This window comes from Uloborus diversus, chromosome 2, assembly GCF_026930045.1.
Source record: "Uloborus diversus isolate 005 chromosome 2, Udiv.v.3.1, whole genome shotgun sequence".
Classification (NCBI taxonomy): domain Eukaryota; kingdom Metazoa; phylum Arthropoda; class Arachnida; order Araneae; family Uloboridae; genus Uloborus; species Uloborus diversus.
In genome coordinates, this window is record NC_072732.1 from 149,382,153 (window position 1) to 149,526,331 (window position 144,179).

Consider the following 144,179-nt stretch of genomic DNA (forward strand, 5'->3'; position numbering starts at 1 on the left):
GTATAGAAAAGAATAAAAAAGGATTTCCATATTTGAATAACGTGGATTAGCCGCCAGAATCTAATCATATTGTGGCCAAAAGTAAAGTCTTAATTGCTGATAATTACAGGAATTCTTTTTTCACTTAAAAATCACCTTTATGAAAAGTATGAGTGTTTAAAATGTTATGTTAAAATTTAACAATCTCCTAATCAAAAAGTATTTTAGAAGAGAATTTTTGATTCGAGTCTTGTCTGCAAATAATTCAAAGCAATGACTTTTCAGACAGTCCCAAAAACGACATAACAAGGTTCAACCATATACCAATCAAGTTAAATAATTTTGAAACTAAGAATCAAATTCATACCAAAAGAAAACTTTTATTAAGTTTTTTTTTCCTTTTAAAATTTAGCATTAGGACACTAGACAAACTACTTGAAAGAAAAAAAAGGACTTGGATGTTCATGAAAAATTTTATTTCTCAAGCTTAAAAATGACATTTTTAAGTTAACTAAAAATACTTTTTTTATTTGATGACAAGAAACTAACTCATACGTTAGGAATTTATGTTTCCACTTTTTTGCTTTTTTTAATTCATAGCAAAATTAATATCTGAACATAATACATCAGACTGGAATAAAAAAAAACTGATCTGCAAGAAATAATACTAACCTTAACCTGAAAACAAAAGGGATCAAATTTATATCGTCTAAAAACCTCTTTATTTATGAAAAGTGTAATAAGTGTATTGTTGATAGTGCTAACATTGAAAATAGTCACAGATGAACATTCAGTTTTATCTTACACAAATGACTTTAAAATATTTGCGGAGAATATGTAAAAGCATTATGATTCAGCCTTGGGGATTTAAGATTTAGTTAGCCTGGCAAACTTAATTTGGAATGTAAAAGAAGATTACAATGAAAAAAACCGCAGCTGTAGCTAATTCACTCCTTTTTCTTTCTCTCTGCATCTGGTACTGATGAGCTAAAGCTGACCTAGCTGATGCCTCAATCCTGTGCTCCTCAAACTATCACTTCAATTCTTTCACGACCTGTCTTCTAACAGCTATCACCTAGTGTGTATTGGCTTATACTGCGGGAGCTGGCTATGACAGTTTAAAACATCCCTAGATCAAAATGCAAGAAATTCAATATAGTATCTTTGAAAATTAAAAAGTTGATAAGCACTGAACGAGATTATAATGAAATTACCACATACAAATGAATACATTAGATACCTAAATATAGTGAAAATATGCATGCTTAAAAGGAAAAAAAAAATGCACATTAACTAATCAAAATTTTTAGAAACTGAATTTAGCCTCGATAATATATAACGAATGTTAAATTTCCTCATTACTACAGATTTAAAGTAATATTCAGTTTTAAATCCTGGATAAATCATGCAATGTGATAAGAATTAGGAGTAATGAACGCAATGCAAATTTGTTAAGCTATTATCGAGACTTAAGAAAAATTGTAAGCTTTACAATTTTTCACAATAACACAGCACACAATATTGAAAGAGAACACAAATTCTGAAAAGAAAACTTCTTTATTTAAATCAAAATACAGGTATATAAAATTATATCACAGAACAAGCTAGAAAATTTTTTAAATGTTAAATAAAATTGTAAAAAATGAAATTGCCAGTATAATATTAACAAAATTGTAAATATCACTGCATTTATGGATATTAAAAGAGCTAAAATGGAGTTCTCCTTTTTCAGATACTTCAATTATCTGTATCCTTGATAATCTTGATGCAATACTTATATATTAAAATTTTAAATAAAATTGCTTGGGACTTAAATTGTAGAACCTTGACCACTCAATAACTTAATGGTTGTGAAGAGGTGGTCAAAAACCCTAAAATGGAGTTGATTACCAATGCTTATATAATAAAAATGACCTTGTAGTTACTTAATACGTTTTAAGAGAGACTCTTTGCAATTAGAAGAGGTCATACTAGAAGAATAACTACAAGCAATAATGATTATTCAACAATTAATCTTTCTGATAAAACATTTGAAATTATTTTTTAAAAAGTTTATATCTTAATATAGTACTAGGAAAGTATGGAGTATAAATTTTTTTTTTGGAATGATCCTATTTTTAAACTAGGTCTCAAAAGAGCATATCTTTTTTAACAATCAGGTGCATGAATTTTACAAATTCACTAACTTAATATGATTACTCAATAATTAAAAATAGGGATTAAATTATCCCTATTTTATGCATAAACATGAAACTTGGAATTTTGTGCATAATCTTAGATTTTATTTTAAACCTCTTGTATTTACTATTATACTACTAATAAAATACTTACATACTTTTCATTCTTATTTAGATCATACTTGACATTCTTATTTAGACTTTATTGATGAGTGTTTAGCTTTTGAGGGTAAGTGGACCATAATAGCTGAAGCATACTGATTAACAGCTGAAGAAATTTAGTCATAAAGGATTAAAATGCAGGACTTTATTAAACTATAGCTTACCCAAGACTGAAGGAATCAAGTTATCGTCCGTAACCACCATATCCACCACTACTTCTCCCACTAGAATAACCCCCACCTGTAAAAAATAATAAAAAATAAAAAATATTGAAATACAACATTACAATTTTACAAAACAAAAATTTAATTGAGAATCAAATACTTCATAAATATCACAATGCAGACTTTATTTAGGGGGAAGGAAATTTTTCCACTACTCAATTTCACTACATTAGTAATGCAATCATTTTAATTATCTCAAATTTGTAAGTAACTTCTTTTTTTTTTTTTTTTTCGACCCCAATAAAAATAAGTAACAAACATTCAAGTTAAGTACAGATTAAACTCAAGCCTCCCCCATCCTTTAATTGATATGCTTTTGCAAGTAGAAATTTTAAAAAAATTAATGCTTTGATATGTTAGTATCAGATTTTTAAGTTTTCTACCCAACATAGTCTACAGACAAAAGTTTGCTCAAGAGGAAAATGATACAATTTTTTAAAATCTACTTCCTAAAATAAAGTATTACCTCCATACGGACCTTGACTTCTCTGAGAATACCCTCCACCTCTTACAGGGCCACCTCCATAGCTTGATCCATAATCTCCTCCCCAACCACCACCTCCACCTAAAAAAAAAAAAATTAAAATTATTTTTATAAAACCTCAAAAAAAGGGGGGACATTAAACAATTAACTAATATTTTATACTTTTAAATAAGCAATCAAAGTAAACTATAACCAAAATATTTAACTGTTGTATTTACCTGATCCATAGCCAGAATCACCATAGCCGTTACCATATCCACCTCCATCACCCCAGGCACTTGGGCCACCATATCCATAGCCATCTCCACCATAGCCGCCACCACCATAACTTCCTGAAAAAAATGTGTAATGCATTACAAAATGCATAAAAAAGCAGTTAAAAAAGTTTTAGGCTTTGTAAACCATTTTTCTTTTCAGGCTCCAATGAAGAAGCTTGCTATTACTAGTCTTGAAACAACTGTTGACAGTTGTTACATTAATTTGTACTGATATTTTTTGTTGACTTATTCTATTTACCCATTGCAAAATGGTTGCTATGCATATGTGACGTACATAGCAGAACAGATGCCTGAGCTGCAGAACAATTCTGTTCAAATAAGAGAAGAAATCTCAGACAAATTTTCTGCAGAAATAACAGAAAAATCTGTAGAATTTCTGCATAAACTGCAGAAATTCTACAAATATCTTCTAACTAAAGACATAATTCGGCAGATTTCTTCAAAATAGAAGAAAATCTGAAATTCTTGCACTCTTCACTTATTTGGCTGAAAGTTTGTGTAAAATGTCGGAACTTTATGCGGAAACTTTTACTTTGAACTGGAACAAATCTGCAAAATTTGTGCAACATTCAAAATATTTGCATAAATTCTACAGATGTTTGCAGTAAATCATCTTTGACTGCCTGCACCTGCTTTATGCCCTTAATCGGCATATGCAATAAGACTTTTCCGGCTTAAACTAGAATTATAGATTTTTATGTTTGTTATGTTAAGTTTTACTTCTTGTTTCAGACCTCAGAGCGATCCTACATTTCTCATAAATCTGAACAGACTGATTTTTTTTTTCTCTTTTTGGTTCCCTTTTCCTTATTTTTCCCCAATCGATCTTCATCTACCACAATGTTTCGGAAACATGCCAACATTGAAACATGTCTTGTCGAAAACTGCATGCCTTGCTCAAGATTTCAATCTCTTTACATCCTGATCATATTTTAATTATTTTGAAAGTTTTAGGCATTTTATTATATGCTGCTGTAACTTGACTCATTTACTATATTATTTTACTAATTCATTTATTTATTAACATTATTTTTACTGCCTGCTCATACTATGAAGAAAAAAAGTGGTTTGACACCCAGACTAGGATTTTTATAAAATTTTACATGTTTCCTTTTTCTATTCATTTAATTGGGAGAATCTTACACGGTTTAGGTTTTACAGCCTGTTCCAAGTTTTGAGGATTTTACAGTTTTCAATTTTCATGATCAACTAATTTTAAAACGTTTCTATGTGTACAATGCTAGAAGTACTAGCAGAACAATTTTAGACAAATGATTTTACGTTGCAGAACATCAAAGTATTCTGCTTTAAGCCTTATTAAGTAAAACCAATGATCCAACACACTTATTCCAAAAATCATATAGCCTGAACAGCATTTTAGAGGCACAAAACGTAATCTGGCCAGGAAATGAATGTTATTATTCCTCAATTTTTAGAAACTCAGAGATGCCATTCTCTTATTCAAGCTTTCAGTAGAAGTTTAAAAAATTTTCAGTAGTTTTCAGTGCTTATCAGTAGTTAACAATGCCCGACAAACGCTAACACAAAAGTCGAAAGTCAAACATATAGCGACGTCGAAAATTAAAAGGTTATATGTATTATACCAAGTAAACTTGTTCATCAAGATTATAAGAGGAAATATGGAATTAAATACACACTGGATAATAATTTGAATTTCTTCACTGCTTAATGCAAGTATGATTTCCTTTTTGTATCAAGAGCATTCATGAATCTAATATTAAATACTATGAATCCACTTAAATAATTTTGTGTGCTATGGCAGAAAAGCTTAAAGCAATTTTCAAAATATTTACTCATATGTACAGAACTAATAACAAAAGTTAATATAAATTTTTTAAATGACATACCTTTTTCACATGAGGATGACTGTTACTTATATACAGCTTATTTTAAAACACATTTAAAGCAAAGTCTTTAAAGGAAAAAAAAAGATGAAATAATTGAACTTTTTAATCTGAGTCCATGAATTCTAGAAATCTGTTGCAAGCCAAACAGAAGATAGTTAAACATGCTGTGCTGACTAATATCACCCAACGTGGTGGGGAGAATTTCCGGTTAGAACCGGATTCTTTTGCTTTCTACCGTCGCCATTTCTCCATCTCCCATTGTCTGCGACTGCAGACTTCCATAATCGTCAGTACTCGCTCGCTTTGGCGATCGCCATTTTTTTTTTTTTCATCGCATTTAGCGTTTGTTGATGTCACAAAAATTTTCCGTAGAAAAAAGGGCCTTTTCCGTAATTCGTAGTTAACTTACTTTTTAAAAAATTTTCCGTAGTAACTACGGATAATCCGTAGCGATCGGCATGTCTGGAAACTTATTTCAATTAAAACTGTAGTATTTGGTAAATGACATTTTATACATTTTTATTGATATGTGTAAATATTAACAAAAACCAAGAGTTATGATTATGGTTCTGCTTTTTAGGGGTTTTAAATGAAAAACAAGTACACTAACTCAGTAAATACACACCCCCAAGCAGTGGACTTACACAGCATTCTCTGGTTTGTTTCCTTAGAAAAAACTTTTGAGACCTCATTCAAGAAATTACAAATTGTCCATTCGTTGGGGAGTGTTTATTCCAGGGCTGCGGAGTCGGAAGGAAAATGGCCGACTCCGACCCCGACTCCTGGATTTTGAAATGCCCGACTCCAACTCCAACTCCGACTCCGGATTTCTTTTATTATTTTTTTAATTGTATTTTTTCAACTCCCTCTCTCCCTTCAGGGGAAGGGTTGAAACCTCTAAACGGAGATTTAAATATTAATTCCTTTTTATGAAAATTTCGCATTTTGTTTTTTATTGTAAACCCAAGACGCATACAACGTTAGAAATTCAATTTAAAAATCAAATTTTCCAATAGTTACGAGTTAAAAAGTGAGATAACTTAAAAATCCCTTTTAAAAAATTTGAAAAGGATTATCTGTAATTTGCCCCCCTTTAATGTTTAACAAATTGATATTGATCAAATCGTGTGCTTTCAATTTTTGAAAGCTGTAACTTGAGAGAAAAAAGGCTTTTTTTTCTAAATCCAAGTTCTTGAGAGGGGGTGGTTGCTCCGGGTGACATCCATCTGGTAGATGACACCAAAAGTTAATTTCAGAGTTTATAAAAAAATAGAAATATTTTAATTCTGAAAATTTTCACGAATATATTTTAAATTATATTTCATCAATAAAATTTCAGCGAAAATAGGGCACATATACGTCAGGAGCTAATTTTACACAAAATGCGGGGTTATATAAATTTGTACGAATAGCTTTTACTATACCTATATTTCTTCTTCGCTAAATTTTTAATTTAAATTTTATTGGCTGCTTTAAAATTAACCTTAATATGAAGATTTTAAGATTAACTGCAATTATTGAGTGTTGTAATCAAGAAATCATTTACACTTATTTTGTTCCATACTTTTTAGTGAGAACCAAGCTTATAGAAATAGTCTTAATAAAGAAAAAAAAACATTTGATTATTTCATCGGATCTTTTGGATTCGTGCTTTCGCGCCATAACTTTTTTGAATTTGCCGATCACCCTTAAACGTTTCAACCTTAGCTACGGGCCTCGACTTACTAATTTTTTTACATTTCTTTTACTATTTTATAACCGAGATCGAACAAAACACTATATTTCTATTTTTTTTTTTGAAAGTGATTACTTGAAAATGTTAGGCAACAAAATCGTTTGCTGACAGTTGCTATTAGTTAAGTTCAAAAGCAAGCAAACTAGGGGACGGCTACAGAAAGTTCGGTAAACACTCAAGCTAGCTGATTGCCATAATGCCTGTTATTTTCTCATTATTATCTTTTAATACATGCAATCGAACCAATTGGTAATCAGTTTTTAAAAAATGCAAGGAGAATCAGTGAAAAGGATAGAAAAAGAAGCTCGGAGTCGGAGTCGGCATGTTTTTGAACAACTCCGACTCCGACTCCTTTACCCCAAAATCTATCCGACTCCGACTCTTCGACTCCGACTCCACAGCCCTGGTTTATTCACTGGTTGGTTTACTCTAGATCAAAGATGATGAGCCTGAAGGTTTTTCAGAGGACACACGAACATAACATACTTGTGTCCAGATTCAGACATAAGCATCAATGCCATACTGATTGAGTCATGGAAAAGTTCCTTAAATTTGTCAATTTTTTGATGAAATTCCATTCTTTAAATAACATAAGAAGCAATAATTTCCAGAACTGATGGATCCTACTTGACAGAGTGATTTCAAGTTATTCAAAGAATTTAAAGAACCATGAGGATGCAAATAAGGATCCTAAGGGTAAAAACTTGACTTATTCTTTGAAGAAATTTAAAAAAAAATAAATACTTCCTTTTCATAAAAAATACTTGAAATCGTTGTTGAATTTGTTTAATGAATTATCTTCAATGCAAATATATTTAAATGCAATTTGAATTATTTATAAAATTCAGAGAAAAAAAGCATTATCATGATTTCTGAATCTAATAATTTGGTGAAAACATTGCGCGTTACTTCAACATCTCACCTCACTAAAATGAATGATCTCAGACACTATTTGAATGGATTGATACCAGATCTGCGAACCTCATGAAATAAAAAAAGAGTTTCAAGGGAGAAAAAAAAGGGGAGATTTCAAACAACGTTATTTGGTATGGATTTATCTAGCATTTCTGGATCAGAATACTTATTTAATGTATAAAATATGTACTATTTCAGTGTTTTAGTACCAAAACACAAATGTCATCTAAAATTTGATTTTAATTATGTTAATAAATTGAACAAATATGTAATGCAAGTTTTAAAACAAAACGTCAAATACATGGGAAAATGGAGTAAATACTCAAAACAAAGTCAACACAGAATTTGGCAGTACAAATACAATAGAAACAATTAGCTTCAATTTCAAACGCTTTTACTTTACTTTTTTTTTTTGGGGGGGGGGGGGGGTGCGACAACTGCCAAAACAAAGGATGGTAAGAAATGCCTTTGTAGTTCAATACCGGAATTTCAGATAGATAAGCCGCGGCTTATATGTGTTTTAAAGTTGAAACTTAATATCTGTGGCGTATCTTCCGGGGCGCCGTATCTGAAGAAATTTTGTCCCCATCCTTCTTTCTTCTTGTTTCTCATGATCGCGCAATCGAGCGGCAATGTTAGAATTCATTAATAAACGCAATCATGTTTATCAAATAATTATAATTATTACAAGAAATGTATATATGGAAGAATAATATTAAGTACAAAAAAAGAAATAAAATTAATATTCGAAAAAACTATTAACACCACTAAAGTGCAACTAGTCATACCATGTTTTAAGCAGAATAAAAATCTCAAATTGCATACTTTAAATTTATACAAAAAATCATTTTAAGACAAAACAAAATATTATCATCATCATGATATAGATATTAGAAAGAAACATAACATAATACTTGAAAAGGAATCTACCTCCACTTCCACCTCGTCCAAAAGACTTCATCTCCTTGCTCCTTTTAATATTATCCATTTCTTGTCGAGATAATGCTTTCTTAACTTCAGCTTTTTTGCCATTGATAGTATGTTTCCTCACTACAAAAAAAAAAAAAAAAAATATTTTATCCCATATTAAAACTTTACATTTAGAGACAGAATTAATAAATTCAAACTATTCTTTGTTGTCACAGAAATTTTCAGTTAAGCTTCAATATTGAAACTTTGAATAACGGCAACCCTATGATTGGACCACTTTTCCTTGGGCAACCCTATACCACTGATTTTGTAATATTTTTAGCTACATTTCTTTACATAACTTACGTGGAAACTCGAGAGAAAAATTACTTATTTTTTGGGCACCTTTTAGACCTTGACAACCCTGGTTAGGGAACGAAAACCGGTAGGGAACCTTACTTAAACGTTTTCTTTGCAGCTTTTACTCTTCATTTACGACAACAATTTTTGGAAACTCAATGAGGGTAAATTTGGGCACCTTTAGTTCACACACAACAGGTAGGCAACCTTTAACTTTTTCTTTGCAGCTTTTACTCTTCATTTATGGCAACAATTTCTGAAAATTCGATGAGGGATAAATTATTTCTCTCATTGAAAAACTTTTATCCCCTGAAAACATTGATTAGTCACCCGAAAAAGGTAGGCAACCGAACTTAAGCGTTTCATTTCATCTATTTCTCTTCATTTATGGTAACGATTTTCAGAAACTCAAAGAAGGTATTACTTATTTTTAGGCACATTTTTAACACTGATTAGTTCACATGAAAGATGTAGAAATTCTTACTTTCATGTTTTATTTACAACTTTCACTATTCGTCTATAGTAACAATTTTAGGAAACTTAAGGAGGGTAGGTCATACTTAGTGGGATCTTAGACTAACAAATTATGGCAAATAGCACCTTGTGTTACTAGGAACATGTGAAACAAAAGCGTTCATCACAGCAGCATTCTGCAGACTTCTTTGATATTCTGTAGAACACCTATGCTTTACATATGAATTTTAAGAAGTTAATCTGCAAGATTTGTTAAAAGTAATCAATTAGAAAAGAAATACAAAAATGATAAATAGATTTAATGATACTTACGCACAACTTTATCAACAGGATCGTAGTCATCAAACTCAACAAAAGCAAATCCTCTTACTTTTCCTGTGGCTTTATCAGTCACAATGCTGACATTTACAACATTTCCATAAGCACTGAAGTAATCTTTTAAATCATTTTCTTTTACATCATCTTTTAAAGCTCCAACAAATAATTTCTTAACAGTTATTTGAGCTTCAGGCTTACCAGAATCCTAAAAAGCAAATACATTCAATCAAAACATGAAACAAGATTCTAAAAATAATTTTAGCACAAAAAAGTTTTAAAGCTAAAAATAAATTAGGGGAAAAATAAAGTTAAATATACACTGAAAAACAATCATGATATTTTAATGGATAAAAATTTAAGATTAAATAATGTAGCTATAGCATAAACATGAAAAATTTCTTTTTCTTTCTACTTTTTCAATTTCATGCTATTTGTTTTTTTTAATTAGCACTTATTTCATCAATCATTTAAAACTATACAAGAATTCCATTAAACAAATGGTGAATCACAGTTCTTTTTGAATTTTATCTATAGCATGAGCAAATGGTTTTAAAACTTCAATCATTTGTTCTGCATTTTCCAAACTAAAAAATGATTTAAATCAATGGTGATTTCAAAAAAATCAACTGATTTAAATCATGTCAACCTTGGTTCACTGTACTGTGTTATATAAAGCATAAGTATGCTTTGCAATAAAGTTTGATGTTAAAACATTTTTAAATTTTTTTTAATTCAAGATAAATTCAGTATGCGATGTGAAACAACTGTGTGTATAAACCAAAAGACATTTTTGGCAATGGCTAAAGATAAAGATGGAAAAATACAAAAATGGGGATCAAAAATAAAAGAAAAACCGGAATCTTTTCAGATTTATAAGAAATACATGAATGCTATTAAGTTTAGAAAAGATTTTTAAAAAAGCAGGAAAACTTAAGAATGAACACAAAGAGCCAGAATTCTGACAAAAGCTGGAAAAATCTCATCCCTGTCACAGTCAAATCTGTGATTTATATTTCTAAAAATAAGGTACAAATCTGCATTCACGACTTTTCCAGGAAAATTCTTCTATATTATTATTATTACTATAGTATTTTTTTATTAAGAAATAGTCTGTAATCAGTCACCACAGGTTTTATCTAGTTTTGCTGCTTGTTTACACACTTACTCAAAAAGAAAAAATCAATAATTGTCGGCTATTTATAGCATAAAATCCATAAATTAATCCAAAATGTCAAGAAATAAACAAATACATTTTTAAAATCTTAATATATAAAAATCAAAGTCCTGAGATAACATTATATATATATATCAACGCACAGCCAATACCGCTAAAGCCTCAGACTTGAAATTTTACTTCATTCGAATGGCGCGGCGGCGGGCGTCATTAGGAGTAGAGGGGATACCTCTTTTACCCGGTCTCAGATAGGAACTTCAAAGATAGGATTTATAATATTAAACTGTACAGTCTAATATTTAAGAATCATCATAGCAAGGGTTAGGCCCATGTTAAAGAAAACAAACCGTCATGAGAAGGCAAAGCCAGAAGAAAAGTGCAGAGACATTCGACAAAGTGCCCAGAACATCAGTATCAATAATCATAATAAACAAATTAAGAACTTAAAGGGGGGAGAACGCTCATTGGAGCAATCAGCAGTGGGAAAATGCTCTCATTTGTCAAGGCGGGAGGAAGGAGAAAGCCGCTCCCGATCGTCGCGCCGCTGTGCGGCGACTGAAGTTAATAGTTGCATAGTTCAGTATCATTGTGTTACTAGGATTTGATCTTTGAATATCGTTGGAGATATAGTCAATTTGATTTGCAATTTCAGGATTTTGATGAGGGTATAATTTCGTAAAGAAATTAGTAGCAGAGGTAACAATAAACGTGGAAATTGGTTCGATTGCAAGATCTTTATGAAATGTGCTGTTTCTGACAAAATTAGGGAGATCAGTCATAGCTCGAAGTACTCTATTCTGAAATAATTGAAGCTTAAGAATATGCGTCTTAGTGGCACATCCCCAAATTTCAATAGCATAGAGAAGCTTGGGTCGGATTAGGGATAGGTAGATGAGTCGTTTATTGTTCAGTGACAAAGAAGGATTTTTGAGAAGTGGGTAATTCGTGATAAATGAGGTCTGCGAGTCCTTCAAAATATTTGATGCGTGCGTATGAAAGCGCAGTGAGATGTCGAGGGTAATACCCAGGTACTTGACAGAGTATGAGTAAAGAATGGTATCCCCATATAACTTAGGGGGGGGGGGGAATTCCAGAAGTGCATTTTCCTTTGGGAAAAAAAATGGCTTTAGTCTTATCGGTGTTAACATCAAACCTCCAATACGTAAACCAACGCTGGAGTGAGTCAATGTGCTCGTTAATCTGGTTGTAAGCGTCAATGGAGTTAGAGTTTGTGGCCAAAATAGCAGTATCATCGGCGAACATAGAGATTAACGTGCATGGATGGGTGGGTACATCATACGTATAGATATTATACAGAGTCGGTGAAATGGAACTGCCTTGTGGGGTACCTGCAAGAACAGGTTTTTTCGAGGAGAGGGACTTCCCTACTCTAACTTGGAAGGTCCTTTTCGTAAGATAAGACTTAATTATCTTAATCATGTGTGCAGGGAAATTCAATTTGATAAGTTTAAAGTACAAGCCTTCATGCCAAACTTTGTCGAAGGCTTTACTAATGTCGAGAAACAATCCGATCGTGCGCTCCCCATCACGAAAGCCTTTGGAAATATAGTTGACAACTCTGAGTAATTGGTGTTGGGTTGAGTGTTTCGATCGAAAACCAAATTGAAAATCTGGAATAAGATTATTACTTTCAAGGTGTGCAATAATCCTTTTGTTAAGGATCTTTTCAAAAAATTTCTGAGAGTGAGCAGAGTAAGCTGATTGGTCGATAGTTCTGAGGAAAATTAGGGGTGGAACCAGACCTGTGAATGGGAGCCACAATCGCATTTTTCCATACATCTGGGAAGTAGCTAAATAAGATGCACAAGTTAAAGATTTGTACAATATACAGAATGAGATTATCAGGGAAGTTTTTGATCACCAGGTTGGAAACGTTGTCCTCCCCTGGGGATTTTTTGTTCTTTAGATTTTTGATAACTTCCTTTACTTCTGAGGGAGATATCCTGGGAGGAGGAATGGAAAAAGCATTATCGAAATATGCAGAATTTTGCTCCTCCACAAAATCAATGAAGTTGTCATTATAATTGTTTATGCTGTGTGTGAATTGGGTTTCAAGGGAGCAAGCAATTGCTTCCGCTTTTTCAGCATCAGTGTAGGTGAGTTCACTCTGGCCGTGGAGGGGAGGGATGATAGACTTTTTTTTGTTGAAATGCCTTGTTACCTTAAAAATAGAATTGTGCTCCTGAGAGACAGAATGCAAATAACTGTTCCATTTCCTATCATTATTATAGTCGGCTATGAGTTTCTTAACTTTATTATTCAAGTAATTCAAGGTAGTTTTGTAAGGGGGATAAAAAGTAGAGTTCCATAGTGCGTGATAGCTTCTTTTGAGTTTGATGGTCTGAACAATATAGTCAGGCAAAATACGAGCTTTTTTATGAATACGCTTGACAAATGTGGCCTTTTCTTTAGCTTCATTAATTTTATCATTTATGAATGAGATAGCTGAGTTAATGTCGTGCACATTTCTCATGTGAGGTGGATTAATGGTAAGTTCTTCTAGCGAACACTGGAACTCGAGCCAGATAATTGATTTAACCACTTTGGGCTGTAAGGAAAGGTCATGTTGTATATTAAATTCAAGCATCACTGGGTTGTGATCAGATCTAAGTTCACTAAGGGAGGTAATAACAAAATCCCAAATGATCCCAGACCCAATGCCAAAATCAATGGTTGAGCAGATTCTGTTAGCGTGAAATTTAGTAGCTCGATTTGGGACATAATGAGTGTAATTGTAGCTTGACTCAATAAGTTTCTTAATTAATCTGTCCGACCTGTTATTGCTACCTGCACTCCAAGTACTATGTCTGGCATTGAAGTCCCCCATCATAATACATTTATCAGAAAAGTCCAGAATTTTCTTGATTTCATCAATAACAAGCGCATTTGCAGGTGGGATATAAATTGAGGATATAAGAATTTTCAGGTCACCCAAACTAATGGTGACATTCGTAGCTTCGAAGGAACTGGTAGGAATAGACGAAACATTGAAATCGATACCCTTGTGGATGAGGATGGAGGTACCACCCCCATTATTGGTCAGTCTGTCATTCCTAACAATTTGATAATTTGGGATGAAAAGAGAATCAGAATTTTTTAATTTAGTTTCTTGTAAACATAGAATGTCAGGATTATAAGTGCTTAAGAAAAAATTGAGTTCGGAAATTTTAGTTTTCTTTCTATCCATGATGCCATTGCAGTTCCATGAACAGATTTTGAAGTTTGACAGACTACCCATAATGGGGCTGGTTTCTCATGTTAGCCAGTTCTCCAATTAACGCTTGGGGAGTTAGAGTAAGAGTATCCAATGTTTTATTCTGCAAGTTATTTGAGTTCATAGCAGCGCTCAAAATTAGCGGTCGTTAGTCGTATTTTGCAACTGTAAATTTCATTTTGACGACCGCGATTTGAAACGTAGTCGTCACTGTGACGCCTAGCTTTCCCCCCTACTAAGCTTTCACTTTCGGAAGATTTATCTCCAAAAACATCTGCGTGCGTTGCGATCGCGGAAAATTTCCTGGAAGTATCGCATTCAATCGGAAAACCTTGAACAATTCCCCCCCCCCCCCCACCTTCGCCCGCGAACTGTAGCAGCCAGTGTCATTGCAAGCACACCCCTCCATTCCTCCTCTTTCTGGAGTAATCTTTTCTCCCCTTTGTTCCCTTAGTGTTGTTTACCCCCGATCGCCCCACCCCTCCAAAACCGGACTCATCTCAGGGTTGTTTGAGCAGATAGTCTGATCTTTTTCATGTTTCACGTTCAACCCCCCATCGTAACACGAACGCACGGCGAGCACGAGGATTCCTTTTTTTCGCACAGGATTTCGCTCATCTTTTTTTCTTTCTTTTTTTTTAATCATCGCTACCATCATTTTTTATTTGTTGAAAATATGAGTAAACGTAACTTAAAGTCATATTTTACGCCACTAAATACTAGCGGAAATAAACGGCCAAGGATTGCCGATGAAGTCGAAATAGAAAAAAATAATGACGAAGTAGATGCGACTTCTAAATGTACACGGAAAAGTGTCAACGCTGCAACTTTCATCAAGTGGCAAAAGCAGTTTCCGTGGTTGGAAAGAAAGGGTGAAGACCTGATGGTATGTAAAGCCTGTAAAGATTTTGGAAAAAAAAGAAGATACTGGATTCATCGATGGTTGTCCTACTGCAAGATTCGAAACAAGAAGTAGTTTTCTGGTTGATTAATGCAGGCGGTTCATTCGCTTTTTTTATTTTTATTATTATTTTTAAAGATATTTATTAAATTGCGCTTAATTGTTTTTCAAAACACATCATAAATGCAATTTTCAATACTGAACACGTTCTTCTCGGAATAATAGTTCCGGTGTTTGATATTGCAATCCTTTTGCATCTTGTCGATATTATAATACTTTTAAAATATAGAAGTTATTTTTACATATGCTACGATTAGGTTAGCTTTTTTTTCTTTTTTATTTTAATTTATAACATATTATTTTTTCAATACATGCGGACAATGAACACGTGCTTTGCGGGAAGTTTATTTTCGCTTTTGACCTTTCAATCCTTTTGAATCTTGTAAATATATTAATATTATTTGGCAATTGGACACATGCCACTTCAGATTAACTTGTTTTCTGCGTTTGTTTTTCTTTTTGATGAATAAATTTATTTTCGAAATCATTCCAACACTAAACTTTTACTTTGTGGAAAATTGCGTATCGTGTTCGAGATTGCAATCCTTTTGCATCTTGTCAATGTTTTAATACTTTTAAAATCTAGAAGTTATTTTTACATATGCTACCTTTAGGTTAGCTTATTTTCTTTTTTATTTTAATTTATAATATATTATTTTTTTCAAAACATGCGGACAATGAGCACGTGCTTTGTGAGAAATTTATTCTCGTTTTGGACCTTTCAATCCTTTTGCATCTTGTAAGTAAATATATTAATATTTTGACAATTACTCGCATGACACTCAGATTAACTTATTTTCTGCGTTTGTTTTTCTTTTAAATGAATAAAAAATTTTCAAAATCATTCCAACACTGAACTTGTTTTTACTTAGTGGAAAATTGTGTATCGTGTTCGAGATTGCAATCCTTTTGCATCTTGTCAATGTTTTAATACTTTTAAAATCTAGAATTTGTTTTTACATATGCTACCTTTAGGTTAGCTTATTTTCTTTTTTATTTTAATTTATAATATATTATTTTTTTCAAAACATGCGGACAATGAGCACGTGCTTTGCGGGAAGTGTATTCTCGCTTTTGACCTTTCAATCCTTTTGCATCTTGTAAATATATTAATATTTTTTGACAATTAGTCGCATGTCACTTCAGATCAACTTATTTTCTGCGTTTGTTTTTCTTTTTAATGAATAAATTTATTTTCGAAATCATTCCAACACTAAACTTGTACTTTGTGAAAAATTGCGTATCGTGTTCGAGATTGCAATCCTTTTGCATCTTGTCAATATTTTTAATACTTTTAAAATCTAGATTTTTTTTGTCACTAAATTAAGTTAATAGTAATTATGGTATTTGTATAAACTTAGCAGGTGATTTCAAAATGCATTATTTTAATGCATTGTACATATATATCAGCTTGTTTTCATGCATATTATAGTTTAGTATAAATTTCAGCATGTTATTGAACGCATTTGCAAATTGCAACCAAGTAAAGCATAACGGCACCTAAGAAAAAAATATTGGTTGCCAATGGCACCTAAGTAGCTGATGCTAATTTCGACCTCTGGTTCATAGTAGTGGGTTGATTATTACCAGTCCACTGGTTATTTATACCATCATTCCCTAGGCTCCTTTTCATGTCCAGAGTTCTTCGTAAGTCACCCCATTGGAGACTTGAAATTTGACAAGCATGTCCACATGATTTCGAAAGTATCCACTAAGAAAGGATTTTTCGAAATATCAATTAGTTCAGGAGAAATTAATTAAAACCCCTTAATTTCTGTGAAATTAAAACCTGTCGTTGAAATTTAAATCTCTTATTTTCGGAGGCTTTCCTCCATTCAAATCATTATTCAGTACTTCATCTCAACTTTTAGTCGATAGCGAATTTTAAAGTTAATATTGTTTTTGTTTCTCACGTGATTCTTTGAGGCTTTTCTCAAGTCAAATAATAATGTTTCTGCCTTTTGCTTTCATTTTTTCCAAAACTAGAAACGAAGTTTTTAAGAACATCATCACAGACGGATTATCCTTTTGAATTTAGAAGAGTGCAGTTTCCTGTTAAAGTTTGCTTTGCAATAACCGTTAATAAGTCACAAGCACAGACATTAAAATTAGTAGGGATCGATTTAAGAGAAGACTTTCTTTCAAACATGGCCAATTTTATGTAGCTTGCTCCAAAGTCAGTTCATCAAGCAACTTAATAATTTTCGCACCAGAAAAAAAAAAAAAAAAACTAAAAATGTTATATACAAAGAAGTTCTTGCTTAAACATAGGCATAACAATAAAATGTGGATGGCCTGTGTTTGCAAAGATAGGCAATACTTTAAAAGGATCGTTAATAACAGTTAAAGATTGGTTAAGGACAAGGGCATATATATAAGGAGTCCAGGGGCCCCAGGATCCTCCCAAAATTAGAAAAAATTATAGGTAATAAGTAATTATTATAGGAGGGTTTCAAAACTAGGTGCACCAAGCACTGTTAACCCCTACTAATTCCATTACCCGAGCAATGCCGGGTACGGGAATGCTAGTATATATATAAAATGTATCACCCACTCTATCTAATAACAAATACCTCTCTTGGAACAGCTCTCTTAGGTTCTACTTCACGTCCATCAACTTCATGAGGCCTAGCTGCCTGAGCATCATCAACCATATGGGCTCTCTTGAAGGTTACAAAGCCAAAGCCACGAGATCTTCGTGTGTGGGGATCTCGCATTACTACACAATCTACTATTTCTCCCCATTTTTCAAAATGGGATTTGAGAGATTCTTCAGTTGTTTTGTAATTTAAACCACCAATAAAGAGCTTTCGGAACTGTTCAGGTTCACTTTCATGCTAAAATAAGAAACAGGAGGGGAAAACAAGGTTAATATTTGCATTTGGAAAAGTCTCATCTTTTCAAAATAGAATGTATATAATCTTTTGTAATAACATGAAAATGCCTTTATTTTAACTTAAATTACACTGAGTCCTTAAAAATAAAATAAAGACAAATTAAGAGTAAACTATCAATATAAAATATAAATTTTGCATTAACTAGACACTTTAAAGCCTTTCGGGCTGTTTCAAAATGGATGTTATAGGGCAGTTCTCAAAAGGTTGTGGGAGCAAACACAGACCTCAACTGTGAAGCTTCAACACCAAATAACTTTCAATTTAATTAACTCGAAAATTTTTGAATTAAATTATAATACTGTATAGAGACAAGAATTGACATAAATTATGGAAAAAACTCTTCAAATACCCTCAAAAAAATGTTTCCTTTGCTAAAAGGCACAATTTTGGACATTCAAATTGTTAACGGAGCAAATGTACCATCAAAAAAAAAAAAAAAATTTCAATTACTTCCATACGTTTCAAAAAAAATTAAGGGTATGCTCAAACTAAATTTTTTGATGATATTTTCCACAAATTAAAAAAGTAAAGACATTTATTTTGTAAAGGATTTTAGAAAAAAAGGAAGTTGGATTTATGTCCAAAAGTTACGATCTGGACAATGCTATTATTTGAGAACTAAATATATGATTTATATGTTTTAAAGGTATTTTTAGAATCTCAAAATCAAATTTTAATCACTTTAAAGTGTTTTCATATGTTTTTATGCAGTATCTTTGAAGAAAAATCATTTTTCTTAAAAAAATATATATCCGAGATGTCCAAATTGTGTTATAATCGAGACGCTGATAATTCTGTACATTTATTCATTATTATAAATGATTTTCTGTCTTGTAGCCTTAATAAAAAATGCTATTATAATGTTAATTCCTTTGACCCATTGGTATTTTGCACAATTAGTACGTTATGCATTGAGCATTACATAAATAACGGTAGAAACACAAGTTTAGACCGCAACATTTAGATCGCAACACATTTATGTAAGCAAAACGGCAGCAGCTCATAATTCTGCAGCATTTAGAACATGATTATCTGTTATTTCAGGGTTGGTCGGATTGGACCCAATGGTTTTTTTTTTTTTTTTTAATTTTGAGAAGTTTAAAAAAAAATATTTTAAATACTTTCACAAATTAAACTTCTCTTTTATTTGTTCTTCACCACAGACAATGGACATAGAAAATGAATTTTGAACTTTAATAGTATTTCTTAACTCTTAACGGCATTAAAAAAATACTTCAAAGATTTTAAATAAATAAAATATATTTAACTTTTTTCTTTAACTGGTCAATAAATAACTCAAATTATCTTGACTAAGTCCTGTCACGTCTGATTTTCTCAATATTTTTAGATTGTACAGAGGAAACTACTCTAGCTAAAAGGCTTTCATGTGAATTATTTTCTGCAAATTAAACACGTCACAAATCTCGAAAAAACAAGGTATATGTTTTAGAAATTAACATGTTTTACAAACAGAGGAACAGAAAACAGAATAGGATGTACAGTACTTTCATTATCTTACGAAAAAGTTTAATATTTCTTACTCTGTTTACAGAAATAGTAAAACAGGCAACATAAAATTCAAAGAAATGTCTTGATTAAGCTAGAATTCAGTAAAAAGGGATTTAAACTAATTGAGGTTCTACAGTAGTTTTGCATAAAAAAATGAAATACTATAAAGTAAAATGCAAAAAAAAAAAAAAATTAGTAATTAAAAACGAACAATAGATTTTATCACCCGAGAAGCGACTTTGCCTTAACTATTGGTAATAATGAAAATTAAAAAATCTGAAACTTAAACATTTTTGGGTTTTTTCGTCTTTTATACTTTTCTCCATAAAACTCTGAATTTTAACTAGTTTTCCAGCTTTTTACCCGAAGATAATTTTTGCGCTTTGTCCATACACTTATGCTACAATATGCTACAAGTACCCCACATTTTCCCTAAAAAAAGACAAAAAAAACCCACATTTCTTTTAAAAAACCCAACTTTAGTTGGGTTTTTTTGGGTTTTATTTAAAAAAACCCAAAAAACCCTGGGTCCATGGGCTTTTTTAAAAAAACCCGGGTTTTTGCCAACCCTGCTTTTAAATGGAAAGTTGCTTTGTCCAAGAGGAAAATAACATGCCTTTTTTCTAGCAAACTTTTTTTTACCTCGAGTTACAAGCCAATCTGTCACAATACCGGTTGTCATGCACATCTATAATTTGAGTACCAGTCAACTTCTAAATGCTTTAAATCCAGATCTTTAAAATATAGATCTGGTTGAATTTAAGGTGACAATAGGTTTCAATTTCGTGCTACTCATGCTAGTTCCAAACAAAATGTTAAGGTATATTCAGTAAATTACCGCCCATTAGCCTGGGCTAAAGCAGAAATACATGAAATACACCGCCAGCTAAGTCATTTCCAGCCGAGGACTGCAGTTTCGTGCTTATTAGCACTCATCAGCACGGCATAGGAAAGTGACTGAGCTGGAGATGGAAAACCTCTTAAGGAAGCCAAGAGTGCGAAACAAACTGGTAGCTAATATAGAATTAGCAGACCAGACGAGTGACCGACGCACTTTGGAAAATTTCTAAACAGAACAGCATTATGTCAGTTAAGGGTGTTAGAGCAAGAGAGGGTTTCTAATACATTAGGCTTAGTTCCCACATATCCGAGAATTAAAAACTTTCGCATAAGAGGGTGTAAAATGTGTGCCAAACAATTCTTTCAAGGGAAAAATATGCAACTTTGCTCATTAAACTAGCTTTTGAATGCATTGATAAAGGGGATATTTCGATAATTGGGCATCTGGGGATCTTTCTTCGTTAGCATCAATTTTTGGCTCCAGTGCCTGCACGAGATGTATTCTTCTTTGCAAAACAAAACAAAGAGATCAAAAACATCTATTCACATAAGGTTACTATAAATTAGCAGGGTTATAAAATATAATTATTTACACCAAAAATGAGACGATCGCGCCAGATTCCCAATTATTGAAATATGCCCTTGATAAAAAGTAATTTATGCTGTTCATTTAGTGTTTAAATACTTTTTCATAGCAAGCAAACATTAGCATAATTATCAATGATAAAACATGTCTTGACTCCTGGAAGTAGTTCTACAATCAAAGATTTTTCTTTTATTTTTCCTTTTTAAAATTAAAATTTAGGAATCTTGTGTCAACAAATACGGTAACAAAATTGCTTTTTGCTTACTGTTATACTATGCTGATGCAACAAAAAAAAAAAAAAAAAAAAAAAAAAAAAAAAAAAAAAAAAAAACAAGTTGTTATTAACATTTAATAAATAGATTGCAATGAGTTTAAGTGTTAAATATTTGAGGAAAGTATTGTATGTAGGGGAGAAGGGGGCACCTTTGAACACTAAATATTATCTTTAAAAAAAATGTTATATTTTTAATGTATATGGCAGCACATTACTATTGTTTCACTGCAGCAAAGTAAGCAAAGTTTAATCATTTTGCATGCATACTATTGTCTGAGCAAGGTATCTGTTTTTTTCTCTCTGAAATCTAAACTTTTCAAAATAAAGTTTTAAGGTTTTTGTTAAAAACCTGCAATTCTATAATTCCAAATGATTTTACAATATTTAAAGATAAGTTTTAGCTTTAACTTTTAGGTTTTGTTTTGTTATTATTCTTAAGCCTACTTGAATAATTTTTTCTAATTCCTAATTCCATATAATGGGGTACCTTTGAACAGAAAAGTTGGGGCACCTTTGAACAAATGAAACTTAGAAGAAAAGAGTTATAAATGTACCTAAATATTACTATTTTATTTTGGATTTATAAGAAAATTATGAAAATGAAGACATACAAATTACTGAATAGTCTGTTTTATAATATTAAAGTTCTACTGATATATAAACACTACTTTTAATTACTACTCTTGTTTTTTATTTTGCACATTGCCATTATTCCTATTAGAGGAAAATGTCTTATTAAAAGAATCCAATTTTGAAGACATTATTTTGGATACAGATGAAGAGGAAAAAGCTCTTGTTCTAGAAGATTTACATGTCAACGATTTCATTATACTTCAATTCCAAACTAAACGAACCGTTCTTCATTACGTTGGTCAAATTGAACAGCAATCGCAAGACGAAACTCAATTTAATGTCAGGTTTCTTCGCAAAAAGAAAAGCAATAAATTTTACTTTCCTGAAGCATCAGACACCAGCACAGTAATTTCCAAGATATAGTAAAAAAAAACTGCCACAACCAGATTTCTGGAGGGACCTTACGTGCTGTTACAACATTTTGCTTTGATGTCAATTTTGATTCATGCTTTGATGTCAATTTTGATTGTGTTCGACGAATCTCACCAGTCTACCGGTAAGTAATCGGTTACAAACTGCAGCCTTCTATCATCAGGGATCTGTCCAGGATTTTTCACAGGGTCCGTTTTTTGTGAAAAATCAAATAATTTTGTGAAAAATGAATTAATTTTGTGAAAAATCAAAAAATTTCGCAAAAAAAATAAATAATTTTTTTTTTTGTTAAAACGAAATTTTAAAATTTAGAGATGGCACAAACTGCATCAATTAAACTTAGAGCTGAGTGTTTTCCTCTTCTATGACGAGAAAATCATTCTGGATTTTTTTTCTGATATTTGGCGGGGGGGGGGGGGGGGGGGAGGGGGGGGTGGGCATCGCTCATTCAAGTATCAATATTTATCTACAATTCTGCATTATGTTAAATTATACTAGATACAGTCGAACCTCCATATATCGAACTTCCACATATCGAAATTTTCTATATATCGAAATCCCAGCAAATTTCTATGTTCATTACATAGAAAAATTGTTTTCTACATATCGAAAAAATTTCTATATATCGAACTTTTTTTCGAGACATTCATAGATTTTTTTTCCTTTTTAGACTGTTTGTCTCATGAAAAATAAAGGTTAGGGGAGAAAATTATGTTTACTAAAGGTTGCTACGAAACTCATAAGGAATCTGGGGTTGAAGGGTGTGTAGATAGGTCGTTGTTTCGTTCTAGAATTCTTAAATTCCTTCAAGTTTATTTCAAATAATCTTAGTTGTAACCAGTAACATTGTAAAATCCGTTTCAAGTCATCCCTTTTGTCTGTTGATTATCGTTCCTAGTCGTTTAAGCTGCAGTAAAAATCATTCAAGTTAAGTAGATTAATTTTTTATTCTTCTCTCGATTTGTTAAAACGAAAATCCCTTAATGTTGCGGATCAAGTTGAGTTGACAAAGAATGAAGATGTATGAAGGCGCAAAAATGTAATTTCTGTTACTTTTTTAATTAACTTTCAATTAATCCGATGCTCGTATAAATTAGAAATTAGGTTTCATACACGAAAATTAGCTTTAATTTTAATGTTTTAGGAGATTTTTAGGATAAAATAAAATCGTTTCTATATATCGAAATTTCTATATATCGAATTTTTTCCCGGCAATTTGATGCTTCGATATATAGAGGTCCGACTGTATATTTCTGTACAGTATTTAAAATAATTGTAACAAAAATATAAATAAATAAAATAAAATTCAGAATAGGGTTCAGCATTCAACTTTTTGACCCAAGACACTCTTGAAAAAGCACAGAATTTCGTTTAAAACTTATAAATTCCGTGATTTTAACAAAAATAAAAAGATATTTCAGTTGTTTACTTCTTAACAAAGCGTAATAATCATCAAAAATTCGAAAAATCGGATTCCCATAGCGGATGCAAAGAGATTGCAATTCTCAAAGTGAAGACATCAAAAGTATAAAAACGGCTTGTAAAAAGAAATATTTTTTTATAAAATTATTTTAAAATTGCATTTTAGAGTCCTATGATAACATATCATTAATCGATTTTGTATAAGCTGATCCCTCTAATTTGACTTAAAAAAAGGTTCCAAAAATTATCGGTTTATGCACAAAAATATGCGTTTTTTTTTTGCTTTCAGATTTGCTCTTTCAATAAACAATTTGTGACAGATCCGATCTTGTTGATCAGAATTTTGTGAAGGGTCCGTTTTGTTTGATCGGGATTTTGTGAAAGGTCCGTTTTGTTTGATCGGGATTTTGTGAAAGGCCGTTTTGATTGATCGGATTTTTGTGAAGGGTCCGTTAACGGACCCAAATATCCTCTGGCCAGACCCCTGATCATCTATTGGTTATCTCAACGGCTCCCATTTTCAGCTGTTGATTAGTTGATTGGAGCACGTGATCATTAGCTGTCACGTGTTTAACTAACCGGTCGCTCCTAGTCGAGCTCGTCGAACGCAACCAAAGAGTAATAAATGATAATGCAGGATTAACTGCCTGCAACCGAGTATCCACCCACCCAAATTGTTGATAATTTCTTCATCCTTTGACGGAACCTGTCATGATCATTGCTATTTCTTAATTATCCGCTTAAAAAATGGAAGAAGTTGATGAAATAGTTTTACATACTCTTCGCCAGGTCGGGTGTGATTTGGACGAAATTAATAGCTTACGAGAATTCACCACTGAAAATGCAATTGAAGGTGTTGTTCGTTGTTTGAAACTAGTCAATCCCTCTTTAGAACTTTCACACCATGTTCCTCCTAATATGTCGGCTAGATACAGGCTAGGGTCAGAATTAGCTACAATATGTACAGAAATGGGTTACAAAGGAGAAATTGGCTATCAAACTTTCTTATATTCAAATGAAACTGATTTAAGAAGAATATTTCTTTTTTTATTTGAAAAGTTGCCTGAAGAAAGTGAGAAGGCATTAGATGAACCTTTGGATAAAACGGCTTTGATTATTAAAGAAACACGATCTTATTTTTCAAGATGTTTAAACATGCCATGGCTGCCTAACTATTGTAAAATCAATTCTATTAGTAATACTTTTTTATTAAATAATCCTTCATTTTCAGTAAAACCTTATCGACCAATAAGTTTATTCCTTCCTTCAAATTATAAGTCTGTGAAAACCAAAAGTGCAACTACACAGTATTGCAAAAATAACTTACAATCGTTACCTCAACAGGCAAAACCTGGACCTGAATTGATCTCCTCTTTATTCGAAACTAATGCACTTGATTATGTCTTATTAAAAAAATCCAATTTTGAAGACATTATTTTGGATACAGATGAAGAGGAAAAAGCTCTTGTTCTAGAAAATTTACATGTCAACGATGTCATTATACTTCAATTCCAAACTAAACGAACCGTTCTTCATTACGTTGGTCAAATTGAACAGCAATCGCAAGACGAAACTGAATTTAATGTCAGGTTTCTTCGCAAAAAGGAAAGCAATAAATTTTACTTTCCTGAAGCATCAGACACCAGCACAGTAATTTCCAAGATATAGTAAAAAAAACTGCCACAACCACAGATTTCTGGAGGGACCTTACGTGCTGTTACAACATTTTGCTTTGATGTCAATTTTGATTCATATAAAATTAATTAAATAGTTATAAATTTCTAATTTCAGTTAAATAAAATGCTCTAATTTATTTTGTAATCCTATTATTTTTTAATCCTTAAAGGTATGTGATTTTTGATAAAATCACTCTATTATTACAATTTGATTTTGTTTGTTTAAAGGTGCCCCATGCTTGTTCAAAGGTGCCCCTACATGGGGCACCTTTGAACAGAAATACTTGCAAATATTCAAGCTTTGTATCATATTTAATTTATCAGTAAACATTTTGATATTGATTTATATGATAAAGAAATGCATTCTTTTTTATCATAAAATATTTAAGCATTAATAATTATAATCTGAGTAAGAAATATGTTGATTTTACAAAAAATTGTTCAAAAGGTGCCCCCCTCTCCCCTATTGCTTATCATTTCTCGAATTCTTTAATGCAACTTTAAGATATCATTTGTGTAAAATTTCAATCATTATGGAATGTTTTCAGCTCTTAAAAGTGATAATCACTTTTAAGAGTTGACATTTTCCCATCTTAATAAATGGTCTATTTTGTTTTGAGAATAGAAAAATAACTTTCCAAATATTTTTAATCGCACAAGAAAATATTATGTTTACTTTTACCCAGAAACCAAATTTAAACCTTAAAACTGCTTTTCATAGAATTGCATTCTTATTGACCTGCCGATCGAAAAAATTGCTTCTGTACATTAATGCAAATTCTATATTTGATATTTTGACAAAAGTTATTTTTGAGGGGGGGGGGACTGCATTTTTCCTGTTCATAAGGCAAAAACTGGTCGACGCTGCGATCAATTGTTTCCGAAACGATTCAGTACATCTTAGCAATTTAAATTTTTATTTTGAAACATAATATCCGCTCCGTTTCAAAAAAAAAAACATGAAATGTATTTTTTTTACAAAAATCAATATTTTAAAGAACTTTTCTACAAAACTTTCAATCACCAATTTTTAGAACTCAACAAAATTCAGGACATAAAAGATTTAAAAACGTTTAAATATTTATCCTAGCATCTAAGAGACATCGTAGCGCCATTTTCATTTAACCTCACCGAGTAAATAAGATTCAGAATACAGAAATAAGTTTTCAAATAAATTTAAAATTACTCACATCAGAACTCATGGTGGAACTCTTATATATTCAATGATTAAAAGTTTTAAAAAATCTGGAAAACAATTTAAGCTGTAAAAGTTGCTTAAACTTAAAAAGACGAAAATTTAAAAGGAACCTAGAACAGCGATCGGAGAGGCGCAGACCGGAAGCTTGAAGTTAAAGTGCGTGGTTACCAGTAACCGGTTGGATCGGTTGGTGGCAGCCAATATTAAATCGATTAATAACATAGAGCAACCGGTTGGTCGGTTTTATGATATCGCGATGAGCCTTCGAAGAATTTATTTATTTATTTGTTTTACCGCCGGACACACACAGGAAAGGTAAACAGTACAAGAGAAGGAAATAACAACCAGTTCATGGCGTTAATCGAACCACTCATTACCTCCGGTTCAAAAGCCCGAGCTTCTACCGCAGACCTACAGAGGCCCCGTGCTTGTAGATATAAGTACTAGCCCTGGTTAACCGTGGTCAGCCGGTTACTCTATGTAAACAAACCCTATAATAGTAATAAAAATTGAGTAGTACTTTAAACTATAGAATCCAAGCGAATTCCTTAGAGGTGCCTTTGCCGAAAAAATTTGAAACGAGCATATACTTTAAAGGTTGCGTTCGACGAATCTCACCGGTCTACCGGTAAGTAATCGGTTACAAACCGCAGCGTTCTATCATCTATCGGTTATCTCAACGGCTCCCATTTTCAGCTGTTGATTAGTTGTCGAGCACGTGATCATTAGCTGTCACGTGATTAACTAACCGGTCGCTCCTAGTCGAGCTCGTCGAACGCAACCAAAGAGTGATAAATGATAATGCAGGATTAACTGCCTGCAACCGAGTATCCACCCACCCAAATTGTTCATTGTTGATAATTTATTTTTCCTTTGACGGAACCTGTCATGATCATTGCTATTTCTTAATTATCCGCTTAAAAAATGGAAGAAGTTGATGAAATAGTTTTACATACTCTTCGCCAGGTCGGGTGTGATTTGGACGAAATTAATAGCTTACGAGAATTCACCACTGAAAATGCAATTGAAGGTGTTGTTCGTTGTTTGAAACTAGTCAATCCCTCTTTAGAACTTTCACACCATGTTCCTCCTAATATGTCGGCTAGATACAGGCTAGGGTCAGAATTAGCTACAATATGTACAGAAATGGGTTACAAAGGAGAAATTGGCTATCAAACTTTCTTATATTCAAATGAAACTGATTTAAGAAGAATATTTCTTTTTTTATTTGAAAAGTTGCCTAAAGAAAGTGAGAAGGCATTAGATGAACCTTTGGATAAAACGGCTTTGATTATTAAAGAAACACAATCTTATTTTTCAAGATGTTTGAACATGCCATGGCTGCCTAACTATTGTAAAATCAATTCTATTAGTAATACTTTTTTATTAAATAATCCTTCGTTTTCAGTAAAACTTTATCGACCAATAAGTTTATTCCTTCCTTCAAATTATAAGTCTGTGAAAACCAAAAGTGCAACTACACAGTATTTCAAAAATAACTTACAATCGTTACCTCAACAGGCAAAACCTGGACCTGAATTGATTTCCTCTTTATTCGAAACTAATGCACTTGATTATGTAAAAGAGAGTCTTCAAGAGTGGAATCAAGATGATTTAAATATTACACTTAATCGTAAAGAAATTTCAGCTCAAAAGAAAACAAAAATTGCAAAACTAATTGATGATTATTTACTGCAAGCTTTGCAGAAGAAAGAAATTCAGGAGGGAATGCGTGAAATGTTAAGCAAAAACTACAATGTTCCAGAATCGCATGGTTCAAGATTTACTCATTCCTTACAGCTTCAATTTACATCTGATAAAAAAGAGAATTTTATAGTGGAAGGAGATTCTCCTGCTATGAAAAATGATACAGAAGAAGAAAAGCAGAAAAAAAGAGAGACTGAAATAAAAAGTCTTCAAGAACAACTTGATTCTTTATTGCAAAAAACTGAAAGCCTCATACTTGAAAATAAAAATTTCGAAGCATCATCTCAAAATATTGAGGACCTCATAAAGAAAGAACAAGAAACACTTGACAACATTAAAGAACAATATCGAGTCAAAAAATGTACGTTGTCACTATTACCAGATGCTGATGCAAATATCAAAAAATTACAAACATTGATTGATGCAAGCTCTCAAAGATTGGTGGTGTTAGCTAATCAGTGGGAACAACACAGAGTGCCGCTTATAGATGAATACAGAGAATTACGAGAGTTATCTTCCAAAAGAGTCAGCGAGACACAACGAAAGTTAGAAGAAATAAAAGTACTGAGAGAAAAAATCAAAAATCTTGGCATTGAAGCACGTCAAAAAGAGGATATGCACAAACATTTGATAGCTGCGTATGAACGTTTGACTAAAGATGTTAGCCGCTCTGCTTATACAAGAAGAATTATGGAAATTGTAGGTAATATAAAGAAACAAAAGTCGGAAATTGATAAAGTTTTACTCGACACTAGAAATGTACAGAAAGAAATAAACAGGTTGTCTGGAAAACTAGAAAGAACTTTCACTGTTACTGATGAACTTATATTCAAAGATGCAAAAAAAGACGAAGCAATTCGAAGAGCTTATAAATATGTAGCATCTTTGCATGAGAACAGTAGTGCCTTGGTACAGATAATTGAAGAAACTGGCTCCATTGTACGTGAAATTCGAGAAATAGAAGATCAGATTGAACAAGAAAATCAAAAGAAAGTTGCTGCCAACCTTGAGAGAATTACGTCAGACTATAAACAGATGCAACAAGAAAATGCTTCTTTGATTGCTCAACTTAAATAGTTATAAGTGAAAATTCAGTATTGTTGATTGATTTATAGATATGTTTTTTATATTAAATAGTGAAATATTCTGTTTTTTTTTTGCTTCACATTTATTGCAGTTTAATTTCTCAATTGTAAACATTAGGAAGAAAATAATACTTTTTAAAATAAAAAAAAAAACTGAAGGTAAGATGTGTACTGCCACTGGTGGGTAAAAGCATAGCTGCCAAGTGCTCCGTTTTTCCCGGAGTTTCTCCGATTTTTATTGCGTACTCCGAAAATCCGATTTATTCCAAAAAACTCCGTTTTTTTGACTTTGCTTGTACACTTTTCGATTTCTAAGGAGAAAGAAGAAATTTCCCTATCCTGGAAGGTAGGAATTGTTCACAAACTCAACAAAAGAGGATTCAGTTTGATGCTCTGGAAGCATTAGTATCAGGATCAACACTGAGTGGAGCGTCGATTAATCGGAGAACATCGTTTTTTCATCGAGCATTTCAGCTACGTGCAAAAACGTAGCCGCCATGTTTGGTCATTCATAAGATGGAAGTAGGCGATGCCTAAGTGCTTTCGTTTTCAAAGACAAAGCAAAATTGGGGTTCCTTTTAACTGCAAACTAGTGAAAATAAGCAAAATATGCTACAAAATGTTTTTTTTTTTTTTGGTTATTTTAAATAATTTTATTGAGAAATGAAGACAATTATACTATTTAAAGTTTCATCTTAACCCAATTGCTTTGGACACGGGTGTGCTAAAAATTTTCAATTAAAATTGTAGTTTCATGGGGATTTTTTATTTTAAAGATATTTTCATGCAACAAATTCAAAATTTTATATCTGAATTTTTGACTTAGTCGGCATATTTGGTCATTTGCGAGATTTAAGTACACAAGACTCTTAAAGTGGCCAAGTTTTCAAAATCGGAATTAGATGTTTATTGCAATGCAAACTATTGAAAATAATGCAAAATGGGCTTCTTTTTTTTTTCGGAAATTTTTTAATTTTTTTCTAGAAAAATGTAAAATTTTTTTCTTCAGAATATTATTTTGTCCTCATTGGTTTAGACGCTGATGTGCTAAAAACTGTCTATTTCATCTAAATTTTAGTTTTGTAAGGATTATTAATTATTTATAATTACTTTTAATGCAACAAATTCAAAAATCTATCATCTTAAATTTTTCGCATTGTTACCATGTTTGGTCATTTGCAAGATGGAAGTAGACAAGACTATTAATAGCCTACGTTTCCGAAAACAGAATTGGTTGTTTGTCTCAATACATACTATTGAAAATAACAAAAGGCAAAAAGTTAGTTTTTTTTTTTTTTTTTTTGAAAGGGAAATTTTATCTGTATTTGATCCTTTTTGCCTCGGAGGCTTTGTTATAAGCTGAAACTATTTCATCTAAAATGAAGGTTTCTGCTGACTTCTCTATTTATTTATTTATTTGTTTATTTTTTTTTTAAATAAATCAGAAACCTATTTTAACTTGAATTTTCCATGTACAAAAAAAGTATTGAATAACTTTATTTTAGAATGTGCGAAGTCCTATTCATCTATTTTTTTAAATAAAAGTTGTAATAACTGCCCCATCCCCCCTCCAGTTTGTGTTTCAAAACTTAGCGACAGTGGTGGCCACTAAGTTTTTGGAGTCTAGTGGCCACTGGCCACTTAGAAGATTTCCGAGTCTTGACCTTTACTATGAAGTTGCTTTACTTCCAAGTATAAGAAGTAATTGTGTTTTATTATTATTATTATTATTTTTAATCTTCAATATGTTCTTATGCAATGCATTTTCAATAGATGTCGGATATGTATAAAAGAATATTTTAAAGGGTTGCAGTTTTATTGAATCAAACAGTAATCATGTTTTTTTTACTTTTCAATATGTACCTACGTAATGGTGCTTTTTTAATGTAAAATAATTGTATTTTGAACTTGGTTGTAGTTTTGTTGAAAATCTAACATGAAAATTCAGAAACGCATTGTAATGGTGCTTAGATAGAAGCTTACGATACAGAAGGAAGGTTTAGCACAGGCCACGATTTGGTGCTCCTATTTTAACCCTCATTGCTCCTATTTTTTCCCTTAACTGCTCCTATTTTTTTTATCTTGAGGTTGGCAGCTATGGAAAAGGCAGTAACTGCAAATTTTTTTATTTTTTACATTTTTGTCATCTATTGTGTTATAGCTTTATTGTATAAACTTGCTTACTTGTTTCCAACTCCCCCCCCCCCCCCAATTCCAACATTTCCCAATAGTTAGTATTGAGCACAAAATGTGTTTCTTAAACAACTACAGGGTTCGTACGCTCCTTCAAAACTCCTCCAATACTCCTTCATTCATGAAATTTTCCTGAAGGGCCCTTCAAACTCCTTCATTTTGGTTTTAATTCCTTCAAAACTTCTTCTTTTTTAGTTCAAGACTACATAAATTTTCTCTATGACAGTGACTTAAAATACTTCAATCGACAACTTAACATCGTCACTAGGGCAAAGGTATATTTACGATTTTGATGTAGTAATTTCGTATATTTATTTTTTTCATAAAGTTGTGATTTACAACTTGAGCATAGGAGTCATAAAAGTTAAAGGTGAAAATATTATTGGGTGACTAAGGCATTTCATAAGTGAAGTAAAACATGCTTAAATGGTGCTTAATTATTTTTTCAAGTTTTATAACTATTGCTTTTTTCTCCACCACACTCTTAGCAGCAAAAGTCAGTTTTGTCTAATTATTATTTAAATATTTAAAAATACATAGGTAGATGTACTATATTAAGCAATTGTGTTAAAGAAAACAATTCTTTAGTAAATCGCAGTTCGGATAATGTAAAAAGGGTCATCCATGTTTGATGTCATAACTTGAGGGGGAGCTGGGTTCATGAAATTGTAACAAGGGTAAGAGAAAGAGTGATAAAAAGTGATATCACACAGTTGTTACAACACTATGTTATGACATGTGACGAGGAGTAGTAAGGTCAGACCCCGAAGAGTTCCTATTTTTCCTACTTTTTAGAGCTCTCTCCTTATTTTCTTACTTTTTCCTTTTTGTTCCTACTTTTTCTTTCTTTAGTATAGCACTTCTAATTGTGCATTGATTTTGATTTTTACAATGTCGCACCGATAATTTTCTGCATGTTTTGATTTTGAAAAGTAAAGAAACAAACGGATCCTGAGCTTTTCATTGAATGACTACAGTAATTTCTGGGAGGAACGCCGCGGCGTTTGCTTGTTTAAAAGTTAAATTTTCGTAAGTGACTTTTTTGCCGTAGCAGCATTTATGATCGACTTTTCTTTTTATCGCCCCAACTTCAGTCCTACTGTTTTAACAAAACGATAAAGACATAGATACTGGCATATTCTGATGCTATTATATATTATTTACTCGTCAATTAGAAGCTTTAATTAAAGTAAACAGCCAACTGTTTAGAAACTGCGGGAAAAGCCGAATTTCCTATTCGCCAATGAAGCTCTATTTAAACAGAAAGACAATGTAAAACCTAAAAATGAATGTCAGAAGCAAATAATCAAAAACCTGTACACTGTACATAGTTTATTGATGTTAGTACAAAATAAAAGCGACAGATAACAGAAATTCGCAAAAATGGACCGCTTCAAAAATAATCGAGGAAACTAACTTTTTTCATAAATAAATATGATTATTGTTCATTCTAAATCGTAAACATGATTATAAATTTCATTTTCTTTCCTTGCAAAGAGTATTTGCAGAGTACGAGCAGATGTGTGCCTCAAATGACTTCCTTTTACTCCAATGTAATGTCATTTTCCCATTATTGGCAATTTTAATGCGATTCAATAGTTTACTCTCTAAATATCACCAACAGTGGCCAAATTAAAACCAGATTTTAAAAATAATCGCCAAGTTGGCAACAAAACTTGGCGACCAAAAGACTGGCGATATATCGCCAAGTGTCCGTCAAATTATAACACCACTTGAGTTTACATCGAAATTAACAATGCTTTAACCCCAAAAAGGGGTAAAAGACCAGTTTAGAAATACCCGAATGCAATCAAAAGGGCAGGTGCACAACTAGACCCCACTAAGAGTCTACGTACCAAATTTCAACTTTCCAAAACATTCCGTTCTTGAGTTATGCGACATACATACGCACATGCATACATATGTACATACAGACGTCACGAGAAAACTCATTGTAACTAACGCAGGAATGGTCAAAATGGATATTTCACGTGTCTGTACGTTCTTAGGCACTGTGGTCGAGTCGAAAAAAAAAACTTTACATTCATTCGGGGATGAGCAAAATGGGAATTAAGGTCAATTTTTGAGTGAAATTTTTTTCGCGAATACAATACTTCCTTTTTTGTAAAGGGAAATAAAAAGACAAAACCTAGATGGACAAAACGTTCCCGATTTTTGGAGAAAAATCGGAATTCAATTTAAATGCACGATTCCGTTTTTATTTCTTCACATTTTTAAACGTTGGGGGATAAAGCCACAAGCAAATATGTACTGTATTTTTTTATACTTTTAATGAGTATTTTCTACTCTGATACAACATCAATATCAATGAGTTGCTCATCATTTTTAAGTGCTGCGTTTTTGGCAATGTGGCATTTCTGAACATTTAATTTTTTTTTGACAGACTCTTACTATTTTCGGGGTGCGGCAATTATACCGATGCAGCGTATCTATTGCAAGTTATTGTACTCAAGGGGCTTGATCAAAGGGGGAGAAAGAGATACATGCAGGCATTTGATGCCAGGTGCTCCCCGCTCACTCTCAATTTCGTGAACAATTTCCAAAAGAATAATTTTATTGTATTTTGAGGATTGAGAGAAACTACATGACTTCTCTTTAAAGCATAGAGAAACATTAGAAATTGATCTTTCTCTTTGATAAAAATGTTATGTTTACCATGTGCATGGATTTTTCCTTTTTTTTCCCGTGACAAAAATTTTGGAACAAGGAGGTAAAAAATCATTAAACCAATAAAACAATATTCGTTTTTATTGCTTAATTACAATTAAAACTGGCCCGTCATTTCGATTTTTTCCCCTGAGAGTGGCTAGCAAAGGATGTATAATACTAAATGCATAGCTGCCAAGTGCTCCGTTTTTCCCGGAGTTTCTCCGATTTTTATTGCGTGCTCCAAAATTCCGATTTTTTCCAAAAAAACTCCGTTTTTTTGACTTTGCTTGTACACTTTTCGATTTTTGAGGAAAAAGAAGAAATTTCCCTATCCTCGAAGGCAGGAATTGTGTGCAAACTCAACAAAAGAGAAGACAGTTTGATGCTTTGGAAGCTTAGTGTCAGGATAAACACTGAGGGGGAGCGCCGATTGGAGATCGTCGTTTTTTCATAGAGCATTTCAGCTACGTGTAAAATGTAGCCGCCATGTTTGGTCATTCACAAGATGGAAGTTAGCAGACGATACTTAAGCGCCTTCGTTTTCAAAGACAAAGCAGAATTGGGTGTTTCTTTTAACTGCAAACTAATGAAAATAAGCAAAATGTGCTGCAAAATGTTTTTTTTTTTTTGGTTATTTTAAATTTATTGAGAAATATGAAAACAGTTATACCATTTAAAATTTCATTTTATCCTTATTGCTTTGGACACGAATGTGCTAAAAATTCGCAATTACATTGTAGTTTCATGGGGATTTTTTATTTTTGAATTATTTTCATGCTATAAATTCAAAATTTTATATCTGAATTTTTGACTTAGTCGCCATATTTGGTCATTTGCGAGATTTTAGTACACAAGACTCTTAAGTGGCCAAGTTTTCAAAATCGGAATTAGATGTTTATTGCAATGCAAACTATTGAAAATAATGCAAAAATGGGCTTTTTTTTCCCCCGGAAAATTCTAAATTTTTTTCTTGAAAAATGCAAAATTTTTTCTTCAGAATATTATTCTATCCTCATTGGTTTAGACTCTGTGCTAAAAACTCGCTATTTCGTCTAAATTTTAGTTTTTTTAAGGCTCATTAATTATTTATAATTACTTTTAATGCAACAAACTCAAAAATCTATTGTCTTGACTTTTTCGCGTTGTTGCCATGTTTTGTCATTTGCAACATGAAGTAGACAAGACTATTAATAGCCTAAGTTCCCGAAAACAGAATTAGTTGTTTGTCTCAATACAAACTATTAAAAATAATAGAAGGCAAAAAGTTATGTTTTTTTTTTTTTTTTAATAATTTTCTTGAAGGGGAAATTTTATCTATTTGATCCTTATTGCCTTGTAGGCTTTGATATAAACTGAAACTATTTCATCTAAATTGAAGTTTCCTGCTGACTTCTCATTCATTTTTTTTTTAAATAAATCAGAAACCTATTTTAACTTAAATTTTCCATGTGCAAAAAAAGTATTGAATATCTCTCTTTAAATCCTATTCATCTATTTTTTTTTTAGGGAAGTTGTAAAAACTGCCTCCCCCACTCCAGTTTGTATTTCAAAACTTAATGACATTGGTGGCCACTAAGTTTTTGGAGTCGAGTGCCACTGGCCACTTTCAAAATTTCAGAGTCTTGACCTTTACTATGAAGTTGCTTTACTTCCAAGTATAAGAAATAATTGTTTTTTTTTTAATCTTCAATATGTTCTTATACATGTAGCATATGTATAAAAGCATATTTTTTAAAAGGATTGCAGTTTTATTAAATCAAACAGTAATCATGTTTTTTTTTTAACTTTTCAATATGTATATATGTAATGTTGCTTTTTTAATGTAAAATAATTTTGTTTTAAACTTGATTGTAGTTTTGTTGAAAATCTAACATGAAAATTTAGAAAAGCATTTTATAAGTGCTTAGAATTTATGGAAACTTATGGTACAGAAGGAAGGTTTAGCGCAGGCCACGATTTCATGCTCCTATTTTAGCCCTCAGTGCTCCTATTTTTTCCCTTAAGTGCTCCTATTTTTTGTATCTTGAGGTTGGCAGCTATGTAAATTCAAATTTTATATGAAAACAACAAAAACCGCACAAACTTGTATAGTTAAGCATTAATTTTCCAATGCCAGGGAGGGGAGAAATTAACTCCACTGACCCCCATAAATGACGTGCATGAAACACAAATTTATGTTGAATGCTAAAAATACATAACATAATACAAACCATTTAATTTGCTTATTTCGTAATTTATTTAGTTTAATTATTTTATTATAAATTTTATGTCCCATATTTAAGAACAAATTTATTTTAGATCTGCATTTTCAGTATTTTTCCACTTTTTTTTCCAAATTCAAACATCTGCTCATATTTATGCAAGAATGCATATCAGCTGCTGATTATTTTTAACTAAAACTAATTTAATATTTGCTATACTTTTTGTATCACAGTTTATGACAGCAGAAGCTGAAAGTGTTAGTATTTTCAAATGGTAAATGGATGCTTTCAAAGAAATGTTTTCGTTTTGACAAAACAAATCTTTAACAAAAATGGTTTTATTGCACCAAAATATGTTTTTTTTTTTTTTTTTTTTTTTTTTGTGATTGCTATATTGCATTTTATTTTATCACACTTAAAAACTTTATTACTGTATTGTTGAAAGGTGTTTCTTTGTTTGGATTTTATTTTAATATTTTTGTAATTAATATCTTTGTTTCCACCAGTTTATTTTTCATACTGATGATTGTCAGCTTGTTTCTTTCGTTTTGTTTCTGCAACTCAGTCTTTCATTAAATCCCTTTAATACTTTAAAAGTACTGTTAGTTTATTTTTGAGACAGTTTTAAATCAAAAATACTGTTAGTTTATTTTACGTTAGAAATAAAATTTATGCTAAATTTGTTTCCTCTTGACGTGTGTGTATACCTATATCTTCCTATTTTTTCCTACTTTTTAAAGTTATTTTGTTCCTACTTTTCCTACTTTTTCAATTTTTGATTCCTTATTTCCTACTTTTCCCCCAAACAAAACCACTTCGGAGTCTGTAAGGTGAAGTGTGACATTTTGTGACCAAGGGGAAGGGGGTCCAATACGATGAATAAAAACGCAACACCATTTAAGGACAGCCCGTTAGTACTCCTTCAAAATTTCATTTAACTCCTTCAAAACTCCTCCAAAAATCCTTCATTTTATTTCTGAAATCGAGTACGAACCTTGAACTAATTTCTGTTCATACTGCCGTTTACTTTCCCACGGAAGTATAGTTATAATTGGCTAAATATATATTTTTATATTCTAAAAGTGAACTTGTTTCATTTGACAATTTTTTCAGGGTTGCAATTCAATTTGAATTGCTTTTACATAGCATTTTTTGTTTTATGCAAAGGTACAAAATGTTGAAAAAATGTTTTATTAAAGATTCTATGTTTTTTACTGTTGCAACTGTTTACCTTTGGGTCACATATAGATTCAAAGTTAACTTTAAGAGTAACCAAGTTATTTGATAAGATATTTAGTAAAGGTATTCGGGAATTGTCCCACAATTAGGATGCCATCGACATTCTGTGCTAAAACTTGTATAGTAATAATGATAATGTGCCAACAGGGCCGGATTTGGAAGTGTGGAGGCCCCGGGGCAACGAAGGAGTGAAGGCCCCTAATCAGAATTCGAAAAGATCATCGTATTTTCGAAAATATCCAATATTTTGATATATATCCGATATTTTTGACCTGTGAAAGTTAGTATATTTTGTGAAAATTTTACTGTGGAGGCCCCCGGGCAGTAGCCCCGCATGCCCTCCCCTAAATCCAGCCCTGTGTGCCAAAGGTAAGCACAGGCCACATTTACAATACGACCTCAACTGGTTGTCCGAAAATTTTGGGCTAGCAACATATTCTAAAACTGAATTTTTTTTTTAATTAAAATTTTTTTCAATGATTTTTGTATGCATATTTGAAAAGTTTTTACTGGGGGGGGGGGGCGGAGTTCGGATCCACTATCCACCCCTGTTTATGACAAAATAGGGAAGCGGCATCTTGATGGGAAAGAAAGCGATGATTCTCCAGCAATAAACAGCTCTGAGTAATGAAAGTATCAGCTGGTTACTGTGATTTTAAATGTCTGTTCAAAAATGGCTCCCAAGCATTTCTGGATACGAAAGTTATCATCGTTTGATAGAGATGAGCAGTGCCGATTAAATAATAGTTTAGTATTATCATGATTTAATTTGCACAAGAGATAACGAGAACTCAGCTCTTACACTACTTTTCAATTATAGCTGTTTTAATTTTTTTACATTAAATGAAGTTCAGACTATTTAAGAGTCAAAATGAGTTGGAAAAAAAAATGACCTCAAACTCAAAGACTAATTACACCCAAATTAGTATTAAGCTCCTGGAACTTCTTTCATTAGAAATTAAGCCCTGATTATCATTATTTCAAAAAGGAAAACTAATGGATCTTTTGGAATTGTAATTAAGACCAAGATTTTATTGCATAAAAATTCTTATAATGCATTTTAGTAACTTAGATTTGTTTTGTTTTAATTTAAAACTATATGTTCTGTTAATTCAAATTGTATCTTTTCTCCCAAATTTTAAGTAATATCATCTTTTATAAATACTTATATTAAAATGAAATTGAACTTAATAAAATCATTACATCATTGGTATTAAAACGTGCATGGGTCTGTAATAGAGATAGGCTCAGCTCGGGCTCTAGAGCTGAAAATAGGTTGCGGGTTCGGGCTCAAGCACAGATATACAATCGCCAATCTCCATACGAATTCAAAACAAATAAACATTTTCTTACTGTCAGAAAATGAAAGGAACATTTAAATCAGTTCAATCAATGTCAAATTTACCCCCCCCCCCAAAAAAAATTAATTAACGCTTATTTATAGTGTTTCTTTGCGATTACTATTGCAATATGTCATACAGTAATGCATTTGAAGTGGAGCATTTTTAGAAAATTTAGAAACTTCTGTTAATGAAGAACATTTGACGTAACATTTTTCATTAACAGAGAGATCATGTCAGACTGTAGAAGGCTCAGTTTTTTTATACAAAAAAGTTTACTTCGGGCTCGGATTTTGGTCCGAGACATTATCACTCGGGCGGGCTCGGTTACAAATTTTCGGGCTCGGGCTCTCAAAAATGAGCCCGAACTCATCTCTAGTCTGTAACCCTTTCTTTTCTGGACTGGCAATGTCTACCAGGTCAATACTGGTACCTTTGGATACAGGAGATCCAAGGGAAACCATTCCCCACCTCCACCATTAATGCGCCACAGTATAACCACTCTGAACCTTAAAGGCCTGGACATCCACGGGTAAAAGCATTTAAAATCATCAATTGTTACCCGCTGCAGGGGCCAAGACCCCCTAGTTTAATAAGTAAAATTAATCAAGACTAATGGGAATTGATTCAAAGCATAAAGAGACTAGAATAGCTTTCATGTGTGCAATGGAACCAGAGTCTGATATTTTTCTAGATGCGTTTATTGCAAACAGGCAGTGCTGTAGCTCAAGGATGGGGGGGGGGGGACAGTTAGGCCATCTGACATTTTTTTCCCTGTAAAATTAATACAAATGTAAAGTGGATTGATTTCAAACCGCCTTTTCTTTCGGCAAGTCCTCCCTAAGCCCAAGGTGGGTTCCCCTGAACATCTGTCCCCCTCCCCCCCAATTACAGCATTGAAAACATGTAATATTACAATTAAAAAACAAAAGGAGGCCATGGTTTATAGATTTGTTAAGTTTTAGAGGTATTAAGATTGTTTTACAGCCAATTTAAACAAATCAACTGAAACAAAATGTAAGCATAAATATTTATTTCAACTGATTTTAATAAGTTAATACAATAGATTTAGATTTATTTACATATTTATACAGAAATGTTACACAACTAAGCATCTGTTTCTGGTGGCGTTTTTGCTTTTTTAGTTGATTCTTCCTCCATGGGTCCAAAATCTACCATTTCTATGAGTTGCTTTTTGCCATGTGCTGGTGGTCCAATTAACTTTTCCACATCTGAATAATTTAAAACTTCACTTTTCAAAAGCTCTTCAGCTAGCTGCAAGAAATTTCTACAATTAATTATGATACATTAAATTTTTTTGCAGCCATTATTATAAAGATGGACAGCAAGAAATAGATAACATTTGAAGAAACGCAAACAAAATTATCGTACGAAAATGATAATTTTTTTTTTGTTTTTGTTTTGTTTAATGAATGAATGACTATGAAAACTAACAAAATCACAAGGTCGAAAATATTTCCTTGCAAATTTATTCTTCAGCACTTACTGTGGAGGGTTTTTTTTTTTTTTTTTTTTTTTGTAAATACCAATCCAAAAAACATAACTCATAATGTAGACACGTAATAAATTAATAATAAAGGTTGTAATGTTAGAAGAGAGAACTGCTTTATATTAATAACTAACAATGGTAAACTTTAACATTTTCTAGAAAGAAAAGCAAGTTATTTTTACAGCCAACTAATATCAGTGATTCATTTACAGAAAAAATTAGTTTTCAATGTTATGATGTGTATGGATTGAAATACAATATGAATATTATAATTTTTATTTACTGGTTGTCAAATATTTTAATTGATTTTCAGAGGTATAAATACTGTAAAGGCAGCTTAAATATGTTTCAAATAGATTTTTTCATCAGAAATATTAACTTCCAAAATAATGTCAATATACAGTCGCTTCCTAGCTTTTAATACCTGGGTACCTCTTTCTTCATACAAACATTGTTCTGCCCCTCTCCGATTTTTATAGTAATACAAGTTATGAGTATTTTCAATTAGCACAAAAGATGAAAATATATGCATTATCAACAATAATCTGTGCTCACATTAAAATGAATTACATCTGATAGACTACATCTGAACTATTTATGTACAATTACAATCAGCCTTTTACATAAAATGACACACACTTTTTGGTTGATAACGTGATACTAAAGCACCAAGACTAAATAACTACCAATAAGCATTAATTTAGTACCAAGTCATCAGATTCCAATTTAGCTTTGGTTAAAATCCTTAAAAACAATCTTTTTTGTTCAAATCAGTTTCACAAAAAAATCCAAACAATCTTAATTTAGCATGTTCTTTTAACGATATAAACTGTATTTTAAAAATAGAAACAGGAAGGAAAAAGAGAGTTATTACAATTCGAAAACTCACCCATGTGACGGGAAAAAGTCCAACAAAATAAACATAATTAGTCGCACATCCTAAGTGTACCAAAATATGAGGCCGGTGAATGATAAACTTACACTACAATCAATAAACATAGCTAAAGAAACAACTTTCATATGCTGAAAAGAGTTAAGAACGTTGAATGTAAAAAATAAAAAAAGGACAGACGATAAAATAAAAGGTTGTCCGAATAGGGCAACCAATTTTAAACTAATTTAAAATGAAATTCTAAATGGAAACGTTGTTTTAAGATTTGGACAGCAGCCAAAAAAATCTCTTTTAAAACAATTAGTAGAATTTTACTCGCTCACGCATATGCAAAATGGCAACAGGAAAGAAATAAAAATTCCTGAATAGCGTTATGTTAATTAACGTTTTAATTAATATCTCCGCTAATTAAAGTCACACAATTACGAGATTGGTCCTATTGTTTTCTTTGGAAAATTCCGAATTGATCGGTATCTCGTTTGACTCTCGATTCGCAGCGGTTCTTGAGAAGATCGATCTTCAGACAGACAGACGGACGCGAACAGATTTTAATATTACAGTGGATAGTTTCATAAAATGTAATCCCGATGTTACACAATAATATTTAATTGTTACCAATACAGATAAGACAATGCCATGGTAACAACAACATAACAAGTAAAAACAATACCATGTTTTGTTTAACATGGATTTTATGCACCCAATATATATTTATTTATCATTGTATTGTTATATAAGTATTGCTAGTTGTAAGATTAACAAATCACACAAAATTACAAAGAAATAGATGGTAAAAATAGAATATTAGTGAAATATTAACACAACATTAAAGAAACGGGAAGGATTGTTTTTGAGCACAAATTTTCTCGAAACATATGCTGTCCTTGAAAAGATATCTTTGTACTATTAAACCTGAATGCTGTAGGTCATTGCTGCATGCCCCCCTATGTCTCCGTAAAGAGGCTTGTCCCATAAATTAGAAATTACTTCCTTAATGTAGAATTTTTATGCATTAAAATAACACATTAAAGTTAGAAATAAATTCTTTATCCACAAGGCAAGCTTTATCAAATTTTGTTTTAAGAATGTAATGTAATTTTTAAAAAACTGAATACAAGTCAAGATAAAAACCTAATGTAGGTGACAACTAAACTTCATAATGCACAAATTTGCAACTTAATTGTAAATTTGCAAATTTGAGCACTGTAAGTATTTCCTTAGTTACCAATTGTATAAATCATAATTTGACTACATGCTCTTTTAAAGAATAAGTAATACACAGGGTGAGTTCAATCGAATCTGCCATACGAAAGGGGGGTAATAGAAGAGTCCGAGCGGAGTATGGAATAACCACTATTGTGTCCAATCCTTAACCGTAACCGAGTTATGGTAGATATAAGGAAAATGAGTAAAAAAACAAAATTCTGAGAAAACGACAGATTTCTGAGATTCCTGTAGGACCTACAAGGAATATAAGTACATATTTGAAAAGAGCAAATTAAATCCTTTCCCATCAAAATAGTAGCATTTTACAGCAAGCTACAAGCTTTGAAACGTTGGACACACTCAGAATTGAAATGTAGCCTAAGTTTTCAAGTGACATTTTCAAAAACAACCGTATGAGCTATAATCGGTCAAATCTACCAAAAACTGACCCATTTTACTAGCTTTCAGATGATACAGCAACAAATCATTTTGGGCTTCAAGTTCAGCAGAAATTCGAGCTTTTGTTTGAAACAGTGTAAAAATCTGCATTCGTTGGAAAAGGAAAACCAGGGAAGAGTCGCACTTTTGTGTTTTAAATTTTTTGTCATGAAAGCTTGCTGTTTTCTTTGTTTAACAAAATGATAGTTTTATATGAAAATAATAATTTTAGCATTTTATTAAGTGAAAAAACACAACAAGAGATAACAATAAATAGAAATTACTCTCCCATGCTTTTCACAATGGAAAAAACAATATTAAAAAAGTTACCCATTAAATCAATGAGCCCATTTAATCAATCTTCAAAATTTACAAAAGCTGCTGAAATAGGTTGCCACCACACCTGATACACGCTCTTGCCCTTTTGCGAACAGAAACAACCTTTGCTCTTAGAGAAATTTTATTTCTTAGTTTCACTACTACTTCATCAAGCCAATCGCTCAATTTTTGCAAACTAGCTACTTCTGTTTTGTAAACTTCTTGTTTTAAGAATTCCGAAACAAAGAAGTCCATGCGTCGGGTATGGGGATCTAGGTGGCCAAGAAATTTGGCCCGTATGACCAATCCATTGGGGATACTGTTCAGTTAGAAATTCCGGAACGGCATTTGAGGAATGTGCTGGGGCTCCTTCGTGTTGGAAAATGATTTCCTCTCTCTCTGGAACAGGAATAATATCAAGTAAGCCAGGCAATTGATGTTCAATGAACTCTAAATATGTGTTTCCTGTTAGGTTACCTCGAAACACATACGGATTAATCAAATGAGCTCTTATTACGCCAAGCCAAACATTTATGCTGAATTGAGTTTGGAATGATGAGTTTCGGGAAAAAAAAGGATTATATTCAGCACAATGATGCCAGTTATGCTAATTTATGATGCCCCCTCTAGTGTATGCAACGACTCATCTGTCTACAATATCTTTCTCAGAGAATGGTGTTCTTCAGTGTCTCGGGCTAGTAGTCATCTGCAAAATGTTACCCGCTTTTCTGAATGTGAATTGCGCAATTGTTGTACTAGTGTAAAATGATAAGGGTGATACTTGTTTTGGTTCAATGCTTTCATCACTTTATGTTGTGAAAATCCACCTTCTCTAGCTATCGTGCATAAACTGACACTTGGGTTTTCCACTACTCGGTCCAGTACATACTCTTCAACATCAGCAGAACAGTGATACTGCGAACACATGATTTGTTATTCACTCGAGGAAGCATAATAATTTTGCATAACTGGCATCAGTCTTCTGAACAAAATCCACTTTTAACCCCAAGTTCCAAACTTGATTTAGTTTAAATGTTTGGCTGGTTGTAAATGAGCAATCATTTGATGGGTCTGCATATGGTTTTTTAAGGTGTTTTAATGCAGGAAGCACATATTTAGAATTTATGGAACATCATTTGCCTAGCTTACTAGATGCTATTCCTGATTCGGAGATAGCGGAAATCATTTTTCAACACAGTGGTAACTCTGCTCATTTTCAAATGCCTTTTGGAATTTTTCTAACTGAATAGTATCTCCAATGTATTGGTCTTATGGGTCCCATTCCTTAGCCACCTATATCACCAGACCTGACACCAGTGGTCTTCTTTTGGGAATTCTAATAAGAAGTATACAAAACAGAAGTAACCAGTTTGAAAGGATTGTGCAACCGGTTTGATTGAGCAGTAGAAAAACTAAGATATGAAATTTCACTAGGAGCAATGGTTGTTTCAATTCGCAAAAAAAGGAGAGAGCATGCATCAGGAGCGGGGGCGACCAATTTCAGCATCGATTCTAAATTTTGAAGATTGATCAAACGTACTCATTGATGTTAGTGTAACTTATTAATAATTATTTCTTTGTTGAAAGCACGGGAAAATAATGCTTTTTTATTTCTGCTTATTGTTATCTCTTATTTTTTTCACTTAATAAAATGTAAAAATTATTATTTTGATACAAAAATATCATTTTCTTAAAGAAGGAAATCAACATGCTTACGTGAAACTGAAAGTTTAAAATAGAAAAATGTGCGACTCTTCGCTGGTTTTATTTTCCAACGAATGCAGATTTTTACTGTTTCAAACAAAAGCCTAAATTTTTGCTGAACTTAAAGCCCAATATGATTTGTTGTTGTATCATCTGAAAACTAGTGAAATGGGTCAGTTTTTGGTAGATTTGACCGATTGTAGCTCAAATTGTTGTTTTTGAAAATGTCCCCTGAAAACTTTGGTGCTATTTTAATTAGGAGTGTGTCCAACATTTCAAAGCTTGTAGCTCACTGTAAAATGTTACTATCTTGATAGAAAAGGTGTCATTTTGTAGGATTCAATCTGCTTTTTCTAAACATGTACTTATTTTCCTTATAGGTCCTATAGGAATCTCAAAAATCGGTCTTTTTCTCAGAATTTTGTTTTTTTACTCATTTTCCTTATATCTACCATAACTCGATTACGGTTAAGGTTTGGACACGATAATGGGTGGTTCTACACTCTGCTTGGGCTATTCTATCACCCCCTTTTGTATGGCAGATTCGATCAAACTCACCCTGTATATTAAAATTAGCCTAAATATAATAAACATTTTTTAACTACTCCAGGGTTGCCACAGAAGTTCAAGAATGAAATTCCCTGACATTTCCAGGTTTTCCAGGTGGTTTTGAGAAAAATTCCAGGTTATCAATCTCCACCTTCATCTTGCAACATTAATATATACATCTCAAATTTTGATAAAATTTACCTCATTTTCAAACTTTACAAACAATGGCTACCAAATTTAATTTATTCAAGCTGAAATAATCAAAAATATGTACTAAGGGTGGTTCAATTTTTTTTTTCTCTGTCGGCTCGAGTCCAAGACACCCCTTATTTTTTTTAGACTTACTAATAGTATTGTGCTGTAAAAGTTTTAGCTTCTTGCTCAAATTTTAGGAGGGTGCTCAATGACCCCTCCATTTAACATTAGCTCTAGCATAGAAAAAGTCAAATTTAGAAACATTTAATTTCCCCAGCTGTTTTTTTTTTATGTAAGTAATTATTTTATTGCAATGAATATGCATATAACTCGTGTAGATTATAGTATGTAACATTGTTTATTCAGTTCAATGAATTTTTTTAACCCCCTCCTCATACTTATGAAGTTTGAGGGAGGGGGTCGAGCACCCTCTTTCAGTTGGAATAGGAAGTTAAAATTCTCCAGTATTTTACTATCCACAAGTCTAAAAACATTGAGTGGTGTCCTGTTTTCTAGGAGAAACCTTTTTTTTAAAGTGTATTTTTGAACTTCCCCGAATGTACTAACACAAGTGAAGCAAATCACTGTAATAAACAATTTATGTAAATGTAGCATATCTAATTTTCAATAGCGAGGAGCCACTGCCTTATATCAAGTGAAAGAACTGCAGAATTAGCAATTGTGACATCTGTATCACAAAAATAAAGTTAATTGCTAAAATAATCTGAACTAAAACTTATGAAACCTAAACTTTTTCAATTATTGCTTTCTACCCCTCCAATCCATTGAACTCAAAGCGCTTTTAGACTTTGGCCTGTAAAAAAATCATGCACCTTTTAGCTTCACATATTTCCCCTGTTTGTGGCTCATAACACAGGGGTGCTCCCCCCCCCCCCAAGTTAAATAGCACCCCCACCCCCAATATTTCTGAACGCCTTAGCGCTTTTTTTATTTTTAACCCTCTTTTTTTATTTTTTTTTACCTATTTATTTATTTTTAATTATTATTGTTTTGAAAAAAAAGTGTGCTCGCTCCCCAATAAAATACACACACACAGATGAAAATAATATGAGTAAATAATTTGAATAAAAATAAAGTAAAATAAATAATTAAAAAATCCCCCCCCCCACCCAAAAAAAAAAAAAAATTGATGGCACAACTTTCGCCATAATCACTCCTGTGGGCACCCTGTCATAAAGTTAAAGTTTGAGCATTGATCAGAAACTTCTCTGATGTGCAGATTTTTTTTTAATCGGATTACTTTTATTTTGAAAGAAAGAAGCGCATTGGAAGTCTTAAAAGATCACTACCAAAATACTAAAAGATTAGCGATACTTCTGTAAAAAAGAAACTTTCTAAGTTTAAAATTGTCTAATGAACTAAATTTACAGAACAAAATTGTTTAGAATAATACGATTACATTAATTAATTTAAAGAAATAATATAAAATATGAAAAGATTATTGCAGCTCATTAAAAACTTCAGTCGGCACTCCCAGACAAAACAACGTGCTGTGCATCATAACAACTTCAGAACTGCTGACGTAAACAAGCAGCGCTTAAACAGAGCCCGCTCAAACCAGCTCAATGGCTCAAACGAGGAAGAAAAGAAGTACCTTCTGCGCATGTCCGCCGCTGACTGCTATGGTGCACGCCGACTGCTATGGCGATGGCGCACGTGCCAATGGCAGAGATGTTGATAAAAAGAACTGCAGGGGGAAAAAGAAAGAGGGGAATGACAAAACAACGAATAGGAAGGGAATGGCGGCAAAAAAAACAAGGCAGAAAGTTTTTTTTTTTTTTTTTTTGACGTCATAGACCGCAGGCCGCGCTAAGAAGATCGGATATGTGCAATTTTTCATTTTCCCTGACATTTCCCTGATTTTCGGCCATTTTCATTTTCCCTGACAATTCCAGGTTTTCCCGGTTTTCCCGGTGCGTGGCAACCCTGTACTCTATTACTAAGTGTTTCTAAAACTTGAGCAGCATTAATAAAATACATATGGATTAACATATTCAAAATTTTTTTTGCTACTTATTACTAATTAAAATAGTAGGATAAAATCATTAAAACAAAATGTTCAACAAATGCATTACCAAATTCAATTTTTCTTTGTTTTCAATCAATACAGTCTCTGTTTTCTTGTATGCTCTAGCAACTAATGCTCTAGCTTGCTGTAAAAATAATTAAAAAGTATTTTATGCCATTAACTTATTTTAAATAAAAAAACAATAGGGTCTGGTGGGGGAAAGTGGTCAATGAGGTAAAGTGGTCATACATCAAATAAATGGCTATAGCTTGCAAATAAATGTTCGAATGAATGTGAAAATTTTATTTTAGAGTAGGGCAGTTAGAAACTACATTTTGAATACAAAATTTTACAACTGGCAAAATTTTATTTGGTAAAAAAAAATATTTTGCGTGAATATGAAAAATTTTAAAATCTAAACACCTATTTTAACTTCCTTGGCAAATTTTGTTTGTTAGAATTAGGAACAGATTGACTGCACAGGAAGCTTCCTACATGTCTCAAGAACTGTTATTCATTAGTAGTTAGCTGAATCTATTTTAGGTAATTTTTTAGAACAATTTAAGTAAGATGGGGTAAAGTGGTCATAATATTAGGCTTAACGAATATTGTTCTTCTAATGTCACTTAATCTTTAAGTATAAGGCAGATACAGATTAAATATTAGTTTTACTTAATATGTATTGTTTTTACAGTAAACGGGGTTAAAAAGACGAGTATATGCTTATATATACGCATAAATACTCGTGTAGGCACGTACATAGGCGGATTCACATAAATGCACCAATAAATACGTATATGGGTATGCCCAAGTATTTTTTATCAATACAGCTATACATTCTACTATACACGTTTATGCTCGCTTATACTCATATATACATGAAAACTTATATACTCAGGTAGACACGTAATATACGCGGTCGTACTCAAGTAGACATTTACATACAAGCATAAGAAATACAAGTTTACAGGGTGAGTTTAAACTCTTGAGCAAATTTTTAAAAGGTGTTAAAAGGGAGGATAGAAAGCAAGAATCATAAGGAACATATGGTCACAAACACAATGCTAACGCACTACATGCACGCAAAGCCAGAAACTGATGGATGCAAAAAAAGTCACAAATTTATTACACAAAGACAATTTTACACAACATTTTAGGTCTCAAGAAAGTTTTAAAGCGATTGATGAAATTTGCGGCCTGCAGCTGTAATAAATGTGTTTCGCAATCACAAAGCACTCTCTGTTGCAATAACGAGACTTTAGAAAAACTTTCATCAGCCGCTGCACCTTTGTTGCGATGCTACTACAGGCCGTAACTTTTAACAACTGCTCTAAATATTTCTTAAAAACTAAAATATTAGGTAAAATCATCTTAGTGCAACAAATTTGTGCCCTGCTTTGCATCCATCAGTTTCTGGCTTTTTGTGCATGTAGCGCGTCAGCTTAAATTCACTCTGTAGGCGGACATGTATATAAGCGTATATTCTCGTGTATACGCACATGTACTGGTGTATGCACGTAAATGTACGTATATACGTCTATACAAAAATATGATCGTGTTTACGCGTATACATGCATATATACTCGTGTTTCCATATATATATACGTGAGTAGATACATACCCCAAAGACGCACTGGATGTATCCACGAATTAACTCGGTATGTACACTTATATATGCGTAGATACGTCTACTTTACACATATGTACTCAAGTATGCACGTATTTTCTTGAGATACAAGTGCATACGAGCATATGATGTTCGTTTATACGCGTATATACTCGTATACACATGACACGTTTATACATGTGACACGTATGTACTCATGTAGACACATATACACTCCTGTAGGTAATCACGTATACATGCTTATGTACTCGTATATATACTTATATACTCGTATATACACGTATATACTTGAGTAGGCACGTGCATGCATATATCTGATATATACATGCATCTGCTCATATAGGAACGTGTTTACTCGTGTATAACACGATACGAATATATTCGTACACGCATGTACTCGTGAATATACTTTTAACTATAAAAACCACAAAAATATACAAGTTTTAGGGTTATGTATAATGACTTTGCATCTATTTTTAAATATGACCACTTTACCCCATGCTATGACCACTTTCCCCCACCCCATGGGGTAAAGTGGTCATAAAAACATAGGGAAATGAAAGTGCTATAAAACTACTAAAATCAATGTTTTTCTTCCTAAAATTCAATGTACCGTGTTCTTTAATAATGCAATGTAAAATAACAATAAAAAAAATTAAAGTGTTTAAAGAATTTGTTGTATTTATTATCCACCTAAGTTGAAAACCTGCGATTTTATGACCACTTTACCCCACCAGACCCTATTAATCATTATTATAAATTTAACAGTTCACGTTGTATAGTGTCAAAAATTACTTCATTAAAAAAATGACTCAAGTGTTGAAGTAGCGCTTATTACATATAAGTTTGCAGTTTATTTTTAAATTACAGTAGACTTTCGATTATCCCACTTGTGACTATCTGGCTTAGTAAAGAATGTTTGAAATGCCCCAATGGCAGGTTTGGCACATTAATTAGAAGCTGTCTCGTGTTCATTTTTGCACATGACACTTATGACTAATCAAGAGGTTCTAGTTCCTCTTTACTCAGTCTAGCATCACATGATTGCTTTGGAATTAGGAATTGGTACAAGCACAGTTAGTGACTGGAATAAAAACGAGCAGAAATCGAAAAGTGGTGTGCTGTCCAAGGTAGTGAGAATGGAATAAAAAATTGAAAAACTATGTCAGGTAGGCATAAAGAGGTTGATGAAGCTTTATTTTTATGGACAGAACACATAAGAGGAAATGGTTTGCCTGTGACTGGGCGGATATTGAAGGAAAAAGTGCTACAATTTTCCCGACAATTAGATGGAGTGGAATCAGAATTTGCTGCTAGTGACGGATGGCTGAATCGTTCGAAGAAAGGATTTGGTATTCGCCAGATTATGATATGTGGAGAAGCTTTATCATCAGATTAAGAGGCTGTAACTGAATTCAAAAACTATCTTTCACACTCAGAAGGATTTGAAATGATTGAGACAGCTTTTGAGTATATAAGTCAACAAGAAAAAGCGACTCCAGCTGATGTATTCTGCTTGCTTAAGTGGAGAGACATTGCTTCTCGTAGTAAGCAGTAATGCCAACTATATACAGTAGACTCCTGATTATACGGATTATGCTAAAGGAGAACATTTCTGAGGAGCAGCTCTGCAGTTGCGATTAGACGGGCCAAAATTATAAAATGTTGCCAACAAAAACACTTGCATCAATAAAAGAAGCTGCTGCTGCAGGATGCAAGAAAAGAAAGGAAAGAGTCACCATCCTGGCTTGCAGTAATGCAACTTGTAATCATAAATTAAGATTCACTTTGATAGGAAAGTCAAGAAAACCTAGAGCTTTTTAATAACTTAAAAGTCAGGAATAGCTGCCTCTATATTGCACACATCAAAAGAGGGTGTGGATGAATTTTGCTATCTTTAGGACTTGGTTTCACAATGAATTCGTACCGACTATCAAAAAACATTTGGGAGACGTTGGTTTACCGAGAAAAGTTTTGTTAATTCTTGACAATGCACCATCTCATCCGTGCATTGATGAACTTACTGATGGTGATATAAGAGCAGTATTTTTGGTCACCCAATGTGACAGCTCTTTGCCAACTGATGGATCAGCGTGTACTTGCGTGCTAAAGAGAAGGTATTGCCAGCAATTTCTAAAATTGTTGACATCAGCAATTGATAATGATGAAGATTATTTAACAACTTTGATGAAAATTGACATGCTAGATGTTATACGATGGATGGCTGAAGCATGGGCTGAAGTTCCAAACTCATCACTTTTAAAATTTTGGAACAATTGGTTAGACAGTAGAGATGCACTTTGTGAGGTCAAGTCTGAATTGAATAAAAAAGCAAAAGGCTTGTTTCATTGCTTGAAAAAATACCAAGATGCGACTGGGCCAGTGAAAAGGATTTCACAGAATGGATGGAAAGTGACAAAATTCATGAATGTTCAGAGAATGACATTGTAGAAATGGTCGTGCAAGAAGAAACACCAAAAGAAGAGGAGGATCACAGGAAATCTCATCCCACGCTCAGAAGGATTTGAAATGATTGAGACAGCTATTGAGTATATAAGTCAACAAGAGAAAGCGACTCCAGCTGTAATCTGCTTGCGAAAGTAGAGAGACACTGCTTCTTGTAAAAGGGCTGAAAAGCAAAAACATCCTCACTCAAGGACTTTTTCTCAAAATGAAAACTGAATATGTATCTATTAAATAAAACATTAAGTAATACTTCTGATTTTGTTATTTATCTAAAATATGTAATTACATGTGTTTTAATTAAGTAGGGGATAGAGTAAGAAGATGGAACTCCGTCCTATCCAAATTTTTTGTTATCTGGACGGCCAATCCACCACATTAATCCGCATAATCTGGAGTCTACTATATACGGTTGGCACTACTGAAAGTCATTTATATTAATTTGATCTACAGTCAACCTCTCATAATGAAGTTGAAGGGTTTATGATAATAATCCCATTAAAACCAAGGTGCAGCCATTGAGCTATAACATTAAGAGGAAATCGAACTTGGAGGTTTGGTTTTTTGCCCAAGCGAGTACAGCAAAAGAAGCGCTCTTTTCATGTTGAAACTCAAGTTATAATTTTGTAAAGCGTTGTGCCACGCATTTTTCAAATCCTTAATCTGCTCAATTCTAAATGGAAAAGGAAGCAGTCTGTTCCCATTAAACAAGATGTTTTATTATGCAAAGCATTTTGGCATATTCACTCAAAACTCAGACTACAAGCTTCATTGCTGAAGAATGGGAAGTTTTTTCCTTCTTAGTATTATAACTTAATGGGTACAGCATGCAAATCAAATTGCATACTGCTGGGTTGAAAAACACTATTTCATATTATAGTCATTTTAAATCTTTTTCAACATCTGTTATAAACCAAAAGTCTACAATGTCCAAAGTTCTAAAAACAATTTTAAATTATTCATCTAATTTTTCATCATTTTTTTTTTAATTTACTGAACCCATACTTCAGTTTTCTGTTTGACTTTAAAATTTGTTCCATTGGGATAGCTCAAATTTAATAAATTAACTAATTATTAAATAATTTCACAAAAATTCCATAAATAGGGTAAATTGGAGAGTGGAGAAACACCCTAAGTGATTTAATGTAACATTAGTAAATGACATAAAAGATTGTTTCTTATTATCATTCAAAAATGCAAACAAGAAAGAATAAAAACGTACATTAACTCTTAGGTATAACATGTTAGATCATTATACGGTTTCGCTTCATATTCATAAAAAAATTAAAGGGTCAACGCTTGTAGAAGTCTTCTATTGACTAACCAACATTAAATTGTTCCGCACACTTTTCACTTAAATAGAAAGTTTATTATTATTACTTAGACTATCAACAAAATTCAGTTTTTATCAAAATTATTTATCTTTTCAAATTGTCTGTTAAACAGATAAAAAAATTGAATACCATATCAAATAATAATGGGCGATTCAACTTGGCAAATAAATTTGCAGAAGGTGTTTTTGGGTTTTATGGTAAATGCATGTTAGTCATTAAGGGATTCAATGTACCCTTGACACACATGTCTACAATTTTAGTGCTCATTTGTGCACTTAATTTATTTCATTTTTCATTTTATTTATTTAATTGACATTTTTCAAATTGACCATACATCTATATATGTATGAGCGACAGTGTTTCTTTGTTTGTTTGCACCCCATGGCCAGAAACCCCTATAGCATCTACAGCTCTGAAACTTGGCACAAAAATTGAACGTACCCCGTGGCATGCACCTCGAACCTGGAATTCTTAATTTCTAATTAGTTTTTTCTTAATTAAATGTTTTATGTGATTTTTAGCCCTTTTTTGTGTTTAATTCGTCACAGACCCCAAACCAATAGCGCCAGAAAAATATTTTTTCAACCATAGTGTAGAGAATTTAATTTCAAATATGACAACTGAAAAATTTTTGTGAATTGATCAATTTTTGAATTTTTTATAATTTTTCGAAAAAACCTTTATTTTTCATTTTTTTGGGGGTTTAACTTTTTTCTAAGCCCATCCCCCAAAAAGTATTAGATATTTCTTTCTAAAAAATTTAGTATGTAGTAGTCAAAACATGTCTCCCTCTTCAGAATTTTTTTTTTTTTTCAAAATTACGCAATAGCTTTTTTATTAAAAAAATTAATGAAATTTTGAAAAAACCTTCATTTTTCGGTTTTTCCTGGGTTAAATTCTTTCTAAACCCATCCTACAAAATGTATGAGAGCTTTCTTTCTGAAAATTTAGCATGTAGTAGACAAGACATTTCGCCTTCTTCAAAAAAAAATTTTTTTTTCCAAAATATGCAATAGCTTTTTTTACAATTCTATTAAATTCAAAGTGACATATTTTTCCAGGTCGGGGGAAAAATTGTTTCTTCATTCTGTGACATCATGATAGGGCTACGGTTGCAGTTGAATAGTAGAACCAGTGGTTTTTTGATTTGGTTATTGCGCCATTGTCATATTTGTTTATGGATGTTCATTGTGCGAATGTTAATTGATTTTCTTTTTAATTTAAAAGTTGCTTGGCGAATTTGGTGATAAACAATGGAGTTGTGGATTATTTGTTTATTTCGCAAAATATTTTAGATTGCAAAAGATTGAATTTTCGATTTTAAAGGGCGTTCATGTTATTTTAGTTAAAAAATATGATTACCAGTTATTTGACATCAGACGTGGAGGGGGGTATTTTTTTTTTTTTTACTCTAGAGAGTTTTTTTTCTTTTTCTTAAATGATAGCTTTTCAATAGTGAAATTTTTCATATGGGGTACGGGATTTCCTTTTTGTCCTAGATGTACCGTGTTTTTTAATTGTGTAGTTTTTCTGCTGGGGAGTTGAATTATTTTTCATATGGGATACAGGATTTCCTTTTTGTCCTAGATGTACCATGCTTTTTAATTGCAATTGCTTATCAGCCAGAGTTCGTTTCGCTCGCTGATTGTGTGAGTGACTGTAGCATGGTCTCTCTCACTTCCGCCGGATGTTTCGCTGTATCTATTTTATGTTACATATTTGCGTACTTAATTTAATTAAAATATTGAGGTGTTTCTTTTTTTTTTTTGCAAACATTACTTTTTGCAAACTACGGGAAACAGAGAGCTGTTTTTCTGCACCATTTAATTAAACAAATAAAGTGTAGTTTTTTGTAAGATCTTTGTTTGCAATTTTTGCGTAAAAAGATGAATGACACAAAATGCAACTAGAAATAGGTATACGAAAAAGATAGCTATAGATAATTGATACCGCAGTCAAATTTATTTAAACAGACGCCGTAGGCGGCAAACTTGGCATAAAAACGGGGGCACAAGCAACGCCGTGGGGGTGCTGCTAGTATACAAATAAAGTTAAATGAGCTAGTAAAACAACATTACTCTGATTAATTTAGCATTAAAAAATGCAAGCTTATAATAATTACTTCATCCATGGTACGAGCCAGTCGCATGCTATAAGGTTTCTTTCCAATGAAATTTCTATTCATTTCTTCATCTGATGGAAAAGACAGTGGACCTATAACTTCATTCATTCCATACTGTTTGATTTGAGCATAAGCCATTTTTGTTACTTTCTTCAGATCATCCTGTGCACCTACCAAAAAAAGCGTATTAAGTTTTACAGATTCATTCATTATTTTTTTCTTTTCTGCACTATATTCATTAAATCGGTACCTTGGAACCAGGGTTGTAAGAGTTTCAGCCAGTGGTGGTTTTAACCATGGTTAAAACCGACTTGGATAAAATTAGTTTTATACTGTTTTGGCCACTTAGATAATTATCAAATTTTAAATTAAAACCAAATTATAAATTATTAAAAAAAATGTAAAACAAACCATAATCAATCATCTTGCATTATTTATCTAAATAGTATGTTTTACAGTTTGTAGAAATTACAGCATGTTTAGAAGATAAGGTTTACATGAAAAATATGCAGTAATATTTAAAAAATAACAGAGTGAAACATTGCAAGGCTAAATAGATTGATTTTAATACTCACACACACACTAATTTTCCACACTTCCACTTTTTTCACACAGAATTTCTTTTAGAAACACATAGGAATTTTTAAAAAAACAAAACAAAAGGTACATTGGGAAAACACCTTTTGAAAATTAAAAGGCAACACTACTGAAAAGTTACTATAATTATGTTACAGGCTACGTGAAATACACCGCCAGCTTAGTCATTTCCAGCCGAGGACTGCAGTTTTGTGCTTATTAGCACCCATCTCCAGCTCAGTCACTTTCCTATGCCGGGCTGATGAGTGCTAATAAGCACTAAACTGCAGTCCTCGGCTGGAAATGACTGAGCTGGCGGTGTATTTCACGTATTTCTGCTTTAGCCCTGGCTAATGGGCTGTAATTTACTGAATATGTTATAGGCTGTTTTGTATTCCTTTATCTCTTGTTTTAGTTGTGAGCAATTTCAGCTATTAATTTTGAAGAAAGTTAAAATTTGGTCACTACTATTGTTATAATAATGTAAATTACTTCCACTAATATTAAATTTAATTAACTAAAATTGCTATGCTTAACTAAACAACTTCCAACTAACAGATTTATTAGTTGCAAAACACACATCTCTCACATACATACAAATTAGAAGTGTATTTTCACGTAATTTAGTTTTGGCCAGTTCTATGGTGGTTAAATCCAGTTTTGGCCAGTTTTAACTAGGTTTAGCCAGTGGCCTGGATAAAATCAGTTTTGTCTGGCCAAAACTACAACTCTGCTTGGAATAAAAACAACCAACGTCAAATTTTGACGAAATTTAATTTGCCATACATTTCTGTCCAGAAACAGAAAATTTGACCAAGCAAAAAATATCCATGTTAGGCAGCGCCCAAGTATTAAGTTATAATAATCACATTTAGCAATGTCCTAAAGATTCTTAAAGATGTCGTAAATATTTTTATTCAAAGCTAAAACAACCAATATCATTTGCAATTGAAGCGCCTAGAAGCAAAAGTGTGACAGTGCCAAAATTAAAAATTTGGAGATAACTAGTGCAAATGTTAGGAGAAACGCACAATGTCAGTGAAAATGTTAGTCATCTATATTTGGGGCAAACCAAACCTGGCAGCATTGTGATGACTACACAAATCCTAATCACAGCATTATGATGCTGCCAGGTTAGGTTTGGCATTTACCCCAACTATAATTAAAGTTTAAATAGTTATAAGTTTAGAGCATATGTGGTGAAATCTAAGTTCAGAAATTCAATTAAATAAAATGTTCAACAAGTTTTTATGTAGCATGATAATAAAAATGATATTTAAAATAAACTTCTAGCAAAAAGTTTTGAATAAATTTTAACAAGATTTGAATAAGGATAAAGATAGGAGCATTGAACAATCCAAAAGCAGTAAAAAGAAGTTTCAATTTAAACATTTAAAAAATTTCAGTTAAGTCAATTAAAGAATAAGTTACATCTAAAATAAAAATGCACATTTAAAAAATTTTACATTTTAAACATAAATGTGTTTAAAACAATTAAAACCTAAGTGGGGAAAAAGTATCATCTTTTCCCCTAAAAACACAAAAGTGCAGTAAATCCCTTTTTTACTTCCTTTCACAAAAAAAAAGTATTGTAGTCGCGAAAAAATTTTCACTCAAAATTTGGCCATAATTTCCATTTTGCTCACCCCCGAATTGAAGTTGAATTTTTTTTCCACCCGACTACACGCGGATAAGTGCCTAAAAACGTATAGACACTTGAAATATCCATTTTGACATTCCTTGAGTTAATTACAACTTTTCTTGTGACGTCCGTATGTACATACGTATGTATGTGCATATGTATGTTGCATAACTCAAGAACGGTATGTCCTAGAAAGTTGAAATTTGGTACGTGGACTCCTAGTGGGGTCTATTTGTGCACCTCCTTTTTTGGTTGCATTCAGATGTTCCAAAAGGGGTGTTTCACAACTTGTTGGGAGATAACTCATTGTTAATTTCAATGCAAACTCAAGTGGTGTTATAATTTGGCGGACACTTGGCAATATATCGCCAGTCTTTTGACTGCCAAACAAATTTCGCAATTTTTTTTAAAATCTGGTTTCAAATTGGCCACTGTTGTTGATATTTAGAGAGTTAATTATTGAATCACATTAAATTTTCCAATAATGGGGAAATAACTTTAAATTGGTGTAAAAGGAAGTCATGTGATGCACACATCAGCTCATTTAATTTGATTTAGAAGCAATTTCAAATTGCGGAATTGTTTGGAAAAATTCGGTAAGTGTACATTGGTTCTGTGACTACAAAAATTAAAAATCTGCTATGTATTTATGAAAACGTAGTGCACCTAAATCCCCTATGTGAAAATAAAGGTATGAAATATTGTGTGAAAATACTGAGAAGGTTAATGTCAAAGCTAAATCTTTAGATTAAAGATTAAACACTATGAAATTTTTAAGTTGGAACTAATAACAAATAAAAAAACTTAAAACTGTTTTTTTTCTTTTTCTGTACAAGTACAACAAATTGTTTTGGAAGATTTAACATCAATATTGCTTTATTTAGATATTTTTAATAAAAAATAGCATCTGAACCATACAAATACAAATGTGACGACCAGCAACAGGCTCTTGGCCTAGCTAGGCTGGTCCTAGTCAATTTATTAGTGCTCAATGAAGATCAATGGTTCTCTTAAAGCTATCCACCCCTTCGCTCAGTACCACCTCTTCCGGTAAGTTGTTCCAAGTGCACGCAACTCTACTAAAGTAGTAGTATTTCCTAATTTCCAGGTTAGCCTGATATTTGAATAGCTTAAAACAATGACCCCTCCTTCTGCTTTCCGTGCAAAAATTTAATCCCCTCTGACTCTCCTTTGCTCCAGGCTATACATATTAAGTCTATTTAGACTGATATCATAATATACCTAGAAATATAAATGCTTAATAAATTAACAAACAAAATTTGCAGGAAATAAAATATTACCTGTGCTGACTCGATTAAAGGTAATTGATTCAGCCACACGTCCACCAAGTGCCATACACATTTTTTCAAAGAGCTTTAAAAAATTTCAAAAGTTACATAGTCAATACAAAATTACTGTAATGTCTTGAAGTACAAAGAGAAAAAACTCACTTCTTCTGATGAATAAAGTTTCTGGTCTGATGGAAGGTATTGAGCAAATCCTAACACATTAGTAGTCCTGGGAACAATTGAAACCTGAGAAAATATTATAAGTAAATGTGCAACTATAGCTTTAGAAACAATAAAGGCAAATTTATTATTTTTAGAACATTCACAAATAAACAGACTGATCTTTGAAATGAATATCTAAACAATACCAGAAGAACATACAGCAACTTACTGAACCTATGTAACTTGCTGAAAACACCAAAAGAATTCGAACATTCATAACTTTAAATTACATAACTCTAACAGAACATTGGTGAAGAATCGTATTAAATTCTGTTAACATAAAAAACTATTTAATCCTCAAAATATCCTCCATACCGAAGCTAAATCATGTTCTTCAATCATTTTATAGCGATGTGGATACCGGAGAATAGATATCATTCAATGCTTTTAAGTTATCCAGTTTATTCACACCATCATAAGCGCATCAATGTACTTTCGAATTGTTTTAAATAACAATATTCTACATGTAAAGCTAAACTGGTTTTCTCATTCATTCACATTTGTAATACAGCCGATTCCCGCTACATTGCGATTTGACTTACACGAAATGGCTACAAAGCGAGTTTTTCACAAGTAACAAATTTTATAAGAGCTAACGTGAACAAAAAAATTTTATACAACAAAAAAATTTTCAGATGAATAATTTCGGCAGAAAGCAGAAGATTAATTCATTACTTTTTCTTGTTCTTCCTCTTCTTACGAGTTCCTGACATGCATACGGTGTCAGGGGAAAACTGATAACAATCTGATCGCATAGTTTAAATCATTATCATCTTCATATTTTAAGTTAAAAATATAATTACTGTATATAATGTACAGTAGAGTGGAGTGAAAAAAAATGGATTTTTGGAAACGGGTACCTTTCAGTTACTGTGTATGAGGCTTAGTAACAAATCTGTAAAATATTTCATTTTTACAACCTCATCTTGAGTCCATGCATTTAATTGAAAATTTTGATTTTTTTTTTTAGAAATTTCAAAAAAAAAAAATTCGAAATGAAAAAAATGATGACGGGTGCTTATTAAAGGGAAGAATAAAGCCTAAAATATACCAAGAGTTTTTAAAAAGCCACTTAAGATTAGGGTGTTAGTCTGAGCAGTTTATCAAATCAAGTTTATCAAATCTGTCGAAATGTCTTATATTTTCAACATATTGGACCAACATGGAGTTGTAAACAAGCAGACAAGCGTGGAGTCCTGCAATATACAAACCCTATACATTGATGGAAGACTTGATGATACTATGCGTTTAAACAAGACAGAAGATGGCAAAATGCACAGAACAAATATTGAAGACCACATTTCTCTAATACAGGGACCTGAATCACGGTTTATTAATTACACAGTACCGTTGTCTGGGAAAGCCATTGACATTGAAAATTCTATATTACCGTACTTTTTATAAAACAACCTCACAATGTCTGAAATTGTTTGCATTGTTTCTGATATATGCAATACAAATACAGGAAAATACAAAGGTATACTTAGGAAACTGGAAAAAAAAACTTAGTAGACCTCTGCAGTAGGTCATTTGCCAATAACATTAAAATGGATTTCCTTTGCAGAATTTGCGGAAAAACTAGATGGACCTACTGGTGGACCGTAAGGATCTGCTGGGCCTGTTGCTCGAAGCTTAACAGCATGCCATACTTTGAAATCAGTTCAGTTTGGACCCAGGGAGTTTGTCATTGATCAGATTGATAGTGGCAATAAAAATGATTTGAGTACTGACCAATAGTAGCTTTATAATATGTGCAAGACAGTTTTGACTAGGAAAACGTCGAACAATTAGAAAACAGATGTCCAAGAATGCTTTCCCACGCCACATGGTTGACTACAGCAAACAGAATTTTCAGACTGTATGTAGCTACGACTACTCCAACTGAAACTTAAAAAGGGCTCACTACTTTTATTGTAAACTAGTGGTACCCGCACGGCTTTGCTCGGAGAAGAAAATTAAAAGGCCTTTTGGTTCGCCTGTATATTTACAAATAATGTATGGTGAATTTCTCGCCAATTGGCTTGCCCATGTTACGGTTCCACGTTGTGATAACTTGGTTATTTACTCGTCCATCTTTGGTAATTTTGCTCGGGAAAATGTTCTTAAAATTGGAAGAGAAAAAGAACAAAATCGAATTTTTGAAAAATCTTTTCGAGGTGCACACCCCCATGCTACAAACTAACTTTGTGCCAAATTTCATGAAAATCGGCCGAACGGTCTAGGTGCTATGCCTGTCACAAAGATCCTGACAGATATCTAGACAGAGATACTTTCAGCTTTATTATTAGTAACTAGTGGCACCCGCACGGCTTCGCCCGTAATAGAAAAATTAAAGGTCTTTTGGTTCGCCTGTATATTTACAAAAAATGTATGGTGAATTTTCTCGCCAGTTGGCTTGTACCGACGTTACAGTTCCACGTTATGATCATTTCGTATCTCGCCCATTGGCTTGTGCCCATGTTACGGTTCCACGTTATGATAATTTCGTAATTTATGATAGTTTTTTTTCTTAAAATTGGAATAGAAAAAGAACAAAATCGAATTTTTGAAAAATCGCTTCGAGGTGCACACCCCCATGCTACAAACAAACTTTGTGCCAAATTTCATGAAAATCGGCCGAACGGTCTAGGCGCAATGCGCGTCACAGACATCCTACAGACATCCTACAGACATCCAGACATCCAGACATCCTCCGGACAGAGAGACTTTCAGCTTTATTATTAGTAAAGAAGTGTATACTTCTGGTGTCTGATTCACGATTAAGTGCAAGCCAAAAGTTACTAGTGGAGCTAGAAAGTTGTAGGAGACAATAAAGAGTTGCACTTATCTCTCTGCAAAAAATTATATTCAAATCCATGTTAAACATTGGATCTTTGCTCACTCTGAAAACATGCTGTTATCCATGTTAATTGATAAGAGAGATCAGGTAAAGAAACTATGGCTTTTAAGTTGTATTATCAACGTTCGATCTAGAAAACAAATCAGCAAACAAGTGAGAATGTTTGAGATCCCAAAAATATAATGATATTATTTCTTGGCATGATGAGAAAGCTTTTACAAGTCATTTGTCAGCATAGGATTTAGAGATTACAGGAAGCTGAGAATTTAAATATGACTTTCAAATGCACTCTTTTTGAGCTTCCATCACTCATTCAAGAGGTTGAAAGAACTGTTAAAGAGGTCACTGCCTCTCCCAAATTGCTCTGCGACCATAAGAAAAGATCAAGCTTACAAAAAACAAGGCTGTTTGAAAGAAATATCCGGCAAATCTACCACACAAAGAAACAATTCAACTATTGAAGACAAATCTAAGAAATAGGATGAGGAAGGGAGGGCATGAGTGGGACTCAAAAAGCAACCATCTTTTCGTGGTGAGTCCTGGGTTGGTAGTTCCACATGAGCTACCAACGAGTTGCACGTAGTGGGGCAATAACAAAATGATTAAGAACAATTTTGAATGTGATTTAAATAAATATTGAAAAAAAAAATTAAATTATAAAAATGTTCAAAATATCAGACATTTTGGAAAATTGATGAACTTTGGACGAAATGCGCAGACTGAAACCATAATCTAAAATGCTTTTAAAAAACTCTTTGTACATTACAGGACTAGTTCCGCCATTTAATTCCCACCCGTCATCATTTTTTTCATTTCTAATACTTGAAAAAAAATTTGAAAAATCTAAAAAAAATCAAAAATTTTAAGTCAATTGTGCACATTTAAGATGAGGTCATAAAAATGAAATATTTCACAGGTTCGTTACTAAGCCTCAAACACAGTAATTGAAAGGTACTCGTTTCCAAAAATCAAATATTCATTTTTTTCACTCCCCTACTGTACAGTACTATCATAGTGCGGAATTTTATTATTACGATAAACTGCAAGTACCGTACTGTTTTATTTTATGTTCAATAATGCAGATTTTTAAAGTAGAGTATAAATTCACTCCTTTGTGTAAGAAATTGTAAAATATAGTTAAGAAATGGTTTAAAACAGTTTGAGATGTGTTTACAAATATCTAAGATAACTAGGTATGTTTAGAAAAAAATTGTATGCACACCTTTTTCCACAGTGCGAGATTTCAACTTTCACGAGGGGTCTTTGAAAGCATCCCTCGCGTAAGTCGAGACTCGACTGTACGTATGAGATAAATCATAAATACAGCTTGCTCATGAAAATATTGAATTAAAAGATATTATGAAATATTTTAAGTTATTTAGTTTATTCTTACCTTCATAAGAGCATCAGTGTATTTTAAAAGCCATCCCATAAGAGCATGTCCACATTCATGAAAAGCAATTACCCTTTTCTCCTGTGGAGAAATAACTTGAGTTCTCTTTTCCGTACCTAAAACAAATTTTACTGTAATCAATATTCAATTGAACAATTCATTGATTTCAAATATCTAAATAAATTCGAAATGATCAGGGATCTATTCAAATGTTACCATAATCTATTAATGGACCCTTCACAACACACCAAGCAATCACATTGGACATTTTACGAAATTCCGATCAAATAAAATGGACCCTTCACAAAATTCCAACCAATGAAATAGTACCTCTCATAAAATTATTTATAAAAAGCAAGAAGTAAATCGTAATAATTCCTGGGCAATGTGCAATCTGCAAATAACACACACAGAAGAATGTTGTTTCTGGAGATTTGAGTGTACATAAGTTGTAACTAAAAACATTTCATCATGTTGAAATTAGGGCTGATTAAAAAAAAATAATAAATAATGAATGAAATAAGGCCACATGAAATTTCATTGATAACAATTGAAAATAAAAGCAACAATTAACAAAACTCTTAATTGGGAAAATGGATCCTTTAAAAAAATTGTGATAGCAGTAGAGATGAAAACAGTCCGAAAACAACTAGAAAATTTACGAAAAAACAGAAGAAAACCATTTTTTTTCCTAAGGGGTTTATTTCCACTTCGGAAAAATTGTAAAAATGAATTTTTTCAACTTTTCAGGAAGTTTTAACTGAAATTTTCACCAAAAAGTGATTAGAAATTTCTCATACTTCAATTTTGATGCAATTTCTTCCCCCCACCCCCACCCCTTCCCTGTATGTTATAAAAAAATTTTGAAAAAAAAAATAGAATTGACTTCACAAAATTGCTCTAAAAAGTGAAAAATAATTTTATTCTTTAAACATCATCAATAATACTCTTAAGCATAATTTTTGAAGCTGGCGCAAAAACAAAAAGTAAATTTCAGTGTAACCATGCTTCATTCAGACAGGGACGTAGCCAAGGGGGGAGGGGTCCATGGGGTCCAGACCCCCCCCCCTTCCTGATAGGTCACTGTCCTCCTGCACTAACATAAACAGAATTTTCCAACAAAAAAATTATTTTTTGGAAAAATTTTTTTGTTCTAAATATTTTTATTAATCGACAACTTTCTCACGTTCAGTTTAGTTCAGAACAATAGAATCTCTAGGATTGGTGGTAATTGGGGGGGGGCATAAGTCTTCAACCCGTGGTTCGTGTCGCAGACCTGCCGAAAAGGAGACATTATCTTTGTCCCCTGCCTCGCAAGAAAATCACCCAGCAGCGAGCAGCGAGTGAATTCCTAGTTCTCAGATTTAAAACCATGCCCCTCCCCGCAAGGAATCGCCGGCAGCTCGTAAACAAACATTTGTTGTTAACGAAAGATTGATGAGAGTCATCAATGATGAAAATGGTCGGAGACAGGAACTTTGTAGGAATGTTTTTGCGGGAAGGTCACACAAAGAGGAAAGCGACACTTGCCCTCTGTTTTTTTATTATTGGACAATCGTGGGGTCCGTTGGGGTCAGCCGCCCTTGTAATACAGCGCCGTCTTTTTAGAAGGTGCCTAAAGGCTCCTAGTCATGGAAAGCGCAGAACTCTGGTGACAGGTCGCACATTCACTTTTTCTATCGCTGCCATTGGTATTGGGTCGGTAGCACGAATGTTTTCCTCCAAAGTTGAAAGGGAAAAATCATGAGTAGAACCATAAAAACATAGGAAAAAATTAGCCGACCCCTCCCCCTCCACCCCACAGGGTAAGTTGTATTGCAGTTTTTTTTAATGTTTTTGTTTTTCTTTTTTTAACAATAGGAGCAATTTTATGCATTGCTTTCGCATTTAAAAATTTTGTTCAGACAAAAATGACATCGAATATCATTTCATTTTTTAACTAATCAATTCAATTTATTTCACTTATAATTTTTATTCGTAGCAATAATTGATTACTTATATCATTGTGTCCCGGAAGCTCGCAACTTTTACCATTGATTAAATGTCTTTTTACAACCATAAAACTAATGTCTGGAAATTCGTTCTGAATATTTGTTCATTTTCATCACAAGGTAACAGAGAGTTTTTTTTTCTTTCACTCTTTCTGAGCAAAAATGTAACGAAAAGAAATAAAAATTTTTGCAAATGTTTTATCTTTTGTGTTTTAGAAACGATCTATAAAAAAGGGAAAAAAACCATGCATCTGGAGGTTAAAAAAAAGATGAATAAATAAAGGTTAATACTAATGTAACAAAATTGATTTCAACGATATCAAAGTTTAAAAAAATGACGATTTCAATAAAAAAAATTTTGAATGTGTTCGGTTTTTTTTAAATTTGGACTGATTAACGCATTATTTTAAATCATTATTTTAAAATACTAACTGAATTGTGTTCACGAGGTCAAAAGGAAAAGTTATCAATTAGTTTAACTGAAAATATATATTTTTTCCTATCTTATAGTTCCATTTTTCGAATAAAATACTATATAATATTCGTGCATATGCTTCATTTAGCAAATTTTTTGATAGCTATTTACTGACTTTTTTGTATTCAAGAATTATTTAATAAGTATCTGTACATTAATGGTTAAAAAGCACAGTAGACTCCAAATGCAAAAATAATATAGTTGTTATTCTTGTTCTCATATATATAATAGCGAATGATTGAGTAACACTCCTGACGTCATCAATAATGAAACTCGCGCCACGCCGTGATAATTTGATAACATGTTTTAATAATGTTTAAAATACTGGGAAAGGCTTTATTGTGACAAGGCTGAACGCTGAACTTGTTCCAGTAACTTAGCTGATTTACTGGTTAGACTGTGTCATTTCAGGCAGGGCTGCGGAGTCTGAAAGAAAATGGCCGACTCCGACCCCGACTCCGACTCCTGGATTTTGAAACGCCCGACTCCGACTCCAACTCCGACTCCGAATTTTTTTAAATTTTTTTAATTGTATTTTTTCAACTCCTTCTCTCCATTCAAGGGAAGGGGGAAAACCTCTTAACACAGATTGAAATATTAATTCCTTTTTATGAAAATTTCGCATTTTGTGTTTTATTGTAAACCCAAGACGCCATACAACATTAGAAATTCAATTTAAAAATCAAACTTTCCAATAGTTACGAGTTAAAAAGTGAGATGACTTAAAAATCCCTTTTAAAAATTTTAAAAAGGATTATCTGTAATTTTCCCCCCTTTAATGTTTAACAAATAGATATTGATCAAATCGTGTGCTTTCAATTTTTGTAAGCTGTAACTTGAGAGAAAAAAAAACTTTTTTTCTAAATCCAAGTTCTTGAGAGAGGGTGGTTTGCCCCGGGTGACACCCATCTGGTAGATGACACCCAAAGTTAATTTCAGAGTTTACAAAAAAAATATAAATACTTTAATTCTGAAAATTTTCACGAATATATTTTAAATTACATTTCATCAAAAAAATTTCAACGAAAATAGGGCACATATACGTCAGGAGCTAATTTTACATAAAACGCGGCGGTATACAAATTTGTACGAATAACTTTTACTATACCTATATTTCTTCTTCGCTAAATTTTTAATTTAAATTTTATTGGCTGCTTTAGAATTAACCAAAATATGAAGATTTTAAGATTAACTGCAATTCTTGAGTGTTGTAATCAAGAAATCATTTACTTATTTTGTTCCATACTTTTTAGTGAGAACCAAGCTTACAGAAATAGTCTTAATAAAGAAAAAAAAATTAGATTATTTCATCGAATCTTTTGGATTCGTGCTTTCGCGCCAGAACTTCTTTGAATTTGCCGATCACACTTAAACGTTTCAACCTTAGCTACGGGTGTCAACTTACTAATTTGTTACGTTTCTTTTACTATTTTCTAAGTGAGATCGAACAAAACACTATATTTCATTTTTATTTGAAAATGATTACTTGAAAATGTTAGGCAACAAAACCGTTTGCTGACAGTTGCTATTAGTTAAGTTAAAAAGCAAGCAAACTAGGGGACGGCTACAGAAAGTTCGGTAAGCATTCAAGCTAGCTAATTTCCATAATGGCAGTTATTTTCTCATTAGTATCTTTTTATACATGTAATCGAACCAATTGGTAATCAGTTTTTAAAAAATGCAAGGAGAGTCAGTGAAAAGGAAAATAAAAAAGAAGCCCGGAGTCGGAGTCGGCATGTTTTCTATCGACTCCGACTCTTCGACTCCGACTCCACAGCCCTGATTTCAGGGCACTGAAGAATCGAAAAAGTGGTCAACAATGAACGTTATCTACTGAAGCTTATAGTTAATCCACTGGAGTTAGGGTTTAAAATGTCAACTATCAAAATGTCACCAAACAGGCAATTTCTTCATTCAAATGTGGAGTCAATTTTCACCCCTCATATCTTGACGGGCGATTTTCTAGTTGTTATATAATTTCAAAATATCAATTTAAATCGTATCTAGATTTTTAATTTACACCTTTTCTCAGAGTTTTTAAAAAGAGATTTGTCTTTTTTTAAATCTTTAGATTATAACATCTGATGACTTAGAGCAAAATGTTTGCTAATTGAGTCTTTAAACTACCTATAAACCTTTCATATTTGTCACCGAAATATGATTAGCTTGTACACTATATCTAGTTTTGGTGCTGCCATGTTATCACAAATAGGACAAAGATTACCTCCTAAAGGATCGGAATCGGATGACTACCGCCAAATGTAGAAATTTAAAATTTTCATATTTCCATATTGTTAGTAAAATAACTAGGTTTAGAGTGTCAAATTTTGTTGTAATGATTCATTAGTGTTACTGTCGGTCATTTCCCCTACAGTTGTTGTTTAAATTGAAATTTTAAATTTAGAATGGAACATTTTGCACAGAAGTTGTTTTGAATCAGCTTAATGAACAGAACTACGGATTTGATTTAGTTTATTTGTTTTCCTGAAGAGGGGTAAAGACTATACATAAAAATACTATGTATATACAATGTGTTCGTAAGTGCATTTATTCATTTTCCTTAGTTCTAAAAGTAATACTTCCTCTTATCACTCTTAAATGACTCTGCATGCAAAACTGCTTAAATAGAAAATGTCCAAGAAAAATGTTTAATATCTTTGATGGCCTAAAAATAGTATTTATAAACAAATTATCATTCAAATTTTGTTCAAAATTTTGACAAAGAAATTTTACTGTTTAACTTAATTCATCGTAAATACCATAACTGATCCTTAGATATCTATTTTAGCAATAAATCACAAGAAAATACTTATTAACGAGCAAAGACACTTCCTATGTATTTTAGTTGTTTGAACAGCCTTAATAATGTTTTCCTAAGCTTTTATATGAAAATACTATAAAAAAAGGATGAAGATGAGAAGTATCATTCCATTTTTTTATCGTTAAATGAATTCTAAAAAATTTAATGAATTAAGAAACATTTCGAGCTTCTGTTTAATGAGCCTTGGCGACATTTTCGTCCATACAAGCATTAAATGCAGCCCAAAATCCAATTCGAAACAGTCAGGAGTGGGGAATTATGGAGCATTTATTGAGTTATTAGACAGTTGATATTGTAGTGAAAATAAGTTTTTTTTTTTTTGAAATCAAATATATTGCAAAGCTTTAATTATCATACCTTTATTACATCATTACATAATTAAGCTAATTATCATCCTCATTAATTGTAGTTTTGATTGGATTAGTATTAATTTATACAACTAACAGTTAATGCTTCTGATTTAGCATGCTTCCATTTTTAAAGTCCGTGCAACCTTGGACCCCCCCCCCCCTTAACAAAATCCTAGCTACGTGCCTGATTCAGATTTTTTTCAGAAAATCATCCAAAGTTAGGAACGAAACATTTATATTGTTACTCAAATATGCTATCATCAATGCATAATGAGTGTGGTAGTGAAGAAACTGGGTCTGCTTAAATTTATAGTTGTAGTTGAGTTATGACTTTGAATGTTTTTATCCATCATTTTAGAGCCAACTTCAAAAATTATGTTTAAGAGTATTATCGATGGTATTCAAAGAATAAAATTATTTTTCACTTTTTAGAGCAATTTTGTAAAGTCAGTTCTTTTTTTTTTTTTTTCAAAAATTTTTTATTTCATTCTTTTTAGTGTGAATGTATTTTAGAAATAGTCATCATAAGACCTTTTTTTTACCATAAAAATGCTCCACACTAAAAAAAAAATACCATAAACGCACCTTAAACTTTAAGCGATTGGCACTAAAAATTTATCTTTGTTCCTCTCCGGAATTCATTTGTGTGTTAATTTAATTAAACCATTTAAGTATTACTTTTTCCCAAACTAATTTACATTTCACAGCATACAAGTTGCTTGTGAAAAATTTGTGTCTCTTTAATTAGCCTTGATCATCTGCCATTGGCATAGATGATAATGATAAAAATATTACTATAGTTGAGGCAAACCTAACCTGGTAGCATTATGAAGGCTAAGCAGATCCTAATCACTGCATTACCTCGATTCCAGGTTAGGCTTACCCCTACTATAAAGCAATGACACTGAAGAAACTTGATGAGACAAGCCTTCATTCAAAATTATCATTATAATTACTATTAATGTTACTGTTGTTTAGCACCAAACTTTTGTAACAATGAGTTTTATATATAATCATTTAATAGCAAAAATTGTATGAAATTAACTGTTTTTTGCCCATATTTTTTGTTCTAAAGAACAAATATGGTCAAACAAAATAATGGGACCTAAGTTGATCCATCCCCTATCCATTAAAAAAAGAATTATCAAAATTGATTCACTAGATGAGATGCAGCGAGTGGACAAAAAAAAAAAAAAAAAAAAAAAAAACATACATACGGTATGAACTGATAACCACCTCCTTTTTGAAGTTGGTTAAAAATACTGTCTAACTTTGATAATGTAAGTTGTTGTATGATAATATAATTTCCATATAGATCAAAAAACATTTAATACTCTTTGTAAAAAAATTTAAACCAATATCTTCAGTGAAAAATTTATTTTCCTTTTCATAAAACAAACAAGCATAACTTTAATCACAAAACTATGTTTCTGCTGACTGAGCGAACCAAATGTACAGGGTGCAGCAAAAAAAAAAAATCCAGGCAAGCAATTTTCCATGTGATTTTATTAAAAATAAACTAACAAACACAAAAAATAATAATATGAGAAGATCTTTAGCAAAGAATAAATTACTTGGTTTAAAACTGGCCGCCTCTTGAAGCAAAACAAAGGGGCAACTGATTGAAAATTTTCATTCAAGGACCGCAAGTCCTTTAATCAATCCTATTCCTTATAAAGCAAAAGGTTTAGAGAATCCAAACTTATGTGTAGTTTAGAGTAGACCTTTGACTCTAAAACAGACCATACAATGTAATAAATGTGCTTGAGGTCTAGCGAGTAGAGCGTCCACTCTAAAGATGATATCATGTCAAAAACAATGCACCTTGCACCACTCGTTGTTTTGAACGTGTGTTGGGTCAAATTGAAATGTTCAGTCTACATTGCTGTGCTGAAGTGCTCTGAAGTACAATAGCTTCTAAAATGTACTTCTGGTACACTTTTTGATTCATTTTATATCCCTCATCCATAAAAAAAAAAACAGAGATTTTTTTTTGTCGCTTGTCATGATTCCATCACAGACAAAGCCTGACTTCGGATTTTGGTGATGTTTTACAGAAATGTTCACTGTTCGTTTTTGTACACTTTCCGAACATTGACTATAATTTCTAAGCCACTTGAAGAAGCATACCGCATCAAATACTGTTTCTCGAGGCAAAACAAGCAAACAAACTGTAATTCTACTTGGTTAAACAACTTTAAAATAGCAGGTCTTTTGCTTAAAACTGTAAGAAAGCCATAAAACTACACAAAAACTAGGAGATATATTGTACATTATTTTCTAATAAAGTGAGACACAAAAATAAACAACAATCATTGAAATAAAATTACTTTACTTAAATTCAATGATGCAATCTTTCTCCGAGTTCCTTTTTTTTCATTTATTTATTATTATTATTATTTTTATTTTTTTTGCCACACCCTCCAGTTGAGCTTAAGCAGAGAGATTGTGTTTTAAAGTTTGGCTCTTCTATATATTTGATTCAGATGTCTTTTTTTTTCTAGAATTTATTTTTAAAAAAAATACTTCCTGATGCAATTACCCTAAAACATTTTATTTGTTAAGTAAAATACAAAATAGAGAAAAACTTGGTTATACTAACTCAGTTTTCAAAAGTGTAGGCATGACTACTTTTACTACTGTGCTTAGCACGGCCGTATGAATAAACTGAAAATCCGGTTTAAGTTCTGGTTCAGCTTTATAAACTACTTGCAAAAATACCCAGCGTTGCTAGTTTCTTTTGTTTTCTGTTTTAAATGAAAGAAACCAAAACACACCGCTTTGACGTGATTAAAAATCGAGCTTCTTCCTTACCCATAAAAGTAAAATAGCAATAAGTATAAAAAACCAACGAATAATAATTTAGAATCAAAAGGCACGAATTTAAGCATATAAAAATTTGAAGAATTTCCAAAATATAAACTAACAAAAACAAAAATCACTAAAAAACCGTGCGCTAGCTTCATTTAATTAAATAGTACACACACGCACACACAAAAAGAAAAAAAAAAGTTCTCTACTATATTTCCCTCGAGATGCGAAAAGTAGAGTTTCCAAATGTTTAAATGACTTTAAACTCATGTTTGCTCCAAAGAAGCCTTGATTCAAAATTTACATTATGATTACTTTTAATATTGCTGTTGTTAGGTAACGAATTTTCGAAACAATGGGTTTAATCTTTAATCATTTGATGTGGAAATTATATGACATTTACTGTTTTCGATCACGACGTTTTTAAACTAAGTTTTTTAGCAATAAATTATAGACTAAGTTGTTTCCTGATAATGTAGCTATCTATGGTGAAAAAATGGTTAAAATCCGCCCAGTAGTTTTGAAGTTTACCCCGGACATCCGGACAGAAGCAGCACTTCATGTATAAAGATAAGGATGCAACTCCTAAGAAAGCAATAAATATCATGCTTACTCCGGAGAAGTCTTGATTCAAAATTTACATTATGATTACTTTTAATGTTGCTGTTGTTAGGCAACGAACTTTCGAAACAACGGGTTTAATCTTTAATCATTTGATGTGGAAATTACATGACATTTACTGTTTCCAATCAGGATGTTTTTAAACTAAGTTTTTTAGCAATAAATTATAGCCTAAGTTGTTCCCTGATAGTGTAGCTATCTATGTGGAAAAAATGGTTAAAATCCGTCCAGTAGTTTTGAAGTTAACCCCGGACATCCGGACAGAAGTAGCCCTTTATGTATAAAGATTACGCAGTTTTGATTTGGGGTTTCTGTTGGAAAGGAAAAGAAAAACCAATTTTGCTTCGTTTTTGACTTAGATTGGATTGAAAAAAAAATCAAAACTCAATAGCTTTCATTTTCAGACAGTAAAGTTACACTGTAAGGATAGGACATGATACTTATTTTTCTTTCAAATAATATCAATCTTGTTTAAAAGTCAAAAATTGCAATTATTACTTCAAGTTTCAAAGGCAATCTAAAATAGAAAATGTAATTGTTATGACAAATGTAATTGTTATTACACATATTACTCAATATTATTGGTTGAATGATGACTTGATTTATTTCTGGTATTTGACCAAGAAAGCTGTAAGTTATAAAACAGAAAGGTTTTTTTTTTCCTAATTGAACTTACTTTTATGTGTATTTCAGCTAAGCAGAAAAAGATGTGCGGACTGCACATTATTTTTTATTGCTTAACCCTTTATATGTTCTAAGAAACACAGAGCTATTAAGAAACCCTTTTTTTATTAAGAAAAAAATCAATTTTTCCATTTTTCCCGAAAAAAAACGGTTTTTTCCACCACTTCAAAATTTCCAGAAATTTTACATCTCTAGATAACAGAAACAAAACCTTTTCAGACAAGAGTATAAAAATCTAAGAATCCCGACATTTCTATCCATGCACATGTTCATTACATTTCTTTTTTTTTCTTACAATGTTTATTTTCAAATTATGCGGCACACCATTCCATTTTTTTTTCTTTTTCTGAAAGTAGGTGTTGACTTACACACAGGAATTTGAAGAGTACAAAAACAGAACCATGCGAAAAATCCAAAATAGACAACAGATGATGAAAAAATGATAATCGAGAACAAAAAAAATATTTAAAATATTCAAATGCAACATTTAATAATTTTATCATAATATAAAAATAAGTTTTTTTTAAAACATCAATAGGTATCTACACCGTTTTGATGAATGTTATGTATTAAACAAGCTAAAAAAATTGCCAGGAGCCAGATCTCTTTTTATGAGTGTGGTAGAAACAGATATTACAAAGAATTCTTTTACAGGGTTGCCAACCTTGGAGGAATAATTTGAGGGGCATCTGTGGTGATTTTGAGTCGCAATTTGAAGTTTTGTGGAGCAGTTCGGTATTTTGTACGAAAAACAATAAAAATAACTAAAATCACGTATCTGAAAATTTGTTTCGAGCTTAAATAATCATTTTAAGCACTAGTATGAAAAATAATTGTTTTGAAGTTAATAAAATAGCTTTAAGCACTATTTCAATCTTTGAGTATAAGCACCTTTAATTTCCCATATTTGCATGTTTGACATGATAATAGCAAAATATAAGCTTGAAAACATTCGACCGAGAAATGCGGGGCAAAATAACTTCTTTGCGGAGTCACAGAGTATCGCCATTTTTGCGGAGCAGTTGGCAACTCTGCTTTTAGATATCATAACCAATCTGGCCAGAAAGCCTTCAAACAAAATGATGCTTTTACACAAAATTGAAAATTACTTGGAGGTTATCCTTTTTACAACTCTTTCTTTTTCAGTCAATTTTTTTGAGTTTAAAAGTTATGAAAGAACCTTTTTTTTAAACTAGAGTTCGTGAGAGGACATGGAGCTCCTTCAAATGACCACTTTTAAGATAAGAAATTTCTTGAAGGGGCTGCTTTTACGACACATAATTTTTTGAAGTAGCCGGAAAATGGACTGAATGTGTGTCTGGATTGAACTGTCTGATTATATAAAAGAATTTAAGAAAAAAACATTGTAAGCAAAAAAGAAAAAAAAAACAATAAGTCTAAGTAGATGGAAAAAATAAAATTCTTACCACCAACAACTCTTTCAACAGCATATTCCAAATCATTTGAAGTAATTTTCTTCTTCTTGAAACGAGCTGCATATAAAGCTGCTTCATTACAAACATTAGCAATATCAGCTCCTAAATTCAAATTAAATGTGAGTTTGCGAATGTATAAAATAAATATTATGAAAATTAAAGAAAACATTGTTAATAGTCTTTTAAAAACCATAAATATGTTTTTTTGAAGTACTTTATCACTTCCAAACAATTTACAACAATTAAACATCAAATTTTACAATTTTAAATAATATAAAATACTAAAAATAACCCATATAAAAACTAAGCAACAAATTCATAAAATACTAGGGGGAAAAAACTAGTAATAGAATGAACGTTTAAAAAGGTATTAGTTTCTAATTTTCTCCATTTCTACTATAAGGTAGACCATTGTTTTATGCGGTGGTTAAGTTCCACAGAAATACTGCGTAAATTGAGATCTAATACCAGTGTTAAAATAGGGGTTTGGAAAGTCTCTCAAAAGAAAAGAGCAAGATTAACCTTTTCATAAACACAACACAAAAAAAAAGTGTACATACTCAGAAAGTTCTTAAAGGTCATGAGTCATTATGTGTGAGGGTTGGGGAGTAACTCAAGGTCAGCTAAACAGATTTCTGGAAACTAATTTGTATTTAAATACTAATATTAGATTGTAATTTATGCAATTTCGATTTACAGTACTTTTTGTTGAACATAACTCTTGTGCAAAATGAAGTTTAACTGCATCACACCACTTACCCACTCTTATTAATTAATTCATTTATGTTCCTTCATTTATTAATTCACTTATTTATTCATTCATTCACTTATTTTCTAATTCATTAACTATTTTACTTATTCATTTATTTTTTCTCATATAACCTTGGTTTAGTTCTCTCACAACTGCTTTTTTTCCTGCCTTTTTACATGTATCTTGTACTGTTTCTGAAATAAGAACACCTGCTCTGAGTTTTTCTGCTGTGTAGTGCTGTAAGCAACTGCAATGCATAGCTCATGGAAATTTTACCACACCAAGATCCGACTTTTATGACTATAATTTTTGCCATTCAGAAATTATTGGAGTGATAACGAACTTTAGAAGGCATGCTGTATATACCACCAAAATCATGATATCATGGCCATGTTGCATAGCACCTTATTTCATAAGTTTATTTTACATCTTAGAACATATACAAGACAAAATACAGTTTTTCTTACTTCTGTCAAATAAAAAATAAGTTAGATTGCATGATACAATCAAATTAAAAAAAAAAGAATGCTACAGCACAAAAAGTTTGTTTAGGTAACTAACCAAAGTTATTATCAACAAAATTACCACTAAATCCAGGTGTTAATTGAGACAACCTTTCAGAGTAGGTTTCCGGTGATTTTTCTAAAGCAACTGATTTTAAGTGCTGTTCGAAAATTTCTTTTCTTTCTATTAAAGTAGGCAGATCAATGAGAATGTGTCTATCAAATCGTCCTGGCCGAAGTAATGCCTGAAATCAAATGTGAAACAGTCAGCTTCTATTTATAAATATATAGTAGAACCTTGTCAATACATCCTCGTTCATACGTTTTGCACATTTATATATCGTTTTCATTAAGTGCTGATTCATTCACATTCAATATAATGCAAAAAAAATTATTTCTTTGTTGAAAATGTCGGTTATATGGTTTTTTCTCATTTAAAAAAAAACTCTTGTGATTTTTTTTTCATGAACTTGATTTAGTTCACAATGCTGCAATCATTCTACAAAGACAATCAGTATGTCAGATTACAAAATAATTTTTAACTACATACACATAACTGTACTTTTATGTATATTAGAGATATAATTTATAATTAATAATTGGAGATATGCAAGTTAGAATAAGTGTTTATGATAAGCAATAAAGGTATGATTTATTTTACATAAAAGTTACACTTTAAAATTTAGCTAATGTCTTTAGTATAAAATTTTTACACACCAATTTATGTTAGTTACATAGAAACCTTCATTAGAAACTTACAACTGTTATACTTACAGACATATGCATTAGTAGGGTTAAATTAGTAAAAATCAAAGTGATTTGTGCATGCTTTGAATTTACACAGTACTCATTCAGAGGTTGCTTCCTGTCAGTCCGTTAAAAGAAGTATAAACGATGTTTTGCTGTCTAAACATTGGTTATTACACAATCATATATACATTTAAAAAAACACAAATTTTAATTAAATGATGTATTGGTTAAATGTTAAAATAAAAAACGTGACAAAATAGGCAGCATGAACTAAAACGAATAGTTAACGTTCAAAAAAAAAAATGTTTAAAGAAAATTGCCTCAAGCATTTATGTAATGAGAATTACTTTTACATGCTTGTCTCACAGTAACAACAGCGAAATCATATTACCATTTATTTTTTCATTCTAAGTTCAAACTAAGAATTATATCTTGACTTGCAGTTTAGCAAAAGAAAAAAAAACAGTCAAATTTAAAGTAATAAGAATCTAGTTTCCATACAATAACTAAATACAAAATGAAAAAAAAACAAAAAAAAATGTGTTCAAAGATGACATAATTCTTATATATATAATAGTGAATTCACTGATCAATTAATGTTCATGACGTCATCAACAATGAAACTCGCGCCACAACATGATAATTTGATAATATTTTTTGATAATGTTTGACATGCAGGGAAATGCTTTATTTTGACAAGGCTGAACTTGATCAGGTAACTTAACTGTTTTACTGATAAGAGTAGTTTTAGGAGAATGAAGAAATGAAAAAGTGGTCAACAACAAATGCTATCAACTGGAATTTAAGGTTAATACACTGGAATTACAGTTAAAATTTCAACCCTCAAAATATCACTTAACAGGCGATTGCTTCATTCAAATGTAGAAGCAATTTTCATGTGTCATAACTTGACAATCGATATTCTAGTATATACATTGTTCTCATTAATGCAAGAGTTTTTCTGATATTCATGACAAGCTTTTATACAAACTAAATGAAACATTTCTGAAACAAACTGATTTTTGAAACAAAAACAAGAGAAAGATAACAATATTTCACTGAAAGAATGCAAGTAAATTGTAATCTTACTACCTTATCTAATACATCAGCTCTATTTGTGGATGCAAGCATTATTACACCTTCTTTAGTTGCCATACCTGTAAAATTAAATCAAATCAAAAATAACAGTATTTCTCTTATATAGTAAAAACAAAAATGAGAAAACTATAGTTATGTCTTCTTCACCACAAAACAACCTTTCCTTTAAAACAACAATTTATTTGATCAATGGTCAGTAGTCAGTCTGGTCAGTGCTAATTCTATATTAGCGACCAGATTGTTTGGCACTCTTGGCTTCCTTAAGAGGTTTTCCATCTCCAGCTCAGTCGTTTCCTATGCCGGGCTGATGAGTGTTAATAAGCACAAAACTACAGTTCTCGGCTGGGATTCACTGAGCTGGCAGTGTATTTCATGTATGAAATCTTTGTTTTGGCCGTTATTTTTTGAAAATTTCCATAATAGGGGATTGCTTGCTCAAAGTCTTTTGGGAACACTTTTCCGACTCCCTTTTTCCCCTCAATTGCTACCGTATTTTACTTTTAATATTTAAGAATTTATCATTGCTTGAAGTGTGAATATTATTTCGTGTTATTTAATTTAATTATCGACTGTACTATTTTCCTCTCTTTTTTTTGTAATGACAAAAACAAAAGAAATTTCATAGAATAGTGGAAATGTTTTGATGGAGTATGAAAGTTGTTTTTCTCGCCCATTGTCAGCAATAAATATTACTTCATATTTTAACGTCAATGATTGTTCTTCCTTAATTTCAGTCTAATTTATTCAAAAATTTTCTCAACAAAAGGATTTCTGAAAGCTGATTAATATTATTCAATTATCCGAGGAAATTATTTGATTAAGCGGGAACCTTTAACATTACGTCTATCGGGAAATATTAGGTTCCCTGAGATTTTATTCGTATAAGCGCCATGGGCGTCCATGTGCAAAATTGTAAGAGGGGGAAGGGGCTCAGATATTTTAACCATGGTTTAGCAGGATATTTCCCCCATGGAAGCAGATTTCAGGACAGATTAGAGTTATTAAAATTTGACATTTTTAATAACTTATTCATTTAATGACTGGAGAAGAAATATTTTTACATTTTTGCAAATAAAAAAGTACTAAAAGCAAGGGAGTTCTAATTTCTAAGGGGGGGTAGAGCCCCCCTTGCCCCCCTATATGGGCGCCTTTGATAAGCAGGGTATTTGTTTATCTGTTACCCGATTAAGCGGGGCTGACAGTACATGCAGGGGTGATTGTGACTCCATAAAAAAATACCTGAACTTTTTTTTCCAAGAAAAAGTGTTTTGATGGGCATATATATATATATATATATATACAGGGTGTCCCAAAAGGTCGTTTACAAACTTAACATGCTGGTCTGCCATATCATGATGAACAAGATTTACATAGTAACATACGTTCGCAAGCCCAATGCTGGCGCACTACGCACACCAAGTCAGGCACTAACGGATGCAGAACATGTCGCATATTTATTACACAAAGACGATTTTACACAACATTTTAGTTTTCAAGGAAGGCTTATAGCTGTTGTTGAAATTTGCTGCCTTTAACTGTCAGACACCGTCGCAACGAGCGAAGTACCGACCGTCGTAATAACGATCCATTCTGACAAGATTTCTCTGATCGCTGCGTTGTCGTTGCAACGTGATAATGAGAGCTGGCAGGACTCAAATTTTAGCAACTGCTTTAAGCTTTCCTAAAAGACTAAAATGTTGTATAAAACCGTCTTTGTATAATAGATATGTGACATGTTGTGCATCCGTTAGTGTCTGACTTTGTGTGCATGGAGTGCACCAGCATTGCGTTTGCGAACACATGTTCCTATGTAAATCTTGTTCATCATGATATGACAGACCAGCATGTTAAGTTTGTAAATGACCTTTTGAGACACCCTGTATATATACACACACACATTACGTGTATGTATACATTATATTATGTATATAAATAATTTATATACATAATTATTTGATGGGGCTAAAACTCGAATTTTTAATTGGATTAATACGTCCATGTGCATGGTGGGAATTAAATTCTTTTAATTTTTCTCATTTCTTAAAATTTTTCAAAGAATGTTTTATTTTCTCCTTTGTATCTGAATCCTTAATTAGATTCATTTACTAATACATCAAAGCCTAATACACCAGCATTTTTTAATGATTCCCAGTTTCTTTTATGAGTATTTGTAGAAGAATGTTGCAATAATGCCTTCACACCATCATTAGCATATGTAAAGGACTTGTTGCAAGAAACACAAAAACAAATTCCAGTCCTATCAATTTTTTACACTATATTTCCATCTTTTCATTGTAGGAATCCCCTCTGTTTAACCATTCCCAATTAAACTTGTTCTTCTTTCCTGCATCGATGGAGCCAATATCTTCAGATCTATCCAGATACCTCAGTTTTTAAATGAGAACATGCAAAGTTCAAATGAATAAATTTATCAAACAAAAACAGTAGCAAAATGAAAAGTAAGAGTTAACTACATATTAATAACGATAAAGTATAATTAGAATTAGTTCAATAACAACAGAACGCACGCAGATAAAGATCATAAACCAGAATTTAAAATAAAGAAAATATTCGCATACAATAAATTCCTCCAACCGCAAGAAAGAACAAAGATGGGATTCCCACTTTTCTCTTCCTACATTCCCCAAAAGAAAATAAAACTAGCCACCGATTTCACCCCTTCCCACCTTGACCTTGAGCACGTGTGAAAAATACCATTTCTTTTGCAGAAAAAAAAAGCAAAAGAAGGAAAAATGTTCTTATCTAGCTTTTATTCCATCCCCCCCCCCCCCCAGCTGTTCTTCCATAATTACCATAGAGTTTACAAAACATGACCGTAGCTTACGCTTTATACCAAACAAAACGTCTTCAATTTGAACTTTTGGCGTTTCATTAAACATCGCCCTAAATTTTACAAAAGTGAGCTTTTCTGAAAATATAGAAGTTCCGGTATTTTCGAAGATGAAGATACCGGAATTCAAGATGAAAATACCGGAAATCCGGTAAAATACCGGAACACAATCACCCCTGAGTATAATATGATCAACTCTCAATAACTGGAGGTCCCAAGGGACCAACAATAGCATAGACTACGCCTAAAGCTAATTGCATTCAAATGTCAACATTTTTTAGACTTGCCACACTAAAAGCATACTTTGAAATTTAATTTCATTTGCTTTTTCATACATCAAAATACAACAAGTCACTTACCATCTAATTCAACCAAAAGCTGATTCAACGTTTGCTCTCCTTCACCAGTAACACCTTCACTGACAGAACTACAAAACCAAAATTTGAATTTATCATACTAAAAATGAAAAGAAAAATTCATCTTTAAACAGAAAAAAATGAAAATGAAAAGCATAGTTTCAAGAATTCAATGAAATATATTCGGCATAAAGAAATTCTTAAGTCGGATATAATGTAAAGAATAATCATTCATTATTACCATTCTAACCCATTTAAAGATAAATATTATTCCCAAAAACATAGAAATATTAACAAAAACAAAGAGTATTTAATCTAAAAACAATTGCAAAACGAGAAGAAAAGCAAGGAAAAGAAAAGAGAGAAATGGAAACAGTATTTTATATGCAAAAAAAGTAGATAATAGCATTTTATTCATATAGAGCAAGATAGGAAAATATATTTTCTTCTTGGTTTATTTTTTATGAAGTTATTTGGCCATGATGAATAAAAAAATTGCCTTGCTATCTTCAGTTAACTCTAAGAACATAGGATCTGGAAAAAGGTCATTTTTGTTATTCTTAATTAATATCTCTGCTGATAAAAGATCCATAGAAACAAAACCATGTAAAACGAATGCCTTGAAAATTCCAAATCCTTTGATACCCCTCTGAACTCCTGATCCTTCTCGAGGAAGTTATGTGATATACCATACATATAAACAAATGCACGTTTACTTAAAGGATGACTTTAAAAAAGAAGTAGACTATCACTTACGGAGCGAAGAAAACTATAAACAATCGTAGGCTGCTCAAAATGGAGGGTGAGGGCATAAAAGGAAGCAAAAGAAAAGCTTCACAAAAGTAAGAAAATAAGATCATGTTTGAAGTTTTCAATATCCGTAAAATCAATTCTTTTCATTATAATTATTATATCCTAATAAATGAAATTTTATCAATTACAGTGGTATGAGTTAAAACTCATCAAGTTAATCTGAGCGAGAAAAAGTTCATGAAACTTAAGCAATGCACCACATTTGCGATGAAAATACAGTTCATAGTTGATGAGAAACAAAAACATATATATGTTCACAAGATTTCATTTTAATTAAAAATCTATGCTACAAACATACAAAACTGCAGTGTAAATAATATAATCAGTGCTGAAGTTAAAAAAAAAAATGGGAGAATACACTCCTTTTTCATAGGGTATATGTCATGGTTCACAAATGTTTGTGTGGCTAAAAATGTCAGTTATTATTGTCAGTAATTATGTCAGCCTTATGTTTGTATTTATACTTGCATTATTTCAAAAAGCCAACATTTATTCAATTTAAAAAAGCCTTGTTAGGAGCCCATTTACTTTAAATTTGCCTTATTTTCACAATAAGAAACCAAACACTTCAAGGAATAGCATCCCCCCCCCCCACCCCACCCCGATCACTGAATACAATTTATAAGATCATTTCACAAGTATTATAGGAAATCAATTTGCTTTCAGTATTAGAAAATATACAGGGTGTCCATCCTAAAAGTGGACCAATAGCTAATTCCTAAACCGTTAGAGATAAGCATCTCTACATAGTATAAAATGAAGTCTCCAAAAAGTGTCTGTGTGTTTGAACTCGCAAAACTCAAGAACTACCCGGCCAATTTTGCTGAAATTTTCACAGTTTGTTCCTTTACGCCCTGAAAAGGTTAGCAGACCAGTTCGAAAACAACTCGATGAATAGTTCTTTTTTTATTCCAATTTAAGCCCAATTTTTACATAAATTCCCGAATATGGGGGTGAAAAATTACTCGCAAATAATAATATTATAAATCGTTGGAAAGGGAAGAATTTTCCGCGTTCTACGCAATTTGTTCCAATGCTCTAACTTAATTGCGGCGGGAGTTTTTTACGTTTTTAGTTTGAATTCGTTAAGGCTTGGCTGAAATTTAGGCACTACTTTCGTCATTAAATCCATCAATAAAAAGTGAAGGAATTGTCCCACAGTTTTCTTTTTGGCAGCACTGGAAAGAGCTGATTTTTTTACTCCAGATCTAACTCGACCTAAGTCGAAAGTTTAACCTTCTATCTCCATTAGAAAAAAAGTTACAAGCGAATTAAATGAAGTTCAAAAAATCTGTTCTCTATTCAAGTTTTTAACCATTTTATTTTGCGTTTCCACGGTAACGCTTTTTGAATCCATTGTACATTTCCATCTTTCTCAATTTCAATTCTTAAACTTATTTTATTTGTGTTTCCATGGTTACGCCTTTTAAATCCATCTTTCTCATTTTGTTTTAATTTCTCAAAAGTATTTTAGTATTTGTCGTCATTGTTTGGCGAGAAAATTTTGCACGATGGTTTTTTTTCTTTCATTTAATCCTGGTTATTTAAGATACTTCACTTGATGCAATGGTTTTTTTTCAAGGTAGACCGGGCAAAGCCGGGCAACGCAGCTAGTATAGTTATATTTTGAAAAAATCTTTAAATTGCACAAGGACTCAAAATTCATGAAATTTTTGTCAAAAAATCAAATTTTGAAAAAGTTACAAAATTTAACTTTTTATTCAGTCCCTCAGCCTTAGCAATGATATTTCGTAAAACATTCCGGACACACTAACATTTACAACTAAAAAAAATCACTCTTCTACGAGGATCAAAAGCCGAGATAGCTCTTAAGGCCACGTATACGAATTGACAAAGTGTGTTAATAGGTTTAAATTTATTTTGGGTTCCTGTCATCAGGAGGAAATATGAATGGTTGAAAAGACTCAGCAAGTACTATTTATAAGCTCAAAGGCATATTTATTAATAAAAGTTTTTTATTAATCTTATTTGTTTCAAATTTATCTAATTTAAATATGTGAATTTGATCGGAAAACATATTTTGTATGTCAATTTATGTAAAAGGTTATCATTGTATTTAAATTTACAGAGTAATGATAAAGGAAAAAAAATAGTATATTTAAAAGAAAAGGAAAACCGTAAAGGATTGAATTATTTAGAACTTTTGTCATGGTATTTCAGAGGACAGACAATAATTTTGTAATGCTGAAAAAATATCTTTCTATGCATTTCATTTAATGGTTGTAACGAAAGTTTCTGTCCAAAAAAGAAAAAAAATGTTGTGCAGACGATATAAGAGGTGGCTTGAATCTTTCGTTACAACATAAATTCTTTTTCTAAAACTGCTAGACTTTAGGTGCTCTTTAACTTAAATATTCTTGTTAGTTTTATTTTCCTTATCCTTTTATAAAACTGATTTGATTGCTTGCCGTATTTCATAAATTAATTGACGGGTGCGAATTTGTTTCTCATTTCCAACCCATTCCGTTTGTAGAACAAAAACTCAACGAGTAGGGTCCTGTCGCAATTCGTGGCGGAGAGGAACATAATTTGAATTTAAGATCTGAAAAACAATTGAATTTAAATAATCTTGAACTTAAATTATGTTTTTCGCAATCACGAATTGTGAAAGCCTATTCTTTGGGTTTCTTGTTTCCACAAATGGGATGGAATAGAAATGACTAAGAAATTTGCACCAGTCATAATATTATGATTTAATTTTCTAGACTAGGTAATACGAGACTTATCCATAAAAAAAAAATGGTGATTAGAATGCGGAAGTACAGATAAAGAATTTATGGCCGATATCCACCAGTACACTTATCTTAAAGAATATTTACAGCATATACCGTCATGTATTTTTATTTCTGATCAATCTTAAATGATGAGAATTAGTAATCTCGAAATTTTGTATGAAGATGAAGTTTTTCTGTTTAAATTCATCTTTATAGGTATTTTTTCTGAAAAAACATAATTTTACCACAGAATTTTTTTTAATAATGTCTGCGTGAGCTAAGCCCTGAAAAAAAAATGAATGAAATCAAACCACAGATGATTTGTAACTATGACGACAAAACTTTTACTCCCTAAGTAAATATTAAAAACAACCGTCGTCATAGCAATCTGAAAAATAACAGCAACATCAACTTTGGTCAAATGAGGACAATAAGTAACTCCTGATTGTGCAAAAAATCCCCTGACATTAAACAAAAATATTTTTTTAAACAAAAAAAAAGAAAGAGAACATAATTGTTTAAAAAATAATATTTGATTTGAATTTAAAAAAAAAATGTCTATTTACTTAATGATATTCGGGGGATGGAAATTAGAGGTTCTTAAAACAAAACGACAAACCAATTCAATACCCCCCCCCACCCTGCTTTTTAATCATAAATAGACTTTGAGCTTATAAATAGCACTTGCTAAGTCTTTCCAACCATTAATATTGTCCCCGATAACAAGGCCCATAATAAATTTAAACCTATTTACACACTTTGTCAATTCGCATACGTGCCCTTAAGAGCTCACTCGATGATGTCATAATATCTTCAAAAATAGTGATTTTTCAAAACTTCATAACTCGGTCAATTTTGGTATTTGTATTTTGGTCGTAGAAAAGTGTTTTTTTTTAAGTTGTAAATGTTAATGTCTCTGGAATGTTTTACTAAATATCATTGCTAAGACTGGGGGACTGTATAAAAAGTTAAATTTTGTAATTTTTTCAAAATTTGATTTTTTGACAAAAATTTCACGAATTTTGAATCTTTGCATAATTTAAAGATTTTTTCAAAATAGAACTACATGCTTATCTCTAACGGTTTAGGAATTAGCTATTGGTCCACTTTTAGGGTGGACATCCTGTATATACTACATTTGAAACAAACATTGTCTATCATTAATGTTATAACAGCACATCAGCTGTACAGTAAATAATTATTGGTAAAATGTTACTGCTTTATCTTTCCAAATAAACAATATACAATACCCCTAAAACATTTACGCCAGGCTTACCTTCCACTCCTTTTTCTCCCAATAGCATCAATTTCATCTATGTATATAATACATGGAGCTCTTTTTCTGCCTTCTTTAAACAAATCTCTTACTCTTGCAGCACCAAGACCTTACGAAAAGGAAAAAAAAAACAGAATCATGTTAGAAAATAATACTTACATAGAAGCGATTTATTTAATGAGTAAAGTAGATTCAAGCTCTGCTTAATCTGTCGAATATAAAAAACTAATTCGACTCTTCGGAGAGTTAATTTTGTCAGGTTAATGAGCTTCGAAGAGATTTCAAGCTCTTCCATGGTAGCATAAAGAACGTCCCATTTGATGCTGTCATATGCAGCCTTGTAATCAATGAAGAGATGAAATATATCAATATTAAATTATTTTCTTTACTCATTAATTTGTTTTAAGGCTTGAATTTGGTTGATGGTGGATTTTCCTCTTTGAAAACCTCACTGGTAAGATCCAATAATGTTCTCCACAATTGGTAAAAGTCTCTTACAAAGGACATCAGAGAAAATCTTGAAAGTGGAATTTAGTAATTTGATTCCTCTGCAATAGGTGCAATCAAGTCTGTCACTGCTTTTCAAAAATAGGGCGAACAGGTCCGTTGTCTTAATCAGAGGGCATTTCCTTTGACTTCCATGCTTTACAAATGATTCCATGGTTTATCTTCAGCTGTCTTTAGCCTTTGAACACATTTTGCGATTACAGTATGGGAACACAAATCCGGAATGCTCTGGACCGCAAACGTTCTGGATTTTGGATTCTGACACAAAAAATAGTGAAAACTCTCTTGTTGTGCAGCATTTGTCACGCTTCTCCTGGTTTTGCTAGATGTCTTTTCTTTTTAAATCAATCGGCATGAAAGTATACTTCATTACGTCAAAAAAAAGTCAGAGAAAAGTTGCAACGCCGCGGCGCATAGTCCACCGATGTTGCTTTTCATTATCATGCAATGTGCCGATCGATACAATAAATAAATCCTATTTTTACTAAAAATAATTTTGTATTTTTGTTCAATAGGCGTTGTATTGCATACTTATGAGAAGAAAAAAATGATTATTGTTAACTGAAAGTGGATGTTAAAAGATTGCTGCACAATTACAGCAAAACGCTCATTTATGCATAACATGTGGCATCGAAAAAACGTTTTTTTGAAAAAATCTGAACTGAAAGCACTGTGTTTTTAACAAGTAATTGCCGAATGTTAACGGTTTTGAACTTTTAAAACTTAAAATAAAGGGGGTGGGGAGGAATTTAAAGAAAAAAAACATATTTGAGGGGAAAAATTCTGGATTTTGGGTTTTTCACACTTTGGGACTCCTAAGTTTGGGTCTCCTACTGTACATGTTTTTTTTAAATTTATGTAAAGTACTTCTACGATACCGTGTGTCACTCATAATGCAGTAATCTAACTGCATTATCTTTTAGACTTAGGAATAAAAAATTGTAAAATATATTTCTGGAAAATTTCAAAAATAAAGACATAAATAAATAATAAAAATAATCGTAAATTTGCTGCAGGCCCTAGTTATAGTAAATATTTGTTAGAAAGTGTATCAATCACAATATAAGTGACATTAAACAATCAGAATAAATGTGAAGATTTCGAAAAGAAAATTGACAATATATTTATTAAAAAATGTTAGTAAATAATTACCACCAATCATTTCAATAAATTCAGATCCTGCCATTGCCAAAAATGGCACTTTGGCTTCAGTAGCAACTGCTTTAGCAAGCATGGTTTTACCACAACCAGGAGGTCCTAATAACAAAACACCCTTGGGAATTTTAGCACCCAAAACCTGTAATTATTGATAAATAATTAAAATTTACTTTTAAAAAACTCTAAATTAATGCACAAAATATTTATAATAATAATAACTCTAAGTCAAATTTATAATTCTTCAAAATTTTGAGAACTGTTATCCATAAAAGCATAGTTGTGCCACAGAGAGATGGCAGATGAATTGGAAGCAGAAAAAGACCACTCCTTTTTGTAATAGGTGGGAATGGCAAGGACACGCAAGCAGTAAAGCATTTACTGCTCCCACGTTCTCGCTGATCCTACCTACAACAAGATGTTCTGTTTCAGCTTCCAGTTCATCCACCATCTCTCAGTGGCACAACTATGCTCACTCTACAAACAAAAAAGCCATAAGTTACATGGGCAGTTGGAACTACACAATAAATTGCCACAAATTCATGGTCAAATGAAATGCATTGTTGTGGCATTTAAAAAATAATTTACACTATTTTGTGTATGTAATCAATCTTTCAATTATTTTTCGTTACTGTTATAAATGCAGCAGTTTTTATTTTGATTTAGCAAGCTTCCACTTTTGTGTCATAATTCATTCTTCCTAATTGCTGGATATTTCCGAAGAAATTGTAGATGAATTAAGAGCAGAGGAATGATTTAAATTCTTGCCCACAAGCACTACATTGTCTGCATACCCCCAAAGTGTAACAATATGAATGGAGAAACAAATATAACATAACCAACTTTGTATTTTTCAGGTTGCTTGAGATAATCTACAAATTCCATAATTTCCACTTTTGCTTCTTTCAAGCCCGCCACATCTTTAAATTGAACACCTTTCCCAGATCCAGTCAGAGAATCCACAATCGTAAATTTAGCTCTTCCAAGTTGAGACTAAATTACACAAAAGTCAACAATTTTAATGGTACAGAACAAATGTAATTTTAAATTAAAAACAATTATTTAAACTAAAGATGTATTTAAGAAAATGGAACTTACAAAAAAGTCCATTGAATTTGGAGTTTTTATCTGTACGTTCTTGAAAAAAGCTAATATCATAAGAGAAAGAATTAGCAGAACAGTTAAAAGTAAGCCCACATTTTCACGTCGCCTTTCATATGCCACTGATACTCCTTGTCCAAACATAACTCCCAAATTCTTCTCAACCTCTCTCAATTTTTCTTCAAATTTTTCAATATCTGCAATTTTCATATGATACGTTTTATGCTCAACCTGAAATTAAACACATGATATTAGATGCAAGCTAGAGAATGTCTCATTTTAAAGGATAATTATAACACCTGAAATATTATTACTTCTATTTGTGCTCTTTCTATAGGAAATAAAACATAATCAGAACATTCAATGTCAGCATGCATACATGAAAAAATAACTTTCCTCACATAGAAAACAATTATAAAACTGTAGAATTTAAATAAACATGTTTTTCAATAAAATACTGTACTCCAAAGATGTTTAAATAATTTGTAAACCATGTCCAGTAAGTCTGCTGGACAAATGACATAGTTACAAATAGACACATGACCAAAATTAAGGTCACATATAAAAAGTCTGCCAAAACTAAAAAACTATTTGCTGTGTTGCCACAAAATTAGGCACACAGGTATAGTACAATGGGAGAAAGAATGTAGAAACGTAACATGGAAAATATTTTAATTGGAAATTAAATAACAGGGTGTATCAAAAAGTGTTAAATTACGAACCAGAGAAAAAGCATTTAACTTGGGGAACGCCTGTCTAACATAGAGTGTGACCATCATGCACTGCGTAACAAGCTTTGCAGCAAACTTTCATACTGTTTATGAGGATGTCAATAAATGCATGGGGCAATCAAGTCCACTCTTCCAAAAGTACGGCTTTTAACTCTTGGAGAATATTAGGAGGGGAGTTAAGCTGTGTCATGGCTCTTCCTAGACCATCCCAAGCATGTTTGATAAGATTGAGATTCGGAGACCTCGAGGGCCCAGTTCATAAGTAAACAATTCTCTTCCTCAACATGTTTGAGACCTTAATTTTGGACATGAATGCATTAAAAATTTATGAAATGTAAAGGATGATTAAAAAATATGGACACAATTTCAAATTGCTATGTTTCCAGCACTAGACATTGTATATGAATTCTGGATGGATGAATTCAAGTAAGATGCTGTAAAGTTTTGAATACTACCACTTTAGAATGCTTCAAAACTGTATGGTGCAGTAGTGTCTGTTGTAAATTGAATTACTACCTACATCAGCTGTGACTAAGCGTGCATTTGGCTTTTTAGTTCTGGCCACCAAGGCCCCCTGATCTCAGACCACGTGACTTTTTGTTGTGGGGCACCAGAAAGATGCTGTTTATGTGCTACTTCTTCCCACAGATTTGAATTACCGACGAAATTGTATCACAGGGCTTTAAACTCAATAATACAAGGCATTTGTCATAAAATGTAGAATGTATTGGGCTATCATCTAGACATTGTTTACGTAGCCAAAGGAGAGCATGCAGAACATCTATAAAAATCCATGTATGTATAATCACATGCAGTGTACAGAATTCAAGTACAACGCTTCGTGCAAGAAATATAGTGATTTGAAACTGTGTCCATTCTTTTGAATTACTCTGGGTGGTACAGTACAACATGAAAGTTATTTTAACTACAAAACTGTAGAGAAATTACAAGAAATAATGAAAAAAAACAACAATGAACAAACACACCTTTTTGCCCTTTATGATTGCATCATCATGAACATAAATCGTAACAAGATCAGCCTCTGGACTAACAATTATTTGTTCCACCTAGAAAAGAAATGCCATAAATAAGCACAGATGAATAACATATTTTTGAGGAAATCAAGAAACTTTACTGAAATCTTGTCATGCATTTATTGCATTTAGAATATTTATAGAAAAAAAAGGTTTTAAGCCACAGCATTTGAAACCTACATAGTGTGGAAAAATTTTCTTTCCCCAGAGTGGGAACAGATGGTGCTAATTATCATACAGCTGGTTTGCATGTAGGTAGTAAAAGCTCCCAGACAGTTCAGGACAGTGGCGGATACAGCCGGTGGGCAACCGGGCATTTACCCGGTGGGCCGGTCATGCTTCGGGCCGATCAACTAACAGCAAAGTCTTTCGAGCCTGTCTACTAACAGCAAAATGTAAATTTTGCGCGCATGTGTTTAGAATAACACAAATTCGCAAAACACAGCCTCAGCTCCTCTTTACGCATGGGCTAAACCTTGTGGGTGGAGGGAAGCAGGGCCGTCACCAAGAGGGGGGCGGGGATTTCTGAAATGGGGCTGTATAGGGCCTGATTACCACACAGGCTGACTAGGCCTAGGCCTGGGGCCCCATGCTCCTAAGGGGCCCCACATTTTTGCATAGCATTGCAACGATATGAAAAATGCATGTATTTAAAAAAATATATGACTTATTAATTGGAAAAAAGTTCTTTAAAGGGAATTTTTAATCATTCTGCCAGTAACGAATTTACTTGGTCACTATTATGAGGGGGCCCAAAGAGGATTCATAAATGCACATAAGTGATTTATACATAGTTGTGTGATTAGACAAAGAGGCCTCCAAAAGTGCATTTGTGCTTTAAAAATGTAAATCAAGCACTGCATAGTCTTCAGGGGGCCTCCAAATTAATGTGGGCCTCAGCGCCTCACTTTTAGTTAGTCAGGCTCTGAGGCTGCCAATATATTTTTAGTGGTATAATAAAAAAATGAATAAATGAAAAAAAAAAAAAAAAACAGGGAAACCTTAGCGGTCGTAAAAAGTTAAAATACTTTTGACGCTTTTATTTATATATTCACAATTGCTATAAAATGCAGCTTTACAACAAGAGTCGACGTGAGGTCATGTCAGCTTAGTTGAAGATTAGGGGCCCGGATCGGAATTGAACTTGCGCAGAGAGTAAAATATCCTAATGGTGAAAGGTGTATAGAAGGGGGCCTGTGAAAAAATTGATCTATATCATTTTTCTTCCGGATCCACTTTTGCTCTCGGCAACCCTGTTTATAATAATTGGAATAAAAGTGACAAAATATTTTTTCGTAAAATTATTTTTAAAAAATGCAATCTTAAAATAGCATTGAGGAGCACGAAAGACTCCACATTATTAAGATTATCAAATCAAAGGTCAAAGACAGCCGAAATGCGAGTTTCAAACATTTTTTTGAAGAAACTGTCAAAGAGTTTCGAGAGACGAGTATTCTGTACGCTGTACAAACTCACGGTTTCGGTCCCCTCAGTTAAAAAAGAAAATAAGTTGATAAAAACCAATGCCGAAAGAATACCGGTGGTCCCCAGAAACTCCCCCCCCCCTCATATTATCATCGAAGATCGTGTAAAATTTAAATTTTTGGGCTTCAACTTTGAATAACTTCATAAGAGAACAGCCGAATCCACTCCCGCCATAACATGGAACTCAAGTTTCGAAAATTTGCTGGGGGAAAATACTCAAACCTCTCCCATTTTTTTAACATTTCCAAAGATGGTCTAAAACTGTGTTTTTAAATTAACAGTATCAAAAATTTTCTAGGAAAATACCCCGTCCCCTCCTCTCTTTCGGCATCATCAATGTAGAACGTTTTAAATCTCGTTTTTATGCTTCAATTTCGAAAATTTTCCGGGGTGAGCCTCCTGAAAACTCTTTTTCTTAACATCACTGAAGGTCAACAAAAATTTAGTTTTTGGAACTTAACTTTTGAGTAACTGCTGGTGCCCTTGTCTTTACCAAAAAAGGCTTTTAAGACTTCAATTTGAAAATTTTCTGGTGGATGGCCTCGGACTCTATCTCGACTTAAAATCACCAAAGATCTTCTTAAACTGCGTTTTCGGAGCTAATATATATTTTTTTAATTTCAGAGGAGAGCCCCCGGAACCGCTCTTCATACCATACACTCGAAGAAAATTTAAAATTCTGTTTTTGGATTTCCACATCCGAAAAATTGTAGCAGTAGAAACCCTGAAACTACGCTCCCCTAACATCACCAAATATTGTCTAAAATTGAGTTTTTAACACTACAATTTCGAAAATTTTCCGGACGAGAGGCCCCCCCCCTTCCTATTTCAGACTCAATGTTAATCTTTCCATTAAGTTTATATTGCTAATACTTCAATGACTCCAAGAAGCCACAAAGCTAAGTCCACTCTCTCAATCTCTTTGTATTGATACAAAGGGGGGGGGGGTTGAAAAAAATTGAGGGGCTGCCAAACTCGTACCCGACCCCTCCCACCAGGTTTTTGATTTCGCATCGAGTTTGAGGGTCGTCAGGGTATGGCAGTAATAAATATTGAATGTTTGTGACAGGGCCCAGTAATATGTGTTTGTGTCGAGGGACCCATCACGTTCTAAGACGGCCCTAATCTTTCACCCATGCGAACATCGCTAGATCAATTTCATATAACAGCAGGGCCTGATTAACGCACGGTCCTGTGGGTCCGTGGACCTGGGCACCACAATTTTAGGGGCACCAAAATAGGGTGAATTTCTTTCTTCTTCCCCTATTTTTTGTAACTTTTACGTTGAGAATATGCAAAATTCCTTGTGAAAGGGGCACCAAATTTTACCAGGACCTGGGCACCACTTTGACTTGATTGGGCCCTGTATAACAGGGCAATTAAGTTACTTGTTAAGAACTGCAGAAAAGGGCATACTAGCCAAGTAGTGTTATCATTACAGATATATCGAATCAAGTTCCGAGCATTACAAAAATACTTAAATGGACAATTACAATCACAATTTTTCCCCAAAATAAGATTTAGCTAATACTGTATTAATTTGTTCACCATTAAAGCGCAGAAGTGTTCCTATCTGTTAAATTTTGTTTAAATAAAACATATTTAGTTGTTAATCATAATTTCCTCATATTTAACTGATATCCCAATCGTTAGGTAAAATTTAATATCTGTAAGAGCTATGGGGCCGCTACATCTCCTAATGCCAGGGCTGATTTTTTGAACCAATCCGCCACTGATTCAGGATGATTGAAATGGCAAGACGCTTCCAAAATTGGTCTCACGTGGAAGTGGGAGCTATGATTCGACTTTCATGAGTAAAGAATGCTTGTGAAGAATGTTGAGTAAAGGTGTCATCTTCCTACATGACAATGATCATCGCCATACTGCTAAAGCAAAGCGAGAATTGTTGCGAGGTAGAGAAATCTGGAATCACTCCCGAATAACCCATATTTGACTCCCAAAGACTATCCGGCACAGTGCTGTGAAAACATCCACTGGGACCTGACTCAATGGACGGGGATTTCAACCAAGACGGGTAAAACAAGTTCGTTCTGCTGATGGATGCTTAAATACACTTGGTGATTATGTCAAAAAGTGATAAAGTGATAGGCATGTATGCCTCTTAATTCCTTTTGGTTTTTCTGTCTATTGTTAATAAATATTGCTTTGTTCAACTTCTAACTTTTTTTTTTTGACCATCTCTCGTAAGTTTCAGTATTACCATTTGAATATGAGTGTCACCCCTGCCTCCCTTCTTGAAATATGGACATTTATCAAAATTTCAATTCAAATATTTTCACTAACTGATAATATTGAAATAATTCTGCACATTCATTTTCACTTTAGTGAGAAAAGTAGTAAGTAACATTTTTATGCACAGGGAGATTAAAATTCAGTAGAAGACAGGGTTGGCAGGTTTCTGCCGAGGCGGTAAAAACCACTGGTAGAAACCGGTTAAAACCGGCATGGCAAAACCCCCTTTCTGCCACATTTATGGCAGAAACTCAAAAAATGCCATAAATGCAATTCCTGACATACAATAGAAAATGTGTAAGAAAAATAATTAAACATTAACCCAAATACAATTTATTTACAACACTATCACCATTCAAAATCAAATTTTACATTGTTTTCACACTGCAGCTGCCTGTAACAAAAAAGAAGTTTTGACGCTGTTTCTAAACCTAACCAATTTCCCAATTTGTTGTGCACAAAGGAGAAATTTGAGAAGATTCTTTCAATTCCAACAGAACTAGCTGGCATTATCCTCAAAGAACAAGCAAGATTCTCAAAACTTTCATCTATAGCACATTTTTTCAAACTGGACCACCATGTGGTATTTGGAGTAGTTGTTACAACGTGATTGGAAAAATAAGTTTTGGGAAAAGGGGCCGATTTGTTTTGTAAGGCAATGGTATAAGGTACATAACAGGGTTAATATTTGTGAGTAAAGTTCAGGCACTTTCTTCTTGATTACATGATAAAGTTACTCCCAAATACTTTGGATGAAGCATATAGGCAAGTAAATGATTATCAGTAACTGCTTGATTAAGCTCTTTGAGAATAGCTTTATTCAGTTATATTAAGTGTAAAATGACAAGTTCTTGAATTTTAGAGTTTAATGAAATAAAACAAATCTGTATTTATTTAAATATTTGATATATATATTACACTTTATATTAAATGCAAACAAAATAATTATAAACAATAAACTGAAAAATTTGTTACTTACAACATTACAAGGCTAAAATTTCTAACACATAGCAATTTCAACTATGATAAATTTTACTTTGCTTTGGAAATGTCAGTCTTGTTATTTAACATTTTTACACTAATTATTAAATAACTATTATATTAAGTTTTTGCAATGACGAAATGGAGTTATATTTTTTATTTTACTTAATTGTCTGTCATTAAGTAATTACTAGAGCTATTAAAAACGTTTTCTAGTTTTTGCCAGTTTCTACCAGTTTCTGCCGGTTTTTGCCGGTTATAACCAGTTTCTGCCACTGGCAGGACAAAAACCAGTTTCTGCCGGCAAAAAGCCAACCCTGGTAGAAGATCATTTTAACACACAGCTTGGAACCAGAGCTTTTGCGTTATAAACTCTTTGGCTTTGCATAGAGCATTTCAAATTCTTAAAATATTATTCAGAACATATCAGAACATGGATATATTTGCATATCAGAATAAGTTAAAACCAAAATTGAGTATTAACATTCAAATCATGCAATTTAGTTATCATTCATAAAATAATTCGTTCCATAATGAAGCATTATCCTTCAATTAATAGCTTAATGGTTTTCATGGCATGTGAATCCTTAAGGGCAGTTTGGCACTATTTTTTACTGTGGTAACTATTTTGGTCTTAAAAGCTTTGAATGAAAGAGGAAAGGTGAGAAACAGTTTCAAAATTTCAATTGAAAAAGAATGTTTTTGGGTTTCAAATACAGAAACAAGGTTTTTTAAAACCACAGAGCTTATTGTTTATTTCTAAAAAAAATTCCCAATTTATAGAGAATTGCATTCTAAATATCTGCAGTTTAAAGATATTTTACTGTAATCTTACAGCTTACATCATCAAGGTTAGTGCTTTAGTAAAAATGTGCATTATGCAGTTTAATTTTCGATATTCAATTTCCAGTTTCACAACAAAGATTATTTTGTTGACACATACATAGCTATAATAGAGACCAAATACAACATACTTCTCCTTTGGCTAGCATGTGATACACAAATTCATGCCAAGATACATAGCGTAGAACTTCAGGTTGATTAGTACTTGGAAATATAGTGGACATCACAACTATCACAGCATATGCCGTAGCCAACCACATCAAAGATTTCAAAAACATCCCCTTCATTTCATCTAAAAATTTCATAAAGTTTACAATAATTTAGGAACAGGATACCTTGAGCCCCTCAGGGTAACTCCTGGACAAAAATGAAACACATCCAATAACAGTAAAACTTTCCACAAGTATCCACCCATCGTTTCAAGAAAAATTAGTCATTAAAAGAAGGCAATTATTAAGAGAAGTGAAAACGTTGGCCAGTTTAAACTACAAAATTAAAACTTTAAACTACTATACATAAAAAAAAGTAGAAACACTTTTGCTGTTTTATTAGTACAAACACTGCTTTTAGAAATAAACATATGCATAAGAAAAAGTGCTAATGTGTTTTTTAAGGAATTAGAAAATTACAAGTTGCTTATTTATTTATTTTTCCAAAAAGATCCACTGTCTTAATTTATACTATAGTTCTGCAAAAAGAGTATTTATATTATTATTATTATTATTTTATGCTTTCTGAATTTGGCACAATAAAGATATATACTCCAGGAAAACAACAAAACCATGGCCTCATATGTGTAAATACCTCTATTTCTCAAATCTAAGGGAAGAGGCGATTGCTTTTGGAGCAGAAACGAAATTATTTTTTGAGAGGCCTAAGCCAAATGTTATACATATCTTTTAAATTTAAGTTTAAAAATGTCAGTACTCTTATTCACAATGAGTATTTTAAAATTTATTTTGGGACGGGTCAGGGTTTCTTTTGTTCACCCTTTCAATTTACCTACCTGATCCCTCTTACTTTCCCCTCAAATGATGGGCTTGATGCAGTAATTACCCAGGGAACAGGAACATTTCTGGAGTAGATCTTAAGCAATAACATACAAACATACCAGATGCAAATGGGTATATTTTTATAGATAAAATATTTAAAATAGTTAACAAAAAATTAAAAGTATTTTTAAGCATCTAAAATAAATCAAATTTCAACAAAAAGAGACAAATTGAAACTATGTTATTAAGCGAAATCTTTTTAAATGTGTCATTACCAAATCCAACATAATTTTAGACATTAAACAACCAGTTTCAAAAAGATTTTCCCCTTTCACATCCCTAAAAGTAAATAGTAAACTCATAACTAAATAATAAGTTACAAATAAAAGTTTAAAGTATTTTAAGGATTTTTTCTTTGAATTTTCTAAAGTGAAGAAAAGGCCTGTGTCCAGAAATTACCCTGAATGATAAACATACATTTCCAGTATTGATTGCAAATTTTTTAATGCAGAAAGTAAAATTAAAAAGAATGAAGTACAGCAAACTCCCGATTGTCCACAGAATAGGGTGGCACAGTAACTGCGGATAAGCAAAAGCCACAATAGTCCGAATAATAGATAAAAAACAATACTGCTGTATACAATAGCTAAAAAATAATAAGACTCACACATATATTTAAATTATAGCTAGAAAAGAAATATTGCTACAGTGCATCTACTAACATCGAATGTAAAAATATACATATGCAAAGGCTAAAAACAAGCAATAGCACAATCATAAGTTTAAAAACATTTAATAACTGTTTTTAAAAAATGTAAAAAGACCTGTGTGGATAATCCGACTGCCAATAATCGGGAGTTTACTGGAAAATATTTACTACAAAAAAAGAAGAGTGAAACATCACAGCATCAGTTTCACGAATTGAAAAATTTGAAAAAAATATTTTACCTTCATCATCATCCTTTTTATTAGGATCTTGTGAAGATGATAGAGCTTTAGAGGATGTCTTGAAACCACGCAAAGCCATTTCTTATGAAAAAATTAAGCAGATGAATACAGAAATTTTTTGAAATCTTATATGAAAAAAGTAAAAAATACATAACAATACATAAACACATTCGATAAGCAAAAATTCCCTTCTTCAGTGTGTAAAAATTGGGGAAAAAAAAGGTACAGATGTGATATACACCCCCCCCCCCCATTTGGCGACATCTGATTTCTTACACAAAATTTAAATATTTTTCTCGCCAATGAGGCAATAACTTTTTAAGCATGGTATCCCTGGCTAAACTAACCTGTGTTGGGCAACCCGAAGGCAATCTTAGATGTGTTCAAACTTGTTTACTTGTTTGCGGTTCACGTTGGAAGATCTTTGTTTTTTTCGTGCAATATAGCTTATAGCCTAGTCAATGAAGGTAAAAAAAATAGGCTTTGTCGCAACTAATTTAGGGAAAGCTGAATTTTTGCAGGATGTTAGCTGACCAAGTATACACTAAAAAAAACACTAAGTCCCGACCCCCACCCCTTCCGAAACTATGCAAGAGCAGTACTATGATTATACGCTTTTCGTGTCACAAATAATAAGGGGAAAGCTGTTTTTTTGCAGGATGTTAGTATTTAAACGATGCACTAAAATAACACAAAGTCCTGACCCCCTACCCCTCTTGCTTCCCCCCCCAACCCTTCCGAAACATTGCAAGAGCAGTAGTATGATTATATGCTTACAACTAAAAATTAATGATGTTGCCGGGGTGTTCCTTTTTTTTATTTCATTCCTAACAATATTATAAACCAGTGGTGCCCAAACCTACAGCACACGGGACACATCTGGCCCGCGAAGCTGATCCGTGTGGGCCCGTTGTTTTAAAATGTTACAACTCGAAGAGTGCGATTAAGAGGACTCATCAGACAGAAAATTTCTAGCTTTCGGAAGAGAGAGAGAAAGTTGTAGCGTTTTACTTCCCCCTCTACGTGGAGCGGCTGACAGGTTTTGGGGGACATCTTCCCCTCTATGCTGTCACCGCTCAAAATTTATTGGCAGGGGAAGAGGGTCCGTGTATAGTCTTGGATGACCACATACAATTTTTGTGTTGATTCTATTAGCACATTTTAGTTTCGACCAAAATCTTCTGCACAATCGGTGTTTTGTGCCTAACTTTCCTTTCCTTACGCACTGAAACTCGAAATTTTGTTAATTTTATATTCGTTATTTGTTCTCTAAATTTGATTTATTAAAATGCTTTCACATGCTACTTTTTATGCACAAGAAGGATATGCAGTAGGATCATTAACATTTTGTTTTCCTTCGAAATGTAGCATTATCAATCTGCAAATCAAAAGCATTCGCAGGATTGATAAAACAAATTATGGATCACGTTGCGATTTGAATTTGCCGCTCTTGTTCATCAAATATTACCGCATCATTACCGCCAGCACCAGGCAAATGGGCGCGAAATTCTTGCAGTCTGGCTGAACTCACCAAAATGAAACAATTATTCAAAATTTGAGGAATGTACCAAAACAAGGCCCCCCACCCCCTCCCAATTTTAAAGAAACGACTTGGACTTGAAATGATATTTTCGAATAAAAGCAAAACTGTTACTTTTGAAAACAGTTATATTCCAGTATTATTTTAATCTTTTGCAATCTATATTCTGTAGCATTTGATCTATTTCAGCCTCTGCTTCACATTTTAAAAGTCGATTATGAAAATTACGTTTAAGAACTTCATTGGCCGCTGCGACACCATCATTAACTTTCTAACCAGAAGTCAGTAAATTTAATAATCAATTACATTTATCCTGATTTAATTAAACACACTGGTATGATAAATTATAAATTCATTTGTAGAAACGTGAATCGAAATAAAAGTAACGGAAAAAGAATGATTATGAAAAGTTTTCCGCATTAATTTCCATATTTGTCAAGCTGTATGGGAATGCCAGAATCCTTAACCCCCCCCCCCCCCCGCCACTTATCGATGTGAATTATCAGGGAACGTATTTTTCGGACTTGAAACATACTGTTTTAATTCATAGGGTAAATTTTAGAATTAGTAAAGCGTTCGAAAAAGAAAATCAAATTTGTTTCTGAAGTTTTTTAATCAAAGATTGCAGTTTTGAATCATTACTTATCCTTTTTTTTTTCAATGTCCTTTTTTTCTCTTTTCAAATTTGTGCGTAGTAGTTGATTTATGTATGTTTTTAAAAGCAAGAGTTTTGAATAAATTTCAGGTTTTCTTTTCAGATTTTTCGTTTACGCTAAATGTTTCACGAAAAGAATACTAATGAATCGGAACAGTGTAAAAGTTATACCATAAGAACAGTAGCACCCAACCTGCGGCTCGAGGGGCAAATATACGATGTGTGAAGTTGATACGTGTGGCCCGTGGTCTTCTTTAAACTCAACAAATCGAAAAGCATGTTTAATGAGAACGTCAAAAATTGAACTAAATACTCAGAATTGGTTTCTGATAAACTGATGCAATTAAAAAAAGATGCATCAAGTAATGATTACACCAATGATTGGTTTTTAATTTTCATTATTTTTTCCTCGTTTTCACATGCTATTTAAAAAAATGTTGAACATCTTCAAATTTTAGTTATGTTCTGAACCGCGAGAACCATTTTAATATGAGGTGCGGTCTCAAGTAGAAAAAGGTTTGGCACCACTGCCATAATTAAGAGATTAAAAAATCATCAAAAATATTTTTTATTACAGTATGAAGTATGAGTTTAACAATTTTATTTCTGGAAACACTTCGGAAAACATACGCAAAAAAATGTCCCCTGTGGCCCAAGCTCGCTTATTATAACCCCAGTTTATTACGTTTTATCTGCAATCTTAGAAGTTTGGATTTTGAAAGATTAGAAAGTTTTGTGTATTTGCCATGAAATGAAATTACATACCTTTAATAGCATTCGTTTTATTTCTACCTACATTCGTAGCATAAGATGGAAAAACGTAGAACTTCGAGGCTGTTAAGCTACCTCTCTCTAAATGTTAAAATTATGAGCTCAAACTTCACAATCATTATTTTTTACACAGGTAAAACCAAATGGGAGAGTAAAACCAATAAAATAAAAAATAATAAAAAGGCCTATATTGGACCACGCTAATTTACCATGCTGTTTCGTATAAGCTGAAAACGGACAGGATACAGAAAAATCTTTTGGAGGAGGCACGGAAAATTGAGTCCCCCCCCCCCCCCGCCTATTCGATGTTTAACAACAGAGTTTTAGTGACTTTATTTTTTAATGGTTTTGCGGTCAATGAATCTACTTCTAAATATAGGAATATTATGCACTAATATATTTTGAATGTGGACCGAAAACATTTTCAACGTTTCAAGCCAATTAAATACTAAACCCAATTTAATGTCACTGAGACAGTGGTTGGAAAAACTACATTTTTTTTGTAGCGAACTACAACTACTTCAGGGTTGCCACGGAAGTTCAAGAATGAAATTCCCTGACATTTCCAGGTTTTCCAGGTGGTTTTGAGAAAAATTCCAGATTATCGATCTCCACCTTCATTTTGCAACATTAATATATACATCTCAAATTTTGATAAAACTTACCTCATTTTCAAACTTTACAAACAATGGTTACCAAATTAGCTTACTAGTACTTATTAGCTAGTACTCAAGCTGAAATAATCAAAAATATGTACTAAGGGTGGTTCATTTTTTTTTTTTCTCTCAGCTCGAGTCCAAGACACCCCTTATTTTTTTAGACTTATTAATAGTATTGTGCTGTAAAAGTTTTAGCTTCTTACTCAAATTTTAAGAGGGTGCTCAATGACCCCTTAATTTAACATTAGCTCTAGCATAAAAAAGTCACAAATTTAGAAACATTTAATTTCCCCAGCTGTTTTTTTTATGTAAGTAATTATTTTATTGCAATGAATATGCATATAACTCGTGTAGATTATAGTATGTAACATTGTTTTTTCAGTTCAATGTATTTTTTTAACCCGCTCCTCATAGTTATGAAGTTTGAGGGAGGGGGTCGAGCACCCTCTTTCAGTTGGAATAGGAAGTTAAAATTCTTCCAGTATTTTATTATCCACAAGTCTAAAAACATTGAGTGGTGTCCTGTTTTCTAGGATAAACCTGTTTTTAAAAGTGTATTTTTGAACTACCCTAATGTACTAATACAAGTGAAGCAAATCACTGTAATAAACAATTAATGCAAATGTAGCATATCTAATTTTCAATAGCGAGGAGCCACTGCCTTACATCAAGTGAAAGAACTGCAAAATTAACAATTGTGACAACTGTATCACAAAAATAAAGTTAATTGCTGAAATAATCTGAACTAAAAACTTATGAAACCTAAACTTTTTCAATTATTACCTTCTACCCCTCCAATCCATTGAACTCAAAGCGCTTTTAGACTTTGGCCTGTAAAAAAATCATGCATCTTTTAGCTTCACATATTTCCCCTGTTGGTTGCTTATAAAACAGGGGTGCTCCCCCCCCCCAAGTTCAATGGCACAACCCCCCCCCCAATATTTCTGAACGCCTTAGCGCTTTTTTTATTTTTAACCCTCTTTTTTTATTTATTTTTTTTACCTATTTATTTATTTTTAATTATTATTCTTTTGAAAGAAAAGTGTGCTCGCTCCCCAATAAAATACACACACACAGATGAAAATAATAAAGTAAAGTAATATGAGTAAATAATTTGAATAAGAATAAAGTAAAATAAATAATTAAAAATCCCCCCCCCCCCAAAAAAAAATTTTTTTTTGATGGCGCCATAATCACTCTTGTGGGCACCTTGTCATAAAGTTAAATTTTGAGCATTGATCAGAAACTTCTCTGATGTGCAGATTTTTTTTTAATCGGATTACTTTTATTTTGAAAGAAAGAAGCGCATTGGAAGCCTTTAAATATCACTACCAAAATACTAAAAGATTAGCGATACTTCTGTAAAAAAGAAACTTTCTAAGTTTAAAATTGTCTAATGAACTCAATTTACAGAACAAAATTGTTTAGAATAATGCGATTTCACTAATTAATTTAAAGAAATAATATAAAATATGAAAAGATTATTACAGCTCATTAAAAACTTCAGTCGCACTCGCAGACAAAACAATGTGCTGTGCATCATAACAACTTCAGAACTGCTGACGTAAACAAGCAGCGTTTAAACAGAGCCCGTTTAAACAGAGCCCGCTCAAACGAGGAAGAAAAGAAGTACCTTCTGCGCATGTCCGCCGCCCACTGCTATGGCGCACGCGCCAATGGCAGAGAGTTGATAAAAAGAACTGCAGGGGGAAGAAGAAAGAGGGGAATGACAAAACGAGGAATGGGAAGGGAAAGTCGGCGAAAAAAACAAGGCTGAAAGTTTTTTTTTCTTTTTTTGACGTCATAGACCGCGGGCCCGCGCTAACAATGATCGGAAATATGCAATTTTTCATTTTCCCTGACACTTCCCTGATTTTCGGCCATTTTCATTTTCCCTGACAATTCCAGGTTTTCCCGGTTTTCCCGGTGCGTGGCAACCCTGCTACTTTGTTACAAATGTAGTTAACTACAACTACAACTACTTTTTTCAAAATGTAGCAACTACAAACTACTTTTAAAATGTAGTCGCTACTTCGCTACTTTCCAAAAAATAAGTAAATAAAAAGCATACACAATAGGTTGTCCCTCAAAAAATGAAAGTCAATTTTTCAAGTCGCATAGACTCTTGTATTTTTCCTCTTGTGTCAAAACAATCGTGAAAAAACGTCTCATATAATTTGCACAATGGCAACCCGTGCCCACTTGCACCTGAAAGTGTAAAACAATACTTGTATGCTGGGCCAAATCAAAAAAAAAAAAAAAAAAACCTCGAAATTTCTGTTGATAAAACGTTGCCCCTGTACCCAACACCCCACATGCACCACAAGAACATTTATTCAAATTAAAATACATATAGATCTGCCACACTTGACTTAAAATTTATAATTTTATTTAAAAAATTGATTTTGTTTCGAGTCATCTTTTAAAAAATTATATATAAATTTAAATAGAATATCAAGTTTAAAAATTACTGGCGAACACATTTACAGATCAACAATTACAAACGAATAATAAAAGAATAATATATTTTAAATGAAAAATTTAACTCAACCTGGAAAAAATCCATATCTTAGAGTACTATGTGGGAGACTTAAAAATCGTAGGAAGACAAAATTTTCTATTTAACGCTAATTACCTAATTTTTCAGCTTCATAATTTCGTAAATTCTTACAATTCTAAAAATATGTATCAAAAACTAAATTTTTTGAAGAAAATTATAAATGTTAGGCCATGTGTGGGATATCTAAATGGTTTTTAATTTGAATAAATATTTTTGTGCTGCGTATATGGGGTATAGGAGCAACGTTTTATCAACAGAAATTTTGAGTTTATAAAAAAAACATTATATTTTAATTTGGCCTAGCATTCACAAATGCTGGTTCACACTTTCAGACATAATCGGCACTTGTTGCCGTTGTTCAAATTATATGATTTTTTTTTTTTTTTTTGACATAAAAGGATAAAATATAAGAGAGTGTGCGACTTGAAAAATTAAATTTCGATTTTTTTTGAGGGGGGCACCCTAATACACACACACCGTAAGAGGATTGAACAAAAAAAGATTGATAAATTAGTTCATCAGAAGACACTAATAAAAATGTCCGATATCATACACTCATACACTGTAATGCTCGTATTTATTGTAAGTCCTCCAGAACAGTTCAATTTCATCCTTTTCTATAACATTTTCAGTAGCTTCTTTTTATTTGGTGAATACTGTCGAAAAATTTAAGCCTCACTAATTTTTTTTTTTACAATCTTCGGTCTGTTCATATAAAATTCACTAAATTTTCTGCTCATGAAATCATCGATATCTTCATTTTCGAGAAAATAAGTGCTTTTTTCAACATAAATATTGGTGAAATATGAAAATTACGACGGCAAACAAACTAATGGCGTCAAAATGAAATGCCTGAGGTCAGCTTGTACTTTTATGAGTCTTATTTCTCATTGCATCCGCTGATGTACTTGTGTAAAATTTGCGCCAGTTTAAATTCGTTTGAACCTTGATTTTTTTTCCCGTTTATTTAAAAGTAGTTTCCAGAAATCGCTACAAACTATTATTTTTTGTAGTTAACTACTCACTACACAACTTTTTTAAAAAAGTAGTGCGCTACACTACAAACTACTAAAAAATGTAGCTACTACAATAGCGTCGCTACTTGCAGCGCGCTACTTCCAACCACTGCACCGAGATGCTATACAATGAGCGGTTTTAATTAGGAACATTGAAGGCAATGTTATTAAATAAACCCATCCCTCATTTGAGATTTTATAAATTAATTTATATTTTAACTACAAAATCTTATTTGAGTAAGAAAATCATAACTTCATAAAACATAAGTTTTATTGAAGAATTCAGAAACTATTTCTGTGTGAATTTCAAAGCAGTTGCTGATTTGTTTTTAAAGTCATGACACAGTTGAGATAACATATTGATACTACATGCCGTTGACATTAATAATCATGATTTTTCCAAGAAACTACCATCATGTGATTTCTATCATTTTGCATTTTTTATGAGCTGAAAAAGAAATCTATTATTTGGCAAATAGCTGCCTGGATCAAAATGACTTTTTTAGGTGAACCTACACATTTTTTTAGAAATGTTAATTATTGATTCCATAAAAGAAGAATTAGTAGACGAATGGCGATAATACGTTCCCTAGAATTCGAAACCAAATGTATTCTGCCACTTTGTGCCTCTGACTCCATTATTACTTCTTTAGCAAACAAGAATGCTTTTATTCAAAATATGCTGTATGTGTTTTGTGTTAATAACCTATATAAAAAATGCAAAAAACAATTCAATTAAAAATAATTAATAAAATAGTTAAATTAATCTATCCCTTTTGGGGGGGGGGCTGCCTCACCCCTAAAATCCGCAACTGATCATAAACTTATGATTTGCTTTCTGACCTGCCATAACTCTTCTAGGTAAGCACATACATATGTTTTTTTTTTACGTTAATTACTAATTCAATGAAAAAAGAAGTAATAGACAAATCGCGATAATATATACCTTTGGGTTTAAAACCATTGAGTTACATATCTTTTTTCGCACTGTCCTTAAATTCCAATAATACTCGAAAAGCAAACAAAAGTGATAAGGGTAAGTTCAAATTTTCTTCTAGGTATATTCAAATATTCTTTTCTTTTTACATTATGTAATAATTAAAATATATATATATATATACTTACATTGTGACAAAATTAATTAAAAATTACTTAATGGGTGAGTTCAATTTATTTTATCCCGTCGAGAGAAGCACTTAAACTCTCAATCCCCCCCCCCCCAAAGATTTGCAACTGCATGAAAATCGTGATTTAAATACTTTTAAAGCTTAAATTTTGTGTTTATATACATAATTTTACAAAAAAAAATGCAATTATTTATTAAAAAATAAGCAAAATTGAAATTATTTAAGAGCGTCATTTTTGCCAGGTTTTTTTCTCGCAATTCTCAAGCGAAGGGAAAAAATGCTTTCCAGACAGCTATTTAGGACAATCGATCTGTGGACAGCAGGTGGAGAAGAACACGCCCACAAGTGGGGTGCTGACCGTTTCCCCGAAAAGGCCATAAATCACTTGCGTAGAGGCGAATCTCGTACCTTCGTAAAGGGGGATGGAAATTTTTAGTTTGTGAATTGGAATAGGCTCACCATTCATTTGATTACTGTTATTCAATTAAAGCTATCGAAAATATTTTGACATCTTTAGAAAGCTGAGATTATACGCTATGCTTCTATTTTTTAAAAAATCCGAATACTCCTCAAGGTTCGTCAAAAATTCACCTTTTCTCAAAGTTCAACTTCAAGTTTGTATAAAAAATTTTTGAATTATTTTAATGAAAAACCGCAAAAATAGAAGCACTCTATAGTCGTCACAGATTAAGTCAAAAAAAGAAATGTTTGAAAATCTCAATTTCCCAATGAGCTTTCGTAAGAATGAGAAGACATTCTGCACCGTAGGTTAACATAGGGATGCGAAAACCGGAAATCTGTCTGATGCGGCCTCTTTATGACATGTTACAAATTAGGAGCCAAATATTTCAAAATAGGTTTATGATAAACAGGTTGCATTTAACAAAATAAGCATCAAGTAATGATAGCAACAATTATTGATTTGCATTTTTTTCCCTTTTCTGTATTTTTCCATTTCATTTAGAAAAGAGTAAAATATTTTGAAATTTTATATGTGCTGTAGCCCGCGAGAACGATTTTAGTATGATCTGCGGCCCTCAGGAAGAAAATGTTGGGGACCACACTTATAAACAAATTGTATTTATTACATACAATTTTATGTAGATAGCTCAGTTTCACCATTTTAATAACTTAATCCTATATAGAAAACTCACTACAAAAAGTAACTTCAACAAATTATAGCTTTGTATCTAGACGTCTTGGGAAGAAATGTTTGGACAAAATTTATAGGTAATAATGTAATGACAGTCATTTAGTTGAAATGGAGCAATATAATGATATTCACTTTAAGTTTTACTACCATTGTACAATTTTTTGTCACTAAAGTTTATAGTTCGTTTGTGTCGCCTATAGTAGCCTACAAAATAATGTCAATGTTTGGCTAACTATTTAAGTTTTTCATAAATAAATCAGGAATGCAGTAAAACCTGTCAAGTTGACCACACTTGTAAGTTAGCCACCTAAGTTGACAGCTTTTTTCAGGTACAGAATTAGTCCTATATCATATAAATTAACCTCTATAAGTTGACCACCTGTTTAAGTTGACCACCAAAAAAATGCACCGCCAAGTTGTCAACTTTCACAGGTTTCACTGTAATACATTTCAACTGATTATTTCCTCGCAGCGGATATTATTAATATTTAATATTACTTTTGGTTATCATTTTTTAGTCTTTTATAAGGGATCATCTTTTAATATTTCATTGGTTTGGTCCGAAAATATTGTTACAGTGCATTCTACTACAGTGTCCACACATTGATGTGCAATCGAACAAAGCTTTACTACAGATACAGTTTGTAACTCATAATGTTTTACAATTGCAAGATATTAGTTGGGGAAATTGACTTAGAGCAGAGGTAATCGCCATGAGCTTAGGAATCAGTCTGTTGCTTGAAGTACATTGACAACCTGACTCTCCTGGGGAAAGTTTAAAACCTAACCAAGTTTGAATGTGGTGGTAAACCCTAAAAATTTGTTGACGAGCGGCGTCTGAAGTTGGTGGGAGTTTCGCTAAATCAAAATTTTACTTTAGAGACATTTTTGCTATTACTTGCTTATACACAATCTTTTATTCAAACTTGGTTAGGTTTTAAACTTCTAACAGAAGAATAGGGTTGACAATATACTTCAAGCAACTAACTGACACCTAAGCCCATGACAATTACCCCTGCTCCAAATGAACTTCTCTTACTAATAATCTTGCATTTGTAAAACATTGTGTGTTACAAAGCTGTAGCTGTCGTAAAGCTGGGTTCGATTGCACGTCTATCTGTGGACACTGTAGTGGAATGCACTGTAACAGTATTTTTGACCTTATTCTGTAGACTATCAGCGACACAAACGAACTATAAACTTTTGTAATAAAATAAAATTTAATATATATACTATAAAAATTTGTAACAAAATATTGTATTTTCATTGTAAAACCTTAAAGTGAACGTAATTACATCGATGCTCCATTTCAACTAAATGACTATTGCAAATCATCATAGTCTTTTATCTATAAGTTTTGTTCAAACATTTCTTCCCAAGACGTAATGATAAAAAGCTGTTGTTTGTTGAAGGGGCATTCCAAGGTATTTTTGACATTTATGTAGAGTCCGTAACGCAGTGGCGGATCCAGAGGCCTGTTTTGGGGGGGGGCAATTTTATCCATGGGCGATTGGTCCATAAAAAATTTGGGGCGGGGGGGGGGGGGGTCAGAGAAGTCACGGGAGGGGGATGTGGGCAGCGCCCTTATTTGTTTATTTATTTATTATTTTATTTTATATTTTATAAAATTGGGCTATGGTATTTTTGTTGTTGGTTAAATGATCGTCTCAAAAAAAAAAAAAAAACCTAGGGACACGACCTGAAATCTCGAGACAAATATCAACAGTAGACTTCCTTCTTTCGATTCAAAGCTCCAATTTAATCTTCATCAAAAAACGTGACAAACATTTAAAGTACCCTTATTAAGTCAATTCTTCTTTCTTTGAACACGTGAATCGATCAGCACCACCCGAGTAGCATCAAATCATCGGCCGATCATCGGCCGTTCATCGAAATCCGATCAAACTTTGATCGGCCGATGATCGGTCGATGATCGGATTCCGATGAGTTTTCATCGGAAATTGCTCCAATATGTCTCATCGGCAATAGTAGAATCCGATCATCGGAATTCGATGAATTTTGCTCCCTATACCGATGAGATTTGGAGCAATATACGAGCAGTGCTGTTCCGAGGCGATGAATTTTGGATGAAAATACGATGAGATTTGGAGCAATATACGAGCAGTGCTGTTTCGAGGCGATGAATTTAGGATGAAAATACGATGAGAAGTAGTAACAACTGCGATATATAGGGAGAAGTAGGAGGGAAAAAAATTAACAGTGGGAAAGGGGGTCCGCCATCTTGGATGATCACGTGACCCTTCCGCCATCTTGAAAATTTTCAGGAGGGGTATTTTTGGATGATGTCATTTGGGACAATTATTTTAAAGATTTTATTTTTTTAATAACTTGTTCATTTAATTTCTAAATTAACAACTTTTGACGAACGTGATTCATGAGCTCAAACGCAGTTGCTTTAGCCGGGATTCGAACCCTAGACCTCTGGAATACGAGATTCATATGCTAACCACTGGACAAGTAATGCTGTATCCTAGGAGGAAAATAATGTATTAAATGGAAAATCATTTGTGGCGCCATCTATCGGGTGGCAAGGCCGTGACAGATTTCTGAACGAATAAGTGAGAACTTGATTCAGTGAATATACTTGTGGTGCCAGCTAGTGAAGAGTCGGAATCGGTAATTTTGGGAGTCAAATTGAACGGAGTGGAATTGTTTTGGAGATAGAGAAAAATCATTCAAGAGTCGGAGTCTCATTTTGTTCGCAATTCCAGTGAGGTAATCGGGGTTGGAATCGTGGAGTTAAAGTTGAATTGATTATGCAGCAAATCGGAGTAAACCCTTTCAAAATCCAGGAGTCGGATTCGGAGTCAAAGTCTCAGTCATTTTTCCTCCTATTTTCAACCCTGAATGTTGATCCGTATAGCCTTACGTTTGATCAATGACACTATCAATTGTCGGATATTCGAATAATAAAATTTATCCTATTTTAACAGTTGGGAGATTTCCAAAAATTTTAGATTGGGAAAATTTTTATGGAAAATTTAAACAACCTACTTTTTTAAGATGAAATGTAACTCGGCAAATTTTCATCGGGAAATTTGATCGTTACGATCTCTCTTTCCGATGAAATGTAGCTCGGCAAATTTTCATCGGAAAATTTGATCGTTAAGATCTCTTTTTCCGATGAAATGTAGCTCAGCAAATTTTCATCGGAAAATTTGATCGTTACGATTCTTTTTCCGATGAAATGCATCTCGGCAAATTTTCATCGGAAAATTTGATCGTTACGATTTCGTTTTTCGATGAAATTTCGCTTGGAAAATTTTCATCGGAAAATTTGATCGTTACGATCTCTTTTTCCGATGAAATGCAGCTCGGCAAATTTTCATCGGAAAATTTGATCGTTACGATCTCTTTTTCCGATGAAATGCAGCTCGGCAAATTTTCATCGGAAAATTTGATTGTTACGATCTCTTTTTCCGATGAAATGCAGCTCGGCAAATTTTCATCGGAAATTTTGATCGTTACGATATCATTTCCCGATGAAATGTAGCTCGGCAAATTTTCATCGGAAAATTTGATCGTAAGGATATAGTTTTCCGATAAAAAACAGCTTATCGAAAACCGTTCTCGGATTCTGATCGCAACGATATCAGCGTGCATTACGCGATGAGTTTAGGAGGAGTCGATGATCGACCGAGCAAAATCCGATGAGTTGATGCTACCTGGGCAGGATTTTCCAGTCGATCTATAACTTTGAAGTTAGAAAAACGGAGGGGCAGTGCCCCTTTGTTTTTGAAAAGGAGGGGCAGTTGCCCCCAAGAGCCGCCTATGATTCCATCCCATCCGTTCTCACATGCGCTCAAAAGTATCGGACGCACAAAAGCTATTTCGTTGCGAAGATCATTCATGAGCTTTTAAATTGAGTCTTACAAATAAAGGAAATACATTCCCTTATATCGCCATTTTTTATATATTATCTCTCATCCTATTATGGAATGAAAAAAAATACCATTCTAATGTAACGTGGGATTTTCAGAGATCGATATGACATGGATTTATGAGGCATTTCTATGAATCTCCTCGGTAATACATTTTTGAATAAAAATAATGTCTAATGATTGCAGAAAAAATGAAAACAAGCAACTACCAAAGTTCACTATAACTACAAATAGCGGCAGTAAAAAACGCGAAACAAAAGTTTAAATAAAGATATATCGAAATAACTCTTGTAACAAAAATTGCTTTTATGATAGGACCAGAAGCAAATAAAGCGGCTAATTTTCGTTATACAAAGCATAATTTTCCACTATTTAACCAGTATTAAAATAAATTTAGGATCAAAGTAAAACGTTTTAAGTGTAGTTTACTTTTGTTTGAATAAGATTTTACTAGGAAATGCGAAATACAAGAGACAGAAAAGATCTTTTAACAATTAAAAAAAATTGATCTGTTAAAAAACCATATTCTGTTACAGCATTGTTAAATTACACTTAATCAGTGGCGTGGCAAACTTGGATGTCAACCGGGGTGGTAATCTGGGCTATCACCCCTCACCCCTCCCCATCAACCGAAGGCGAAAAAAAACCTCATTCAATGTTCGATGAAAGAAACGAAGTTCATACAATATTCATAAACAAAACGAAATTGTGTCCCCCCCTCCCCGAGAGGGATATCATCCGAAATAAACGTTTCCCTCGTATTGATACCAATGCATTTGAGAGATTATAAAACATATGCGAATTTCTGTTGGTATTTACATTTTTCCGGAACTCTTACATGCGTTTTGGGTGTCTCCGCCCCCCCCCCCCCCCCCGCCCCACTCCATATGAGTACCAGCCGCCTCAAATGCCCTTCTAGTGAGACCAATATGTTTGATAGAAAAAAAATATTTTTTTTTCATGTTGGAAATAAAATTCAGAATTGAAACATCGAAATTTCTCATATTCATTTTAGTGTCACACTCTAGGGGGTGTCACCCGGCTTAGCCCCGCCCTGCAAAATAATTTTTAATATAAATTGAAATGTTGGGGAATTTTTTTTAGAATTGAAGCATTTAAATTTTTCAAAAAAAGTTGAAGATCAATTTCAGGTGCCACCTGGGGCAAACCCATCCGCGCCACCGTAGCAATGCTACTGACTTCATCAACTCACATTTATATATAAAATAATTAAATTTATCAAATAGATAAAGGAGAAAAAAAACCCGTATTTTCATATCAATCAACTAAAAAACCGCAAATTAAGGGAATATGTAATACCCCCCCCCCCCTGGAGCAAAAATAAAACGTATGTATGGCACCAGTTATAAATATGCAGGAATGATTACACCTTCAAACGATATAAAACAAACGCTGAGAAGGAAATACGCTTTCAATTTTTAACATTTATCATTTAAATTTTGAGCATAAATGAAAAAAATTTAATGTATAAATTTTGAATTTGAAAAAAATTAGATTATTTTTCAGAAAGTGTTCAAACAAAAACTATTTATTTTGGTATGCAACCTAATAGTAAAAAAAAAAAAAAAAAAAACACGAAGTCTGTTGGGGGGGGGGGCGATCGCCCCAATCGCCCGCCCCCCCCTGTGGATCCGCCACTGCCGTAACGTGACCTTTTTTGCCATAACTTTTTAGTTTACTGTTTTGATTAGCATATTATTTTATTTTGATCTTTTCCTACCAACACACCAGCTCAAATTAAAATAATTTGCAAATCAAACGGTAAATTAAAAAGTTATGGCAAAAAAAGGTCACGTTACGGACTCTACATAATTTTAAAAATAACTTGAAATGCCCCTGAATTTATTTTTTGTTTTTTGTAGTGAGTTTTCTGTAAGTTAGTAAAACGGTGAAACTGAGTTATCTACATAAAAAGTATATGTAACATAATTTGTTTATAACAGTGGTCCCCAATCTTTTTCTTCCCATAAAGGCCGCAGATCATACTAAAATTGTTCTCGCGGGCTGGAGCACGTATAAAATTTCAAAATGTTTTACTCTTTCCTAAAAGACAAGGGGAAATACGAAAAAGGAAGGAAAATTGCAAACAAATTTTTCTTATCATTACTTGATGCTTCATTTGCTAAATGCAACCTGTTTTTCATGAACTAGTTTCTAAATATTTGGCTCCAAATTTGGAACATTGTCATTAATCGTACTCTTCGAATTGTAACATTTCACAAAACAACGGGCCACGTGGATTAGCTTCGCGAGCCGTAGGTTGAGCACCACTGATGTCTCATTGTTAGGAGTGAAATAAAAAAAGGAACTCCTCGGTAACATCATTAATTTTTGAGATGTAAGCGTATCATCGTAGTACTGCTTTTGCAATGTTACGGAAAGGTTGGGAGGGGGAGCAAGAGGGGGGTTTATCAGGACTTTGTGTTTCTTAGTGTATAATTTAAGTACTAACATCCTGCGACAAATCAGCTTTCTCTTAATTAGTTACTACACAAAAAGCGTATAATCATAGTACTGGGCTTGCAAAGTTTCGGGGGGGGGGGGGGAGAAAGGCATGAAGGATGGGGGTCAGGACTTTGTGTGTTTTTAGTGTATACTTTATGTGCTAACATCCTGCAAAAAAACAGCTTTCCTCTTATTATTTGTGACACAAAAAGCGTATAATCATAATACTGCTTTTGCAATGTTTCGGAGGGGGTGGGGAGAAAAGCAAGAGGGGTGGGGGTCGGGACTTTGTGTTTTTTTTAGTGTTTACTTTATGTGCTAACATCCTGCAAAAATTCAGATTTCTCTAAATTAGTTGCGACATGAAACCTTTCATTATTAAATTATAGGAAAGCTTTTTTTTGTGGTGGTTTAGATTCAGTAGTTGTGTTTTGATGAATAAATATTAGAAAATGCCAGTTTCTTTGAAATTGACCGTTAATTAAGAGTAAAACCCAACTTTGGGTGTGTCTGGGTAAGGCGCATTTCATATGTTGTGTTTCAGACTGAGTGTGAGAATTTATACAACAAAAACGTAAGTTTGTATTTTAGAATTTAAAAAAAAAAGAAAACCTCTCACTTCCGAAATTCTTTGTTTTTACAAAATCTTGAGGGTTTTCTTGTAGTTTTTAACTTTATATTTACTGCATATAAATGTATTTTACAAAAAAAGTAGTTATTTTATTCTAAAAGTTGATTTTTATCGATGCTAAGAACTATTCAAGTATATTCTTTAAACATGCCTCCTTTAGGTACCGAATTACTGAAAATAAGTTGACTCTACAATTTCATGAAATTATGAAGGTGTTATTTTACATAAAATATAGTAGATATTTTTAGGAGGTATTTTCAAAGCGTTTTTGGATAGCAAATAAATGTATGGTATTTTTGTATTGTTAATGTTTGGGATGTTCTGTCGAGACATTTTTACTTTTCATACATCAAAATTTGAATAACTAAGCGTTTTTTTTTTTTTTTTTTGTTTTTTTTGCTGAAATAGGAATATTTTGGGGATGTTTTCTGATTTAAACATCGCATATTGAATCGCTTTGTTTTTTTTTAGTAGAGTATGAGAATTTGTTTTGTTCGAGGAAATGCATGTTGGAAAATAGCTTTTATTTCTATTGCTACATATTTCTTTGGTGAGCTGTGATAATAATTTGTTAATTTAAGCATTTTAAATACCTACTAGTAATTTTTCTTTGTGTACAAAAACATTCTAGTTTCTGGTATTTTTGAATCAAATATTCACGATGTTTTTTGCTGTGGTTTTATGTTGTTTTTATATATATTGTCTTCTGAAGTGCTTTAATCATGTTTTTTTTTATCTGAATTTTTCCTGTTAGCTCTAAAAAAGCATTGCTAAGAACGATGTATGACATCATATGTCTTCATATATTGTTTTCTTGGCGACGCTTTCTTGGTGCCAACAGGAAAAAGTCACCAAGGGTGGGGTATATGACATTAGTTCCGAAAAAAAATTTCTTTCAAGAAAAAATGTGTTATAATTTAGCTCTCTTTTCAGCTAATATATATATATACTGAAGTAGGTTGTAGCAGTTTTCAAACAAGTGGTTACAATTTCAGTTGAAAATCTGCACCTTACCAGGCTGGATTTTGCAAGACTATAATGCTCATGCATAGTTCTCAGAAATGCTTGAAGTAAAAAAGGTATTAATTAAGTCATAACATTATGATTGCTACTTAATTTGATCACACAGCCCCTTCCCTTCTCGAAAGCGGATTAAATGCATTACACAATAATACTCTATATATTTTTTCTCTCTCTTAGCTCACATACACATAAGAATTAGTTACCAAAGCTGCAAGGTAAATATTAATGTACATTATTTATTAAATTCTTCTTTAGTAATGTTGTCAGGGGTCTGGCCAGAGGAAATATGGGTCCGTTAATGGACCCTTCACAAAAACTTGATCAACCAAAACGGACCTTTCACAAAATCCCGACCAACAAAACGAACCCTTCACAAAATTCTGATAAACAAAAACGGATCTTTCACAAATTGTTTATTGGAAGAGCAAATCTGAAATCAAAATAACGCAGCATGTTTGGAACCTTTTTTAAAGTTATATTAGAGGCGTCAACTTATACAAAGTCTACTGATTTTGCAAAAGAAAAAAAAAGGCGTTCTTGTAATGCTCCTGCAAGCGATAAATAACTACTAAGGCCTAATAATTGCTTATTGTTGGTTTCTATAAAAGAAATTAACAGCTGAAAGTCAGTTTAGCTTATAATTTTGCTTGTTTGTTTTATGCAGCGGTGTTGTTGCAAACTTCTCTGAAAAAGTCAGTAGTAAGCACTTTTCTCCCTGCTCATGATTTAATAAACAATAACATACAGCGAAATGAACTTAGGACTGCAAAGGATAGTACGGATGGGGGGGGGAAGAATGTGATCGCTTTAGATAGGGTTACCAACTTTAAACTTATCGCCTACTTAGCATCTGGCGGGTGCAATTTTTAACTGTTATTTTGGGAGAAAGTAATATGGGTTTTTTTTCGATGTTAAAAAGGATAATTAATTTTAAATAAGCTCTTTTATTTATTGTTTTTTTCTTAAATGCCTACATTTTGAAAAGCACAATCTTTTTACATTCGATATGAGAATCATACTTTATTCTTTTTTCAAGCTAACTTTGCTTTATTAGGATGCAAATAAATGAAAAGCCTTTTTATTTTTGTAACAACGCTTATTTAAGTTTTTAAAGAGGAATTCCATTTTTGTTTATGAGTCAAAAAATTAAATGCTGAATCGATGGTTTATTTTTTATTTATTTATTTATTTTGATTCAACTGTGTCCAGACATTAATGAAATGTTAATCATAGGACTCCAAAGTGCAATTCTAAAATAATTTTATCAGAAATACTTATTTTACAAGCCGTTTTTATACTTTTGATGCTTTCACTTTGAGGATTGCAATCTCTTTGCATCCGCTTTGGGAATCTGATTTTTCGAATTTTCGATGTTTAGTACACTTTGTTAAGAGGTAAACAATTAAAATATTTTTTATTTTTGTAAAAATCATTTATAAGTTTATAAGTTAAACGAAATTCTATGCTTTTTAACAATGTCTTGGTTCAAAAAGTTAAATGCTGAACCCCTGCCCGAATTTCTTTATTACAATTATTTTAAATACTATACATATAACATTTCTGGTATAATTTAAGATAATGTAGAATGGTAAATAAGTATTGATACTTGAGGGGTGCCCATCTCCCAGAGTGTATGCCGCCCTCCCGTACTCCAATACTCGAAACACACTCAAGAATAACATTCTCAACAGAAAAGAGAGAAAATACTCAACATTAAATGTCAATGATGCAGTTTGCGCCACCTCAAGATACAAAAATTTCGTTTTTACAAAAAAAAAATTTTTTTTTGCAAAATTTGATTTTTCACAAAAATAATTGATTATTCAAAAAAAAACGGACCCTGTGAAAAATACTGGACAGACCCCTGGTTGTTGAATTAAAAAAGTTTTGGTTAGTTCCAAATGAAACCAAAATTTCTATGAAAAAGAAACCTTTTTCAGGCTGTACTGCTCAAAACTTACTTTATATTCAAGGACAGATCCAGCTTCTGGTTTTGAAGGGGGGATTAATGGAAGTGTCACTTTTGGACTCAAATAGGGGCTTGCTGTACACTTTGCGAAATATAAATCCTCAAAATACTGAGTTGAACCATCTTTGATTACTGAAAGGAGACATGAGCCCACAAGGGCGCCCATACAAGGTAGCAGGGGGGGGGGCTCGAGCCCCCCTTAGAAATTAGAACTTTCTTGCTTTTAGTACTTTTTTCTTTGCAAAAATGTAAAAACATTTTTTCTCTCGCCATTAATGAATAAGTTATTAAAAATGTCAAATTTTAATGACTCTAATCTGTTCTGAAATCTGCTTCCATGGGGAAAATATCCTGCTAAACCATGGTTAAAATATCTGAGCCCCCCCCCCCTCCCCTTTTACAATTTTGCATATGGGCGCCCATGTGAGCCCCTATGATCATCCTGCCAGATCTGCACCTGCTAATATTAAGACTTGTCAAGGTTGTTTTTTATGCTATTAGGAGGCTTCTCCTGCTGCTCGCCAACACTCACCAATTTCCAAAGATTGTTCTGCAATTTTTATTTGGTATTAAAATTTATATCGTCTTTTAGGAAGAACCAGAATAAAGTACCTGTTAAGATACTGCTTTCTTAGAGAGTCAATGGTAAACTAGAAAATTATTTTCCAATCACTCTTCAAATGTTTGATTTTTCACAGCAGAATGTGCTATAGAATGAGTCTGGGACAGACACAAGAAGAATATTTTGCATCAAGTTTTGGTACTTTTGCATTACATATACGATTTGGTTTAGTGCATTGTTTATACTTCCCGACTAACCGAAAAGGAATTGTTATGTCACGGCTTTATTTGCTCCTCTTTTTCCAATTTCGATAAAGCATTAGATGCACATAAATGACTCAGCACATTTATTTATTTGGACATATTTTTGGAAACCTTCCACAACCATGTTACCATACTTTTGTACATTTAACATTTTCAAGGAAATTTTAATCTTGTTTAAAGACTTATTTTGCTTCAAAATTCATTAAAAATACAAAAGAACACTTAGTACCATCAAAGAAGTAGGTAGTCTCTATGTGTACGTTTGATCAAACAAGACTACATTGAATAAAATAAAAAACAAACAATAAGATAAAAATGCCCCAAGTGACATCCTATAAGAGAAAATATCAATCAGTTTAATGCAAACCATCAATGCCTAAAAAGAAAAAAGAACCTAGAATATGATATTCAATCAAGCGTATTCAGCTGACGAGTGTATTTTATGTATTCAGGGTTCCCATATTTTAGTAGCATCAGCTATTTATTACTGTATAAATGTCATGGTTGCTCAAAATTATAAAACTATTTATTTATTTTATAACACTAGTAGAAGGTAAAATTGACTTACGTTTTGAAAATGCATTGCTTCTCAGCACAAGGCCAGTTTTTGAAAAATAAATTGTGCATCTATTTCTCTTCAAAATGTTCTAGTATTGACAAAGAATATATTTAAACAAAAATTTGAAAATACATATAATATAGGAAATAAGGCAGAGGGAGTGGTAAGGAAGTAATTATTTCGTGCAAAGTATATTATACTTACGAAAACATTTTTAAAGTCAGCAGCCGAATTATTTGAAGAAAAAAGTGTTTTGGCACATTTTTTCGAAAACGTAATTTTTCGCATTCCAAAATTATCAGGCCATGAAAATAGCTGGAAAAAAAAACCAGAAGGATCACTACATGGAAATCAAAAAATATTGAAAACTACATAGGAGACTTAATACTGCAAGACAGAAAATCCCAAAGGACTCTTGGTTTAATATAACAACAATAATAAGTAATACTGTTTTATATAGTAAACATAATCAGTAGCAAAAACTACTCTTACTTGGTGTTGATTATTTTGTAAATAGCAGAATAAGTTAGTTCTTTGTGTTCCTTTCAAGAGATGATTAAAAATCATCTTTGAGAATACAGATTATGTAATTGAAAAAAAATGTCACCTTTATGGTTTTCAAACCAACAGCATTACGCGAAAACGAGCAAATATTTAGATTTCGCGCGATACATTTCAATTTCTCTCACTTCGGATAATATCTCAAATTATGGAACTGCTTATTTACGAATTAGCGTAACACAACTTTCAGTTCAAGGGAAAAAAAAATTCTCTGGGATGTAAACAAAGTTTGTCAAAGCTACAGTTACAGTTAATATAAGAGGGTACGTTCGAATAGAGCTGCCGTGATTAACCAGGGACTAATCAGGCGTGTTCTGATAGGGCTACCGGCAAAACCGTTGAGAAGAATTAAAATGGAGCGGTCTAGGAAGATTGGGCGCCGGGAACTTTGGGCGCCGAGCATATTGTGCCCAGTATTCCCGGGGCCTAAAATGCTCGGCCCCCAATGTTTCCGGCGTCCAAAATGCTCAGCGCCCAATGTTTCCGGCGTCCAAAATGCTCGGCGCCCAATGTTCCCGGCGGCGAATTTTGAAACGCTCTCAATGCTTACGTTACGGTAGCTACCGGTTAGTTAACCACGTGACACCTTATGATCACGCAGCGGTTAGTAACCGGTTAGGATCGCCGAACAAAACCAATTACAGTACATTGGCGAAATGAGAAATAAAAACGAGCTCGTTCTATTAAACAGCATGGTAACCTGGATACATTAAAGCAACCCCGAGTAAATGTAAACAGAGCCGCCCCTTTAAATTGAGGTAGAAATTGCAATGCGAAATATTGCTGTTTAAAGTTTTAGTTCGTTTTAATTTCACGATTTACTGTTTTTTGTGTTGTGAAATATTTCCGTTTTCGTAGGGTTTCTTCTGAATCTTAATTTACGTCTGTACTGTTGTTATATTTGGAAAATTCTGCTTGCTGTAAACATTCGCAATCACATTGAAAGAGACGCAGAACAGATTTTAACATGGTAAATAATACATGCTGTTTCAAAATGAGTTTCTTTGACTGTTGATTTTTTTTTTATATATTCTTGAGAATAGTAACTGAAATACAATCTGAGTGTGCTTCTCTTATGTTGTTGATGTTTTAATTTATTGGTTTTCTCTGAACAATATGTTGAAGATTTTGGTTATTTCATAAAGTTTTTTAACAATAAAAATGTCGTGAGAAAATCTGTAAAAAATACTACCATTTAATGATCTAAGAAATACATTTTATCTCAGGAAAGAATATAATCCTTTTCATTTAATTTAATTTCACCTTCATCTGTCTCAGTTTTTAGTTTTATAAAAAAAAATAAAAAGGGGAAAGGATGGGTGGGAAGATGTTGAGTCACTGCTCCTATATGCTCTGTGGGGCTCGTGAGAATTTGAGCGAACAGTGTCAGCCTTTGCACACTCCCCCCCCCCCTACCCCCATTTCCTAGAAAAAATTAAAATGACACATTTGGCTACCACCAACTACCGTATTTTCGGGATTAAGCGCCGCACCCAGTATAAGCGCCGCATCGAAAATTATCGTCGCCGGAAAAAAAAAATTAATGTACGCGCCGCACCCATTATAAGCGCCGCGCCCGCTATAAGCGCCGCATCCAACTTAACGCAACTTAAAAGCGCAATTTAGACGTTCAGAAACTTGCAATAAAATGAAAATAAAATTTAAAAGAATATAATTAACATAACTATATTATTATTACTATAATTAAAATTTTCGTACTTTGGGAGGAGACATTGGTTGGTTATCCAGAGCGCGGGACGCGGACCCTTCTCCTCATGGCGCTCCACGTTTTTTTAAGTGGTCGGCGCCACTATAAGCACGCTTTTTTCAGTGGGTCGCATCCACTATGGATCGGCGATTCAAAATCCTTCGAAATCGCTGTCCTCGCTGTCGGACGCAAATAGTCCTAGAAAGTCTGCATCGAGCTCCGGGCTGTTTTCCTCGTCATCGGAGCCATCGTCCTCCGCAGCAACATCCGGGACTCGGGGAATGATCTCCGCCTCGGTGAAGCCGGAAATTATGGTGCTCGGCTTTACCGCATTCCAAGCTGCAGCTACCCACTTCGCCACTTCCGCGAACGACGCTTTCTTCAGGTTGCCGCCTTTCGTGTATTCGTGCAGTCCGTTCACCATCCAGGACTCCCATTGTTGACGCATGTGGCTCTTAAAACTGTGATTGGGGGCCAAATCCAAGGGCTGCAACTTTTTTGTAAGCCCACCTGGTATGATGGCCAGGGACGCCAAACATTGCCGCGCCGCTTCCTTCACAGGGTCGGTCTTGTGCGCCGCCATGGAGTCCATAATCAACATTCCACTTGGTTGGAAAAAAGCGCCTTTCCTTTTTCTCCAAACTTCGTTAAACCAGTCTGACATCAGGGCCTCATTCATCCACCCCTTCTCGTTGCAGCGGATGACAACGGTGGACGGGAAAGACTCCTTCGAGACCGTTTTCCGCTTAAAAATCAGCATAGGCTTCAGCTTCTCTCCGCTAGCCGTGCAAGCCAAAACACACGTGAATGATGTTTTTTCATGCCCCGTGGTTGTAATGGCGACGCTCTTCTCACCGGTAGATGTGACAGTCCTGTTGGGAGGGCAGTCGAAAGTCAAAGGGACTTCGTCCATGTTGATAAGCTGATGAGGCTGAAAGTTGTTTTCTTTCTTCAGCTTCTCGACGTAGTCTAAAAACTTTTTTTTCTGCTCCATCCAATCAGCTGGAAGACTCTGCCCCACAGTTGTTCGCTGCCTGACGGACAAATGATTCCGCTTCATGAATCTGAAGCACCAATTCGCGTTGCCTTTGAAGTTGGAAATATTCAAATTAGCAGCGATGCACCTGGCTTCTATTCGAATCCGGACAGTCGAAACGGAAATTCCTTTAGCTCTCTGCTCCACTACCCACTTCTTCAGGTCCCGTTCTAAATCCGGCCAGTGAGCTGATCTTCCTCGTCGGGCACGTTTTGTCTTCGGCATCGCTTCGATCGTTGATTTTTCGGACCTCCAACGCCGAACACATCTTTCATCAATTCCGAATTCCCGGGCAGCAGGACGATTTCCGATCGCTTCAGCCTTAGCGATAACTTCCAACTTGAAAGCTGCAGTGTAACTCTTAAGTCGTTTAGTAGGAGCCATTTCAGATGAAACTCGATGTAAAAACTTTAAGAAAGAAAAGAACGCACGAACGACAGCAAAAGCGACGATGTGAGTGAATAAAATTGGGGATGGGAGACGGAGAAACAAGTTTTCAATTAGTAGGTCACTTGACCACCCCGAGCAACCCACTTTGTTGAAAGGGGTGATTCCCCTTTAGAAAACTGGAAGTTCCACCCCCCTCCCCTGCTAGTCTTGCTAACAAGCTCCTTTCCTTGACCCTCCGTCCCCCTTCGCTTCGATGAGGCTTCCTCGCCGCTCACGTCATTCAGCGCTCACGTGGTTTAGCGTTTCTCTCTATGGTGCAACACCAGCAATCGCTGACTCACCTCCCCTCATGGCTACCCCTCTTTGCTTTGCTTGTCGCTCATTTCGCAAAACGAAAGGGAAAAGTGTGGCGCCATCTATTGGTAAAATGTTCAACTTTTTTGCAAACTCGGATTTTTTTAAAACTTGATCGGGGAAAAAAAAAAAAAACACTATACCCGCCGCTCCCATTATATGCGCCGCATCCACATTTTTGAAACTTTTTTTCTTGTATGCGCCGCGGCGCTTAATCCCGAAAATACGGTACTCGCAATCAGTAATCATTGGCCCCAGGAACTGTATAAGCTTTTCCATTTCGATTGTTTTATGCTCCGAGCTTGTGTCACTCCTTAACTGTACTGAATCAACAGTCTAATAGGTGTGAGTTCATTTGTATGCTAATGATAATAATATATTCAGAGCTCTAAAAAAAATTTTTTTTTTTTGGCCTTTTGTTAATTTTGCCTGAATGAACTGATAATTGATAACAATTTGCAGATTGCACCAAAATCTTAATTATATTAAAATGTTCCCTATCAAAGAAGTTTACAGCAAATATTGTATAATTTGACTTTGAATTCATAGCACCTGTGATAGTTAAGTTAGGGGGGGAGGAGAGCCAAAGTGAGTGCACTTGGCTAATGCATTCTTGCACCCTTTGAACTTGTTCGTTTCCGTTTTTTTCCCTTACATTCATGGCATGCGAAAAATCCGGAAAACTTGCAGAAGGGGTTCATATTGTGGTGTAATTAACTCTGAATTTTTGGAGCACTTCGAAAGTGATTGGTAGTTGGGGGGAAGGGTTCCAAACATAACAACAATACAGACGTAAAGATTCAGAAGAAACCCTACGAAACCGGAAATATTTTACAACACAAAAAACAGTAAATCGTGAAATTAAAACGAACTAAAACTTTAAACAGCAATATTTCGCATTGCAATTTCTACCTCACAATTTAAAGGGGCGGCTCTGTTTACATTTTACTCGGGGTTGCTTTAATGTATCCAGGTCACCATGCTGTTTAATAGAACGCGGTCGTTTTTATTTCTCATTCGGCCAATGTACTGTAATTGGTTTTGTTCGGCGATCCTAACCGGTCGACCACTGAGTAACCGGTTGCTAACTGCTGCGTGATCATTAGATGTCACGTGATCGATTAACCGGTAGCTACCAGTTGAGCTCGGCGAACGCAAGCATTCCTTGCGTTCGACGAACCTCACCGGTCTACCGGTTACTATCCGCACCGTTCTAAGCAGTTGATTGGAGCACGTGAGCATTAGCTGTCACGTGGTTAACTAACCGGTAGCTACCGTAACGTAAGCATTGAGAGCGTTTCAAAATTCGCCGCCGGGAACATTGTGCGCCGAGCATTTTGGAAGCCGGAAACATTGGGCGCCGAGCATTTTAGGCCCCAGGAATACTGGGCACAATCCCTAATAGCGAAATTTCTTGCATCAATCTTGACAGATCTTGATATTATACTGACGGCGTCAATATTGACGTGTTTCATACTGCATAAAGCTTGCATAAAGATTAAAAAGCAATATTACAATAACAACACGTATGCAACATTGCATTCATCTTAAAATATCAATATTGATATTACCTTACAATAACAACATTGCATACATATTGACGCCGTCAAGATGTATTGATTTCATGCTGTCGCCGTCAAGGTAATTAGTACACAATAGAACAGGTGGACCTTCGTTGATACTTGCGCATGCGCACAGTTCTTTCTACCCAGCGTCCCTCGAATTACTGGCACATCTTCCTCCTTCGACCTACGATTTCAGTCGGTTCAGAGGAGCTGCACGTGGCGTTATCGTTGCGTTCTTTAGGCTTCGTTAAGTTGGTTGCTTAGTTATTAGTGTAGAATAGTATTGTTTTAGGAATAACTTATGAATGACTGATAACTGCATTTGTTTATTAATATAGTACTAAACAAGTCATATCGCAGACGATGTGCGATCAATGTTAGAAATGGCCGAAAATAACTTTTTTCGTCCCTAGACTTCGAAACGAAGGACATGAAGCCCAGAATTTCGTATTATCACTTCAAACTCATGAGTAAGATTAATTTTATTCAATGGTTATTTATGTTATTCATTAAGATAAATTCATGTGTTTTGTCCATGGGATATTTTCAATGCTGACATCCATTTGGAAATGTACTTTATTGTATTTATTTACTTATTTATTATTTTACTTTCTTTATTCTTAAATGTGTTATAAAACTTCCGCAATTATTCCTAACTAGGCATTTTATGTCTTTATAATACAATTAGAAGCATGAATTTATAAAATAAGTCAAGTATTACGCAAAACGAAGAAACTTTCATTTTTTAAATTAAATTGTGAGTACTATTAATACCTTTATATGAATTTCCGATCAGATGTCAGCTTTAAGGAAATATTCTTAGGCTAGAAAACTATCTTGAAGAATAACAGAAATAATTACAGAATGAAATTTAATTCTCGAGTTTCAAGTGAAAATAATACAAAGAAATAAATAGATAAAACACCTTGCAAACGTGCTGATTTCATACTGTCATGTCAATGTATCCTGACATTTTCCTGTCATATCAATACGTATGCAATATTACAAAAGCAAGATCATCTTGCCTAGACCTTGATTTCATGCTGTCATGACAACATCTTGATATTATCCTGTCATATCAATACGTATGCAAGATTACAAAAGCAAGATCATCTTGCCTAGACCTTGATTTTATGCTGTCATGACAACATCTTGATATTATCCTGTCATATCAATACGTATGCAATATTACAAAAGCAGCCTACCTTGATATTTTCCCGATATTATGTTGCATACACCTTGTCAGCCAATATTGTGGCAGCCTCTGCTGACAGCATAAAGGGAGTAACATAACAACATTGAGGCAGCATTAATGCAAGATGATTTTTCTTGCATGTCAACCTTTATGCAATACTGAGGCAAGATATTTTGCTTACTGGGAATATGCTCGGCGCGCCCAAAGTTCCCGGCGCTAAAAGTGCTCGGCGCCCAAAGTTCCCGGCGCCCAAAATGCTTGGTGCCCAAAGTTCCCGGCGCCCAATATGCGGCGCTCAATAGTCGGCGCCCAATCTTCCCATTTCGAAAATGGAGGGAGTGAAGACTTTCTTTCGGTGAAGACAAGACCCCCAAATAGTCACGTGACGGATTTTAGAGCAAAGCATTGGAAGAAATCAGGTTTCTTTGCTTGGACAAGAGAATTACAACTATTGGACAAAAGAATTACAACTATATTTAATTCTCAATGGATTCTATTGAACAAGAGAATCCATTGAGAATTAAATATATTGCTTTGTGAAGAAAAGCAAATAGAAATAACCAGAATCCCATCAATGCAGACACGTGTTTCAGCGTTTCAAGGAACCCCTTTTTTAATGCAAAACAGTGAACTATTGGATGTAACGACTTAAATCCAAAAGCTTACTATTTCACAATGAAAAAAGGGTTTCTTAACTTTGAAACTCCCTTTGACACCCACTGAGGACTACGCGTCTATGTGCCAAGAGCCTCGTTTCATCTGCTTTCGCATAAATGTTAGCAGTAACAATTGCCCCACTGTTTTATTTGTTAACAGCCAAGATAAACAGGATTAGCAGCACAGAGAAAAGAAATCACACACAGAGCCCTGGTGGATATGACTCATTCACGGAGGGTTCGAACCCAGAGCAGGGGGTTATCGACCTCCTCTTTGGTGCTCAAAGAAAGAAAAAAAACTGCGTTTTAAGACTTAGATTACGAAAAATTCAGTTCAGACATCTATTTGCTTCCGAGTATTACACAACACGCGTGCTTCGATATCTCACTTTCCGATCGACCCTCCTCCAAAACAAGAAGATGAATCCACCTTTGCGAACAGACCACTAAATACCATATGTTCTTCAATATTGAGGCTGGTTCAAACAAGTTCTTAAGGAAAACCAGTAACATTCGAGTGAGAGTAGACTTGAGTAGGCTTGTTTTGTGTTTCATCAGTACAAATTTTAAGAGTGTATGAAAATTATTAGGGGAGAACGCCGGGAGGATAATTGCTATTACTACAAGTTCCCTGCTTTATTACTTCGAGACGTACTGGTGATAAACGGAGGATCCTGTCATTGTTCGTAACAGGTCCTGGAATGGATCGAAATGTCCCCATAAAATGTGCTACGGTCTTTTGGGGACTTGTTCCCGAAATCTGAAGGATCCTTACGTTGTCCTTGCCAGGCAGAGGTGCCCCAATGAGAAGTCACCGTGACCTCACAAAAAATTTTGTCTGACGATTATGAAAAATGTGGAGCCCCATTCGGCAAATTGAGAAGTTCCACCTTCCCAAAAATTTAAGTTCGGAGGCACCCCCGCGTGCTCATTTAGTACGTGCTAGGCGGTACTTTTTACACTCTTTGTCCTACAGTTATTATACCTATTTCTACCAACATTCTTTGGACAAATAATGAAGACGTGATAAGAATGCTTCGAGACTGTGGAGGATCAAAATTGGTGCTGTATGGGTAGGTAAATTTTAAAAAATAACTCGAAAATCCACAAAATCAGTTCTCATTTCTCACACGTAATGTTATGTGATTTCTTTACTTCATAATTCTAGATTTGTTCCCATTCAAGATCCATGGGTTTTTTCACAGCCCGATTAAGAGAAGCCCGACTAAGGACAGAGCATGCAAAACGCATATCTGTATTTGGTCCTTTGAACCGTATATTCGAAACACATGATGTAATGGTGCAACAGCACTTTTTATGCATAAGCCCAATTACTTAACACAGCATTCTTGTCTTTAAACATCACAAAAAAGAGTCACTTTAAACATCATTAAAAAGGCTGGGTCTCATGGCGCACACCTATTCGTAAATCAGAGGCCCTGCGTTTTTTGCATTTCGAAGCACACATGATCTCATCAATACTGACTCCAGCTAGGTTTTCACTTTTTAGTGAATTGGAAGATCATTCCATCATTCAGGTGGTTTAAGTAAGCTCCGTATGCGAAGCTTGCAGTGCATTTGACCAAAGTGGGGAATTGTATAACTATCTCTTTCACCAACTACATAAACCATTTTTAAATCGTGGTTACTGGGTCTTTTTTTAAGTCACCAAGAGCGTGTCCAGAAAATGTTCAAGGAAGAGACTATTTTTATCACTTACACTTACATTACGTATCTGATCCATACATTATTGGGGGGGGGGGGGGAGGGGGCGCACTCACAGCCTTATATTTTTTCATTAAAAAACAAACAAAGCATACAGTTGGAGCCGATAAGGCGAGAGGTAGGAGTTCTTCAAACCTGTTCCCTTCCTTGGACGTCTACCTACAAACGCTATCAAATTGGGCTTCAACTTCGGAAAAATTTCCAAACCAGTTTCTCTCTAACATCATTGAAGGTTATCTAAAATTGCGCTTTTGAAACTTCGGTTTCGAAGAATACCGGAGATAAATCCCTAAACCCAATTAACTGTCTTTCGTAACATTAAAGACTCTGGTGCGACTCCATCCCCCCGCTCATGTTTAAAAATTGGTACTTTAAAAAAGCAAACCAATAATGTTAAGAGGGAGGTCCGGCTGCTCTCCAGCAGATTTTTTTGCAATTGTAGAGCTAAAAACGCAGTTTAGTACGATCTTTTCATGATCATATGTGGAGGAGATTCGCAGGCCCACAACAAGACAATTTTTCTAAATTACAATTAGTCTTAAAGATACATTCTAATTATCTTTGGTAGGGGAAGAAGAGGTGCTCTCTCCCGGAAATTGTATCTTTAAAAATGCTGTTTTAGACGATTTTTGGTGATGTTAAGGGGAGGAGAGATTAAAAGGCCCATTCCAGGAAAATTTTCTAATTTATAGACATTTTAGACTATTTTGGTAAGGTTAGAGTTTGAAGAGTTTCAAAGGTCCACTTAGAATGAAAAAAGTTTGATTCGATTTTTTTTCAATTTAAGCTAGCAAAGTGGGTTTTAAAGAAACTACTTGAAACTTCCTCAGTGTGGGTTTATAACTCCCCTGCATAGTTTTTACATTCGTGTTAGACTTCGAGGAATAATATAGATTTTTTTTAATATTTAGCTCTAAAAAAGGTTTTTAACTATTTTTGAAACTTTCTCAGGGTGTCCATGGCACCCTCTCATTGCTTTCCTTATTGTTATACTTTGTATGCATTATAAGGGTTTTTGTTTTGCATTTTTGCTCAAAACGAGCTGATGTGCCCATCACATGACTTCCTTTTACTCCAATTTAATGTCATTTCCCCATTATCGGCAATTTTAATGTGATTTAATTGTTTACTCTCTAAATATCGCCAACAGTGGCCAAACTGAAACCAAATTAAAAAAAAAAAATCCTCCTAATTTGTCGCCAAGTTGACGACAAAATTTGGCAACCAAATGACTGGCCATATATCGCCAAGTGTCCGACAAATTATAACACAACTTGAGTTTACATCGAAATTAACAATGCCTTCCCCCCAAAAAGGGGACAAAAGACCCCCTTAGGATGCAACCCAAATGCAAACAAAATTAAAGGTGCACAACTAGACCCCACTAGGAGTCCATATACCAAATATCAACTTTCTAGGACATACTGTTTTTGAGTTATGCGAGATACACACACATACATACGTATGTCACGAGAAAGTTCGTTGTAGTTAACTCAGGGGTCGAAAAATGGATATTTCTGGTGTCTGTTCGTTCCTAGGCATATATCCACGTGAGGTCGAGTCTAAAAAAAACTCAACATTCATTCGGGGTGAGAAAAATGGAATTAAGGCTGATTTTTTGAGTGAAAATTTTTTTGCGAATACAATACTTCCTTTTTTGTAAAAAGTAAAAAGGGGATTTCAACTATTCTTAAATTTCTCGGAAATGGGCCCCATGGCCCCCTGCCTGGATCCGCCTATGAAGACGAATCTGTATTTTGAAGTAATGCATAATTTTATGTAGCGTTACAGTTATTTCTCCTTTGCATTACTTGACGTTTAAACATACACATATCAATATATTTAGGTTGCTAACAAACAAGCAAATCATACTGTCGGGCAATTAATTATTTTTTGAAAAAACTTGGAAGATGAATTTTGAATATGTTGTGGTTCTGGGTACTAAGGGTTTTTTTTCTTTTTCATTCATTAACAATTTGAAATATATGTAGGATAACAATGAAGTAAAATTTGTAAAAAAAAAACAGAATATTTTTAACACTTTTATTATAGAAAAGTTTTCCAAACAATCTCTTAATTTCATGATACATATATAAATAAATATAGTCCAAAATTATGAGTAAATATTGCACAACCAATTATGTATGAATTAACAGTCATATATTACTTTTTCAAAATAAGTCAAAAATATTTTTTAAAAATAAAATGACATAAAACTTCTAAACATGCCACATGAGATTTGTTTTTAAGACTATTAACATGGATACTTGAAGAAAAAATAATTTATAGCATCATCACAATGAAATAATCAAATTCAGTTGAATTTTTTAATGAAGTTGATGAGATTATTAGTTGAGCTATCATGAGATGATACAGGATCTTTACCCTTCAATTCTGGCTGAATAAGTTTTGCAAGTTGTTTACCAAGTTCAACACTAAAAAAAAAAAAAAAAAATTAATTAAAGTTTTAAAAAAATGTTAAATCACACAAGATTTTACTACATTAACAGAAAGCTAAATTGAAAATTATATGCTTGTACAACCAATAAAAAGTAATACTTTTGTTACACAAAACAGCTAAACATTTGAAGTCTAATCTTCACAAAAAAAAAAAAAAAAAAAACTATCATTGACAAAATAACTTAAAAGTTTTCATGCAGAAAAATGTTGCCTATTAATTACATTTTTACCGTTTTTTAAACTATCCAAGTTTCATCAGTTGAATTTTGCCCTTAAATGATTTTATATAAAATGACAAAATAACTAGCTAAAAAATGCATTTGTAGAATAAAAATATTCAATATAATACTCTGATCAATTTTAAAACTAATACACACTGATCAATTTCAAAATTAATCCCATAGACTTTTTTCAAGCTCAATGCTAAAAAACAATAGTGAGGACAATATAGTAGAAAAAATACTGGGAGACAGATCGAAAAGGTATAACTTCTTTTACTTCTCTTCAATTTAGTGATTCATCATTTGGTAATCAATGATGTCATAAATGATTTATTTTACTGAGCTGTTTATGTTTAAAGTATTAAGAGTTTTTATTTAAAAACAAAGATTGATTTAGCTATCATCAGTTTATAACAAAAATTTTCTTTAGTACTTAACTCTCATTATTATTTACTTTTTTAGTCATACGAAACAAAGACATTTATGATTTTACACATGAATTATTGTTTATATTTTTTGTTTCAGATAAGAAATTTTTACACAAATAACTATTTTATAGAAACATGTTATGATTAAAATTTTTTGTATAGATTTTTGTTGTCTTAGCTTGTTTCAGAACTATGTAAAGTGGTTTTATTTTTTAAATCAACGAATAACTTCATTGAACAGTAAATAGACAGCTGGCGAATTCTGAACAGAGAAAGTAAAATTGAAATAAAAAAATTCGAGAATTACCCGTAGAACTGCTAATGGCCCAATGAGCATTAGAACAGACATTACAATAGCTGCAGAGTGCAAAAAAATTTTTTTTCTAGTGTTTCATGAATTTGATTGAAGGTTTTATTTTAAATGATTTCAAAATAATTAAACTTATTCTAATATAAAATGTATGTTTTCACCACAGCAAAAGCCATGTAGCCACATTTCAAACATTTTGAATAGAATTTAACAAGAGGAAATAATACTTGGCATGATATTCTTGCAAGTGGAATATGCTACCTTAGTCAAGTTCCTTTCTGATATCTTATGGAAAGACAGTTTAGATTTTTGTCACATACTGAAATAGTTTAATATTTGGAGCAAAAATTTATCTTTGTTCAATGTTGAATATTAATTCTTTTTACTATGTACCAAATAACACCTAAATTTCCATTATAATCATCCTAGAATCGATTTTGACTACAGTCAAACTCGTTTATAATGAGTCCTGATTCAATGCTAACTCTGATTCAATGAGGAAATCTGATTTGGGTTGTAAAATGTTAAATCAATTCCATGGGAACATTACTTGCTTTTAACGAGCAAACCCTGCTTAAAACAAGCAAGATTTTTGTATTTCATAAAATTGCTGCTGATTTCCACCTCAGAAAATAATTCTACTTTTGGAAAAACTCCATAAACACTTTCAATTCATCCGGAAGTTATAAATAAGATCAAAAAAGAGACCATAAGATAGTTCAAAGCAAATAATCAACTTCTTTGATACTGTACATAAACATAAAAATGACTGATATTTTAAACAAGTGAATATCATAGTAATCCATGCTCGTTATAAGAAAGTTCGATAGTATTTATTTTTTGACTCAAATTTAGGTTGGTACAAACAAATACATATGGATAACTAAAACCTCCATTTTCCCTTACATTGATTGACATTTTTTTTTCTATGGCTTCAGTATGTGCCAAGCATATTTCATGAAAGGTTAACCATAGAAAGCTAAAATTTTGTAGGCAGGATCAGTTCAATGCCTAATTATGCACCTTTTTTTATTGGTTTCAACCAGGCAATCAAATACTTTTAAAAAAAGGCACTTTATTCTTTCTTTGCATTAAATTCAACTGTTTTCACCTCAAGGTATTGCTCAATCTATTCTACAATTAAGGGAAAAGTTTATGCCATTCGGGGAGCGCTGGCAACACATAAAGGATGCTCGTAAAAACAATTTTGTAGCTGCAAAATTGCTGCTCTTTATCTCTTCTTTTTAACTAGAAAGAAAATATTTCGGCTGGCAGGAATTTATTAGATCGGACTGCTGTAGCCACTCAATTTCATTGAATAAATATGCACATTTTTTGAAGAATCTATCAAGTTATGAGGATTTTATAACTACACTAAATGACGATTATCCGCGGAATTGAATGGCACAAAAGCCACGGATAATAAAAATTGTAGATAAACTGCAAAAAGGCTGAAATGAGAAAAAATTGTCTATTCCTCAAAAACTAGGCTGTATTGATGCATAATACTTTCTAAAACAGTTTAAAAATATACAATAAAAATGTTATGTATTTTACCCAACAGAACTAAACATTGATAAAGAACAAGTGTATGTACAATGAAAAAGGTGCAATAAATAAAGGGAAAAAAAATTAAACCTGCAATTTTTCGACAAAAAAAGCCATCGCTGATACCGTTTTTGCTTCGAAAATACATATTCCTGATTGTAAAATGACTTGCGGATAATCCGCTCATGGATAATCGGAAGTTTACTTTATTCAATGAAAGAGGTATTCTTTCAGTTAGATGACATATCTTAAGAAAACATTTTTACCCCCATTGGTCAAATGAGTTGATGTCCCAAATAATGCCTTGAGTGAAGATCTTGTGCTCGTACATTGCTAAAAAAATAACAGATAAAACAAACCAGATTTAGTAACTTTCACGAAGCATTGTCAATAAAACTTGTGAGTTAAGTAATTAAGTTATGAATTTTAACTAAAAAAAAATATTGAAATTTATTTACCAATCAATGCGCCCAAATTAAATGGTGAAAGTTTATCAATAAGAATGGAATTAGTAGGCTTATTCCCAGGAAAAACCTAAAATCAGACATAAATTATGAAAAAAAATTCTGAAAAAAATTTAATATGTTTTACATAAATTAGAGGAGGAAAAAATGAGTAGATAATACACACTTTGTGAGGTAAAATTTTTTGTAATGTTTCACCGCTAAGACCAGCTTTCTTTAGTTCTTCCTCTGCTTCACTGCTAGTTTTTCCTCGCATCAAAGCTTCAGGCTGAGCCAAGAAATTAGCTAACAAAATCTGTAAGAAAATCAAAATTATTCAACTCACCTGATCTGCTATTGTCTTGCAACTTTTGAAGCTTTTTTATCTCTCTACTGGATATTAATATTTCGTTCCTAATTTTGTGACCAAGTGGGTAAGCCCCGCATGTATTAAAGCTAATTTAAAGGAAAAAACTCATTAAAAGCTGTTTTTCTGCCAGTGTAATGACAATGCAGGGGAGCAATGCATCCTCTTTTTAACTTGTTTAAAAAATTTCCTTTGCCCTTTAATGGTTAATAAATATTGTTAAAACCATTTTTTAAGTAAAAGTGACACTTGATGCTCTTTTTTTTAGAAGAACAAATTTTATACAAAATTAATTTTTCAAAAATAAAGTGAAATTTATTTTGTAGGAGAGAAATATACAAAAACTGTAATAATAATCAATTTTTAAAAAAATTACTTTCTGAGGGTGTGATGGAAGATTGGAAAGAAGAATGCTTGACATTTTGAGTTAAAAAAAAAAAAAAACAAGCATTCAAATACAATAATTCCAAAAATTCAACTTTCTTTTTCCTCCCCTTTTCTATAATGCTACATTCTTATTTACCACATAAAATTTAAAATATGCTTGACTAAATTTCCGCAGGGTATCTTGGATTTTCAAAGCATGAATTAAGCTTGTTGAGGCATCAAAAATATCGCTGGATGTAACTCGAATTCGCCCAGTTATTAAAACACATGCAAGAAGTTTAACTTGCTAAAACTGATACTTTATTTTATCGTGATTGAGATTTATTTATTTGTCATTAATAAAATCAGCAGTGCAGTTAGAAAAATGTATTTTATGAATTTTGAGCACGTAAATAAAATATATATATTTTATGAAGTATACGGATGTATAAAAAGATCAAATCAAAAACAAAATAAACCTGACAAAAAGATAAACCTGATGAAATATATTCCTACCTCATGATGTAATCCATTGTTAATAGGGTTTTGAGTTTTAGCAGGAGCAATGAAATCACATGGTATGAGTCTTGTTCCTGAAAAAAAAAGAAAGAAAAGGCATACCTTTTATTCTATTTGCAAAACGTTTTTTCATTTCTACATTCTTTGAAGGAATATTTATGAGTTGACATTAACAGTAACAATAATTCATAATGAAACAGTGTAGTGGATAAAAATGTCTGACAATTAAAAGAATTTTAGGAAGTCCGCTTTAGAAAGGATGTCACAATAAGAATTACATAAACACTTTAAGATTAATTAATCTCTAATTTAGCATGTTTTTTTTTTTTTTTTTTTTTTTTTTGCATGTGTGTGGTTGCAGCTTTCATCTGATAAAGACATTATAATAACAGCTTCGTCAGATTTATCAAATTATTGCATGTTAAATGTGCTAAACCAAGACTAAAACACAAAAATCTTCTAAACAAAATTAATGCAGAACATAAAAATTTACAGCTTCCTAATACTGGGACATGGTTAAGCATAGGTTGCACTTCATAAACGTTCTTTACCATCAAAAACCTGCTCTATCAAATATCAGACATTTCTATCAAACTAAGAATTAAAATTCGAGGCTTATCGTAAATTGTGGTTTCACAGTTGGAGTCAGTATTAATTTTTATGTCAAGAAAATTAAAAACTTCATAACTATAACTGGTCTTTTTTAATGTAAGGGGGTTATGATAAATTTTTTTGCTGAGTTCAGTACCAAATTAAAGTTAACTGTCTTCAAAATTTTTCTCCCTATCAGGGTAAAAAAGTTTTTATTGGTAATATTGTTTTGCAAGCAATTAGAATCAAAAGAATTTGTAACACAATCACAGCATTTAACCAAGAAATTAACCTACTTAAAAAAAAAAACTACTTGAAAACAATTTCTCAAATAATCTCGTAAAAAACATTTTCACTAGCATAGCCTTTGAAATCAAACACCTCAAAAACTTACAATGTTCAACTTTTTTGATCACAATTAGGTTCATATTCTAAGGAAATATGTTGTTTACTAGTTTTTCCCTGCGGCTTCGCTCACTTTGATGTAGTTTTTTTCAATTGATTCAAGTTAATGGTCATTACAGGCAGAGGTCAAATAGTAACTAAAAAAATTGTTTGTCTCTAGTTTCGTTGACATTTCAAATTGCCTGCCCCCTTAAATGTATCAAAAGATATGATTAAAACTGAAAATCAGAGGGAAGGGTGGTAAATGAAATGTCAGCGAAACTTGGAAGACACTCAAAAAATCACACAAAATAAATCTTGAAAACGTTCAGGAGTTGTAAAGAATTTATTTTGGGTAATTCTCAAAAAATCCAGTCCGAGTGAGGTCAACTATTCTTAAATAAAGCGAAACAGTTCCCTTATAATCCCGATCTCCATCAAATACAGAACATCCAGCGCTACACCGGAGATCTAAATTATTGTATAATGTATATGTTTATACAAATTAGCATAAAATGCTGTAACCGCCGCTACGCGGCCCAACTTTATAACTGATGGCTAATTCAGTGTGTTAAGTTCTGTTTTTTGAGAGTGTAATGTGTTTGTTTGCAGTGCCAGAGTGTCGCTAATAAAGGTGTTTTTTTTGCACAAGGTGTTAAGTGCATTTTTTGGCTTAGAGCTATCGAAGTTGGCAATTTTGGCCAACAGTATAATTTCTTACCGTAGAAATCGTCCCAAAAAAGGGTCAACAATCACTACAAATCCTGACTCTAATAATGTCCCTTTCGAGTCAGAACATCAAACCTTTAAAATCCCCGCCAGAAGGAAATCAACTGTTTCTAAATAACGTAAACGGTCCTGATTACAATACAAAAAAGTTCAGAGTAAAAATACCATTAAAATCAGGGTAAGCACAACAGTTTTTTTTTAAGTTCCCATTTAAATAAGGATAATAATAGTACAAAAAACTTCTCATTTCGTAAAGAGAAAAATTCCCAAAAGTCTATTAGAATGGTCTCGATCAGAGTTTTCAAATAACATTTCCCTCTGATTTTCTCAGTTATGATTATTTCCAAAAATCTTCATCAGTACAGGTCTCATAGGATAAAAAACAAATAAAAACCAAAAACGAAAAAAAAAGAAAAAAAAAGAAAGAACAATATTCTCCATTGTCACCATTAAAATAGGGACATTAATTCCCCAAAATCTTAATTAGCATCATTAACCCTTAAAAATACACACACAAAAAAGAAAAAAGAAAATGAAAAGTTTCATAAAAGTTTTAAATAATTTGCCAATGCATTAAAAGTAGTTGCCTGGTAAGACTAGAGATAAAAAAAAATGGATTTGGTGGATTAATTTTCATTTTAATATTAGTTTTAATGTTATTTAAGAGTGTTGTTTCACTAATTTGGCGGATAAATTTTAACTTCAATACCTCATAGTACTTAATGATCTTTTTACCAAAATTAATTTGGCGCAATTTTTACATTTTAATGTAACTTTTGTAATGCCTGTAGCGCCAAAATTTTTGAAAACTCGTCTCAAACACGTTATTATAATTCTTCCTATTAAATAAGTTTTTAAAATGTCATTTTATATTTCTTGCAATTAAAAGCAACGTTAAGATGTAAAATAATAAATCCTAATTCATTATTTATCGCCAAAGGACCACAGTACCATACATTCGGCAGAGACTTGCCAAGTTTATAAAACTGCTTAAAATGTTTGGTTAATCTATATTCATAAGATATGATTTTTAATTCTGAACAGAAGATGCTATGAAGAAAATGTTTTGCATGTATTTGGCCATTTCTTGTCAAAAATAAATCTTTCTTCAACGGTAACTGGGGGTAGGGGGTAGACTATTTCATGACTTTATTTAGTTACCAGATAATTGTACATAGCAAAAATATCCGGTGTTGCCTGGGTCTGTAATAATTATGAGAAACCATCGCTATTTTTATTCGTTCTTTGCTGTAACTGAAATAACTCAAAACACACCACTTTGACGTGATTAAAAAAAGAGCTTCTTCCTTACCCATAAAAGTAAAATGGCAATAAGTATGAAGAACAAAATAGTATTCTTTTAGAAACGAAAAAACGATATTGAAGCATATACAAATATGAGGAATTTCCAAAATATAAAATTAAACTTCACTTGTTTAAAAAGATTTATCTTTTTTTCTTCCTTTTTCAACAGTCTAAAACCTTTTCTATATTGCTATTGAAGTACAAACTTTTAAAAAGTGTAGCTGCCCGTAATCCCTTACTGCGATTTAAAATGTTATTAAATTTGCGTTAATCGTTTTGGGATACTTTAAATGAGACTCCTCCTCCCTACTTTGTAAAACTGTGTTACTAATTTTCATCAAAGAAATAGAGTCGCCAAATACAGAGATACTTCTGGTGATTATAAAATGATGCTACCCGAAATGTTTCCAACAAACAGTAAAATTTTGGCAATTGTTTGGAATTGTGTGCAAATACAAATTAATGAAAGTTTTTGTGCTGGTTATGGATTCGCTTAATTTAGTTGGCGAATTATTTTACTTGTTAACAAATTTAAAGAAAGAAATATTAAAGGAATGGTGATATTTGGTTAATGGTGAAAACCGAGAAACAGTATTGCGTAGTCTTTAGCTTCAAAAAGAGCGACAGTTGAAAAAAATGCCAAATGCCTTAGCTATTGAAATGATTCCACAAAAAAAGCTTGGCTAGATTCCTGCTGATCAATTAAACTCAGTCAGCACAAATGAATAAAAAACAGATTAATTCTCTCAAAGGTGCATTAAATGGAAAATAATCAGCCAAATCCATGTATTATTTGCCAATCTTGGGCAAAAATCTTACTTCAAGATTTGACTTGAGAAAAGCCTTGAACAGTCACGAAAAGCAAAGATAGTCAACAATACAACAATAGTCGTTATCAACAGGGAGTTGAGATGATACACTAAATATTGTATTGAGTTAAGGAAAGCCTTCGAACATGGAACTAAAAAGCTCATAACTCGTTTTTTATTCTACTTAGAAATTTCGAACAGGTGCCATCTTCAGCAGAAAAATCAGAGCTTTCGATGGACATATAATGTTAATATGTGCAAGTATTTTTTCATCCCCATATTAGAGAATTTATACGAAAATTGTGTTTTATTGCCCCCCTAAGGGGGTTTTGTCCCCCATAACGGGACGAAAACTACCCTATGTGTTATTCTGATGCATAAGCTATATTATTGTAAAGTTTCATAAAAATCCATTCAGTAGTTTTTGCGTGAAAGAGTAACAAACATCCATACATCCATACAGACAAACTTTTGCATATATAATAGTAGTAAGATTAGAAAGAAAAAAATTAATGATTACAGACAAAAAGTACGTCAATGCCCACCAGCAACAAGCTTCGATGGAGACCGCTCCATTGACAACAGCTTTTAACTCCACTAATTCTGGGGATGGGGGGGTGGGGGGGGGGGAATAACTTCAAAAAATTACAAGGTGTACTTCAAAAGATGAATAAAATATCCTCCAATCTTAAAGAAATTGATTATTTCTTTCCTGCTCAATAAAATTCAAGAAAAACACTAAAATTTTAGGCTCTGAAACTGGTTTCTCCCCTAAAGGACTTCAATACCCAAAATTTAAAGGATAGCACCTGAGCACTCCACATCATTAAAGAATGTGTAAAATTTACTACTTCGGACTTCAATTTTGAAAACTTAACGAAGGAGCAACCCCAACGTCAGCCCACCTCCAAAATTATAAGGAAAGTCTAAAATTTTGTTTAAGGACTTCAATTTCAAAAACTTTAACGCAGAGTTCCTGAACCCCATTCCTTCCTCTTATGTTGGCAAAGATGGTATATAATTTTGCCATTTAAGACTTCAGTTACAAAAAACTTCTCCCAAAGAATTTGAGACACACCCCTTCCTCCAGAGAAAATGGTCTACACAAATAAGATAATTAGAATTTTAGATTTCGAAAAACTTCTGTGGAAGAAACAATGATCGCATTATCTCCACAATATTAAAAATGGAATGAAATTTTGGTTTCAGAGCTTCAAATTTGAAACTTTTTGGAAGGAGCGTTCCTCACTGCAGCCATCTTCCCACATAATTTATAAAGGTCTAAAATTTTGTTTCTAGGTCTTCAGTTTTAAGTTATCAAAGATAGAATCCTAAAAGCAAAATTTTAGGCTATTTCAAAAAATTTCCAGGGATTCTTACAAGCAATAATGCAATGTTTATTAGTATCAGTAAGCAATGATCAGTTTTCTTCTATATAATATATTTTTTAAAAAAGGGAAGTGTTTTTATGAATGAAATACTTTTTATTACTTTGTACTAGAAAGTAAAATGTATATGAACTTTATTTCTGCTTTCATTGAAGTTCTACTTAAAAGGTTAACAGAAGAGCAAGCTAATGTAGTCCATTTGTCTCCTGTAAAGTTTTTAAAATTAAATTAGTTTTCAGACCAAACAACTTTAATGAGCTCTGGTTAATGAAAAGGTCATATAATTTCATAGTTATACAATCATACATTATTCTTATTTAGAATACAATGGAAATCACTTATAGCACACCTTGATGAATAAGTTGATAAAAAGCATGCTGTCCATTTGTTCCAGGTTCACCCCATACTATTGGTCCAGTTGTATAACTGACAACTTGGCCACTCCTCGTTACATATTTTCCATTAGATTCCATGTCTCCTTGTTGAAAGTAAGCAGCAAATCTATGCATGTACTAGAAAAAGCAAAAGGGACATTACAAAACTTAAGTTACAATAGTGCATTATTGAAATATGAAAAACTACTCCAATTCTATTTTTATATCAGTCACTGCAAATGCACTCGTGATGGCTTGAAACCAGGGCCGTATCCAGAGGAGGGGCCTGACGGGCCCGGGCCCCCCCCCGAAACCCGAAATGTTTTGTACCGTAAAACAGAAGAAGGTTTTTTTTTTTTGAATTCCTAATGTCAGAAAAGGAGAATAACAAAGTTTTTTTTAATTCTTAATTTTGCTACTATTCAAGATTTACAATATTTTGAAGAAATACAGAAAAAGCAATTCTATTTCTCATTAGCCACAAGGCACACTTGAAATTTAGACCTTTAATTAGGACTTCCTGCTTTCTTTCCCGATTCAATTCATGACAGTCCAGGGTCAAGGCAGGCCCCTTGTCAGTTTGGTAGACTTTTCAAGTCTACCGAACTGACTTCTGTGCACTTCCTCCTCCAGGGGTGTGCACAGAAATTTTGGGGCTGTCACAAAGGCTTTTTTTTGGGCCTTCCCATATTGTTTACCTATATTTTCAACCCTAGATTTAAAGATATTGGGCCCCATTTAAGCTCGGGACCAGACCAACAGGTGTCCCTTCTCCCCTCTGTACACGACCCTGCCCTCCTCCCCCTAAAACTCTTATAAAACTTACACTGTACTGATTTCGAGCCGGGGACTCCCCAAAGGCTGAGCACCTAGTTTCCGATTAGGCGAGTATCTTGTTACCAAGATGTTTCACTATCATGGAAGTTCTTTTGTTATTGCTTGTTTTATTTTTTTTCTTACTTCTACTGCATACTGTCAATACCTTAAGTATGAGAAAAAAAATAACACTTACTCTACTCTTTTTCATTTTCTGCACTACTTGTGATTGAAAAAAAAGTTCGTTTCTAGAAATATTTCATTGCATTTATTAACTTAAAATGGGTGTATCTTACAAAGTTATAAGAGCTTCAAATAATTTCAACTGTTCGAGAGTATTTGAAAATTATTTAAGTTTTTGAAATTCCTTGAAAAGTTCTTCAATTTTGTATCATATCAAGAAAATAAAGTATGAATTGTCCAAATGACCAGAATATTACTCTTCCGTTCTTATTTTCTGCATGTCTACACTATTTCTTTTAAACTATCTTGTACAATTTTCATACTGTAGGGCATTTAATGAAAAAAAGTGGGGGTAGGGGGAGTGATCAAAAACTAACTCCACTAAAAGCCGATATGAGCAGATGACGGGGTAATTCTTTTTTCTCCTCTCTCGTTTTTCCTCTCTGTCCATTAATTTCCATGATTTGTCGAGCAAGCAATTTTTATTTTGTTTGATCTTGATTGGCAAAAGAATGTATAACTTTTTAAAAACTTTGTTTGCCTATTTTTTTCATATTTTCGTTGTTTCAATTACCTAATATCAGGCCTCAAAATACAGATTTTTTTTTTCAAAAATTTCTCGGGGGGAGAAACCCCCGGATTTCCTGAAATTATGGATGTTCTATATCCGACTTAAAGGGACACTCTCCTGTTATCTTTACCACTACAAGGTGAATAAGAAAAATAAGAAATTAAAATAAAATAACAAAATTCAAACAATGGAATCATTAAAAATCGAGACAAAAAGGGTTCTATGTTAACATTTTTATGCGTTTGGTGTGTCTATATATACTATATGTGTGTGTGTTAGGGCAATGTGCTAATCCGGGCCCCTCCCGAAAAAAATTTCTGGATACTGCCTTGCTTGAAACCGATCTCAATTGTAGTCTGCTGTCGACAGGTACAATACAGTGACTGTAAATTAAATTTTTTTTTTTTTTGCATTTTTGTCAAAGTTCGTATGTTAGCCTCATCGTCGATTTCCTGTCTGCTTTCTGAAGAAAAGAAAGTGCAAAAAGGAAGTCTAATTCCAACATTACCAGATAGTTACCGTATTTTCCTCCGTATTAACCCGCGGATTATCTGCTAAAAAAGGCAAAGTTTATGAGGTGCGGATTATACACAGCTGCGGATTATCTGTGATTTTTTTTTCACTTAACACCAACGCATTGAACCTCAATATTTTTACAGTAGGATTCACTGATCGCGACCATACGTCGACTGAATGTTGTTTATTTTACGAAGCATGCATGTTCTTCCTTGCTGCCTGCCTGTATGTTGGTTATTTTACGTTGCTTGAATGTTCCTTTTCGCGATTCAGGTCAGAAGTACTATTCTTCATGTAAAATAAGCAAGATTACAGTGAAATAGGTAGCCATTTGCACAAGATTAGACCCCTTGCTCCTTTGTTTTGACTCTTTGTTTTTCAAGTAATTAGCGTACTATAATCAAGATTTCAAGAAGAAATCATTATATTTTAGATTATATTTCAGATTAATTTTGATTATGCCTTCAAAGTAATTACTTTTTCATGTTTTTAGTTTAGTTGCTCAAATGGTATGTTAAATTCAAACTTTATCTTTTTACATCGTATTATCCGCGGATTATACGAAGCTTTTTTATCTTCAGGACGATTTTAGGACCTGCGGATTATAGGCCACCCGCGGATAATATGCAGGAAAATACGGTAGTATAGAATACAAAACTTGTTCCTTCAAATACCTCAAGATTCTATTTCTGTAGATACTGCCCTTTACCTGCCCGCAGCAGTACTGCCATGCTAAGCACAAAAGTCGTATCTGCACTTTTTGTCAAAATTGAGTTATTGTCATCAGGTGGTTCTTTGCCACATATTTTACATAAGTACAATGTTTTATGGCCATTTGTAGATGGGAAATATTTTTTAAAAAATTCTGAAAAAGTTTCATCTGAATCAAATACATGGTGGCACGCAACGTTAAAGGGTAATTTCTCATTTTGAACTCTGCTGCAGATACCATTTTTGCGCTTAGCACGGCAGAGTACTATTCTTCCTCGGTTAAGTTCAGAAACTTTTTCAAAAGGTGCTTGATGTCTTCCCCATAGGTGAACTGCTTATGCAAAAAAAAAAAAAAAAAACGCTGTCGGATTATCCGTGGGTCTTTTCACAATTTATTTTTTTTAACAGTCATAAAATGTTTTTTTTTAAACTTATGATTGTGTTATTGTTCATTTTTAGCTTTTACATATGTATATTTTTACATTCAATGTTAGTAGATGCAATGTTGCAATGTTTTTAGCTATAATTTAAATGTTGGTGCAAATGTTATTCATAATTTTTAGCTATTGTATGCAGTAGTATCTGTTTTTAACTATTTGTATTATCCACCTGCGGTTACCGTACCACCCTATCCCACAGATAAACAGGAGTTTACTGAACTTAAAATCTCCAATCTGTTCTCCCCTTATTTAACGCTTGGGGTGGCACTAAGGTCCCGTGATGTGCGTCTATGCTGCAATGCTAATGATTTGCATATTTCATCGCCACAAAGGCGTGATTTACCTTTCACATGGTTTGCATGCTTCCCTCAGGATGTTGCATTTTGAGGGCCAGTGGTGTGTATCTGTTTTGTAAGTTAAAAAAATTTTAGGTATAAATTAGAACAAAGGCTTGGAAAATTTAGTTTTGATCATTGCTCTAAGACTTTGGAAAAATGTATTCCAAAAATTTATTACATAGTTGCAAAAACCAGAATTTGAGGCATGTAACTGAAAATATTGGTTTTCACATTCATAAATTCAAAAATTTTACCAGTTAAAAAAGAAAAGTAAATCTGTTCCATAAACAAGCGTTTAAAACTTATAACTTTTCACATTCATATGAAATTATACTTATAGAGATTAAATGAATGTTCACAAAAATTTAACTTTATGCAAAGTGTATCAATTACAAATATACTTTTTATCTTTGAAAATCAATTATGTAAAGTAGATGCAAGCAACTTGAAATGCAACATCGATTTTTTTTCTCTTTTAATACACAAAGAAATTGAGCACAAAATGAACAGGAAGCTTTCCC

General features: G+C 32.9%; 4 protein-coding genes across 6 annotated transcripts in view; 1 reads left to right on the top strand and 3 right to left on the bottom strand.

Moving 5' to 3' along the window:
* Nucleotides 1-943: 943 nt before the first annotated feature.
* Nucleotides 944-26,810, bottom strand: LOC129216072 (heterogeneous nuclear ribonucleoprotein A1, A2/B1 homolog). 3 transcript variants are annotated; one of them, XM_054850218.1, is made up of 8 exons: nt 26,653-26,810; nt 17,827-18,090; nt 9,878-10,088; nt 8,753-8,872; nt 3,245-3,358; nt 3,021-3,107; nt 2,483-2,558; nt 944-1,108 (listed from the first exon to the last, which is right to left on the bottom strand). In XM_054850218.1, the coding sequence occupies exons 1-7, from the start codon at nt 26,662-26,664 to the stop codon at nt 2,503-2,505; spliced, it is 864 nt and encodes a 287-aa protein (XP_054706193.1). In that variant the 5' UTR covers nt 26,665-26,810; the 3' UTR covers nt 944-1,108; nt 2,483-2,502. The 3 variants fall into 3 exon arrangements, with proteins under 3 accessions (XP_054706193.1, XP_054706192.1, XP_054706194.1); XM_054850217.1 differs by having other exon boundaries at nt 3,009-3,107; XM_054850219.1 differs by lacking the exon at nt 3,021-3,107.
* A 734-nt stretch (nt 26,811-27,544) lies between these two features.
* On the top strand, nt 27,545-29,511 carry LOC129216071 (coiled-coil domain-containing protein 22 homolog). Its single transcript, XM_054850215.1, has one exon. The coding sequence runs from the start codon at nt 27,585-27,587 to the stop codon at nt 29,442-29,444; it is 1,860 nt and encodes a 619-aa protein (XP_054706190.1). The 5' UTR covers nt 27,545-27,584; the 3' UTR covers nt 29,445-29,511.
* A 10,608-nt stretch (nt 29,512-40,119) lies between these two features.
* LOC129217403 (paraplegin-like) lies at nt 40,120-119,396 on the bottom strand. The gene is made up of 20 exons (XM_054851700.1): nt 119,144-119,396; nt 118,856-118,966; nt 118,661-118,739; nt 97,796-97,876; nt 95,987-96,147; nt 90,246-90,326; nt 88,526-88,759; nt 88,271-88,420; nt 87,425-87,569; nt 85,766-85,874; nt 80,945-81,012; nt 77,729-77,793; nt 75,969-76,131; nt 74,624-74,734; nt 63,444-63,559; nt 59,152-59,235; nt 59,002-59,074; nt 55,483-55,652; nt 48,004-48,081; nt 40,120-40,370 (listed from the first exon to the last, which is right to left on the bottom strand). The coding sequence occupies exons 1-20, from the start codon at nt 119,216-119,218 to the stop codon at nt 40,203-40,205; spliced, it is 2,322 nt and encodes a 773-aa protein (XP_054707675.1). The 5' UTR covers nt 119,219-119,396; the 3' UTR covers nt 40,120-40,202.
* A 10,481-nt stretch (nt 119,397-129,877) lies between these two features.
* Nucleotides 129,878-144,179, bottom strand: part of LOC129216073 (glucose-6-phosphate isomerase-like) — a 51,681-nt gene continuing 37,379 nt past the window's right edge. The window contains exons 12-17 of the mRNA XM_054850220.1: nt 140,059-140,221; nt 134,501-134,577; nt 133,439-133,567; nt 133,267-133,342; nt 133,075-133,141; nt 129,878-130,276 (exon numbers count right to left, since the gene is read on the bottom strand). Coding sequence (XP_054706195.1) covers nt 130,156-130,276; nt 133,075-133,141; nt 133,267-133,342; nt 133,439-133,567; nt 134,501-134,577; nt 140,059-140,221 — 633 coding nt within the window. The 3' untranslated portion in view covers nt 129,878-130,155. The remainder of the gene's footprint in view (nt 130,277-133,074; nt 133,142-133,266; nt 133,343-133,438; nt 133,568-134,500; nt 134,578-140,058; nt 140,222-144,179) is intronic.

What these genes read in the sequence shown, in the direction of transcription:
- LOC129216072 (XM_054850217.1), bottom strand. An exon ending in TCCTGTTGATAAAGTTGTGC is followed by an intron (nt 8,873 to 9,877) that starts GTAAGTATCATT and finishes TTTTTTTTGTAG; the next exon opens with TGAGGAAACATACTATCAAT. An exon ending in TGGACGAGGTGGAAGTGGAG is followed by an intron (nt 3,359 to 8,752) that starts GTAGATTCCTTT and finishes CATTTTTTTCAG; the next exon opens with GAAGTTATGGTGGTGGCGGC.
- LOC129216071 (XM_054850215.1), top strand. Translation starts at nt 27,585, where the DNA reads ATGGAAGAAGTTGATGAAATAGTTTTACATACTCTTCGCCAGGTCGGG.
- LOC129217403 (XM_054851700.1), bottom strand. Translation starts at nt 119,218, where the DNA reads ATGATTTTTAATCATCTCTTGAAAGGAACACAAAGAACTAACTTATTC. An exon ending in TACAAAATAATCAACACCAA is followed by an intron (nt 118,967 to 119,143) that starts GTAAGAGTAGTT and finishes TTTTTTTTCCAG; the next exon opens with CTATTTTCATGGCCTGATAA. An exon ending in TGGCTCGTACCATGGATGAA is followed by an intron (nt 48,082 to 55,482) that starts GTAATTATTATA and finishes TTATTTTTACAG; the next exon opens with CAAGCTAGAGCATTAGTTGC.